Raw genomic sequence first — 144,179 nt, forward strand, 5'->3', positions numbered from 1 at the left:
AAAGTGTATCACAGAACAATCAACGATCACCGAAGGACCACACACACAATAGATTACGAAAGATCATCGCCCATTCAGATCTGCCGGGACAGTCCTTCGTTTCCAGCGCGATTCCTCGTTCATCGGCGTCGTTGACCAGTCTTTTAGGAAAGTATTTGCTTTGAGCTGAATCCTCCAAATTTCAAAATTTAACCCACACCAGGTGCTGCAAGTCCAACTACTGGTATTGTTACTTCTGGTTGCTTAGTGGTTTATGGAATCAGTTTTGTTGACATTTAAATATTGGCAAGCATATTTGTACAATGCAACATATTGCTTCTGTGCCAGATTGCGCCTCCATTGCCCTATCTGGTACCTAAGATGAAGCGTCCAGAGGGCAATGACATGTTTATTAGGTTAAAGATGTAAGTACACTTATAAATATTACACAGCTTTGAATGTCCAGCCTTGGCTGGCGTCCCACACACTACATCAAAGACAAAACTTCAGAGATAACGGCAGATAATAGAGGACAAAGGAGTGCACATTACAAAGCAATAAACTTTTCTTCTTTGGCATTATATACTGCTTTTATTCTAACTTTTACAATCTTTTAGGATAAAAATACAGATTGTTGTACTTTAATTGGAGGAGCGTATCTACAGAAAATTTAGACTGTACCCAGAGCTGCCCAGTGCTTCATTTAACAAAATTACAAAAAAAGAAGGTAATTAGTCATTCCAACTAAACACTAAAATTAATTTGATTGTAAATACAAATTTACATTGACACCTACCTATGTAATAAAAAGAGAAGTCTGATGGTTTTAATTGGCTGCTATAATTAACACTAGAGATGAAAGTATGCAGATGACTATCATTGGTTTCAAACTATATTTATTTTTGTGCTATTTGGTAGGCTTTCTCTTGCTAAGGCTCTACTCACCATTTCCCCAGGCAGATAATGGTTGTTGGGAGGTGCTGTACATGACATGAAAAAAGTAAATAATAAATTGACCTGAGAGGCACACATTGTTCATTATTATGCTACAGCAAAAAAAAAAAAAAATTAGTGTGAGCCACCACAATTATGTAATCCCTCCACCTCACATGCACCTTAAAACAGTTGTCGCCAACCTTCTAAACCTCATGGATCACTGAATTTATGGACCCTGGACCGCGCATGCATGGGGAGCCATGTGTCCCTCAAAGGGGGAGAAACAACTTCCCCCAGAGTGATGTCATGATGCCAGAACCCACCCACCTGTCCAGGGACATAACCAGCCCACTGCCGTAAGCCTGCGATCCATACGGGAACATGGTCCCCGAGTGGAGTCCTTCTCCTGACCCCGCTGGGGGGCGCACCAGCCAGAGCCGCGGACCATTAACATTTTCTCGTGGATTACCGGTTGGCGACCACTGCTTTAAAATACTCATGGATAAAAGAAATGTTTTGCCCTCATCTGGCTAGACCTACTATCCCTGACTAAAACTGTCCTGCCACTGGCCATTTGAATAATGTGTAAACAAATGTGTAAATACACTACATATAAAGGAGCTGTCTTACCAGCCAAACAATAGATTTCTGCTAACTCAGTACATAGATTTACACAGCTCTGCCACAAAACATAATTCTGCCCAGCAGGGAAGGCAGCTACTTTTTCAGGTAAATAACACATACAAGTATTTTCCTTCTCCACCCTGAAACTGGATAAAAAAGAGAAGCAGCAGATGAATTTATCCTTATGTCAATCTATTCTCTTCTCTTATCAGTATGCTCCTTGTACTACAACACAGCTTATTGGCTCTTGGTGCTGATTTTTCCTTTCCCTTTGGTTTCTGCTGCATTGAAAGTGCAAGAGGATGACATCAGGTCAAATCCACGTATTTTTTAATGTCTGCAAAAAAGTGTTGAATAAAAAAAAAGTAGCAAAAAAGTTAATGAATAAAGAGCCTGATGTAGTAATTGATCAGTTTGTATTGGACCCTTATGTAGATTAGTATGGAAGATCTTAAAAACTGTGGCCTACAGTGGCCAGTGATACTTAGATCAAAAATAAAAAAGTTGCAAAAACAGAAAAGGAATAAAGAGCTTGATTTTTTTTGCATATTTTGTATCTGTATAATTAAATTGTTACATTTAAGTCATCACAGATTTTTTGCAGTGTCCCTCTGTTGGTCTCTTTTTTGGCTGATATGTAAAGCAAGCTATATGATGTCTATGCTTGGTTGCCTATGTCATTATGCACATTGTGCAAGGGCAGAGATGACTTTTAGTATTGTAAGAACTGTTCAGACTTTCTTGATCATGCTCAGGATTTCAATTCTAAATAGTTTACACTGTATAGTTCACATAATGTAAACAGGGAACATCTGTTGACTTATCCAAGTGGAAAACAGCAAAATTGTTTTTTGGATGCCTATCAACTCTCATTACTGATAGAGAACACTGGGTCACTTCTTTTTTTAACAAAATACAATCGTACAGCAATGACTGCACCAACAGAATCTTGAATATATGAGAATTTAGCTGTAGAGCATCAGATTGCAATGTGTGAATATTTATCTCCAGCCCAGACAATGTAAATGTAGTTTGGAATTTAACCTAATCTAATAAATGGAGAAGTAGTAATTGGTCAGTATCTATTAGACCTTGATCTAGTTTGCTAAAGAAGATTTTAAAATTGGGACCAACAGTGGCCAATCAGAATCCTTAGATCAAAGGGAAAGAACTAACAGCACACCGTAACATCACTTCAAGGATAAAATTTGGATTGTTCCAGATAAGTGACATTAGGCTCCTCCTGGAGGCTCTTTCTTTTAAATGTTGTACCGAAGCTGAGTTCATTTGATTTAGCTCAGTTTTGTGTGAAATATTTAGAATTTTTTAGGAGAAATTCCTAGATGTCATATGTTTTGTGACCTGACATGAACAATAAAATTGTACCTAAGAAAGCAATTGAGAGGTGCTGAAAGTTCTTTTTCTTTGGATGTTTTTTTTGTGGTACCTATCTGTTTCCCTCTGTTACCTGGCAGCTGAGAGTGGTTAAGTTCAAGGGCAGATAAAAATCATATTTATTGAATGGGAAGAATATGACCCTTACAAGGGCACACCTATTAGTGAAGGAACCCCTAACAACCCCTGGAGAAACCAAAGGGGTTCCATGGAACCTTTGTTGAGAAACAATGCTCTAGAGGTTGCCAGAGGTTTCATGAGCTGTGGCTGAATGACCTCCCATAGAATAGTTTTTGCATTATTCCGGGGCAAACACCACTTGGTAAAACCAGCTGCATGGAACCAATGGCCTTCTTAGTTGCTTTAAGGGTGGTATTTTGACCAGTATTATTCTCATTGGTAACCACTGCAAAGAGCATTTTTCCTATTAATTGATTATAGCAGGGATTCCCCAACATAAAATTAAAAACTGACAAATATTTTAGGAGTTCCTTAGAGGTTAAAAAGCTGAAAAATACTGCTTTAACTGTTTGATTGCTTATGAATCCTGGGCTAGAAAAATGTAGCAATATTTTTGGTGATGTGGTGCAAATGAGTCAGTCAATGAGGGTTATATAAGAAGAGTAACCCCTTGAGGTTAACTTTAGAATATGCTGAATTGTTCTCAATTTTGTTCTCACTAGGTTGTGGTAGTTAGTTAGCTTTTGTTTCAGGCAATGAACACGGCCTTAGCAAGGTGGGAAAAAAAGGTACCTTTTGGACCTATGGTGCCGCTTGACACCTTTTTAGGCTTCAAACAGGTTGTGTTGAGAACTAAAACTGGGGGGAACCCTTGGCATTGGGTTCCCCCCAAGGCCTTGACTTTATACAGGTCAAGGGTGGATCGGCCTTGTTTGTAGTGGTTGGAGACGTCAATGGGGTAAAGCCCGTGCTGAAAGTGCCCTTAGGAAAAGTACTTCAGAACAGGAGCTTGTATGTTCTGAATTATTGAACTGTCATTTCAATGGGGAGACCCACTTTAGAAGAGAAATGTTTCGCTCACTGTCTGTTGTTGATGAGTTCAGTGAGGATGCTGAAGGTTAGCTGTTAAAGTTAACTGTGATAAAATGCTCCTGGATCTGAAAAGTCTAAATCTTACACTCTGCTTTCCTAACGCTCTCTCCTATCTTGAATTTATATAGCACTGACATCAGTGTTCTCTCCCAGAATTTTTTTAGCTGGTTAGACAGAATCTGTACACGGGTAGTCACCCGAGAGAAACACATGAAAAGTTTATTGTTCATATTTATTGTTGCCAAAGGAAGCCTGAATAATAAAAAGTAACACTACCACCCTCTATACTTTTTTCCAAAATTTGCCCATTGTCTTTTTATTATATTATACCCCAACTGTCTATTGCTTCTGTATTGTGACCCAACCTTTCAGTAATCACCCAAAAGCAGCCAGGTGGTTACAGAATAGTACCAAGCAAAGCACCCATCTAAAGGGGTTTGGGGAGAACACTGCTTTACAAAGTTCTTACATGCAGTTACAACAAACTCCCTTAACATAAAAATGTAAAAGCCCCTCTAATTTCTTTATGCCACATTACAAAGAAGAACTCTTGCTGTGTTTTGGCATTGTATGACATTTGGATAAGAAACAATATTTTAACTCAAAAGGGCAAACAGAACCAACATTTTCCTGCTACTAATATACAGTAATATAAGCCATCTTTTTTTTTTAACATTCAACAAAATTATCTATGCCAGTGCCAATCTATTGGCTAAATATGGTCTAGCCATTAACTAGAACTAATTATTTATCCAATAGGCATTATATAATCGGCAGGCTTAAATGTTATGGGTCAATTTTTATTTTAGATATGTCGCACTGGAAATATACTGTTTGCAGTCATGCAAATAAAGTACTACATTAAAGCAGAACTGCAAATTAAACACCATAAGGGCAAATTTCAAAGTAAAGGAATGTCAGGCATTCTAGAAATGACCTTTTCTATTCCAATGTTTCTGTTTATATTTAAAAGTAATGATGTGTAAGTAATATATGAGCAATCTAATCTGCATATCAGTCACTTTTTATAATTGATATGAGATCTGAAGACACCAGGCCAACATTACCTTTAGGCTCAGTAGGATTGTGCCTAAGGAAATAGGACATGAGAAGAGTGCAGCAAAGATAACTAATGCTCATTAACACTTTATTGCTTTTTAGAAAGGCTGCACCAAGGCTGATTTTGTTTACTAACCTAACAAACTGATCTGACCAGGTAACTGGTACTTTTTGACAAGTTTTTTGAATAAGTATGTGTTACTCTTTTTCTTTGAACAGTGACCAGGTCCTGACATAAATAGGCCTCATTTAAGGCTTTGGAGGAGTGTAGTGAGTCCAGTAATTGTGGGTGTGGTTAAAGCGGACCTAAACTCAACATTTTCACCTTACATAAAATTGTGGGAAAAGCACAGAGCCTCCTGGGATACCTACGTCACACATTCTGGAAAGCTCTGGGTGCTCCTCCTGCCCATGCCCCAATCTCGGACATGCGCAGAAGGGGCATCTTTTCTGTTAAGGTAAAGAGATGCCAATCTCATGCAAGCACAGCAAGATTGTCCTTTCTTTTTTTTCCCCTTTACAGCGGGCTACGTCACCCGATCCCGCACCTGCCCAGTGCGAGATCGGGTGACGTGCCAAGAAGAAGATGGAAGAGAAGATCGAAGAAGGCGCATGAAAAGGAATACCAGGACCGCGCAGGATCAGATCGCAGGAAGGACCAGTGCCATCGAGGGACCTGCAGAATTAAAGCTAAGTGTTTTTTTTTGTTTGTTTTCAGTTTAGTTATGCTTTAATGAGAAGCTGAAGCTAAATAGAGGCTGGGGCTTTTTTTCCACTTTACCTTCCTTTAGAATGTCTCCCTGAATTTACCTTCTTCTTTAGCTTCCATCTGAACTTCTTTATGCATGTAGAGTACCTCCAAATTCGCTCTACAACAAAGTGTCTCAGTGTCCAAGACCCACTTACATTTTTTAAGTATAAAAAAGTTGGTTATTTTGAGTTCCAAGTGTAATTTCAGTATAATATAATCTGCTGGACCAAAACTGAACCTGATAACAATAACTGGATAACAGTAAGGTGGAGCCTGCAGAAGTGAATAATTGGTAGTTTCATTTTATCCCTTACCCCTAGACTACATCAGCAGTTAAGTCTTGCTATGCAGGAGGGGGATAAGGGGGACTAGATAGCATTTAATGCTAACTGGAGTTTAGCTTTAGTTTTTAGATTCCTTGCCCCTGATTCATCAATAAAATCCGCGCTTGCTGGAAGCGCGAAAGTACGCGCGGCCAGCGATCGCGGTTTACCGCGGTCCGGACCCGAGTGTGCTCGTACACGCGCTTCCTCACTGCCAGCCGGATTCCTGCCTTCATAATAATGAGCAATAGGGGCCGCGAATCTGCCAATTAAGGCGATTAGATTTCAGCTGCGCGATTAAGGAGGATCTGTTAAGCTCAATGTTCCAGGGCTGGGTTTAGTCTAATAATAGGGATAGGGAGGAAAAAAGAGGCAATGAGTCAGCAATCTGTATATCTGGAAGCGGTGAGTGAATTAATGTAGAGATTGGCAGGTAGTTTTGATGTGTCTTGAATACATTCTAATCTGGTTATGAAAGATCTACAGAGTACATAATAATAGACTATTGTAATAATACATAGTAGTTATGATAGATAAAGACCATGACTAGCCATTGGTTAGTATTGTTGACTAACTTTTCCTAAAGTACAAAGAGGACAAGAATCATTTGTAAAATTAAACCCAACTGTGTGAAGTCCAAAATTGTGTGATAAAATGTGGTCATAAGGTATGGACTTTCCAGTGTTGGGTAACAGCATGCAAAAATATATTGGGGACTGTAGTGTGTACTGCATGGGAGTAAACACGTCTTCATTTGTGCAGTAGACAAGACAATAGGCCTTATTTATTAAATCTTTATTATGGGGGAACCTGGGTGATCCAGCAAACTTTCAATGGATCTGGTCCAGAAATAAAAACACTTTTAGCAAATGATTTTTAGGAAATCCATTCTAGGTTTTCTGGATCACCAAGGTTCTCTCATGATAGTCTATCTTCTCCAGTCATGGAGGAATCCATGTGCAGCTCAGTGTACAATGCATCTCTCCAGGCTCCTGGTAATTAACTCCCGGCACACATGCACAGCAGGTATTCCTTTCTGGTCTGACCAAACAAGATCCTCAACTCATTTGAGAACTGAATGAATATAGAGGTGCCAGTGACGGAGGTCGAAGAGCGTACATTTAAATCAGACAGGTTAAATTATTTTACTGCAGAAGGAACATCACCTTTTGCAATAAAAAAACTGCCTGCTCCCTATTTTTTTTTTTACTTTTAATGTTTAGTTTTGCTTTAAGCCAAATGCATTATTTAAAAAAATAATGTTTATATTATCCATGCCTCAACTGCCAGACACATGTGCATAGTATTGGCCTCATGTGTGACCTCTCCTGCCCCTCAGCAAGTCACAACAAGTTGGTCTGAGCTGCAATCATACACTTGGCATGTTCCTAGCTGTGAGTATACAAAGTCCGCAGACAATCAAGAAGGCATATTTTGGAAAGTAACAAAGACACCATGTTTGTAAGGGTATCAGTGCTCTTAGTATCAGCTGTTCAACCAGATGAAGTATTAATTACATTTATTGAGGGACGTCAACAACTGTAAATTTATTTACACTTGCAATTTATTCATTATACATTTACACCATTTCTATATCAATACAAATGGTGCAAAGTACATGCAATCATAAGTTTCGCCATATAACCACAAGATAAAGGGAGAGAATTTAAAAGCAGTTCATGGCACACTGAACAAATAAACACACTGCATGAAAGCTATCTTTGTATTTTATATACACAAATACAGAGTTTCTGTCAATAATTTATTAAGTGGGTTGTCTTGTAGTTTATATCTGTCCAAATATTCACACAGATTATGCAGAGCAAAAATTTCAGATCCTAATGGGGTGGAGATCAAAGTTAAGGCATGTTTAAATACATTCTGGATTGCTTTGAACTGACTTTTAACTTTACAGTTCTCAAGGGAGCAGCTGCTTTGCACTGAAAGAGTTAAACCAACAACTTTTTTCTTTCTGAGTTTTATCGAATAATTTTGAAAGTAAACACTTTTTAGTTTTGATGCTTTATTTACATACCTTGGTTCACTGGGGCCAAATCTATAACTTTTTGTTTTATATAGCCATATTTTTGGCCATATAAAATATGATACGATCCACATTTTTAGTACAACTCTTTAGGTGACTATTACCTTTGGATGGCAATACTTTTGATGCAAATTTTCTGCTGGATGGTCAGGTAATGTGTTAGCTTGCATTGCTAGGTGTTGTCTTGTAATAGGTTTAAGGGTTTGGGAATGGTTAGGCTTACAGTTAAAGGGATATAGTTAAAGAAATACTGTATAGGGGTAAAGCAGACCTTGAACTCTATGTTTTAACTGTTTGCTTTTTCTGTGTTACTAAAGCATAATGTTTTTCACATATATGCCTGATGATTTGAGGATCACACAAAATAGGGATATCTCAATTTTCCCCATAATGTAAGGTCCAGCTGACCTAAATTTTCAACTTATTTGGCGGAAAACATGGTCTTTGCGATCAACACCATGTTACAGTGCTAAATGCAAAATATTTTTTGCCAAATATTTACTAGAGCTCAGAAAAATGCTAACAAGTTTAACTACAGTATGCTATATAAATTAAGGTAATTCTAAATTAAGCTGCACCTATACCCAAACATTAAAAACACACATACATAATATACATATTTATATACTATGATATATATATATATATATATATATATATATTCCTTATAGCCAGGATATTGTAACAAAATATGAACTTTATAGATCATTGAAGAGCAAAATAATGTTTGGCTATATTTAAAGACACAGCATGCATTGTCCCTTCATTTGACATGTGAAGTATGTATGCCCTAGACATAATATGTCTCCACCTGTGAGGAAAAAATGTGACAGTTTGTACAATGATGTCAATATCTACAAGCTTGGGTGCTATAAATCAGGACTCAAGATTCTCCTGCTGAATCCACTACACTATTTGTGGACTCTGGTGACAGTGAAAATCTGACAAGGGGTTTTAAAGGCTTAGGAGAAGCCATATCAAGCAGGGAGGAGGGTTATCATGGAGCCAGGCTAAAGAGGGTCAAAGCTTGAAATTATGCAGAATTCTCTTACATCCATCCCACTGTCTCCAACATGTTAAAATGGGTTTATCACCAACATTTTTATTCACATTAAAAGATTCTTCCTTCTGCGTATGCCCAACCTCACGCATGCACAGAAGGAGCAGCCAGGAGCCTCCTGGGATGCTTTGTCTACCCTTTAATGTAACACAATTTTTTTTGTGATAAGTCACCTTTAAACAAAGAGGCTTTTTCCACATGGGAAAAAATCTCACGCATGTGCAATGAGGTCGGCACTCTTTATTTGCCATTCACAGCAGGCCACGTCACCCAATCTCGTGATTGCGCAGTGGGAGATTGGGTGACATAGCCAGAAGAAGAAAGAAGACAGACAAAGATGGTGGTGCCCAGTGCTTCCTCTTCACCGGGAAAAAGGCGGATTCCAGAATGCAGTGAAACCCAATTCAAGAAAGCTCAGAAGGGATCAAGGGATCTGCAGAAATAAAGGTAAGTGAGCTTTTTTTTTTTTTTTTTTTTTACACAGCTTTAAAGGAGGTTGAGGCACACAACTCAAGTTAGTGGTGTTGCCAATTGTCTTGTCAGATGGTGTCCCACCACATGACAAACTTAAGCCAAACATATATGTGACAACAGCACTAACCCACGCTTTTTTAGTAACTACCCTGGCTTTCAAATCAAGACGCTTGCAAACCTTCTAAAATGTAACACCTCACCTTGTTCATGCTTCAGAATGACATCAATGATCATCTATGGTTGCAGTACAAGGTCAGTGTCTGGAGAGATGAGTTTTTTTCACCCTGTCAGTAAGTCATAATTCATGATGTGTGCAGCATTTTTGCAACTTTTGGGGACACATGCAAAATTTTGAGTTTGGACAAGGAGTGGAAAAGATTACAAATGGAAGGCCATCATTTTTTACCCCTGTTACAAATGAAAAATGGCTGATCTTCTGCCCCATCAATCTTTGCAGAATTTCAGATATTGACAGAATTCCTTCTAAAGTTCTTCCAAACCTCAAATAAGCAGCAGTAGCAAACAATGCCAATTTTAAGAACAACAAAATCAGTCCCTAGGTAGAATAAACAAGCAGCACTTTAACCACATGATTGCAGATTAGAGTAATCTCAGGGCTGATAAGGACACCCTTAGAAGATATGGTCCACCCATCCAGTGTCCTTTTACTAATTCATTATTTTTTAAAATCTGGTATCCCAAGAAAAAAGCTGTTAAAATGCATTTTGGTGTTTACTGTATTGAATATTCCCAGACGCTTCAGCTTTGTTTTTACAACTACTAAAAATTGATAATTAAAGATTGTAGTCTTGTAGACTGGGTGAAAAAATAAAAGTATTATTGTATATTGTAGTATACAAACAAGCAACATTTTCAACAAAGAGTTAACTTTTACTTAAAGCAGGTCTCTAGGCCACATGGTTAATAAATATATTTTATGACTATTATTCATCTAATGACAATACCTATTGTTTATTTATACCTATGTTTTGTTATCTCTCTACCACCAGGTCCCCCTGGCTGGAAGCTTAAACCTAACCATGGTGTTCTGGTTAGCAACAATGAAAAAATACCATTCAAGCTGATTCTTTTATCTTAACAACCTCAGCCTGCTAATTTGGTAAAACAATAAGCATTATATGGGCTCTTGAAGGAATGACACTCCTTTTGACTGCCTGACACTTTCACAAAGAGATAACTAAACACAACAATAAACCTTCATGTAATGGACATGGTTTATGTCCAGCTTGGGTGACAATCATGGTTCCCTTTCATGAGAAATTAGTATAGCAACAGAGGGACAGGAAGAGTTTTTTTTTTCAGGGCTACTACAAGAAATAAAGAACTGTGAGTTCTCACTCATATGAGAACTGTAAGCTATAGTAAGCTACAATATTTATTATGCTTTGGGTACTTACAGTTCAGTCTACACTGTCACCTAATGTTTGATAGAATTTTTGTTTCCAAATATGATTTTCCATTCATAATGTTTGAGCATTCTTTATTTATTTTTTTTACAGTTCGCAAAGAGGCATTATTCTTAGATATTTGGGTGTTTGTCTATACAGGTAGTCCCCAGATTAAGGACTTCTGACATACAGACAACTCCTAGATACAAACGGGGCTTCCCTGCTCCCTCGTGTGCAGGACAGAGGCATGGAGGGGAGAGGGAGCGGTTTGCATGACTTGCAGCAGAAATCTTTTGCTAAACACAACTGATATTGAGGGTGATCTTAAGAGCTGAGCTCATCTTGTAACTCTTTAATGACCAAGAAAACTGGGCAGTTGTTTATTTTTGCATATCAAAGCACAGCTTGCGCCAGAAGTTAATTAATGGTTAGGCTCCATAAAGTTTTTTTTGCTTTGTTTGTGATTAACTCACAGTGAGGATTTTATACAGTAACTGACACGATGCTGCCTAATAATATATTGAGACAAACAACTGTCCTAACTGTATTTGTTAAAATAATGTACCTGTTCCGACTTACATATGATTTCAAATTAAGAAGAAACCTACAGTACCTATCTCATATGTAACCCGGGGACTACCTGTTTTTTTCCTTTTTTGCCATTTAAAGCAATTGGTTTTTTTTTTTTTTTTTTTATGGATGATCCATAGGAAAGTAAAATATCAAAAAATGTATGCTTTCAAAAAAGCAAAGATGATGCATAAGATTCACTAATTTCACCATCAGCTTCACGATATATCTGTTATGGTATAACTGCAGTATAATTATTCAAAAATTGGTCATGAAATCAAAGTAGCAATGGCTTGTGAAAACATTTACAAAATAAAGTTATTTTGTTAATTTTGAGTTTCTTAAATTCACGCATACCCTTTGGGTCACTTAGTGCTTGTCAGTCTGTAACCTAAAATAACATCCACATCATGCATCTTAACAGCTACATTCAATACAGAATCATGTCGTAACTGGAGCCGGACCTAGACTGCCCTCGGTTTGACGTGGCTCCTCTCCTCTTGGCCTCAGTAACAGCTGCAAATCTATTTCAGACATAACAAATACAAGTGTTCAAGTCCTCTCATGACTCCTGTTGTACATTTTACCTATTGGTTTTGTCTTTTCCAGATCAAATGGCAAAGTGTAGTGTAGTAAATGTGAAAACTTGCTTCTACCAATAGGCAGAAATTGTAATCACAAATTATAATTTCTATTACCAAATATAACACAGTCTTTTAAAAAAGGGCTCATTTTTTAATGTTTTAGGTACCTAAATCTCACCAACATGATACAAACACACATACACAAGGTCAATTTTAAGCAAAAGTTATGTAACTAGTTTTCAGGATTGTGAAAAAAGTATTGGCATGTGGAGGAAACCCACATACATCAATGAGCAGTTCAGAGCCTACTTACTAATGCTAGATTCACCTAAGGTTTTTCATGCATTGGGTCTGATTTGTTAAAGCTCTTCAAAACTGGAGAAGATAGACTAATATGGGAGAACCTGCTTGATCCAGAAACCCTGGAATGGATTTCTCTTGGAGAGCTTTCATAAATCAGGTACATTGGGCCTGATTTGTTAAAGTTCTCCAAGGCTGGAGAGCATACACTTTCAACTGTGAACTTGGGGGATCTAGCAAACCTGAAATGGATTGTATCAAATACATTTGCTTTGACCAGATCCATTCCAGGTTTGCTGGATCACCTAACTTCTTTGATGAAAGTATATCTTCTCCAGCCTTGGAGAACTTTAATAAATTGGGCCCAATGTGTACTGCTCTCCCCCAACTTTAAGAATGTAGGCTCTGTTGGGCAGGGTCCTCTCCTCCTGTGTCATTGTTTGTACTTGTCTATTATGCAGGTTTGTTATTTGTTTGCAACTCCTCCTTAATGTACATCATTTGTAATATGTTGGTGCATTATAATTGAAGGTTAAAAATAATAATAATAATAATAATAATCCTACCTATTTGCAGATAATTGTTCAATTTGGGAATCTAGTAATTCATAATTTATGTACAATGTTCTGCAAACTGAACAAATCTGCTTCCATATACTTATACTGTTTAATTCATATACAAAATAAAACAAGGTGAAAAGTAACCAATGAGATGTAGACTTTTATTTTCTAAAATAAAAACAAACAACAAAAAAGACATCTTTTTCGTGTTTAATAGACACACTATTACTTTTTTACTTCATTTAGAACTTCCAGGTGACCATTTATATTGCCCAATAGACTTTCATAGCTACCAAATGTCCTTTATTGGAGGGGCTGTTCCCTTTGTTTAAAATTAATAAAAATCCATCTAATTTTTTGTATGAACAAATAAACCAATCTGTTTTTGCCTTGATTTATTAAAACTCCCCAAGAGTGGAGAACGTAGACTATCATTAGAGAACATAGGTGATTCAGAAAACCTGGAACTGATTTCTTAAAAATCGTTTACTATTAGTTTCAATCCTGAACCAGATCAATTTCAGGTTTGCTGTATCACTCAGGTTCTCTCATGATAGTTTATTTTTGTGCAGTTCTCCAGTTCTTTAAAAAGAGCACATGAACATTAAGATGCCCAAATTCCAGAGAATGCACAGCATCCTTCAGTTTTAGAATGCCATGTCAAGGTATCAGTTACAGAATAGTCTAGCTGTGTCTCTGGTCATTAAACAACACTTCAGATTGGTTTTAACTTGATTTTGTGCTCTCTGCTATGATCTCAAACTACATCTACTAATAGCTGATGCCATGCAGTCTGACCCAGCTTCTGCTCATCAGCCAACATCTGATCCTATGTCGCCAACTCTGACATTTTGCTATATCCACCAACTTCTGATTTTATTTTATAGCCCCTGACCTGTGGTTATATTTACTGACCTCTGATCCTCCACCACTTGTGCCTGACCGCTGGATACCTCTGCTGATCTCTGATAGCATGCTGTGTGCTCTAACATATTCTACTCTACTAACATCTGATCCTTTGTCACCTGTCCCTGAACCCTGGCTATGTTTACCAACCACTGATTCTATGTCATCCCCCCTGACCTCTGGGGAGCTGCTGCCAGACACATAGTCAGCAGATTATCAAAGGAGATACAATATCAATCATTCAGAAAGTAACAATTGCTATTTCCCCTGAGAGTTTTGTCTCAGGAGGTGCTTGATACTTCCCATAGACATAAGCCTTTTAGGACCGCCATATGTTTTACAGAATGGTTTCCAGACGCTATATTTGATTTAAAAAAAAGTATCTAACAAAAAATCTATTGCAAAAAAAGGCATTGACTGCTCAATGTTTGATACCATTTATTGCCCAATTCAGCCGTTAAACTCTAATCTCATTAAAACAACCCCAAAAGAGTGCACAATAACAACTAGCAGCCAGAGAAAGCACTACCTAACATTTACTACTACAACATAAAGATTTTTTCAGCTGTTTTTTCAGGGCAGGTTTGCAGAGGGGGACAGTACAATGTGCATTAACATATGTGCAATGGGAAATTGTGGGCAAAAAACAGCGTGTATCTTTACCTTTGTGAAGTATAGGGATGCTTGGGACCAATGATTGAAACAACATCCAGGATGTGGGGACCCCTCACCTTCTTTGGTGAATCATGGGTATAGGAATTTCCTCTTATGGCTCCCCCCATATGGAACTGCCATGTTCTCAATATTTCATTTCTTATATAAATACTGGAATTATTTATTATACTGTACAAAATTTGATGTGTGTTCTGCATGATGATGATGTCCTGATGATGTACATGCATCATCTTCACTGCAAAGGATATTCAAAATACTCAGTGCTAAAGTGGAGCTTGTCGGATTTTATTGTATTTTATGGTTTGTATAATTTAATAAAAAGTAATTTTTTTATAGTATTATGTACCTCAAAAGTCCTGTTTTGTGAAATTGTGAAAGTTGTTACTACTGGGATGTGGTGCTAAACAATAGGTCAATGATACTTACCTCATCCTCATTATATCATCATTTAAACAGAAAAGGTGAAATACTTGGATCAGAACAATAGAAAAAATTGTCTTTCAAAAATTGAGCAAAACCTTCAATAGATGTTCTGGTGTACTGTGAAAAAAGGAAAAGAGGCCTCAAAAACGACTGCTTACTATAATAAATATTACTGCTTTTAGTATTTTGTATATAGCACTCTTTGACTTCAAATGCAAAATTCATGAATTGTCCATTTCAAAACAAAACCCAAAACATTTTCAATTGGCCTCAAATTGTGTATTTGACTAGACCATTTCATAAACCAAATTATTCCTTAATATGTTTCTAATGCACTTCGAAGATCTATTTCAGCTTTTCAGACAAATGGCCTCACAATCTCATCAAGCAAACTTTGTTATAATGCATAATTAATACTTTACAGAATGACTGCAAATTGCCTAGACCATGAAACCCCCAAAATCATAATTTTTCCACCACCATGCTTTACAGTTCACAAGATGTTCTTCTTCTGAAATGCTCTCTTTTTTGTCTTGGTGCCAAACATGTCATCTGGTGTTATGGCCAACTCGTTTTATCTTTTTAAATTAGGGTCCTGGGTTAAATTCCCAACAACATCACATTTCTTACAAACCCAAAAAGGGATTTGAACTGGTTTTCAAAAAAATTTGACCTGAAACATGTTTATAATTTTACAATAGACTGACCCAACGGTTAAATTAATGAACATTATTGTGTACTCTGAATAAGACTGTATGATTTCTTGGTGTTATATAAATAATTACACTTCATTCAAAAGGTCTAAAAAATGGTGTAACAATATCAATTACCTCCCGATTTACATATTACATATTGTATAGAGTGTATAGAAAAAATGAGGATTCTATAACCATGAGTTGTGTCTAAGCAGTAATTTGTTGTGATGCTGTCAACTTGGCAGCGCTTGTACAGCGCTGTGCTATATGTCAGAGCTATTTTTGGATGTATGATTGTGTTATACATATAGATGTGTGTATGTGATCACTAGGAAACGCATGAAGACATTTTAACCAAACTTGTTAGACATATGACTGAGACTCACGTGAGTGCACTGCTGATCTTTGTACAGCACTGTGGTATATGTCCAAGGTATATTTGCATCTATGTTGACTAAAGACTTTGGACTATAATATAAGATTGCAATAAATAAATACCCGGGCGACGCCGGGTAATCAACTAGTATATATATAAGAAGAGAGCTGGCAGACTGAGCTGGCCAATGAGAAAAGCCATCCAAACACGAATCTGATACAGTGTACAAATAGCCCAGTACACATTAGGAGAGTTGGCAGCTGTGGCACATCACCCCGAACCTTATTAGTAATCAACCTAATTAATTTTATTTTTATGGAGAACCATTTTAGGAAGCAGCAGAAAGAGTCAGAAGATTGTTGAACATTATGACTGTGACATCTTTAAATACACTCTGTAGGTCAACATTTATTTTGAATGAATATCTCTCCATTGTCAGTTCACGTGTATACAGTTATTACATTTTCTAATGTTCCATTAGACATTTTCAGCCATATTTATCTTCCAAATGTCATAAACAAATGTACATAATCCTGATATATAAAGACTCATTTAGTACTCAACTTGCTTAAACCTTAACAGTTTCTATTGCCAAAAAAGATGCACCTACAGCAGGAAATATATACAAATTGTTTCATTTTAATACTGTATAAATAATGTACATTACATTAAATGTGATATAAAATATTAGACATAAAGGAGAGGGCTCTATGCTGGTTGGTTTATACAATTGGTAAACTCAGGATTAAAAAGATGGTCATTTTTGTAGACTGATGAGCAACCAATTAATTTCTTTACACTTGTTTTGTAATGAAAATCTTTTAGCACCACATCAGTATTCCCTCTATGTCAGTATATATGAAAAAACTGAAAATGAAAACAGAAAGGGGAACTAAAAACTCCATTCCAGAATCTGGGTATTCTTCTGTATAAGTGGAAACGACATCATTTTGGCTGTACAGATCTCTAAAACTGTAGTATGTAGAAAAATGCACAGAAAAAGAATAGTGGACATACATGCTGTAAATTGTAGGGACCCCTTTATATTACTACAAAAAATAGAATTATTTGGTATATTCCTAAAGTTTTAATAGAAATACTAAACTTGTGGGTTGGGGCCTGAAAATATGTTTTTGGATTTTTGTTTGTAAGAGATTTAAGCATTTTGGGGGTTCTAGAACAATGACACATCATTATCAGAGGTCCCACAAAACAAAAAAAGATTCCATCACTTGGGACCACAAAGTACAATCCAGAAACCAAAAATGTGATAGGTACAGCTTGTGCCATATCTTCCAAGCTACAGAAGCCATATTGCTTCATAAAATACTTGAATGTTTGTAATAATGGAGTGGCTATGACAGATAAAAAATGGCAGAATTACTATTAAAAAAAATCAAATGACAAATCAACTTTTAAACATAAAATAATAGCTCATAATAACTCATAAATAACGTTATAATTGCATGAGCAATAATGTTTCCATATGTTTTGGGAAAGTATTACATAGTTTATTTAACAATAATACAACACAAGCTTTTAAATTAAAGAAAACATGTAGACAAATTTACACTATGTTTATCTATCAGAGGTAAGGAAGTATGGGTTTTTTATACTGCAATCAGTTAGGGTTGATTTTATTTTTCACATGCACTAGAGGTGAGATAATTAGCTTTTGATTGGGTGCTTTAGACAACACTTCCAATTACCCATTCCTCAACCATTATTCACAAGATCCACTGTTCCTTATATAACATAGTTTATAGCTTATCTTATGAAATCCAGTGGGAGATTGGGAGTTGATGCCCCAGCTGCATATAGATACATGTGGATAAAACATAAAGAGCTGGTAAAATGCATTCTTTTCACTTGAGAATAAACATGTTTAAAAGAAACTGAGCACTTTGTACAGAGGACAGTGATGCTGGTGTGTAACGCTCCATGAAATCTACTTGCAGGAAAATTGCAACAGAATTCCTAGCAAAGGTCCATGTAATGACTATATTTAGTCTTTACATTTCTCAGCTGAAAAGCACCCAAATAACTGCCAAAAAGAAGCCACAAAATTGTCCATTACATAGGAATATGTCTGCAGATATAATAAAAGCCTAGCTAAGATGATCAAGATGACGTGTTTGGGTTTTAAAAAGATATAATTAATTGGTAATTGGAACCAATGAAGCAGTTTAATCAGAAATAATGCAGCTTGACTCATTCAACTCTAGATAGATTTGGATTTCTGTTTGGCTAGCTTAACTAGTTTCTTCAGTTGTTAGGCTCATTTTATACAATACAATAGTATTTATAGCCAGTGACATAACCACAATCTATAACCTAACTACACTGAGCTACATGCTTGTAGAACTTTGCTGTTCATATCAACTTGGCTTGTGTTTCCATACAGCATGTTGTAAAATCACTCTATCCTACAATATTATCAAGTGCAAACTCCAGAACACAATTGTTAAGCAGTTGTGCCTTCAACACTCTTGTTTAGCCCAGTCGACTTACATTGCCAGTTTGTGGACTCTCTTTTCTCCTTCATACTGATATGTTGCTCTGTTATTCCACCATTATCCTACAAGACTGGATCTAACCTTCAACTTGATTACAACTCTAAGATTTGCTGATCAAGCCATTTAAACCATTCCATTCAACACATATAGAATCCTACTAAGCTCTGTTATAAAAGCTCCTTATCCACTTTGTTCAACACACCCATCACAGTGATGTACAGTGATTAATCAGTGCCAGGCTATGGTCCCTCAAACCTTATCACACCTATACAAAATATATCAGATGCATTATATATAAGTATATGTAATTGGTCCCTTCTTTGCGCAATATGCTAGCTGTTATACCCCCTAAAAATAACATGCTTTTGTCCATTTCCTCCCTGTAGCCACAAATGTTAGCTAATATCAATCTATCTCCTACAGATAGGCACATTTACAAGTTTGTTTTGCTGTTCTGATTTTAGTACGGCTTCTATATATTGCTTTATCCTTCTCAATGAAACCATGTGCTGATTGGACCCCACGGTTATGAGCATCCCTCAACTTCATGGTGGCTCAGCATTTACAGAGGATGACAGTTCTGTTTACATTAATTCCACAATATACCATTCAAAATCATAAAATGCCATTGACAACAGAGATAACAAATAAATTATCTATTTTATGCTTCTAGGAAAGCTTAGAAGATGAATGGGTAAACTCTGGTTGCTGTGCACCATCTATGCACAGTTTATGTATATGTTTTGGTACTGTGCAAATGCTATAAAGTCCTAAATGTTGAAAACACATAGGACATATGTTAACATAGGTTATATTTCTTTAAATCCTTATCATTGCTTTATAGACATTGGACTGTGCTGGGAGGCTACCCTTAAAGTTGTGCTAAAAGAGTAACAAGTTCTTACTCTATCCCAGAACAACAATCTGAAATCCACTGCTCTACAAAGACATCCGAATGATTTTCTGATCCTGTCTAAATTAAGGTTAGGTATGTGTATGAAATCTATATCAAACTATTTCATGTGTGTATGGTGATAACCTGTGTAACAGGGACTACTCTAAAATCTGGCTAATATTTTTATAATGCTGAACATACAATTACTAAAAATTAAATACGCTCCTTCAAAATTCAGTTTGTCTTCCTAATATGGGAATATGCCCTGAAAAACAGTAAGGCTGTAACACAAAATTCTATTACAAATACATTCTCTGAAATAAAATAATTAGAATATTAATTAAAGAGAAAGAGAACAGAACGCTACAAATAATCAAACCACAGATTTGTTTTAATGCAAAAAAATGTACCTGAGTGTATAGATAATATACTATAATATTTATATATATTTATACTATATACTTGCCAACTTTAGGTAAAAAAAATAAAAATAAAAAACACAACTCAGGAGAAAAAAATGGAAATGCATTGAGGTGTTGCCTTTTAAGCTGGAAAACCATAAAGGATATATAAAGAATAACAATACATTTTGTCTAAATTGTATTTCTTAAATAATAGTGCACACAGTATGAGTGCACTGTAAATTTATTTAAGCCAATTACTTTCATTGGCCTAAATTGCCATGTATTACTTTCTAATTGGCTGCCATGGGTGGATTTCAGATATGCAACATCGACTTTTTGGCTGCACTTCTACCATAAAAGATAAAATAGCTGTGGAGGCAGTGAAGTTTTGCTTAGACTGCATTTTTCACCATCCTCCCACATTAACATGTGCACAGACTTAAATTCAGAATCCAATGTAAAAGCAATGTTAACTCATTTTATCTGGAACCCAGACACATTTTAATTTTTTATGTATATTGGACTAAAATACTTTCAGTTGTCATGGCTGTAATTTTAAAAAGTGTAGCGGAAACACCTATTTAAAGCAATATCTTTTCAGGGATGGAAGTGCCAAAGTTTTTTTTGTCAGCTTCCCCAGTAACTGCCACCTTCCTCCTCAATGCTGTCCCACTAAGGGTTTATAACAGCTAAGAAATGGCACTCTAATACAAAATAAATCAGGGCTAGTACTTCAGAGTCCTAATAAATATTAGCTGTTTCAAACATGCTATTAAATATGTTTAAACATATTAAGTGGTTTGTAGCAGTAACTAATTGTAGCTGTTAAGGCTTGCAAAACTCGATGTAAAATATGACACATTGGATTCTGTGCTATTGGAAACCTGTGGTTGTGTAACCATCAGCTACACTAAGTATAGGATATTTTTTATTTTGTGACTATATTTCTAAACTATCGGTTTGTTAACGACTCCTTCCATTGTTATGGTGTGGTAGGTCCATAGTGTAGGTCCAAGCATAGAAAACCCACACCTCATACCAGCTATTGCAGCAGTGTCCAAGTTTAGCTTTCAACAACCAGATCCACACAGATTTTGAATATTTCCCTAAAACACATAAGTACATAAGTTTGGTTTACAAAGGGACAGAAAGTGACTCTGTGTATAAAAAATATCCTCACTTGTATGTGGCCCTCTAGGATCAGGGTTGTAAACACAGGATCTATATAATCTTAACACATATTTGTGTAAATTTTAGCACATATTATAACATTTCTTACTTTAAAAGCACAATAAACTGGGTTACACTGATCTGGTATTACTTATGATTATAGGTAAATCACCCTCTCTTGTACATTGTTTCCAGCAGGCAGATATAAATATCCATGGCTAAAAATCAGTGTGGACAGCAATTTGAAACTGAGCACCTATGACTGGGGTAACAACAATCCCACCAGCTATTGATAATCATATGCAATGCAGTATATCAGCTCTTACCATTTGTAACAAGGGAAGGAGATGCAGAAATGTATTCTCATGAATGGTATGTGTATTGGTAATTGCATTATAATTCAAATTTTGCTCACACCTTTTTTTTTACCTAATTTTATATTATAAGACCACTTTAAAATATCTAAAATAAAAAATATAACAGAAGAATAGGAAGTAAAGTGAATGTTGGCATTTTCTCCTTGTTTTTATAAACATACAAAATAGGTAAACAACTTACATGCATACACACACAAGTACATACATATGCATTTACACATGCACACGAACGTGCACACACACACACACACACGTGAGTCCGCATGTAAGCTAAGTCTACCCGTTTCATAAAGAAGAAATAACACAAAGTACGAAAATTACTAGAGGTAGTCTGCTGTTTGTGGGTTTTTTGTTAGTTAGTGATATTTTCTGATGTAAGAAACTGTTCAGATTGTTTATTTCTGCTAAAGGCTTCTGTGCAACAAGTCTAACTGTTCAATGTATATAAACGCCATTTAATGCAAATTTCCATCCATAGGTCCTATGTAAACGAAGTGCTTGATGATCTTTTCTAACTGTATCCAAAAATGGGTGTCAGAGTCCATTTTGCTGCCACAAAGCCTGTCAATAAATGTACTGTAAGTCAGGCAAATTATTTTCTTACTGACAATGCAATTTTTCTTCATAAGAAAAGATGTCCAAATAGTGGATTGTTCTCCTTGGAATAAATGGTTCTTTATGTTTGGTAGAAATGGTGATAGTGGTGGTGATGCTCATGGTGATGATGGTGCTCGTGTCTTTGTATCAAGTGTCCAGTGTGGCCTTCATAAAGTAACATGCTTGGTAGATCCCTCACATGCTCATTCTCCACAACATTTACAGGAGATTGGAAGGCTTTGCACATCTGGTGGCTTTCCTTAGCTTTCTGCTTGCTCTTTCTGTGTGGCTGCTGAGGTGGTAAAGGGTGGTATGGATAGCCTTGTCCCATAAAAGCAGCTGGAGAAGTCACGGGAATAGACATACCATGGTTAGATTTGCTTCTTGTTGTCCTTCCTGGTTGGCTGATCGATGCAGTGACATTTTTAGCTGAAGCTTTGGGGCTTCTTACAGAATGTTTGTTGGACTCTTGACCTCTTTGCCTTTGTTGAAGTTCTACCATCTTTGGATGAGAAGGGTCTAGCAGATTAAAATGCCCAGGATCCAATGCCTGGGACCTCCTCTGGTGGACGTACAGCGTTTCTGGCTCATGAGACCGAGATCTCATCTGATTGGAAGGTCTTGCATGGGAATCAGTTTTTTCACCCGTGGTTGGGGAACCTGAGAAACACAACATGAATTTATTAAAATTTATTAGAAGCAAACACAGAATCCAAAATTGTTCAAAATAAAAAAAAATAACATTAACTTGATATGAAATGCAAAACACAAATATTATATGCACATTTAGGGCAAAAACAAATCATATTAGGAAATCATGGAGATCTGTGGTGTTTTTCAGGTATCTCGACTGCACCTTATGCAGCAATTCCCACTTTCCAAAAGCAGTGCACAAAGCTGCAAAAAAGTAAATGAGCCATTTAAGCTACTTCTAAATATAGTGCTCAGTTACTTTAGTCAAGTATATAGTATAGTGATCAAAGCACTGAAAGCCACAATATAAAGTCTTCTATTCATTATCTGTCTGTCTGTCTCTCCGAAATAATAAAAAAAAAGCCTAATTTACACCTAATATTTTTTAACTTTACTTGTATAGTTCTGGTATGCATGTATTTTATGAATGCACCAATTTTTGGTCTCTTTTTAATGCAAATTTAGATTTCAAAGGGTTTGTGTCTACCAGCCTTTGTTCAAATGAAAACTGCTTCTCAACCATACAAATTAATTGGAATTATGAAGCAGCTTGAAGGTGATTAATCCAGCAAAAATGGAGAACAAATGAAGGACACTTCAAGTTCAATAGCACCTGTCAATGAACTATTGATTGATCTCATAAGTGTCTCAAACTGTTGTTAAATGAAAGCTGAATACACCGAAACCAAGTTGTATTTGCCGTTAACAAAATCTCAAGGCCAGTCAACACAAGCCCTAACAAATCTGATATGCCTGTTTTATACACCAATTTCATATTTCTTGAGGAACTATTGGCAAAGGACAATATTTATCAGTAAATTTGCTATTTAAATAGTTGTGTGCTTTGTTGTTTGGTACACTTTTCCACGAGATTTTACTATCAATCCTAATTACATAAAAATGCAACATTTTTTTTTCTGAGAAATGAGCCAAAGAATATAAAAGCAACTACAGTATTAGGGACATTTTTGGAGGCTGGTAATTGAAAGCTCTGTAGTTTCTGTAATGCACTCCTCCTCTTCAGAACCAAACCCTGCCCCATCTGCAACTTAACACCTTCTGTGTTCATTTCAGGCTGTGGATGAACATTCTGGTTTCAGCCATGGAGAAGGTCCAGCAAAACAGTTTGCTCAAAAAAGTTGTGTATAATACTTTTAATGGCTAACTGTAGATATATTTCTGTAGAGTTCTGCTACAGTTCTTTACCATGCCTGAAGAAGAACCTTAGTTCAGAAAGCTTATGATAAAACTCTATATACGGTTAGTCACTAAAGTTATTGAAGTGAATAGAACACTTTTCAAAAGATTTTGGAATAAAGACTCCGTGGTGCCGGATACACAACAAAGTTAAAGTAAAACTTTTAATTGCAAACACTCAGAAATTTCAGAAAGTAGAAAATAGTGCTGTGTCTCGAGGCGCTTCCGAAAGGTCTTTCAGCTGATTCAGTTGGTTTGCTTTGCTGACTGAACAGTTCAGAGGTCATAGGCTTTTCACACCTCCCTTTTAGTAAGTCGTTATTCTTCTATGATTACATATGGAACAGAGACTATCACTGCATAGAACAGCATGACTTCTCCTGTCCCAGTCATGTGTTCTCCTTTAGATTTGCTGAATGCTACATTAAAAAAGTGACAACTGGCTAACAAAAAAGAAGAAAGAAAAAATGAACTGCCCAATGCACACACAGTTTGTGGCATGTTTTTTTGTAAAAAAGTGTATATGATCCTACATAACCTTCCTTTATATTGTAGAAACATTTCATTGTCCACCAATGCTAAAGAACAGACAATGCAAGATGGCATACATTTTGCATTAAAAAAATAAGTAATAGGTATGCATATGCTCAAATTTTTCCTACTATTTGACTTTTTACTCTCAGATGTGTGGGGAATGTTCATAACTAACAATTGTTAAAACAGTTTAGACAGCTTCCAGTTTCTTTGATTCCTTTATTAAGCTATAATTTACCAGATATTTAGTGACTAAAAGGCGGAGGTATTGATATGATACAATGATACACTAACCAAACTGCATGCTTTTATTAAATATTCACAATTATGCACAGATAATAAAGCTTAATAAATGCCTAGTACCGAGTACCAATATTATTTTCAATTACATTATATATGTACAAAATCTTTTCTTGCATCTAATATACTAAAGCAGTCAGCATGCTCAGTGCATACTGGTTAAGCAAACAAAACTTTTCAGTATAATTAAACTTTAGCTTTTTATATGTCCCAAATGTCAGCAACAGCACTACACACCTGGTCCAAACCTTGAAGTGTAGTTTTCTATTCCTGCAAGATCCAAATAGTGGTTTCTCCTTTCAATGTTTTCATCCACACATTGCCTCAGACATTCGGTCTGTTCTGTTTCATTTTCAGCTGGGTTATGTCTATGAGAGATAACAAAGAACAGGATATGTCTGGGAACCACTCTCAAAACATCTATGAACAGATAAAAGAATCTGCATCAACAATTTTTTTACAAGCTGGGGGAATTTTCTTCTTTTCCTTGTATAACCCCGTCTTTCTTGCACTTAAAATGTATTTATGTTCTAGGTTACAATTGTATGACCCTAACCTCTTTTGTATAGCCAATTTAACGGGATTGGAAAAGCACACTGCTGTCGTATAAAAATGTATATATATATATATATATATATATATATATATAAATATATATATACTATATATATATATATATATATATATATATATAAATATATATATACCCATTGCTCCAGTTACCTAACTACTATCAATATAACTAAAGATGATCTTCATTCACATGTACAAAACCCCAAATAAAGAAAAAATGTATTCAAGAAAAACATATACTTAATTTGAACACCACTGTTGTAAAAACCCGAATTTGACTTGGTATTGGCCATTTGTTAAGATGCACTCAGACTAAGGAGAGGGAGGGACAGTGCTAGAACTTATCTAGGTGAGCTACATGAACATGACAAGGAACAAGTTGCAAGGAAGAGGGTGCATTGGGTTATGGATATTAATTCGATGCTGATCCTTAACTTTCACAGGTGGTGCTCAATAAACAGTCATATATAACAAAATAAAACTTTGCACAGTTTGCTTGTAATTCAGGCCAAAATATATGCTGCTGCTTCTTCAATATCCATTTAGGGGTTTGAGGTGGGGAACTGACTTAGCTGTGTTCCCTAACAGCACCAGAGAAAAGTCTGGTCACCAACCTGGCTTTGCTGTCTGTCAAGTTTATAAAAATCTCAGGACTAAAAAGAAAGACATAAAAATCTTTTGGTAAGCAGGACAGCCTCTACATTCTTAGATCGACTGTATTTATCTGTTTGCCTATAATTTTGGGCAATGCCAAATATCACATTTTCAAAATACACTATAAGTATATATATATATATATATATATATATATATATATATATATTTATAGAAAGTATATCTAGCATTTTACCTGTTTAATAATGGTTGACACAGTTTACGTCAAATAACATTGTGTGAGTTAAGTGGTCCGTTTTGCTGAAAACATTATAACAAATATTTCATGTTGTATTTCTCAGGGCATGTTTATAAGTCAGATAAAATTTGTCCCCGTTGCTTCTCTTTATCCAGGCATTTTATTTCCATCCTTTAGACATAACACCCCCTTTTATCTTTTTCTTTGTCTCTACCTTCCAAATCCTAAAGTCTGTAAATCCCAGGACAGTAAGCAGTCTAGCTTCTGGGGCCCACTGGATACTTTTTATCACTAAGAAAGGACTAAGTTAGCGCCGAAAGTCTCTATACATGGAGACCCAGTGCAGACACAAGAGCTACAGCCATCCTTGGAATGTGAGACAACAAGACATTACAGGGAGAAATTAGATCAGCTGCTGCCAACATAAATAATCCTGAAGGGACATGGGACCCTTAGACTTTTCCTGTAAAATCACTTTTGCAGATTCAATATTATCTTATTAATATTTTTTTATATAAGAATATAGTTCAATTGGCCTACTGGAAAATATATAAAGGAAACTAAATGTGGAGGGCTTATTTTAGTAGACATGCACAAATGTAAAAAATTCATGTTGTATGTTGTTATATTGTAAATTACCTGCCTATATATATAGCAAAACATTTTAGTCACTTTAGTCTTTGGATAGACTGAGTAGGGATTAAAACCTCTGTCATGGTATGACTCAAAGATGCAGTGGCAATGTTCCTTGAATGAGAAGAATGACCTCCCCAGACAGTTGTGCCCTAAACAAGTGAACCCCATTAGAAGATTTCACCCCACCTACTATTCTAGGTAAAAACTAGAAACCTTCTGCACTTTATTAAGCATGGTGGCTCAGAGGTTAGCACTCCGGCCTTTGCAGCGCTAGCTCCCAGGTTCGAATCTTGGCCAGTACACTATCTGCATGGAGTTTGCAGGTTCTCCCTGTGTTTGTGTGGGTTTCCACCAGGTACTCTGGTTTCCTCCCACATCCCAAGAAAAAACACATGCAGATAGGTTAATCGCTTCCCCCCAAAATTGACCTTAGACTGTAAAAAAGTCATATGACTATGGTAGGGACATTAGATTGTAAGCCCCTTTGAGGGACAGCTAATGACATGACTATGGACTTTGTACAGCATTGCGTAATATGATGACGCTTTATAAATACTGTGTAATAATAATAATATTAGAAGAAGGTTTTGCTTAGAGGTACACTTTAGGAGAATTTACCTTCCTAATCCACGCTTTTTTTCTGAGTTTCGTAAATCTTCATTGACCTTGCTGTCACTTCTGTGTCTCCCATTTTGCACCTCTGTAAATGAACAAAACTGTTAGTCAAATAACTAATAAAATGCCTTAAGGGAGGCATAGAAAGTTGTTTTTAATTGTCTAGAACAGCAAATTTCTCCACCTTTTTCATCCCAGATGCGTATATATACATTTTCAGGTTTTAATGAACCCACATTTGAAAAATTATTTGGAGATTTTTGGAAAGAATGCCTTTTGTGATTGATAGCCTTTGAGAAAAATAATCCCAAAAATGATTGTGGGCATCATGCCACAAGTGGTGGGGGACTCAGAACTAGACCGGCATCAGATGGAAGGTCAATCAGAAACATCTCAAGGAATCCCTAGTAACCATTGGAGAAAACCCATCATACCATGGAACCCTAGTTACAATGGCTGGTGTTGAATATAATACTAAACATAGCACATAGCTAACTATAAAACATTTCAAGGTTATTGAATGTTGCAGTAAAAATAGGATGATTTTACATTGTCTGCATTTTTCCTGTTGTATTTATGAGTGATTTTTAGAAACTGCCTGATAGAATATGGGGTGCTGCTGCTGTTTCCAGTCCCATTGCGCAGCACTTTTACAATATACTTTATGTTTTGTCTGTTTTTTTTTTTTTAAATGCCAACTCTATCTATCCTTGTCTAGGGTAGAGAAAAGTAAATCTCTCTCCATTATCAGAAGAAATTAGCTGATCATTAGGAAACATTCTTGATCACTACAGCTTAAGCATCTCTTCTTTCCTACATCTACTGCTTTTTATACGTGTTAAAAATGATGGTAAACTGCACTCGGCAAGGTTGACCAAAGAGTGTGTAGCATAATAATCTCATATTTGTTATGGTATGATACTAGCTCATTGATTTAATATCTAGTGCTGACTCAAACCAGCCACAACAGTCGTCTCCTTCTAGCTGGCTCTTTTACATTTCTGAAGGACCTTCACTAAGCACAGACTTGAGAATTTAAAGGTGATTCCTAGTCGTAGGGGAACTTGAAGGAATGTGCATGAAGTGCAGAAATTTTTACTAAATACCTTTTTTTTAAATTTGCTCAGACATACACTCCAAAAGACTGGAACAACTGCAACATGAGACTTCATCAACAGATGAAATCTGGATCACATCTCCAAGCCCCAATAAAAGCAAGCTGTTTTGTGGGTTGGGAGGGGTAAACTTCCTTTTTACTGCACTAAAGAGAGTAATAAGGAAATGTGAAAACTAGAAAACAGCATAAAAAGGTGGAAAAGGAATAAAGAGATGAATCACATTATCATAGAATCTACACAGAATTCTGTTCAATTCTATTCAAGGTAAAGATAGCTGATACTATTTTACATGAAGCTTAGATCCTATCTGGCATGCTTATTGTTGACAGTGACAGTTATTTTAGATCTAGGAACTAGCAAACACTCTTTGAGGTTTGAAAATCTTCTGTTACACAAAGATAAACACGTGTCATCTTCAAAAAAACTTTTTTATAAAGGACCACCAAAGAAGATCTTTTCTTTTACCTGCATGGTTGAGCAGCGTGTTTCTTTTCTTTAGGGTGGCATCTGGAGCCACGGACAGCTTGACCCTCAGGGTTTTACTGGAGCTACTAGAGTGATTCACAGATGCGTCAAAGACTTCATATATTGTATGCAGCAAACTTGTGATGTCCTGAAGAAAATCAAAGTTTGGGATATAACAGTATGAACAGAAAAATGTAATCCAAAAATATATACCTGAATTTGAACTTCCACAAACAGTTGACAGCTATTATTAGTGGGAATCACAAAGTAAAAGAAGAAAATCCACTTTTCTTGACTACTTTTTACTCTTGCTCTTTCAAATCCCAATACTTTTAATTTCCACTAATATGTAAGACAAAACAGTAAACCAATTAATAAACTGCGTAAAAATTAGTATGTAGGGGTTGTTTTACTTAAGAAATTTAGGATGTTCACTTTTAAAACAGAACTTTAACCATTTTCACCTTTCAAGGGTTGTTTCCTTAACTTGATAAATGAGATGAGGCTCTACTGACTTCAACCATCCAATCAATCTAAACAAGTCATGGCAGTTCCTAGTGGTGCCATACTACAGATAATAACATCTTACAGTTCATTTTTCTCATTAGAAGATTTAACCATATATGAGCATACTAAATGGGTTTTGTATAAATATTTTTTTCTACAGTTCTTTCATCACAGAAATTGAAATCTTAACATTTTTTTCAGTGAAGGAAATTTATACTTTTAGAGCAAGTAAAATATAAATAAGCCAGATACATAATATTTCATCTACACAAGATTGTGTATCACACACTAGTAAATTCAACAAAAAGATGAACAGGAAAATAGCATGAGTTATGTGTAGAAGTCTATAGAGTCATTATAATGTGTACATTTTTTCTTAGGTGGTAATCAGTAGGGGACAGCATAGATAGTATTTCAAAGAGAAAATGTATTTTTTGGTTCCAGGTGTTAAAAAAGTCTCACATTCTGGGAAATCCATAAACAGGAAGGGACAATAGAAACCCTTTATGGATACATTTTAGGGAAAAATGAAGCGCCTTGAAAAGAGTTGCCTTTGCACCTCAAGGTTCATGGTATTGTTTCAGCCTACCTGAGAAACTTCTCTTACAAAAATGGTGGCTTTCCACTTATCCTAATGTCTTCTTCATATTATAGCAAAAATTGTAAACTCACGGGAAGAGTGAAACATCCTCCTAACTGTAGTAGGTAGTGAACTGAAACTGTCAAAACTGTAGATTGATTTAACGTTAAGTCAAACTATGATAGCATTTAAGTGTAGACTAACCCTTTCGGGTAAAATGCCAAGAAAGACACAGCAATGCCCAAAAGAGTTAACGAAAGATAGGAGCAAAGTGAGTGATCTTGTTCTTTTATACCTCAAACATGGTTATTACATTTTACGGATCACAAAGCATTAGTTCAATTATCAGAGCCCGATTAGCCGTTTTTCCTTACAAAGATAATTACAGGGCAGCCTGTCAATTGTAGAAAAAGACCTCAAGTGCAAAATAAATTGGACTGTCAATTGAGGAAAGTACTCTATTAGCTAATTCTTTTCAACAGGAGTATTAAAGCTATGCCGTTATCTTAACACGCTCACAAAGACGGCACTGAAAGGCTCATCAAAGCCATTAGAAGCGGGGTGTTTTCTACATTCACTTGGCAAGAGAGTCACGGAACGTGTCATCCTAGTAATGAGACAGTTCATATGCAGAAGACTGGGAAAAAGAATATTGTACTGTTCAGAAGTACAAACATTAAAAGCTCCCGATTTAAGGTAATGTTAAGACAAGAGCAGACCCTTTCAAGTAAAAAGTTATTTTTTTAACACCAGGATTTATTTTTTTCATTAAAACTTCTCAATAATGGAACATGGGCATTTGCTATATTAATTACATAACCAGTGACTTTTGCACACATAGGACCAGATTTATTAAAGCTCTCCAAGGCTAGAGAGGATATAATTTCAGGGCTTAACCCAGAATTTTTTTTAAGCAGGGTGGGAAGAAATTGTAGGCGGGTGGAACCCCATGAATTGTGACCCAACTCTTCAGTAACCACCCAAAAACAGCCGGGTGGTTGCTGAAAAGTGCCGGGTGGTGCACCCAGCTAAAATGGGCTTTCACTAAATTTCATCAGTGAAGCAGGTTGATCCAGCAGACCTGGAATGGAACTTTGCAAAGTCATTTGCTATTAGTTAGCAAATGTTTTGAATCCTGGACTAGATCCATTTAGGTTTGCTGGATCACCCAGATTCACTGATGAAGGTGTATCCTCTCCAGCCTTGGGCAGCTTTAATAAATTAGGTCCACAGACACAGAAATGTACATGCATACTTTTAAAATTTAACCTAAACTTTGGAGACTTGTAAATAAGAATGATTCACATCACAGTCTAATCATTCATCTCTCCTTAATACTGAAGATTTATGTGAAATAAATGTTTAAAGCTCTATCTATCCACAGTATTAAACACTAAATAGGTCTGAATACACCTATACAGTGTACGGTCAATGCAGTGTATTTAAAGTGGAGCCCTAAAGAGCTTATACTTTATTGCTGTTATATTTCTAAAACCTCACAGAACAAAACCATACCTCTCGTGTAACTCTTCCACTGTTGTCAAAATCATATAATGTGAAGGTCCATTCTTGTCGGTTGTCCTCTTCCACAGAAACATCACACTGGAGTTCCTAAACATTTAATCAAACTAGTTTTAAATACTGCACCTAACAATTTTTCGTCAATTGGAAATTTATTGGCTCTTTGAAGAAACACATTGATTGTCTGTTTTCACATTTTCTTACTAGTAAAAAAACTATGAAACAAAGTGGTAAAGAAAAGAGGTTTGCGGCTCACAAATTTGTTACAAATATTAATTATGTATTTTTACATATTAGATCAATACATAATTACAAACAACCAAATGTGAAATTTGAACCTCAGGCCTGTTTAACAACTCACAGGAATAGGGGTTACATACACTATACATACGTGCTCCTAATAACAAAGGTTTTACAAGAAAAGAATGAGGACCGTATTTTGCTGTATGAAATCCGACGCGTTTCGCCACGAATAGGCTAATTAGTTGAAGAGGTGGCTCAACCCATATCTATATTATAAGTAAGGAGAGAACTACACATTCCTTCTAGAAAATAACTATGAATATAGCATTTACAATTTCTAGAGCTTGCTACATACACATTGAAGGTAAAAAAGTCTTTAAGGAATAAACTTTCAACCTGCTGGACCTTAACTGTTGACTCAAGGAGATCTCACATTCGGTCTGTCTGTGTTAGTTCAACTGAGAGCCAACCTTCCTGGTCACACTGAAAGATTGGACTTCCAAGTATTCCTAAAAAGAATCTACAGTAGGCCAGGCTGCACCCTAATGTAGCAGGTATGCCATGATATTTCCATGTTCTATCTCTTTTATTTGGGTTTTTAAAACACATTGTATATCAAATGTACTGTTAGGTGAGAGTTAGGTTTGGTATTTTTTTTTTTATAAATATTTGTCAGGAAGGTGTGTTAAGAGGCTCCTAAAATAATAAAGTAATGGAAATATAACATAAACCCCTTTACTATCTTTTCCTGCAAGCACCTTTTCCTTTAATACAACACAGTGTAACCATTGACCTGTTAACTCCTTCCTTATATTGTTCTCAGTCACAGAGTGCAAGTGAAAAGCTGCTTAAAATACATCAAGTTGAACCAGCAAAGTAAACTGCTGAAAAGCCCAGGTTGTGTGCAGCCCAGTTACCTGCTAGATTTGCTGACTGAAATCCATTCCCTCTGGCAGTTCTAAAGAGTCTGTGTCCCCTACTGAGTTCAAAGCCTCCTGACTGTAATAAGCCAGCCTGAGATATTGCAAACGGTACCAGTCTCACATTACATGGTACTCACTACTAGGCTAATTTTCTAGAAGCTAAAACAGGAGAAAACGAAGGAGGTCTGGATCAGAGATAAAAAAAAGTATTCCGGTAACATCCTTATTTATTTATTTATTTATTTATTTAATTCTCTAAAAATACATCAATTTCCGAGTTCAAGGAACTATGCAAGGAAAATGAAAACAGGTCCTATGAACAGGATGTATAGCATTTTTTTTTTTTTAGATAAACATTTAAAAGAGTTCTGCATTTTATAAATAATATTGTCAAGTGATGTAGTTTGTAAAAGTTTGTGATGTATTTCTGTTAATTTTTGATTAAATGTTTTACTGGAGGAAGAAATATTTGCCATTTAAATAATATGCAAATGCTCTCTTTATATATATATATATATATATATATATATATATATATATATATATATATATAAATATATATATATATATAGAGTCCTATTTGTCTACACTGTTATACTTTAACTAGAGATACCTCAGATGGGCTGCACTGTGCACAATAATACATTCATGTTGGGACCTTAGGGCAGGCATTGGCAAACTTTGGCCCGCGGGCCATATACGGCCCAATTGGGATGATTCTCTGGCCCTTTGGGTGGTCCACGGCTCTGGCAGATGCCACCCCGAGCAAGGTCAGGAGAAGGTCCCCCCTTGGAGGGGCGCACCGGCCAGAGCCACGGAACATGCCCCCGGATCTGAGCCTGTGATGGGAGAATGGGCGGGCTGTGTCCCTGCACACAACCCACCCACTCTCCAATCGCAGACTCAGATCTGCGATGGGAGAGTGGGTGGGGTTATGCCATTATGATGTCATTTTCAGTTGCGTCATTATGGCATAACCCCACCCACTCCCCCATCAGCCCAGCCCCTCTTTCAAATTTTATTTCAGATTGTGGCCCCTGACTAAAAAAGTTTGCCCAGCCCTGCCTTAGGGTCTTAACTTTAATCTGCAAATAAAATATGAAAAAAAAACAATAAATGGAAACAAAGAGGAAAAGACATACCTCAAATTTCAGTTGTTTCTTTGCGCATCCATCTGTATCCTTTTCTCCCACTTTTTTCTCTTCGCAGGTGAAAAGTCCCTCACTCTTCTCAGCGGGGAGAGCAACTAGAACAGAGAGAAATCATATGAAATTTATTGACATAATTCATTCACAACTGCCAGGATCCTAATCTTTATTATGTCTTCCAAGAACCACAAAGTTAATGTTTTTACTGTAATTTGTTCTTAATTGTTAGGTGTGGTTGTTATTTTAATATACTTGGCAAGGGATACTTTAAAGGCATTTTGTCAGGAAACAAAACACCTCAGTTCCGAGGAAAGCATCAATACGCTGCCTTTATATTGTGCACACTAGTTCTGGGGCAGTAAACCAAACCAATGCACTTAGTTATTTCCCTTGGAATCTACATGCAAAGTCTATAGCCCTTCAACATATTCATATACTGTAGGTTCTTCTAAAGAATACGTTATAACAGGCTGAATAGAGAGCTCTAACTGTTTTAAAAAATGAAAATATGTGTCAATGTTATGTGAATAAAAAAAAGGAAATCTAGGAGCCCAGTAAATCTGGGTATGGGGCACCTATGACAATTCCTAAATGCAATGCTCAGTGCCTGAGTCTCCCATTGCCAGGCCTAGGTATACAGAAAAACAGAAAGTTCGAATCAAACTAAGAATTTCAGTATGCTTTATTTGTATAGGATATTCAGGGCGTTCTAAAAGCAAAAAAGTAGAGGGGGAACAACCTTATGTTACATACAACATATGTTTCTAACTTTACACTCATACTCCTAATTTGAAATTTACCTCTTTGATACAGATACGGATTAAGCAACATGTTTTCTGATTCTACGATATCTTTGGATGTCTGCATATTAGAACGTTTTGGTGACAAGGTGGAGTTCCCATACATACTGGACTTTTAAACTTTTTATACATGTTGTGGCCAGATAGAATCAGGCAGACCCTAAAAACAGTAGGGTCTATTTATAAGGCCGTAAATCTTTGCATTCACTGAAACATTCCCTGATAGAAGGTGGTGGTCTGAAAAGGGCATTACTTCCTATCCTATAAAATCAGACGGAAGAGAATATCTTTCCAATACTTGGGATTTCCCCTCTTATGCAGTTGTCTTTGGAACAAGCGTTCCAACTGTAAGATTTCCATTCTACTCCTGTTTCACAATTTTGAATTCCCCCTTCCTTTTATTCCCAGTGACAGGTGTTTAGAACAGTTGAAAAGAATGAATCACCCTAACAAGGACAAAGACAGCATCAAAAACTTGACAGTGGTTCTTTAGTTACCATATCACTCCATCCAACTCTAAAAATATGTACTTTTTTAGCCATACTTTAACTTTTTTTAAATTATTTTCTTTGCTTTTTTTACCCTGATTCTGTACATTATGTACACGAATTGCCACCCATTCTGCCATCCATTGCATTTTGAATATGTTAAAAAAATGCTTTGTGCATTATTGTGTGTTTAACAAAACTGGCCCAACACTGACATCTCCTCCTTATGTGTGCACTAAACAGATCTGTAGCTGCTTTGGCACTTCATTTCACATGCCCTGCACTGACCTCATTCTCTCTGTACAACCTCTCGTCCTGAAAATGTCACACGTCCATAGAAAAATAGTGTTTTAAATACAGAAGCTGGTATGAGTCAGAAATAAGGTCTCTAAAATACTTAAAAAATAAATGTAAGCATACCTAAAAGTTTATTTTTTATTCAGCTGGGGTTCACTTTAAAACCTTACACTGTAAAAAAAATCTCTTTGAGATAATGCTCCAAAATAGTGTGTGCATTGTTAAGCTTGTGGGGTGCTATAAACTCTTGCCCAAGGAAGTTATTATCTAATTGTTTGCCTGGCAGAGATGCTGGCACGCATCCAGTGCCGAAGAGGTTAACACCCCTGTACAGACCATTTTAACCAGCACTTTGAAGTTCTTTTTCTCAAGGCTCAAAATACCTTGTTGGACAGAGATCAGACGGGTATTAAAAAGAATCGCTAATTAATTAGGCAAAGTTACATTTTTAAACAGTGTTTGTTGTGTTAGCCAAACACCCATATGGAAAATCTTACCCCCTCTATTCCTCCCTGAAAACATCAAAGCACTTTCTCCTTCACCAACTATAAAAAGATGTGGGATCTTATCAGCTTTAGACTGGATTCTATGTACAAATAGCAGCAAGATTCGCTTTTGATCAGTGGGGATGTGAAAAATTTAGAGGAATACTGGAATCTACCAACATTGCATATTTTATTGCAAATTACTTCCTAGCTTGAAACAAAGACAAATCTGATATTTATGTAGGCAACAGTAAAAGATTAGATATAATTGAATATCTTCACTATATCTATATTTGTATTCCTTTGCATTACTGCAGTAAATTTTTTATGTGTTTAATATTTTTGTATGCAATTAGTAGTGTAGAGGTGCACAGTACACAAAAGTGCTGGGACTTTTCCTGTGGGTTCACCCTCTGGTTTTAAATTATTGGATGATATAAGTGGGTTTTTTATCCTGGAATTTACACAAAAGTCAAATATCCATATAACACTTATTAAGTTCAGCTAGTAGAATAGTGATGATGCTGAGCTGTACTTCCTAACATAAAGCCTGATATGAAATAATAAACTGGCAAAAAAAAATACACTTACCTTCAATCCTGCAGGGCAGTCTGATCCCCCATCGGGGGTGTCCTGCGTCGTCCCAGCAATCGTCCCAGAGCCAGCGCTCTGGCCACCACTATCTTCTCCTCTTCTTCCTGTTCCTCATCCTACAAAACCCGACACAGGCGCGAGATCAGGTGACGTAGGATGAAAAAAATAATTTGCTGATCTCATCGCGCATGTGTGAGATTGGCAAATTTTTCTCCTTATGCAAAAAGGCTCCTTCTGTGCATGCCTGAGATACCTACGTCAGGTATCCCGGGAGGCTTTGCGCTCCTAATTATTCTTGACTGTCTAGGCAATCGAGAATTAGTGGGGGGTGCTGCGAAAAAAAGGGTGTTGCACAAAAAAACACAACAGAATTTTTACCCTATATAACAGGGTTGTTTACCCTTTATATAAAGTGAAAATTCTGAGTTTAGGTGCGCTTTAAGGAAAGCTTATCTGATTGCATTTATATTTTCCATTTAATAAACTAATATGGGAGGTGTCTGCAATGTGCCACCTCTTATGTCTTTAGGTTCTTGCTGGGCTTTTTTTGCACATCGGTTTATTCTCTGGTGCCTCTAGTCACCTTTTATAATTCTTAATTGTCTACTTTTATTGGTCAATATTTAAGATGACTGAGGAACAACAGAGAGCACTATCTCTCTGCCTGTTTATAGCTCAAACACAGTGACTAGTTCACAGGATCAGAGGATTGCTTGCTTATCATTGTGTACAGATTCACAGGATCAACATAATGATTTGTAGGTTAAAACCTACAAAACTTCTGCTACTTTACACTGTGTGTGGCCCAGATGTCTAACTGTGCAGGAATTTCAGGATCTCTCCTTAGTTCAAAATACTAAAATGTTCATGTATACACTGTGTTTGTAAAACACTTTTCTTACAAAAGACAAAGGATTCATCACCTACCATTCAGGCACCAAAATCTAAATTAGTCCAATTACACAATGTACACAAAAATAAATCATTAGAATAGGACACAGGTAAGCAATTTTAAAAATAGTCATAGTAATTGGATTTTCTTACCTTCCAGGTGAAAATGTTCTTCTCCAATTGCTTCCTTGCAAATATTCCCTGATGGGTCCTGTCAGAAGAATAATTTAGAACTGTTATTTACTTTTCCCGGAGAAGACATTTATTTAAACAGATTGTAATTTAATAGGGTGAAATGTCACTTGTGGTCAGGGGTGCTGCTGCTTTATCTTCTATTAGGACTCAGGCACCACTAAATTTAAGTGTTAACATATTTGTGCTATTATGCATTAAGGCAAGTAGCGTTATGGCAGCCTGATAATGATGAATGTGCTGACAGCACATGCAAACAATAGAAAGTCATAGTCAAGGTATAATCTTAGCTTATATTTTGTGGGGTGGAAGGGCATGGACACGTTGCCTGTTACTGTAGTTTGTTGGGGTGCCACGTAAAATGAATGGCACTGCAACACAATTTATGCCGAATGTGCAGTAAACCATGCATTTTTTCTTGTATTACTGCAATGTTAAAATGTCAAAGGCCTCTTTATAGAAATAATTTGAACATGACTCGGGTATGCTTTTACTGTGACAAAAAAGACTATGAAATCTCTTTTGTCAAAGAGCCGTCTACCTAGGTGTGAGCTTTTTAAAAGTTTTTGTACACTGGGCATTGGCAGCAGAGTTAAAACCTACTTTAACAAAGAAGTCAAAAAAGTAAACCAGAAAAAAAAAAGCAAAGGAACAATTTCTGGAAAAGGCGCCAAAAAATCCAGCAAACTCCAAGAATACCAGTAAACACAACTGAGATACTGAGAAGTACACAAAAACATAATTGCCTCTAAAAAAGTTTATATTACAAGGTTTCTTGAGTTTATACCATATGAATTGGACTGTGTCGGTCAATGCACTCTCAAAGCATATACAGGGCAAAGAACTGAGAGATGCACAAAAAACCACTGACCATAGGAAGATGCCAATTGCATTGCTCATTCTAATACGAGACATAAGTGTCTGTTTTTTCTCTATGCTCAGTGGTACAGTCAGAACATTGCTCTGGTCTATAGACTGACTGCATAACTGAATTTAAGAAATATCAACGCCATGTGAACCTTTAACTAAATCAAAAATGCAAAATTCTAATGAGGTCCTTTGGAGGTTCAGTGTAATTGACTATTCTCCTGCAGCCTTCCGATTTACAATTTATAAACACAATGGGAGGTTAAGCTTCATCTAGCCAGCAATACTGAATACATTTGATTATGCAGCATCTCCTCTTCTACAACCTACTTTTACATTACCAGTTAGTGCAGAAAAGCAGCAGTTTCCAGCCTATAGTGCAAGCTAAAGGCATTCTGGGTTGAGTGGTAACCAGTTTCTGTGTGTCTGAAGTTGATAGCTAGCTTTAAAGCACAGTCACCCTCTGTAGAGACGATACCATCATCAACCAGTGATGATCCAGTCTCAATAATCAAATCAATAGAAAATATTTGTAAGTTTGTATCATGCAATATACAGCCACTGAATATGACCTCTCCTTGAAATCTTACAATGAGACAAAACTAACCAAAGAAGTCATTTTCATCCTAATCTCTGTCCTATACTGCTTAACGTTAAAATGATTGAATATTTATGGTCAAGATGGGCTGTAAAAAAACAAGCCCAATAATTATTTGAATACAACAATCAGGTATTAAAAAGGAGAGACATCCAAATGTGAATAAATACCAGTTCCCAAGGATGATTTTGAAAAAAGGAGGTTGATAGATGATAAAAACACAAAACAAACCACTAAATTTGTACATGGCATATATAACCTGCTTTTAGAGCTACACCAGGTTTCACAATTACATGTAAACATATACTGAGCCATGTAGTTACTATGATTTATTCCAATAGGAATATATATTAGTATTATTTTTCTGAGGCCCATATACTGGTTCTGACTATTCACAAACATAAGACTGTGATTACCAGGATTGCTTAAAAATACAAAGCTAACTTGAACAATAGCTTTGTTTAGTTTCAGAAGAACTGAACTAAATTTTTGATGTTCAGGATAATTTTGCAACTGATCCTAATCTGAAAAGCAGAGTTAGTGTTTCTGCATGTCAAAGATGACATGGTCACTGCATTTCTGGCATACAAAAAAAAGTATTTTCTGTGCTGGCTGCAAATGTTTTTACCATGAAAAACCTATCACAAGCAATTGCAACATCTAAGGGTTGGTAATTTGCAATATATTTCATTTTTGTTTTTGGGTTTAGATGTGCTTTAAGAAAGACAACAAAGTCACAGCCAAAAGTAGTTAGAGTATATTCATCCCTCATATTGTTTCCAACCATCTATAATTTATAGTTGATTCTACATATTCCCGGTGGCACAAGTTAAATTGAAATGGTCATGAACTTCCAGTAAAGACTATTTAAAACATTTTGAGTTCAAACAAGCATCTCCTTTTTTTCATTACCTAGTGGAAGTTAATATCTGTAACAGTGGGTCATCTGAGACATCGCCAAGGGTGTACACAAGCATGTCTCCTACAAAGGAACTCCACCTTTCCCCTCAATAGGTAAGGAACTTGTTCATATACGTGGTGCTGCACAAACCTGGTTTTTATTATGCCAAGTTATTGTAAAAATCCTTTCCTTCCCAACTTAACTCCTTCCATTCAGTCAAATATATTCTAAGCACTGATGTACTGACCATTCAGCAGTCCCATGCTCAAGAGCCTCTTCCTACATACATCAGTATACATTTTAGCAGGAATTAACATTCTTTAGATTCTTTCTAAGTATTTTTATCTGCCCTGATACCAAAGCAGCACCGCTGTGTTCTGCTCTCTTTCTTCTGTTCTGGCACTCTAGTCTTGAAGTCTAAACTCATAACACACTTCCTGACTCCAAAAGAATTTCTTAATTGGTTTAGAAGGAGGTGTGGGGGAGGGAGACTAAAATCTAGCAAATGCAATATCTAGTAAACGCCAACTATAACTTGGGCCTGACTAATATAAGCATGTGAGTTTATTGTAGACATTCACACTAAAACATGAGTATTAAATCTAATAAAGCATCAGAAAGTTGTTCTACAAAAAACATTTAGAGCACTTTAACCCAGTAATTTGTTCAACATTAGAGAATAATTTTCCATGCAATAAATATGTGTTAGATTAGTCAGTGTTAGATTAGTCAGTGCCTAAAGTAAAATAATTAGATATTCAAACAATAAAAACATTTTACATATTCAATAAGAATACATCATAGAATGACAACCATTTATATTTGAACAGTTTTGAAAAGTCCAAGTCGACTATGTTCGGGGACCTGAAAAAGTTAGGAAAAAACGTATTTTTCCCTTCCATAGTTTAATAAACCAAAGATGAACCTAGACTGAAAGTCATCAATAGTCATCAATAGATGATCATCAATAGTCATCAATAGATTGATACATTTCCTGTATTCCTGTACATTACACAGGTCTCTGGTGTCCATTGGCCTGTGCTTTTTACCTGCAGGGTAAAGAAACAGGTTGACTTTTACCCTAAACCCATTTCCTAACAGTACACTACAGCACATACTGAAGTATACTTTACTGCCTCTCAGTTCTCCTGTCTGTAAAGAAGAAGCTGCCTTCTCAAGTAGGCTACAAAGGGCTATATAGAGCGATTGGTCTAAAATCGTAAAATGCAAAGAGTAGGGTGTAACAATCGATGTGTAGTCTAAATTTTACGAAGTGTGTGCAAGGAGCTGGTAGACTTGAATTTGTGTTTGTGGCATGCAGACAAGGATGTTAAAAGTCCAATCCGGGTATTGAGAAAGAAAAAAGCAGCTTGGATGCTTGATAGGAGCATAGGAAAATGTTTAACCCTATACCATATTGCTATTATTTCAAGCGCATCTAACTACAACAAGAAAGCATATACATCTGTTATGTCCCTATGAGGCGAAACGCGTCGGGTAACGAGACGTTATTTTGTGACTATCTACACAAATACAATAATACTAATACCTAGCATAGGTGTCTTATGTCTAGTCTAGCAGTATCTATGCCATGAGTATTTAATGGGAAATGAATACACATTAATACAGTTTTTGTATATTTGCCAATATGCAATACCAATACCTAGTTTAGGTGTTTTATGTCTAGTCCAGTAGTATCCATCCCATGACTATTTAATGGGAAATGAATACACACTAATACAGTTCTTCTATGAATTTACTTGCCTGAAAGCCTCACTAAATACACTTTATTCTTTAACAGCCAAAAAAACCCTCTCTTTGCTCTTTTTTTCGTTTTCTATACACTCCAAATATATTCCAATAAAAAAAATATTTGCTCCTGATTTAACAAATCCATAAAACAAACAAAAAAATATCTTCCTCCAACACAGGCCATAGGCTTTGTTAGGGACATCAGACTATGGTAGAGACATTAGAGTGGACGCCTCTCTTAGTGAAAGTTACAGACGTGACTATTTAAAGTGCCACTAATATGTAAGTGCTATATAAAAAAATAATTATAGTATTTATTCAGTACTGCCCCTAACAACCAACAGCCAACAGGCATGCCTTGTACTTTGTAACCATCCAGGAACTAAGAGTTTATTTGTAAAAGCGATCTGTGTTAGCTGGTACTGTCCCTTACTATCACCATTCACAAAAAATTTAAACAGGCATTCAGGCTTTCCCACAGCCAGTGTCGAGTTTAATGTCAGTCTGAACTTTACAATAGAAATCTTGTGAATATGCATTTGTATTACTTATTTTTTATCCAGTCATTAAGCTCCTACATTCACACAAGGGGAATGTAATCACCGCACAGAACAGCATCACTGCAACTGGTTCTGTCCTCTGCCCCTCTTCTCCCTTAATGACAGCTGCGTAAGTTTAAGAAACATGGGTGAAAAAAAACAGACAATGGGGATCAAACCATTTACAAGCCCAATACCTATCAACAAAAAAAACACACACACAGTTTCTACAAACAGCTACCTGTAAATTTGGAATACCTGGAATTTCCACATCACCTCCCCCAAATGGTAGCACCCTTCATCACCTCTCACTAATTCTAATGAACAAATTAGGCAAGATGTCATATTGATAATATAAAATAAAAGAACTGCAAAAGGTAAAACCGATTTACAAGATTTGCATGCACAAAAACTAAATGGAAAACTGAGAATTGTGAGGATGCATCCTCCTATATTACAACATCAACACATTTCTGACTTGATAATCTCCCAAACAATTCACACAGTACCTGGTAAATATATTTTTTATAAAATAAATGTAGGTACACTGGATCTTTAAGGTATTCTTTCCAATGGTTATATAAAACTGATCCTTCACAAACCCTCTCCAACAGATTGTATGTTTAATAAATTGAACATGAATATTGCAATGGAATATGAATTTCATTACTGGAGGAGAATGGATTTAATTACTAACAAGATGTTAAAAGTTAGACAAAGGATGTTTATACGCACAGCATGCCTGCAAAAAAAAAAAGATGATACCCCCTTTGCTAAAATGAAACATTCTCAAAGATTAAAGTATTCTGTGTTTAGTAACCAATTAGTAATCTGTAACTAATTAAATTCTCAAACACTGATCATCTGCCCAGCACTGATGTCATTTCAAACATCTGCAGCAATCACATTAAAAAGTCAGGTGTGAAATCTCTACCTTCATTAATCTGCTCAACCTTACCCATTAAAATAAACATTAAAGGGACCACAGGTCCTTTAAACTCTCCAGTGATTGCAAAAATAATTCAATGGGAACTCATAACACAACACTTCAATGCTTTTCAGCAGAAAACCTGCTTTTGTTTTTCTTCCCTTTCAGCCAAATGAAGTGACTCCTAGGGATTTTATTTGTAACAGGACTGCTTTTATTCTCCATAGGTAGTCTTAGCACAGAAATCTGTTCAATATACTCATTTTAACAGGGCAAAGCACAGGCGTCATATGCAGCATGTTGCCTCTATTCATTCATCAGACAAAGCTGATTTAAAACCGAATGCAACGTGTGCACCAAAACTTTAGCAGGTACAAGCGTATTAAGTATACTACCTTGAAAATAAAACAAAATGCCAATGTTCAGAGTCAGATATGTTACTGCAAATGATAATGTACAAGTGAGCTCTGCCCTAGAACTAGCACTGCTTTCAGTAAATCAGTTAAAAAGATTAGACTACATAACAATAGTTATTTAAGGCTTAGTCTACACGGACGTGTTCCCCAGCGTTTAACTTGAGGCTTAAAAATGCCAGGTTTGAAATTCCCATACATTCCAATAGGCTAATCTACACCAGGACCTTTCCTTGAGGCACGTTTATGAGAGTTATCTATAAGGTTGCTTGTAAAGTTTAAAACATTAAAACGCTGGGTTAACGCCCAAAAATGTGGGAAAACGAGGGTAAACGCTTCCTTGATTTCAATGGGGCATTTTCCTGCGTTTACAAGCACTTGAAACGTAAATGCCTTAAAAACACAGGGAAACATGCTAAAAATCCGTGAAAACGCAGTATAGACGTTTTCAATTGTTTTAAAGGCAAGCTTTAAAACACTAATAAAAGTGCAAAAAAGCAGTAGGAACGTTTACATGCATTTTAAAAAAAAACATTCGTGTAGACCTAGCCTAAATAAATCTACACCCACAAATTTTTTTATCAAAACTTCATTTAGTTAATATAATTTAAAAGTGATTTATAGCATTACAGGGTGACAATCCTTCATCAAGACCTCCATATTCACCTCTTTGCTGACACGCTGTTATATAGCTTTCCAATGAAGAAGTGTCCAATTCAATGCATGATATGCAGCACAGTCCATTGATTTCACTATCATGAACCCCTTTCCTTAAATGCCAACACTGGACTGAATGGTAAGCTGCCCAGATTTTCTTTTTTTATAATGGTAATTATTTAAAATCCACAGTGATAACTGTAGCAAACTAAATGCCATGCAATTATTATTACAAAGTGTTTATATAGCACCATCCTATTATGCAGCGCTGTACAAAGTCGATAGTCGTGTTGTTAACTGTCCGTCAAAGGAGCTCACAATTTAATGTCCTTACCATAGTCATTTGTCATTAATGAAGTCTAAGGTCAATTTTGAGGGAAGCCAATTAACCTTACTGCATGTTTTTGGGATGTGGGAGGAAACCAGAGTACCCGGAGGAAACCCACGCAGACACGGGGAGAACCTGCAAACTCCATGCAGATAGTGTCCTGGCCGAATTTCGTACCTGGGACCTGCATACATTGCAATTCTTCCATTTTGGCATTAGAATAGCAAAATAACTGGACCCATGATTACACTGGGGGAAAAATGCTGCATACTACATAGTCCTATGCAAACACATTACAAATAGAAAATGAACAGTTTTATTACCAATAGTATTAACAATACTATATATATTGTAAATATATTTACAATACGAATGCTGCTCAATTTTAAAGCTTTAAATGCATCAAGAACTTTCCATCCGTTACTAAATAAGACATACAAAGTGAACTGCACCTTTGCAATATACATTATATCCAGTCCCTGAATTCCTCCCCCCTGTTCCACATTCCTTTGTCCTCCCACTCTCTCCCTATCCCATCTTCCTCTATGCTGGCATCTGTGTCTGTAATCAGCAGGGAAGCAGTTAGCCAAGCAGATGAAAGAAAGAATTGTCTCAGGCTTCCAAGCTTCCTGGATGGACCACTCTACTGATCAAAGGAGGAAGCCACTGCTGTTTGCTTTGTATTTGCTTTAATAAGACCCCATTAAATGATCCCTACACATAAACAAAACTTCACTGCAACATCCCCACATAGGGGAAGATGCAACATTTTTAATGTTGTCTCTAAATGCCTACAAACTACACCCCACCTCAAGTCACATCAAAGGAATGACATCATTTATAGACCCTACGTCATAGTCACATGTATTAAAGAACTGATTTGTAGACTGTAATATAAGTTAGGAAAACACAAATATGGATTCAAAATATTTAAAAACTTAGAACAGTTGCTTTGAATTTATTCTTTCAAGACTGAACTTACTTTGATGGTAATAAATAGAATAATCCACAAACAAAGAGCTCCTCAACCCACATAATATGATTACTGTCAAGATCAATAAAACTCAATTTATCAAATTACACACAGCCCACGCAATTTTGATTAAACGAGTTGGATTCTTCCTAATATGAACGTAGGATCTTGGCTCAAATGCCCCCACACACAGCAAGAGTGCTTTAGTCTGATTTGATCAGGTTTTTCAGATTTGAAAACATTTCTGACTGTAAGATAATACCACAAAACGTACACTACAATTATGTAGATGTAAAAAATGTCTGTTACATCTGATCCTTTCCTCAAACAAGCCCAAAGTTACCATCTAGCTTTACTGTACAGAAAATATGCCCACCCACACTATAAAAAGCATAACATTAGAATGGGTTAAGGAAAATTGTATGGCCTCGCTTCAAATACACAAAACAAATACTGGTGTCTAGGATACAAAAGCTGCTCACTTAGATATGGCCAGTTTGATATAAGTATCATATGAATACATCCTTGTTATGGGTAAGATTCTTTCAGATCTAGCTAAAGGTGCGTACACACTTCCAATTTTTATCGTTCAAAATGAACGACCGATTGGGCAAAAATCGTTCGTAAAAAAAGTAACCAACGACGCCGACGAACGAGGAAAGTCATTGGAAACGAACGACCGGACCGGCGGATCGGATTGGACGACCATCGTTTGACCATCGTTCGTGTGTACGATCGTTCGTTGATCGTCCATGGTCTGAGCATGCGTAATGAACGGACGTTCGTTCACTTTCCTATCGTGCACATAGTTCCTCTATCGCTCAAACGATCGTATCTATTGTGTGTACAATATCTACGAACGATCGTGTCGTTATCTCTATGTGCAGGATCGGTGCTATACGATCGTTCGTAGATATCGTGCAGGATCGTTCGTCGTTCGTTTTCCAACGATAATAATTGGAAGTGTGTACGTAGCTTAAATCTATTATCCAATGACTATATACATGGCAAAAATGTTCCCTGACTGGATTTCATCAGTGTTCACCCCAAAAAATTCTTAAGCTCAGTAGGAAGAAGCTGTAGTCGGGTGGCAGCCCCAGTTGTGACGCAACTTTTCAATAACCACCCAAAGCCAGCTGGGGACAAGAAAAGAAGATTTATTTATTTTAAGCCAAATTTGCTATTTACAAATTAATGTTGTGCTTTAAAAATGTGTTATTTTTTTTCCAATGAACCATTGGGGGCTGAGAAAATGGCTAGAACTGCTGTATATTCTTCTCCTGTCCTAATGATCCCATCTACCATCTAAGGAATGATGCAATTGCAATTTTAATCATATATTATTATTATTATTATTATTATTATTAATAAACAGGATTTATATAGCGCCAACATATTACGCAGCGCTGTACATTAAATAGGGATTGAAAATGACAGACTAATACAGACAGTGATACAGGAGGAGAGGACCCTGCCCCGAAGAGCTTACAATCTAGTAGGTGGGGGAGTTTCACACACAATATATGCAGTGATACAATAAAACAGAACCCTTATAGGCTCACTGTAAATACATTTATTTTTTTAACACGAAAGCTACACATTGTTTGACTGTGCTTGTTTTACAAACACCAACAAAAATCACATAAACCAGTTATTAAAAAAACAAGGTGAAAAAAAGAGCTGATGACATATTGATAAAGCACTAATCTCTAAATCTGGGTGTCAGTAACGGGACATGGTATGAAGATCTAGCTCCGCATACCAGCAATCCACAAACACAACGACAGATCTAATTGATCCACAGCCAACAATTACTGGCCCTCGTCCCAGAGGCTATTTCAGTATCAGACTCTGGACAGCTATCAAAACTCTACAACTGTGTGTTCAGTGTCCAACTCGTGTGAGGCCACGCTAGAATGGCAGGTGTGTGTCTGTGGGACAGCTAATATCTTCATAATACTACTGACTGGTAAAATGTCTTCCCTCTATCAGATGAAGCAGTTGTATTGCATGAACAATGAATATTTTTAATTTTTATGATGTTGCTACTAATATTTCAAATTGCCGTTTTCTCCTGCCGCAGGTAGATATTACAAAAATGAAATATTTATTTCACTTTTTAGGTCTAACATTTTTCCAGTATATCTCTGCATGTGTTACTGAATAAAAAGTTAAAGCTGAATGTAAAACTGCAAGCCATTCAGGAGTCTGAAGTGCATGCTGTGAAATGTTTTAAGAGTCATCACATTTCTCAGAAACATAATGCCGCAGTTCATGTGCTGGTCACCTTCTGAAAACTCAATAACTTTGAGCGGGTCTAGATCTTACCTAAGTAAAAAATTGAATAAAAAAGCTACACAGTGCTCATGCATGTGGAATGTGGTAAATTTAAAGCAGGAACTCAAGGCAAGCTTTGAAGCAGACCTTCAGACAAAAATAACAATATAAAATGAATAGCCTATTATTAAAAGATAAAATAAGAAAACTTGTTTTGAGGCAATATTCACATTAAATCCACAGATTTGTCTGGTAGTAATTTTTCTCAGCCAGTAGATTCTGAATGTTGAAAGTTCTTAAAACGAAGGAGGAAGATACATCACCCAATCTCGTGCCTGTGCAGTGCGAAATCAGGTGACATGTGGAAGGACTCCAAAGAAAGAAGATGGTGGTGCTGAATGGAACAACACACACTGGAAAGAAGAGGGAAGCCAAGACAAGGCAGGTCATGAGGGGTTCGGTTTGTGGATGGATCGAGGGCTTTTCACAGGTAAAGGTAAGTGATTTTTTTTTTTGTGGAAGTTCTGCTCTAAGGCATTTTTTTGCTGTTACTTTAAGTAAAGCTCCAAACCAAAAAATCAAGATATACTATGCAAAGCCTGAAGACGTGATCCAGAATGTTTGCATTTTTAATAACTCAAGTTAGCCAACAGGAGGTATAATGTGAACTTCAAACTTTCTCCAAGATAAACTTTTTTTTACAACATTCTGTTTAAATTCAGAAATTTCCCTCAATCCCTTTTTCTATCACTAGCAATGACCTGGATTTCTTGTTAGCCTAGGTCATCCTCAACATGCCCAGGATGTGATTGAACAGTGAGCTGAGAAGCAGATCGAGGATGAACTTATCTTGGAGTCTGGTTCTGCACATTATTTAACTTGCCACTAATAGAGGCTACAGGTAGTGTCTCCCCTTAGGCCAAGGGTGTCAAACCCAAATACACTGTGGGCCAAAATGAAAAATTTTGACAAAGTTGCGGGCCGGCCTTGAGATTTTTTGAAAAAATATCTACAATTGAGGAAGGACGCTAATGAATGTCAACAGAGGAGGGTGCACTTGTGAGTCCTGATTGACACGCCAGCAGAGAGCATTCTGAGATTTGTAGTATTAGCGCTGCATGTATGGTCTACTGGCGGACCAACTCTAGTAGACATTTTGTATTTTCTCGTGGGCCAAATATAATTACAGTGCAGGCCAGATTTGTCCCGCGGGCCTGAGTTTGACAGCTCTGCCTTGGGCAGTAGGTCACTGGCATTGGGAAATGGTAACAGCATTGAAACATAACTAATATCTCCTAGATTGTAAGCTCTTAGGGGCAAGGTTCCCTCCTCCTCCTGTCTCACTGTCTGTCATTTGAAACCCATATTTAATGTACAACGCTGCGTAATATGTTGGCGCTATAAAAATCATGTTTAATAATAGTAATATCCAGGGATTCAAAGTAGAAATTGAATATCCAGTGAGTAATGCTGGCATGGTGTAAAGGACTCACTACACACATGCTAACTTTGGGTTATGAATATAGACAGCCTATATACACAGCCAACCTATCCAGAGTCTGTATGCTGTATCCTCCTCAATAGTGATTTCCTCTACATCGCAACAATGGAACATCCAGTAATCATGTATAAGCAGCCCAAGGCTACCCATAGACATAAAGCAGTGCTTGCAATTCTTGAAGAAGATTCCTCAGGCAAGTTATTTTTTTATGAAATATCCCTCCTGAAATATTTCAGTTTTTTTCTTGCCTACACCTATTCTGCTGCGAGATAGCATGAAAACAACACTTTTGTTAAAGAAATTACAAAACTTTTTTGATGTGGTTCTTGTTAAACTTGTTTTAAAAAGTAAAAAATAAGAATATCCTAGAATACTGAAGAACAAAAGACTTTTGACCAATGAATTAAAGTTTGTTAGGGGAAAAATTAAAGACAAAACATATGCAGTACATATGCGATACCTCAATTCACATACATAGTAATTAACCATAAATGCACTCAGCTCCTAATTATCTTTTGTGGGTTGAAAACAAGATGCCTTTGCTGGACTGAAATTGCAAGGAATAGTGTCAGGTCTGCCCAGTTCTCTTTTGAAAGACTACAGAACACCATTCTCTTGCCACAACCCCACAACATAAGGGCGTTTGTAGATCAAAGGAGGAACTCTAAGGGCTGATTTGGTTCATTGAGATCAAACAAGCACACATGGAACACAGGAAAACGTTGAATATCATACAGGATAAACAGGTATAACACAGAGTGGCAGTATATAAATCTTTTCCACTAAAGCGTACAAACAGATAGGGCTTTAATGATCTCTTTACTGAACACCCCCCCCCCCAAAAAAAAAAAAAAAAAAAACAATGATACATCTGATTGCAATGTGGATTTTTAAAATGAAGAATTGCAAATGACTTTCATAACTGCAGACTTTACAGATGGTTGTAATACCAGGCATTCTACTCAGTCTGACTTCTTAAAAATCTTCCTGGGCAAAAATGGTGGACACAATCCAAAAAAGGAAACATAGTTCGAAGATCCCAATAATATATTGCTATGACCTGAGATGCTCTCTAACTAGACAATGTAAAATCAAAAGTATTCTTCTGAGAGTCAACATTAAAAACTAATTGCCACTTATTCTGCAATACGAATTCATCCCATGCAGGTATCACCTTTTGAAATCCTTCATACAGTAGTACTCTGTTAGCCAATAACCTGCATGGAAATGTACTAGGGCTACATACACACGTCCAATGGTTCCCGTTCAAAATTGGCTAAGGGCTGATATTGGACGTGAATCTGGCGTGTGTACAGCGCCCCACGTCCATCATCCGAACCACCGTCCTGGTGGATCCATGGACGACGGACAACAAATAATCTTAATGAAAACAAAGTGGGAGTGGGGTGCTGCTCCGTCGTTCTCCCCCTCCTCTCTCCATAGAGCATAACGATGCTGTATGTACAACACTTGTTCATGCATCGTGCAGTTCTTTGTCTCTGGAAAGGATCATGAAAGATCCTTTCTAACGACAATTATTGCACGTGTGTACCCAGCCTAACAAGAACATCTTAAAAGAGGATAATATCAGAGCATTTGAATATCAGAATATCAATATCAGAACCTATTTAAAGTACAGCGCTGAGTAATATAAATAGTTTATTATTATTATTGTTAATCAGAGGGATGAATTTATCAGTCTGCCGCTGCTCTTTCATTGTCGATACAGCAGGAAGAAAGGACACCACTAAAATCCTTCTACAATCTAAAACTGAAACTAGAAATTGACAGATAGCAATATGAATCCTTTATTAGGTAAAACAGCTGTCATATTATTTTTCCTGGGTATTTAGCCGTTTGCCTTGTTTTTACTTTCAAACGTAATGTAAAATAATATAGTAGCGGTGTACCAAACACCAGTGGACACTGAACAATATAAAATCTGTATACCAGATATCCTTCAATGCATATGGGTTCCTTTTCAGATAAGAATGTTCACATAATGGCAAACCATAATATAATGAAAATATGTGAATGTTTCTTTTTTTTACTCAAGCCTTAGTGCAGAGATGCTTTGATTTGTGATACTTTGATTTACAACCACTCCTAAATTGATCCAAATATGAACTTTTGAGGTTTTTCCTAGACCAAGCTACAAGTATATTGTTTAAATTCAATAAGAATTTAATTTCAATATGAATAGGGTATTAGACTCAGCTGTTTGGCAGAGGTGCTTGGATCTCAATATTTGTTCAACAGAATTACCAATCCTTTAGAAGTTGAATAATACTCACCTAGAACTGTGCCTTTGCTTTTACTGGCGCTTTTAGGCAAAAAGGGACAAAGGAACATTTAAAAGACTTACAGTAAAGGCATTTCATAAATAGGGCAATTATTGAACTATACTCAGGAAAGGTTTTATCTAGAAAGAGAAAAATGAGTCAACTCCTAACTATTGAATGGCTGGAGGCAAGCTTTATAATTGACGTGCTTTAAGTAATACACATTTTTTTAGATTTTTAGTGTTCTTGGAGACATCCAGTCCTTTTCCAAAGATTCCATTCTTAATAGTCATGTATTATATTATGAATTCTTGAGAAATATTTTTCCTTTATATACACAGGAATCCTAATATTTGGGGACACTGAGTTTTCTCTATCAGTATAATATTTATATTTGAATTTTTCCATTAAGTTTTGCTTCAGTGGGATCTTTTTGGATTGACTTTTGGATTTAACATCCAAAAATAGATTGGATTGGTTTAGTACCATCATTTTTCCTTACTGTCCTAATAAATCTCTATTGCTTGAAATGATAAAATAACACTGTATGTCCAGCAATTGAATTGATGTTTTTGTATTATTTATTGGATATAAAAAATTGCATAGAAATTTGTGGTAGATTTTTTAACTACAAACAAACAAATAAATATACATTCATTTTAAGCTCTTTTTTTTAAAAAGTTTTTTAAAAGCTTTAAAAAGGCATAAACATCAAGCCTGTCTTTCTCTGTGTAGAATTTCGATAAAAGAACAATATCACATATTCAGGTTCATAACAATGTAAATGCATTGGCAAGTCTCTGAAGTTGTGCCATATTTACATATTTATTCCCGTTTACATAAACATATGTAAATATCCAGCATTATGTAGAACAATGCAGTGCTTGAATTACGTATGAGTTAGCATTACTGGTACAGTGAAAGTGACAATATTATGAGAAGAAAGGAAGCAAATGGAAACAGGAAAATGTATACGTTGAGGAAAAATAACTAACCTCACTTCAATGACGAAAGTAAATATTGGCATAACCCAAGAGCTTTCCTTTAAAAAACTTTTTTTTATATATTACTGAACCATAGGTTTACTTATTTGCATAGACTATTACTTTATGGGATTTTATTAAAAGGAATCTGTCTCAAGCAAAATAGGAATTAAAACAGCAGTGCATCAATTAGGGGTCTTTTTAGTTTTTCACTGTCCAAAAAAATCATTGGTCTCATAAATTTTAATGAGTTAGCCTTTGAAGTCTATTGTTTATGCCCCCAGATGGTGAAAAACAGTTTAGCTGTTTTCCAAAACATCTATTTCTCCAAATCTGGGGTACATCACTATTAAAATTTGAACCAGAGCTCCAATGGCCAAGCTTTGATAACCTCCTCCTGACCTTGTTCATTGACCACCTAATGTGATAAGAATTCTAAAGCTACGTATATACGTGCAATGGTTCTCGCCTGAAATCGGACTAGAATCTTGTGTGTGTACAGTGCTCGGTGTCCATCGTCCAAACGACCGTCCTGGTAGATCCATGGATGATGGATGACGAACTATCATAATGCAAGTGAAGGGCAGAGAGGGCAGCGGGGTGCCGCTCCATCTTTCTCCCCTCCACACTTCATAGAGCAGAATGGCACTGTATGTACAGCACTTGTTCAGGCATTATTATCAAGGATCTTTCAGGATTGCACGTGTATACTTAGCCTTACACTCTAGTAGGGCAGCAGTAGAAGTAGGTTTGACCACCACTGCACAGTACTCAGGGTTTGAGACTCTGTTAAAATGAATTAAACAGGCATGCAGGCACCCAGGTTACGCAAACCAGTTTAGTCTTAATTAAGCCATTTAAAAAAAAAAGTTACTAGCTGTGTTCTGGTTCTGCTTGGCATCCAAAGCTTCCTGTGCAGCTCACATACAGTGTGCAACAGGTAATGAAGGTTTAAAATATGACACCAACCCAAATTTGATGAAGGCATTAACATTTTTGTTGGGTGTATTTTGATCACTGTATCCCAGTTGGATAGATTCCTTTTATTTCCTCTTACTTTGGTCATAAAGAAAGAGTAAGGAATTACCCAATCTACCCATTAAACTTTTCATCTCTCTATAAATATGGCTGAAATATTTTTCCTTTTTGGGGTAATGATCCTTAATTTCCTATGTCCTGTATCTGTGACCACTCATGAAGGGAATTACCTTCCTAATGCATTTACATTCAGCGATAAAAATCTGAAAATAGTTCAACACTTTACATAAAACTAAAAGTTTGGCTAAGGTTTTCCTTTGAATTAATGAAACAAAAATGGCTGATCATTCTCTGCTGATTACTTGGCAATGCCTACATAGATTTTAAAGTAAAAACATTTTAGATCTCAATCTGCTTTCTGAATTTGGTCTCTCTCGCTTTACAATATGAATAAAAATGTGTAGTTTTATCAAACATTTCAGAGATGTTTTTTTCTCTCAGTAACCCTGAGTTTCTATGAGCTAGTGTTGAAAGCATAAATACCATCTTAGGCATTTGTGATGGAACACTTGCTCCTCTTTTGTCACTAGGCAGGGCAAAAAAACAATGATAATGTAAACAAAACAGAAAAGACAGAACATTAAAAGATCATCTCCAACAGGTTCCCATGGGTTTCTATATCACATACACTGCTATTTATCTTATTTATTAAGGCTGTCTAATTAAATTAAAGAGAATTTGAAAACGCAAGCACAATCTTTCCTTTAACATATTTGCTGTCAAAAAAGTTACAACAAATTTCAAAATTGATAAAGAAGAGTTAACACTGAATAGAACATCTAACTTGAAAGGGAACAGCTGGAGAAAAGCAATGAAAAAACTTTTGTAATAAAGTTAAGGAGGAAGTGAAAACCTGGGTGTTCCCTCCTTGTGTCACATTCCACACAGACACCAGGGACCCTACAAGAAGGCATATTTCACTCATATTAATTCCAGATTCTAACAATTGACTTAATAGGATTTGCAAACATTACAAAAAATTCTGTGGACAGCTTTTTGAAAAATAAAACACATTCAACATTGGCCAACTTTGTTTTTCTCTCTGGAAATGGCCAAATACATTTTTTGGTTACCAGGATCTTGTTCTGTATTTACATTCAGCACCTAACATATATTTTATAATCATATGAAACTGATTTATATCTTTAAATTAATTCATCAGAAAGAGTGGTCCTTCTCTTTACTTTTGAATCATGTCCATTTGCCTATTGCTTTGTGAATTGCAAAACTGGAACCTCTTTTTAAATAAAGTATATGTTAAACCAATTTTTTTATTGCTGTCTACTTTTTTTGTGATTTCCTGTTATTTTAACTCAGGGAAATACAACAGGAAATTAAATCTTTGCCATGACAAAAACATAAACAGCATAGGAGAAAAGTAACACGGAGTATAAAACTTTATAAAGCTTAGGTTTTTGAGAAATCTTCCTATCTACACAAAGCCTGATCTCTTTTCACTATTTATCTATTAGGGCCAACAATAAATAGAAAATTCAATTCAAAACAGCTAATATATCTGGTGTAGCAGTTTAAATAATCCAGCCAAGTACACAATGTGTTTCCCCCCTTATTATATTATTAAAAATACAAATTCCACTGTGGTCAGTTACTACACAAGGCATAGAAAGCAGAGCTGTCATGCATACAGGAAATATGCCTTTCTTTGAACTTCTCCTGCTGAAGAGGCCTGGGGCAATGAATTGAGAACAGCTGTGCTTGCAGTATTTCTCAGTTGACTGCACAAGTCATGCCCTTTCCAAATGTCCTACGCCTTCTGATCTTCATCACCTCGGATGAAACACAATTCCATGTGAATTCTGAAGAAGGTGAAGAAGGACTGCAGAGTCCCTGTGTTATGTCATAATAGAGTAATCTATATTGGGAACCCTGTAAAGGCTGCATGAAGCTTTATTTATGGGTATATGCTCCAATGACAATGTATGTAATGCTGACATTAGCTTTTAGTATAGTGGTGGGTGATGGGCGAGTTTGCTAAAGCCTACCTTTCACACACTGAAAGAGCTGCTTCCTTTGTTTTTCCTGTTTCAAAAAACAAACATCACTAGAAATGCCTAGGCATGAGTACAAACAAATGAAGCTGATGCCAGGACAAATTTTACTGGCCCTGGACCCTGACCACTGACAGCAGAGCTAACAAAAGTTGGGGCTTTTTTTCTCCCACTGACCCATGATGCCAGCATTTTTGTTCTCATTGTCCAATAACGATAGCCATTTCTTCACTTACTGACCACCAACATTTTTTTTCTTCTGTTGACCAATGACTTCAGAAATATATTTTTTCCTACTATCAATCAATGCCATGACATAATTTTCTCTCTGACAATGGGACTGCTTTAATAAAGCTCTCCAAGGCTGGGTAGGATACACTTTTATCAGTGAAGCTGGGTGATCCAACCAACCTGGAATGGATTTCCTAAAAGTTTAGTACTATGTGTAAGCAAATGTTTTCACTCCTGGACCAGATCCATTACACGTTTGCTGGATCACGCAGCTTCACTGATGAAAATGTATTCTCTCCAGCCTTGGGGAGCTTTATTAAATCAGGGCTAACGTGTTTACTCCTTTATTATATTAATACAAATACAAACTCCACTAAGGTCAGTTACTGCACAAGGCATAGAAAGCAGAGCTATCATGCTTCCAAAGGAAGAAGATGTAGTTAAAAAAGAGAACTATACTAGAGAGCAAAATTCAGAATTTGTCATCTGACTCCAAATCACCACTGACTCCAAATCACCACTAAATCTAAATTGAATGGGCCAAGTCCACAATGACATTGTAACGCACCAATCCAAGTATTAGTACACATGAGCACCACATGTACAGTGCACCTGGCACTCATGTTTTGTTTTATATACCAGCTGTGACCTTATCTTTCTCTAGTTGGAGCATCCTCTTGGGGAAGTGACAAGAACAGGTGCTACACGGTCAGAATCTGTCAGATACTACATGCACAATAAAGCAAAGCAAACATTATGTTATAACGGCTCTAAACTAAATCACTAAAAACTCACCCTTTCAATTATATCAAATCTGACACTTTCAAGATGGTCATGCCTTGAATGTCCTTATTTTATCCTGTGTCGTCTAACTCAGGTTGGGCCTACAAATAAATGTCATCAACTTAATAAAGATTTTCATGTTTATAGTAAATCATTGAAAGATGATAAGACCACATGGTCAGCTTCTCCTAGTTGCCCCTTTATGTGCTTGGGAGCAGTATTTGGAGATTGACAAAAACATTTGTTGTGAGGTTAAGTGCAGTTGCAATGTGATTTACTGCACCACAAGGGATTACTGTCCATCCCAAACCCTATAGCAATAACTGTAATGCAACAGCAACACAACTGTTCACTGATGTTGGAACGTGTTTCCATTCAAGCCATGGAAATGGTTGGTTGCACAATGGCACCAGAGGTATATGTCATATCAAGGGACTGCACCATAAATCAGCACGTAAAAACAACCATGTGCTAAATGGTCCTCATTTTGGTTCATTTCAGGCAGTTTGTGGGGGTCTAATGTACGCTACAATGCTCTCCCAATAAATGAATAGGAGTTGAATAGGAGCAGTTGGGAGAGTGGTTGGGCGTGCAGTAAAAAGCTGCAAAACATCTGAAATTGGCCTAAAAGTACTAGTTTTTATACCTACCCTGTGTTTTTTCCAAATATATAAAACAAATACAACATTAAAAAATGTAAAGGGGGCCACAAATGTTTGTGTAAGAACAATTACATCATCATATTTAAAAGCAAAATATTAGGTAGACAACAACCCGAACCCTCCTAAACCAACAAAACGGCATCTTTCTCATTTGTCAGTTCAGTGTCTGGGGCTCACGCCACAAGCGGAAAACATGAAAGGCAAAAATCCTACATAATTAAATTCTTTGTTGAACTGCCAATGGAAAATAAGACGATTTAGGCATTACAATAGCAGCATTCATTCAGCAAAAAAAGTAGGTGTTCAGAAAAAAAGGCACTCACATCAAGCTAGGATAACAGTCACCATGTTGTTACAAAGTATCTCGGTCACATATCTACCTAATGTGAGCAATAACAATATTTTTTCAAACATCTGTATATTTAGACAACAGTATAGACTGGAAAGACTGTGATTAAAGGATATCTGAAATAAAACAAAATATCAAACTAAAATTATAAAACTAAAACTATATTGTAGATATACAAGTCTATAAAACAAAGAGTTTTACTTATTCTTATTGAGATGGTTTGGAAATACAGTTTTAAATTATAAGGCAATTATAATGAATGAATTACAGGAAAACAGCTGTGTTTAATATATTTCGCTACAACCATAACTTTATACTCTTTATTGTATCTTAAGTTCTAACATGTTCATTACAATATTTGCAACTTTCTGATTGGTATTAAAGGATTGCCATAATTTGAGACAAATGATATGGCAGTTTTATTTAGTAGTGCAATTAAGACAAATATACAGGTAATCAATTATAATGCACAAAATTTTGGGGGCAAATATTTTTCTTATTTTTCTCCTTTTATTCTGCTACAACTTGAAAACCACAACAAAGGTGGCCTGAATCAAATAATTTATCATTTCTAGTTTCTGGGTGATCCAGCAAGCCTGGAATGAATTTGGTCCAGAATAAACATTTTCTAACAAATTACTTTTAAGAAATCCTTTCCAGGTTTGCTGGATTACCTAAATTCACTAATGAAAGTGTATCTTCTCCAGCCTTGGAAAGCTTTCATAAATCAGGCCCTATATGTCTATACGCTGGGTAAACACTGCCAATGCTGGCCTAATGAGGGAGAAAGCAAAGGGTTCTCTTGTAAGTTTATTTTGGTTATAGTAATTGAAGAAATGTTTTATTTAACTTTCTAACCTGGACTATGACATTTTGGATATAAATGTTTACCAAGGGTGACACAGACTTTTGCTAGGTTGGTCTAGGTGGTCAGGTAACAGAATACCAGTATACTATAGGCTATATGATACCTAATTCCTGAGAAGCATTTCTATTTCTAGAGGACAATTGGAAAACCTATAGGATGCCCTCAAAATGTAACTTGCCCATTACATCAGACAATAACTTAGAAAGGAAAATACTAGGGCAGAAAATAAACCAGTGACATTCTTTCATCACATGCCAGTGTCTGGAACAGAGCTTTCAATGTGCCAGTCTCATATTGCTTGCCATGAGCATTGTCGGTTTGTGACAATTGTGTGGCACACCCAGTCTACTGCCTAATGAGCCAAGCTCTTTCAAGTATATAGTAATACCAGTTCTGAAGGAAGAAAAGGACGGAAAAAGGAAAACATTGACAAAAATAAATTATATTTCATGCACATATGCATTGCAATAATAGGAAGAAAGCGAGTCTGAGCTGTGTTGGATTGCGAGGATAATACAAAGACTGCTTTCTTAGATTAAAAGTTTTATATACGTTTCGGTTACTTTTTTCCATGCAAGCCAAAAACATAATTACGATTATTATTTTTTTAAACCTCACGCCTTTAAATCTAAAAAAGTGATTATTAAAAGTTTATAATTATAGCAGTTACAGTTTTCATTTTAGTGCAGTGCACAGCTCTGCTTAGTAGCCTTGGGCCACAATCCCCAAGCCACCTTTATTGTGGCTTGTGCTGTTTGGAAGGCTGCTAAAATGCGTTATGTGCTTTATTTTTTGATATCCATGTATAATGCTGGCAAAAGTGTAAAATATTATATTATATAAGGTAAACATGCAATAATTAAAATGCTGGAACAAAACATAATGCATAACAAGGAACAAACGACTATAGGATTCACTTGGGAAATGTAGACCTTAACAAAGCCCCAACCACCAATGTTTTTCCTATTATTGCTGACCAAACACTGAAATATTTACTTTTCACTTCAGTAAAGCAGCTTGTACATGCTGATACGGTGGTGCTTCTACATTTATAGTGGTGATCTTTTGACTTTTAAAAACTTTTACTTGTGCACAGCTTAGCATTTCCTTCTGATTTTCGGCAGCTTCTTTGGATATGATGATGGGATAGCTGGTACTTAGGTTATTCCTAAATGTTACAGCTGGAAATGATAACTGTAAACTTCACCCAGTGATTCCCTATGCTCAAAGTTCTTTTCTTTAGTTTAGGTAACAGTTAGGACATGTGTTGATTTGCCTGAAATAAACTGCAAAAAGTTACTCCAATGAGGCCTGCTATTAGCATATAAGGCTGCCCATCAAACTAATGAGCCAATAAGAATGTGTAGTAGCAGGGCTCAGCGCCAAACCTCAACACTTGATAAGGTTTTGCTGACATTTGGCCATGGGAAGAAGGTTTTGAAGGCCGCTTAAGATTTTTTAAGGCATCTCTAGATTTCTGTAGCTCATACCTGCAGATGTGTTCCCTCTACCACCCTTCACAAATCTCTACAACACATGTACAAAATACTACAATACATTGTTTGTATTACTTCTAATACAGAGATCAGTGGCTTTCAGACAATAATATTTCCTGGAAATGTACACTACCATTCACATAATCCCACCAATTACGAATAGTCCAAATTAAATGCATTTTTTGCTAGCTTATGTATAGTTCAAATTTTTTTAACCTGTAAAATTTCCTTGGCACCATAAAACACTGTACTCCACTGAAGTCTTGACATATGATCTGACACCAGGTTTCTATTACATATCAAAGGATGACAGACATAAAAAGAGAGTAATGTGAGGTCAGTGTCTCCCTGGTTTTGCTTGTGAAAGATTTACAATTAGGAGATCCATAACTAAAAATCAACATCTTAGCAGTGTCCGTCCACTCTACAGAATACATATCTTGTTTAAACATAAAATATCTATTGCCTTTTATATACAAGATGTGCGCCCACAAATGCTCATTTTACAATTAAGACAAACAGTGTAGTATTGACTTTTACAAGTTTATAAACTTGGCCGGAGAAATTAGTCAAATGGAGCTGGGCAGTCAGATATACAGATCAGGCCTCTAAACACAGGTCACATTGCGCTACCATTTGCATTCAACCCATTGACAGGTATACTCACACTACAGACTCTCTCAATGCTGGTTAATCTGTGGAAAACAAAAACCAGGCAGCACTTGCAAACACTCCAAGAAAGTCTCTTTTGCCATGGAAATGTATCACTTTCTCCAGACATATATTCAACCACATGAACCTTTTGTCCAGTTAGGCCCAAAAATCCTATAATATACTGAGCATGGACACCAATAGTATGATCTCACACCCCAGTCCTGGTTTGTGTGAAAAGACAACGATGATGGTAAAATCTGCACTGACCACAAAAAACACGAAAACATTTGATTTTGAAATTTTGCATCTAACCACAGTTTTATGCACTGCTTTGGCCTCCCACAATGTGAATGCAGCAAGCATAACATTTCTTTGCTCCCATTCTCAGATGTATCTTATTTAAAATCTATTTAAAATCTACTATACACTTTCTTTAAATATGTGTAACTTAAAAAACATGCATAGCTGTAACCAGTATTGTACTGAGGAAATCTATATTTGTTTAGTAGGAATGGAAATATTAGGCCTGTATATTATCAGCCATTGTTCATGTGAAAAGCCAACTATCTCACCCGGAATACAACCCTTTCCCCATTTCTATTCTATTTTCCTATTTACTTTTCATTTCCATTTTGTCTGTTTCAGCTTAGCCTCACTCTACTAAATCTAACTCACAGTTTTCTTGTTTCTTACACCCTTTACCTCTTCCACTCTCATTCCCTATTTCAGTTGCTCACTTATTGACTACCGCAGTGTTAGTTCCTTTATACAGCTTTTTCATCTTCTATACCCACTTATTCAGCCTCTTTTCTCTTCCCCCATCAGCTTCCTTTAAAACAGAAAAAATATGTTAGGCCCATTTATCTCTGTAGTTGGTCAATGGTAGGTAAACACTGCTCACAAGTGCCAAACGCATTGGCCATAACCAAATCTTCGGTGAAATCTTCAGTGCAAGACTTTTAGGCCTGACAAATTTGCACTTAGCCAACTAATTCAATCTTTTTCCATCATCCACAGAAGTCCAAAAACATAAACATGTACAATAATTTGCCTTTGGATTCTAGAGTGAGGATGGGGTGAACAACAAAAACATTAGAAATTGAACTAGATTGGCTCAATTGTTCATACACACTACACAATGTGTGACTTTCAACAACAACAGGTCATATCATAGATTCATTCTATGTATTCATACATTCTAATAATAGAAAATCGTAGACTCTTTGTGAAGGCACATGTCAACCTAGAGCAGCCCTTGACAATATACAACTTGCACAAAGACACCAAGCTGGTGGCAGCTTTTGTTTGCGCAGCTAACCATAGAGTAGCTGTCCCATATTGTCTTGTTACTATGCAAAGTTGGCAAAGAAGAGAGCCAAGCACCAAAAGTGCCTAAACAACAATTCCATTCTTTAAAAGGATTTGGATGACCAAGACCAACCTACACTGGTTACATAACTACCTTCTGGAATTGCAAAGTATCATTTTCTGCAGGAAACACAAAATAGAATTACAGTCAATTTTTAAAACATGAGGTGAAAGCTGCCTAAGTTAGTTAGACCGAGCTTTCTCATTTTTTAGTAGTCTCTGGAATATTGTGCAAATACCCCTTGATTTTCCCAGTAGAAGAACTTAAGAAAGGATGGCATTGCAATTTATTCTTCAGTGACATTACTGCAGCATTGTCACCCATGCTGTGACTTACCTATTTACACACTTGCACTGTTGATAGCCCTATATGTGAATAGCCATCCGTAGTTTTGCCCAAAAAACTTTAGATTGACAGGTCATTGCTCTATCATATTTCTTAGCCAAGTAAGTTTACATTCATGAGGAATCTTATCTTGCAGTTACTCTACAAATACAACAATCAATCAAACGGAATACCACTGCTTTGAACTCCAGTCATTACAGCAGTACTGTTAGTGCTGGAGGGGTTTATGTGGGTTTTTATTAAACAGGGAAGAGGCTGTCTCTTTGTCTGGAAGTTTTTGCTGTGACAGTTCGGTATCACACTGGAAGAAGCGTGAACCCCTACTGTTGTAGAGTTCATGTAGGGAGGGTAATAAGTAGTCTGTGATCCTCTCTGCTGATCAGACCATGGGCTACAGTCTTACCTTTTCCTTCACCTTATAAGAGACAAACCAGACAGTCAATAAAGGTGTGAGACCTTGTTCTTTGAAATAAAACTGTACAGTTAGTGTCTGTTGTAGGCAACATTTTTGGAGCTGCCTCAAGTGGAACATCCTCTGTTGGACTGTCTTTATGATGGAGACAGTTTTGGCTTACCAATTTATATCTTGGAAGATTATGGGTCCACATAATTTGAAAACTCTTCCTAAGTAACAGTTTATTCATGGTAAATTGAGCATGGAATGGTGTTTTCTGAATTGTTTTTCATTTCTAAAGTCTTGAGAACATTAAGCTTCAAATTTGTGCTACTACATCAAGAACAAAAATGGCCTACTCATGCCCATACGGTAACCCAATTCAATTGTGCAAAAGTCCAACTTTTGTTGTGTAATCTGCAAACTTAAGAAGCTGCACAGATGGCAATGTGAAGGTGCAGTCATTGGTGTAAATTGAAAAGATCAGGGGGAAGAACACACAGCCCTAAGGAGATGTATTGTTGATTGTTAAAGAATTACACAGGTGCTTCTCCAGCCTAGCCTGCTGTCATTTATCCGTCAAGAAATCAGTTATCCATATACAGATGCAATCAGGTACAGTCAGCTGCTAGAGTTTGCTGTGTATCTAGCGTAGGTTCCAAGGGACTCTTGCTGGATATAGTGAAGACCCGTGTTGATGACATTGTCTGCAAACATGTTAGACCTGTAGGCAAACTGCAGGAGGTGCAGCAGGCAATTATGTAAAAGACGTGCTCATTCACACAGACCAGCACTGTCTAGCAGCACTGTGTAACATTCAGTTCAAGTTACTAGCAAAAATCTGGCCATTCTAGACATTTAAATAATTACAATCACTGGACCATTTTTGAATTGCAAAAAGGCGATTACAAGCTCTTTGGGTAGTTAGTGCACTTTGGGTCCCAATTCTACTCTTACATGTACAAGATGAAGAATATCACACATTGTAAGCATCATGCAAGGCCTTGTTTGACTCATGAGGAACAGCAATAACTGACATTCTAGGGAAAATGGCTAAGGTGCCACTCTATGGGTAGCCAGGACAGGACAAAAAAGAATTATTAAATCAATATGTTAACAATGTAATAAAATATAGGCTAAAAAATATTGCCTCCTGTCAAAGAAGCAGTGTAAATACAATCACGTTTAAGTGATTACAAAATAACCTTGAGTTTATGATCCTATTCCATTTGCAAGTCTGCCAAAAAGTTCTCAATTTCATCAAAATTAACTTTAAAAGATGTTTAACAGACCAGCCTTTGTTGGTGTGGTTTGTCTATGCAAGAGTGGCTGGGATGTTTTCTCTGTAACACAATGGACGTCAAAGGGAGAACTTTAAAAGAAAAAAAATAGTTTCTCACATATAAACTGGGGGAATAAAAGGATCTCCATCCAGGACTCTGCATTTTTTGACGTCTGTGTAATGAGACGGGCTAAGAAAACAAGTATTTTATATGGCTGGGATTCACGGTGGATCTCAAAAGAATTTGGCACAGATCGATGCCAGGATTTCAAAAGTCTTTCCACATTTCTAACTGAGATCTAAAGAACAAGAAGTTCAAATCCTTTTGGACCCTCTGTGACATTATAAAAAGATTGCAAAAATGTGCTTGTCCCTAGGACACACATATCTCAGCAAAGTTCATCCAGGATCAATGAAAATTGCTTTTTTTTTTTTGGGACGCCATGAGATTAATATTAGAGAGATGCTGAGGGATGCCGTGTTTGCAAACATTTACATGACCTTCTTTTTTGGCAACATTTAATAGGAAAGCTTAAAATACCTTTGATGATACCGAAGCATTTTTTTTTTGTTGTAAAACATAGAGAAAGCTTGTTTATTTCCTAATTTACCAAAACTTGGGATCCTGATAATAAAGTACAAATTGCAAGGTGAAGCTTCAGCCAAGTCGGATAACTCTTTTAAAGGAGGAAGCCAAACTCCAATTTCCAATCTACAAAAATCCCATCCAGTGCTACAGAAAAGATCCTATATTTATATAACACTTTCTTCTCCTGGGCTGTGCAACACCTACCCAACTGGACCACGACAACTCCTTTCTAAATTTTTCATTGTACTGACCTAAGCTTTAATAAAGTAATCAGTAAAACCCATCTCACCAGACGTATGGGGCCAAGGGAGGCACTTCTTGTAATTGATCATAATCAAGCTTAGCATTCCTGCCTCTGCCTAACCAATTTTGACCTCTGCCTAACCAACGCTGAAAAGTTCTGATCAAAGAACAACTTTGTTCTTGGCCAGCTCACTTCAGTTTAGCTGTCTACACACTGCGTACACACTTCCAATTTTTATCGTTCCAATCGAACGACGAACGATCGATTGGGCAAAAAATCGTTCGTAAAAAAGTAACCAACGACGCTGACGAACGAGGAAAATTGTTGGAAACGAACGACCGGACCGGCGGATCGGGCGACGATCGTTGAACATCGTTCGTGTGTACGGTCGTTCGTTGATCGTCCATGTTCAGAGCATGCGTGATGAACGAACGTCCGTTCACTTTCCTGTCGTGCACATAGTTCCTCTATCGCTTAAACGATCGTATCTATTGTGTGTACAATATCTACGAACGATCGTGTCGTTACCTCTATGTGCAGGATCGGTGCTATACGATCGTTCATATATATCGTGCAGGAACGTTCGTCGTTCGTTTTCCGACGATAATAATTGGAAGTGTGTACGTAGCTTTACACTGAGGTGACAGAAAAAGAAACAAACAAAACAAAACCTAATTTAACATATCCACCAGCGTTTTCTTGCAAAGATCTGAATATTAATAAATTATTTTATTAGGGCTTGGAACCAGATCACTGTAGTGTGACTGAGTATATTTTATTAAAAACTATTGGGTAGCCAACATAGCTGTTAATAACCCCTATATAAATGCCCTAGTTGTCAGCAGTAGTTGACCATGAAAAAGAATACAAGTTTTGCAAGGTAACACCAGATTTCAAGTGTAGCGCCTCCACCAGAGAGTAACGAATATGCATAATTAACTTATTCCTAGTTTCCCTAGCAGTCGGCACTCTACTTTTCTGTGTGTTCATGCCCTCAACATGCTCATGTGCACTGCAATACCGTTAGTCCTGCATTCAAACATGATGACGTCACAGAGTCCATAGCCACACAACCAGCAAAGAGAAGATAACTTGGATTATCCAATGGCTGTGAGTAATAAAGTAAGTATCTTTTTTTTTTTCTTACTTGACATACTAAATAACCCGTGTGGATATGGGGCAAGGGCACAACTTTTGGTGCTGTATTATTATTTATTATCTACTTTCTGTGAACTACTTCAATGTCTTCGAGAAATTAAACAGCAATCATGTGCCTAGACTTCATACCAGTTTCCCAGATTTCCTTTCTTCTAACATTCACATCTCCACCTCCCTGAAAAGCAGCACTAGTGGTGTTTCCACTCGGTACGTCATTTTTGTTGATTCAGCCCAGAATGTTTCAGTAGAAGAACATGGAACTTGAGGAGGGGGGTCAGAAAAAAAGACAGGTATTACCTTGAAAAACACACATACAAAATGGTGCTCTTATTTATTTTTACAGTGCAAAGGCTTCACCAGGAGCCACTGATGTTATTTTTCTAACATGAAGGAGACCACAGAGGTGAAGGCCAGGCCCCTTCCAAAACTGCTAACAACCTCACATGAAAGGCTGTGCCTAGAAGAGACGACTGATTGTCCGCCACACTTTAGTCCTCCTCCAAGTCTTTATTGGCTACTACCTCAAAGAACCCAAGGAGTATGTATTTATTCAGCTACTTCCTTCCCAGTATGTTTATGTGTTTCAGCTGCAGAATTAACCCCTTGACACCTAGATTGTACTTTTTGTGTTTGATTGCAAACCTCCATAAAGTATGCCTAAATCATTGTATGCAGTGCTGCTAGAAGACTTTATTAATTTCCCAACAAATGAACTTATCTAAAAGTTGTTGATACCAGCATAGTCATTGTAGATATACCAACCATTAACATAATTTACAACATAAGCAGAAGTCACACATTGCCACCTTTGAAAACATATTTCTAAAGGGTGGGAAACTGGAAACACAGAATTATTTTATATACTGTTCCCTCAATAGGTATCTGACCCATAAATAAAGCCTAGTGTACTCAGTCTAAAGTGTTTGACTTTCACTTGCTTAAATATAAAATGATAGGATATGTAGTACCCTACACCAGCCAATCACACATGAGCATAAAGAGTCAAGGTGTAAAATGAATTATTACTATAAAACAAGGGCAGTAGTACTATATACGAAATAGAAAATAGCTCTGCTTTGAGTAAAGCCCCAGTAGACACATAAAACATTTTTATTCACCCCTTAAGTTACAAAACAATTTGGCAATCTGTCATTACATGATAATTATTATTTTTTTCTGATGTCCATAATTACTGTTAATGAAAATGTCCATAACCAGCAGGTAAAGGAAGCCACACTTTTAAAAGATCCCTATTTTAAAACAAACTTTATTACTCTGCTAGCAAATATACACAGAGGCACACGATAGTACACAAAGTATACCACCACACCTTACCACCAGACCCCCAGCATACATCAATACAAAATAAGCTTATAAATTATCATGAGTAAATGTGATATATTTCATTTGCTAAATTAAATAATTAAAGAAGCAAGATTTTGGGGCTCTTTAGGTCCCTTTTATAGGCTCTATACTGTAAATAACCTGAAGAAGGGGCCTAAGTTTGTCCCAAATGCGTATATCCCTAAAATCTCTTGGATTTTAGCTTTTCGGGCAGGGTCCTTTCCTCCTCCTGTGTTATTGTTTGTATCTGTCCATCATCTTATTTATTGTAAAGCGATGTGTAATATGTTGGCACTTATAAATATTTTTCAAAAATAATAGTAATGTAATATTGCATCATACATAGTTTTTTCTTATTTCTTCCAATTTAATGGAACACTACAGTTATAGGTACAGTGCCCATATCTGGACAATATATGGTGCCATCTGTAATACCCAGTACTAGGGCAGAAAGGAATCCAAGTGCGGACTGTGGAGCACAATATGGTTGCCTATAGCTCAGCATGCAAAAGGACATCATCATCAAATACTAACAGTGTGTTCCACAAATTATTTTTTCTTTGGGAGTTAAAAAATTCTATTTCTCCCTACATTAGAATATAGGTAACAATTTTACTTAATACTCCAAAAACAAAACATTTAAAGCGATACTCTATTTTAATTAAATCTTAGCACAAACAAGCACATGTTATTTGTTCAGCCCTGATGTAAATTCACATTATTACTTAAGTATGCAGAAAACGTTTGTATTTCACTTGTAAAGTTAATGAATACCGTACTGCACATCTAGAATTCAAAGAACACAGATCCTTGCAATTTTCAAAACAAGTGTGACAAAGAAGATCATCTATATACTACAGTGGACAGCACATAGTATGTTCTAATAAAAAAAAAATCCTCTGCCAAGTAGGCAGCCCTCTTTGAGAAGCCGGACATCAGCAGCTGGAAATACAGATGGTTCCTTAACAAACTGTCAACCAAAGCATCTGCTTCACATCACTGGCCAAAATAATGAATTTATGAGGAGGGGGCTCCATATCCCAAACTTTCTGTATGTGAAGCTAAAACGAACTTATAGAAGCAACTAGTATCACTCAGGGATAACTCTTTGGAATTCGGCGTTGTTACTTTGCTGGCAGTGTGGTTAATCCTTTCATTATGTCTCAAGAGCATTTAGTCCCTTTAAAGGGATATTCCCACCAAGTGGCAAGCAAACAACACTGACATGCTTAACCACTTCATTGTCGGCCAAATACATTCAGAGTACACAAAAGCGCCAATATCAACATATAAACTCAAACTGGGAATACATACAAATAACAAGTTTTAAGTAGGGCAAGTCATGGGTAAAATACATTTCAGCCAATCTGATGGCAATTTGGTGTACAAGTTACACTTAAACAGAAAAAAAATCAAGTAAACCTATTTTCTAACGTGATAGCAGGTAGTTATTATTTAGTATAACTATATGTTTTTGTATGACAACCTAAACATGTATCAAATTCATCTGCAATGGGATGCAGAAGCCCCATAAATTATTTTTTAAACTTTCTTTCTAAGCCAAACTCCTTCATTTGGTTCCCATGTGCTCCCCCAACAAGACATTGGGGTTATAGTCAGGTGCTCCACCCTAAAGGCTTGGCAATCAACAGTGGCAATGCTGATATCCAACCCCATGCATTATTTGTTAATCATATGGTAGTGTGCAAAGACATAGCTTAGATGGAAGTAGCAACTGAAGTTTAATTTCAGAAGAAGAACAGCATCATAGTTACCCCATCACCCCACCGCCTAATGCACCCCAAGATGATGTATTAGGTGGACTTTTCTGGGAGATTAACAGGTATTTCTTGATCTCGAAAACTTTATCCTGAAAACTGTAACTGCAAATGCATTGATAATTAAGTATCACATATTTTGTTTAAATAGGGGACCCCAGTTAAAATTTAAACAGAATTTTTAACCAAAACAGTAAGGAAGTCAAACGTCAGGGATTTTATTTCAGACATACTATGTCTAAGAAATAAATATGTATTTGTACTTGCCTTGTGATTGCAGTCTTCTTTACAATGTATTACAATTTTGGCATTTGCCCAGAAGAATCAACTCCAAAGGATGAGTTGGATTGTATTCATCCCTGTGCTGTTAATGTAGATGGCTGAAAATCCTGAACCCAAAGGAAGACTGGGAGTATTTGTCTTCCATGACGAGGGAGCTCACTATGTTGCATCACTTAAGGTTAAGCGAGTATAGTTCCACATTAAAGTGTATGTCAATGACAATTTCATTTTGTTTTGGATAAAACAGGGATTGGATGATGTGAAAACATTTTTGCTTATCTGTTTTTGATGCAACAGAGATATTTAAAAATTCATCAACTACTACTACTACTAGATTGATCTAGCAAAGTGCTAGTTTCTCATATCCACCAAAAACATGCATACTTGCCAAGGAAAGTTTTATGTATCAATCAGGTGTATAAGTGAATGGAGTAAAGTAAAGAATATGTTTTATGAGCCAAATAAGCCTGCACATTGCACTCCCATTTCCTTTTGTCTTTGGAGCCAGTATGAAGGACCAACCAAAGCAAGAAGAACAGTAGATGTCAGACTACATTTCCAAGCATCCCTGTCTTATAGTGCCAACCATGTGCATACACGAGGAAGAGCAGGACTTACCAGTATTGATTTACATGAAGTCAGTGGAGACCAAGGGTCTGACCACAATTTGTTACCAAGAAACTAAACGGTAGGAGAGATCAGACAGCTGTACAGCTACAACCCATCACAGCTACATAATGTGTGTTTAAATTTGTAGAGTTCAGAATACTTTTACCACTAACATGCTTTGAGAATTTACTTTGTTCAATTTTAGGTTTAATTGGGCTTTAAAGAGGCCCCATTGCTACACCATTTATTCCAACGAAAACATTCCTATTTGATCAAATGTGATTTTGCCATATGGTATGCACATTAGTTACCTGTAAAAGCCTCCCTTGTGTAGACATCCAAAAGCCCTGAGACTGCTGCTGGGCGCTACCATTTCAAATGTGATGTCAGCAGCCCCAACAGACTAAAAGCTGTCACTCAAGTGACACTCTATAGTATTCCCCTATGCGCCTTACTTGGCAGCTACATAAAAGGTTATGTAGGGAAATGAGGGGAGGGCTGGAGGATCATGGCCGGCTCAGAGAGTAATTAGACACTCCAAGAAAAGGAAAGGGCCAGAGCATGCGAGAAGGAAGGGGGCTGTGCAAGTAAATTGACTAGTCAAATTTTCAAAAAAAAAATACAAAATCATTTCTGGAAATAAAAACTGTAATTGAGAATGTAAGATATTTCATTTTTCCTTGATTTTACCTTCAATTTGGTGACAGGGCATCTTTAGTTTGACCTATAAATTTGAGAAATTCTGAACCTTCTCACTAGCTGTAAGTTAAAAAACAATTGCAGTAATTTCAAGAACTGGTCTTTGTCCCCCATTTATGTTTTATGAATCTATCACTATGATGGGTGTCTTCACTAAACAATAGTAAAAGGCATTGGAGGCACAAAAAGTGGGTCAGAGCCAGTGATCAAAGTAGTTTGTTGCTGTTTGCTTGTAGGATCCTAGAGTATGTAAGTATAGTTTAATAATCTTAGTTTGTTATCTGGGTTATTATGAAAAATCTAAACTATGAATCTCATATTAAAAAGGGGATAGTGAACATGATTCTTTTCCGAGTATTTTTTGGTATTGGAAGATGCATGGTTGACCTGATGCTAAATATGGCACTTCACATTGTCAGTCACACCAATATTATAAAAGAGACAGCATAAAGCATTTAATGTGCTCGGTGCACTCAAAGCTAACCTTCACAAAATATGTGATCTTTGACCTCTAATATTTGGGATAGGACTAATGTCAAAACTATTCAAAGTGTTTTCACATTCTTAGTACTGATTTAGACTTCATAGCAGTCTACTGGGAGACATTTCTATAAATCCAATACCCTCCCTGGCACTTTTAAAAAAATTCAAGGACTTTTCTTTGTACTAACTTGGAAAAAAATAGTAGCACCTTTTCCTCAGAAACACAAGTCTGAGTCTATTTGTCAGCCTCCAGTAGCATACATTTCTACATTGTTAGGACTCATAATCAGGTTAACAACATTACCACTGGAGTGGTAATGCAAAAATAAGGCAAGCCTAGGCAGGGAAAAACTTTTTCCCTTTTTAGTTTTGGATAAAATGGGCAAGGATTACGTGATAAGTGCTGCCAAATTATGCTCTGTGGAAAAACTTTAAATGCTTTTGGTAAATGTAATACTTTTAGGATTATTTTAACAGTTTTTATAATATATAAAGTATGAAGAAAATATTGATTTTTGGAAGATTGTTAGTAATTAGAAAAAGTGAAGTTCTTTAAGACCAAAATAAATATACCAGCACCTGTAATATCTGTAAAACCAAGGGTCCATTCACACCATGGGTGTTGCATTTATGACGCATTGACTTTTAACACATTGCATTGAATTTGTTGTGTTGTTTTTTTTTTTTCTTTTAAGCAGACCTGTCATATCAATGGAAAGGCCACTAGCCTCCACTCCATTGCTTTTATCATCGGTGTCAGATATGTATTGTTGTAGGTTTGGGTGACCAGTTAATAGGGCTGTCGACTCCCACACATGCTGGAGTGAGATTTTTTGTTTTATATCTTGTAATTGGTGCACTCCCTAATTTTAAGGGCAGTAGGGCTGCTCAAAAATTCAATATGCCCTATTTTTAACACATAATACTAAATGTGTTATTGTAAACTGAAGCCATGAAACATGAGTCAAATTGCCTTGTTGTTAATTTGGGATTGCGTTGGGCAAACCCACCAGCCTGGAGTATGTGTCGTAACAGGGCCCTAACAGTCACTTCTAACAACTTGGAAATCCCTAACAGTCATATTTTACACATCAGAAAGCCCTGACAGTCTTCTGTAAGCAGTCCCTTGAAGCAGTAGCTCTTGGAAGCACTAATAGTAGATTGCAGGTAGCCAAGGTCACTGCCAGCTTCTAAACCTAAATAACCTTGAGATTGTCCATTAAGCCACTCGAGGTTGGCACTTGTACAGGTGTGATACATCATCCACATGAAAGGTTTTCTAGATGGGTGTGGTGAAACAATAAACATGATGGGCCAGCACAGACAGCAATTTGATATTCCCAGAAGATAACAGGACTATGATATACAAGAAGTAAGGGCTCTGTTAAAAGAAAATGTCTAATTGTAATGGTCAAATTAAAAATAATTATTACAAAGACAAACCACAGCTTTCAATATACACAAGTTTCCTGTGATTTTTTTCCATTCTTTAGGTTAGTGCATTGGATCAGAAAAAAATGATCTCCATAAATCAGCAATAGTATAAACTTACAATAAAACAAAACCACTGTACACAACAATGTTAGGCGAAATGACTTTTTTAACTACTAAGAAACAAAGCAACATGAAAAGCTTAAGGATTAAACTCCCTAGCAACTCGGATTTAAAACTTCCAAGGATCTTCTGCAGCCAAAAAGGTGATATAATAAAATAAAAAAGACAACGCTAGTTTGCAAAGCAGGTTTTATCTACAGACCTTTTGCTACAGTCATAGACTATGAATCGGCTAACTACAGCGTGATCAAAACCATATTCTTTTTTTTTAAGTATGCTAGCACTGCAAGTTTTTATTCTACAGAAACTTTTTTTTCTGCACTGATTAAAGTATACAGGAGAACAATTTCACCACTAATCATTTTCCTCACTAAATGAAAAAGAAAAATAAGTCCCTTTATTAGAAAATATAAACATGCTCCAAGCAAGGACTTCAAAGAAAGATGAATTGCTGCAAGACTTGTCCACACGCTTCTTCCATTAGACATAAAAAAGCAGTTGCTCCAAATATAATGTAAGCATTATAATCCTTCTGCAGTCAGAAATTCCAAACACTAAGTGCTCTGTGCTTTCTGAGACAAAAGTGTAAAAAGAACAAAGGACTTGTTGTATTGATGATATACCAGTAGCTGGTGATGAGATAATTGCCAGGAATTCATTCTTTCACGCTGACCAAAATGTGAGGCAAAGATGTTTGAACTGCACCATAAAAGAAGACGTTACGTGACAGAGATATATGTGTAATGTTAGGCCTAGTAATAATACTTTTTAAAATGTTTAGGTGAGCTGTAGTTGTATTGAGGCCAGCAACAGAATTATAATCAAAAGACGATCATACATTGTTGGTGCTTGACCAGGTAAGCGTTGGCTAATAACCTAATATTGGTCATTTACCTGGCAAAACTGCCAGGCGTCCATCAGAATCAAGTGCCACAAACTCCTATAACTGGGACGGGGGTAAGGGGGGGGCTTTTTATGTTAAATAAAATCTCCTAATATAATGGAAATGCTAAGAATTAAAATGAGAATCAACCATCTTGCTTGGAAGGGTACAAATATCCTAACCTTCGAAAGAGGGACATGATACACCAAAGCTACCTCACCAATTATGTGAAAACTTTATATGCAAAAAGTTTGATTTTTTTTATCATGAATGTCTTAAAATGAAGGACATTAAAAAAAAGAAGGGCAGGAGCCCAGGAAAAAGTGATTCCAAAAGAGAGAAGCTTCAAATGAGGTTGGGACTGATTGCAATCTGGGAATAACTGAAGAATAAAAAGTTGGTTGCAATACCAAAATTTTACTTTTGACTTTTTTTTGGTGGTCAATTGAACGCATGGGTAGTACATTTCATTCTGGGGATTATTTGATTCATAATTTCTTATTCTTTATGGGTATAAAATGGGGTTGAAAATTACTGAAAATGTTGTGCTTTCAATTAGCTTTCAACTACAGCAATTTGCCATCCATGGTTTTAATTGTTTGCCAGTTACAAGTAAACAAATAAATAAAAAAATGGCAATGAAATTGAGTAAAAATTTGTTTCACATTGCTTTGGTTTTCCAAATCAATGTCGAACAATTTCAATTATTTGTGTTAAACTAGAAAGATACCTAAATCAAAATAAATCTATGCAGCCAGTGTTGTGATCCAGACACCCGTGCCAACCGGAAAACGGCCAACTATTGACCTCCAATGCAGAATCAGCATCAAAGCCAGGTTCAGAGTTACTGTTGCCAAAGACAATGAAAGGTTGGAAGAAATATCTGTTAGATCTACATGCCTAACATTTTTTAATGTTTTAGGTATATCTACAAAAAATAAGACTTTTTGGATGTGCTATGTCTACCCCTAAGTCTCACAGCTACTGCCTAGTGTTGGTCACTCAGAAATGGATCACTTTTGTGGGAGGCAGTGGGAGATGTACACAATTGTGGACTCCAGAGGAGTAAAGCATAGTTTTGCTTATTGTGTCTGTAATATAGTGTTAAGAGTCATAAAGATGTGCGAAAAGTATCACTCAAAAAAGCCCCAAGTTGCATCCTCCCTATTAGTTAACCACAGTGTTTAGTCCTCTACGTTGTTCACGGATCTGGAAAAATGCATCGATAAACAACAATGGAGTACAATTTTACAGATCATAGATTTGTCTAAAAATTCTGATAATTTAACAGCAGAAAAATCTAGCATCTGTATACAGCTTTAGTTTGCATGTTCTATTTAGCACAGGTTAACTTTATGATCAGTTCATGGCCATGTGTGCTTGAATTTGATAAGTACACATTTGTGCTCGGCAGACTTGCCCAGTGCCGGTGTTATTCTAGAAAACAGCAAGTATCGGCAGGGAATTTTTGCAGACACCCTTTGCCGATTGTTTCCTAAGCAACAATTTATTAGCTTTGGGTGACAGCTATTTTCTAAAATAGTCCAAAGCCCCACAGTGAATCTTTTAAAACTGTCAAATGTAGCCACCAAACAACTAATGACAGCAGGTACCTCTAGTCTACTAATAAGTACCCACAACCGGTAAGTAGATTTTCTAGACACATAAAAAAATAAAAGAATGCGCACTGGAGGTTGGACAAAATGGCTACATTCCGTGCTTATCACAAGCCATGTGAAACTATCATGCTCATCTTTGTAAAAAAAAAAAATGACACCTTTTTTTGTTCTTCTTTAGAAGGCAAAGCAGACAAGTATTTTCAAACAGTTCTTCAGCTCTATGATCTTTCGGTGAAATCTTTTGTTGTGGGGTTGATCTATTTTCCAGCCCTCAGATAAACTTATTTGCTTTCTCCAGTTTCTGAAGTGCTTAAAAAGCTGTCATTAATCAAACAGATAAATGGAAGCAGCTTATGTGTTGAAGTGACGTTCCCACACAAGACTGACACATAGTTGTATTCAGAACAGATACAAAGTAGTAAAACAGGATTTAATCTTTCACAGATAGAAAACCGATGCCAAGTTTTGTGTGATACACATCTGTGCAAGCTGTTAGTTGAAACAGGTATGTGTTGCAGGTCAGTCTGGACTAAAATGGGTTAACACAAGACGGAGCAGGGCCAGAAACTTTGGAATTTATGCCAAAACCCACATCTTGTGAGGCCGCTAGTCTCCAAATATTACTAACACATATAAGAAATATTATCACTTTCCGAAAAAAGGAGCATCAATGGTAAGAAGCAACATAGTAATAAATCCATAGAATTGTAATATATAAGGCACAATTCTGCAGTAAAAATACCAGCAAATAATAGTCACCAATGTCAAAACAACTTCTGATTTATGATTGCCATTTTGAGTAATTGCACACTACAAAATACACTGACTTATAAAACAGTTTCTATCACAAAACCTTTGCAAACATATTCTAGACTATTACTCAACATTGAGAATGCTGATAGAACAGATACATAAAAAAAGCCTAGGCATTTAGTCATTTGATCTCTGCTGAAGATGAAGATCAGCCTCTTAGCTTTTCTTAGGTAGATAGCATGTGACCAGTTGCGTGTTTGAGTCACATGGACAGCAAAGAAAGACGCCTGCAGCAGCATTTTTCTCCAGGAAAGGTTCATATTTTAGTCTTCTATTTATTATTTCACATCAGTAATATTGTTAGGTCTGCTTTAGGACAGAGTAAACATAAAACCAGATGAATCAATTTATCAACCTTCTTCACACCATTCTAGAGAAAGTTTCATGATCACATAAACAAGTATTATCCAAGTCATTTCCAGTTCATGTGCTTTAGATACAAAACTGATGTTGATCACTTACCCTTTTGCACCCAGGCTTGTGATTGGGAGGTGTAGAAGACTTCTGCTTGGCAATCCAATCTTCTATGCCTTTCCGAGTCAAACATGCATTTACTGCAAAACTGTCACCTACAGGTACAGAAAGATATGCAGTGAGGTTTTAAGGAAAAGCAGATTTTTGTAATTACATATTGTATGCAATATGTAGCACCATATCTTCTCCAAACCATTGTTACCTATTGTTGACCACAGACAATCTAATAGAAGAAGATGAAATGAGGTGGGGTGTGCTGAGTGCTTCCAGTGATTGTAATCAAACTAGAAAGCTCTTTAAAACACACAAATCATCTGTTTTAGTCAGGAAATACAGAACAGAGCTGTTATTGTGCATTCACTGGCTCCATTATCAAACTAATCAGAAAGATAAGGGTAATGGTCCCGAAGGTGCATTGGATGTTCAAGCTGTCTTATGGCTTTTGCTAAGACATCTGCCCATCAATGGCCAACTATAGTTGTTGGGATCACCATTCCAAAGCCACAGCAAACACAATGTCAAATCACAGAATCTAGATAAAGCCATTGAGTCTTTTCTTGACATAGATAATGTCCATTTAGAAAACCAAAACTTTTATAGGGAAAAAATAATCATCCTGGAATAGATACAGAGATTTTCCAACATGCTAGGAAATCTCTAAATCATAATGAGAATTTTCAATGCTTGATAAGTAGTACATATCACCTATAACTTCAGTCTGCCTTTCACCAGTTTTGCAAAGAAACGCAAAAGTGAGTGACTATGAGAGAAGCTAATCCCTTAAACAGGTACCGCCATGACTAAAGCTTCTTAGACCTACAACAAGCAGATCTGCTGCCAATTTTGTGCTCATCTGGGCGGTCTGATCGAATTACCGGTCTGTAATTGCTTGGTCTATAGTCCTAACACAGAGCACACGCGTTTGTGATATGCTCTTTAGATTATGAGATGGGGATGGAGAAAAACAGAATACAGACGGGTGTTCCTCACCAAAGTTGGGTAATTGTTCACACAGACCAAATGAATTGTTTGATATTTAACAACAAATCTAATCTCTCCTTATCCAGTCAAAGGCAACAAAACTGTTTGTTTATAATCAGTGTGTTGATAAATTCACTTCAGACTCATTTAAAATCTGATAATTTTAGGGATTGGTGATATGAAAGGAAAATGTGTGCATTAGGCCTTACTATGGATTTATCTTTGGCTCACAGTGAAAGGAAAACAAACTAAAGAGATACCCAAACTGATCCCAAACTTACTATCAGTCTCACCACCAAGGAATATTAGAAATCAATATAAAGTTACAAAAACTTTAACATAATACAAAAACCTAAAAAAAGTATTGCCTGCCATAGACCGTCCACTCACAGGATCACTCCTTAAAGTCATCATGACCCAGTGAACACTTTATTACACCGAAACGTTTATGAAGGAGTATTCTGGACATGTCATCAAGGAAGAATTACTGTACACAATGCAATTAAAATTAAATAACAAATTTCTTTTAGTCAAGGAAACACTTAGACCATATCACTGATCTAAGACATTCCAGGGCATTAGACTAGATCACAGGATGCTTGCATTTCAAAGATCAGCTATAAGCAATGGTAAAAACCAGCTTACAGGTTCATTGACACATGAAGGGATTAGACAGGGAACAGAGTCACAGATCAAACACTCTCACACAAACACAAGTCCATCATTCAGGCGCTGTCTCTAACACAGAAACAAAGTAAATCGGGTACCCATCTATTAAATCAAATGGCAAATAACAAGGCAGATCATTAGTCCAATGGGAGTTTGTTTGCAGGTCAGCAAAACCAAACAGCCAAATCACCATCTCACAGCTACAACCAAAAATAGACAAATCAAAAATATTTAAAGAAGTTAAAAAGTCGTCTTTATTTTTGGTAGCTTAAAAAACATAAAGTATGATTCAGCCATGAACAACAATGATGTCAGTAAAAGCAATTTATTATATAGGCTAATTCTAAGGAACCGCAGGAACGCTTGCTGAAAAAAAAAAGTTTTGTATGTTCTTGTTTTCTGGTGATGTCCTCTTGATTGATTATTTGGTTTCTATATCATAACTATTTAGGTTACTGCTCTTTTAATGAAACTGTGGAAACCAATAAGAATCACCCATAGGCAAAAGATTAAAAGCTCTTTTCTGATTTGTTGTATGGATTGAAGCTTTCTTTGCGCCCTTGTATTAAACAAATCCATATGTTTTGCAGCTGGCTATACCACTAAAACACAATCTGCTTTTAAAGTTGACATTCAGGCAAAACTACAGTATGAGATCAGTTTTAAAAGCCATGGATATACTGTGGCAAAGACATAAAAATGTGTTTTTGTAGGACACAAAGGTGATAATGCGTGATTCAGACTTTGTTGTTCACATAGGATGGCCTGGCCAGGGATTCTCAAAACAAGAAGGTGACAAACTTTGACAAAGACTTAACACATGGAGGCAACATAAAAGTTGTGAGCAGAGCTTACACATACACACGGGTGACAAACTGAGGATATGTGATCAGATCTTAAAAGGCGGGAGCCTCAGGAGGATAATGTGACCTGGGTTTCACTAAACACATGGCACAAGCTTTGGCCAGTTTTCAATAACACACATAAGAGCAGTCAATGTAGCCTTTGGAGAGGAGCAGCTAATGCATACTCTGCATGTGGCCAAGACTCAGTGGGACAATTTAAGAGGGGAATGTTACAAGCTTATAATGTAACACAGAAACCTCTACAACAGGAATGATCTAAATCAGAGCTGGAAACAAAAATAGGCTAAAGCCAAGAATTAATTAACTTCAGGATCAAAAACAAGAGTAATGACTTCTACTTTTCTCTGGACACAGCATATTACTAGACATAAAAACAAGCTCATAAACCACAACCACTAAAATTAATATATACAAAAATGATAAATAAATACTCATGGTGACATCAATATGAACATGAGATGGGCAGTTTATTTACTAACTTTTGTCAAACTTTTTGCTGTTTACAAATAACTTTACAGAGTTGATTAAATACCTTACATATATAAATCTGATTTCAGATAGGCAGAATGAGACATCAGTTCCATTTAAATAAATGAGTGCATTGCCCATAGAAGAATGGTAAATAGCTGGGCAGAGAGACCTTTAAACTTAGCCATGCAATGTGATAGAACCAGGCACATTGCGATCAGGACTTTACAGATCAATCAATACATTTCTGATTCATATCAGACAATCAGGGACAAGCCAAGAGATTCTACAACACAAGAACAGAAAAGGGGATTTGATTTCCTACCTTCAGGGCTTTCTCTGGGTTTGCAAACTGCAGCTGCCAGTCAGGAGAAACAGGATAAAGTACAAAAAAAAAAAGAAGAAAACAAAATAAAAGATTATTAAATGTGTGGTAGCAATTCAATGCACAGATATAAAGTCATGATCAGAGTGCTCACCGTGTTTGGAGTAAAGTTTCCCCATCTCTTGGTTGGAGATCCCCAGAACATCAGACACACATTACAATCCAGAGAATGTAAAATCCATGCGAAGCCCACAAGTGAGATAAATCCTTGCTTGGAGTGTTTATAGGATGAGTCCCCCCTAATCCACAAGCAGCTAAAGCCCTACAAGCAATGACACCCCATGGAAGAGAAGCCTGGAGAGATCCTGGACCTGGGATGAGTGCAGCTCCCTCTGCCAGACACACAGCTCAGCTAGGAGGAGCCAGGGGCTGGAGATGGGGGAGAGCATGAAAGAGCAGACACAAGAGAGGGAAGTGGTGGGAGAGGGTGGGGGGAGAGAAAAACAAGGGAGAACTGCTGGAAGGAGACTCTGTGTCACCAATTCAGAGAGGAATTGGTGGGACACCATGAAATCTAACTCATGCTTGCAAAAAAGACCTTTGATGTTTCAATAACTGATACACAGCTTCCAATGGATTGCAATCTTTCCTAAGGACAAAAACTTGGTATTTAAAACTGGTCTGCAAGGGTGCTCAGAGTAACCTGAGGTCTATCTTGCAATCTTTTTCCTTATATCACTATCCTGATGATTGACCAGACTATTGGTGCCCACTAACAAGGTCAGATCCGGAGCCAAAAAGGGCAGCAAATTGTCTTAATATCCCCCTGGCTAGAATCTTACACAAAACAGTAGAAGAGCATTGTCATGTTAGCAATCTATAAGTGTGAAAGGATTGGAGTTGTGATTCTGGTTGTTGGCTTAAAGAGGAACTAAACGAAAAGTCACCAGGAGGCAGAGCTAAGGCTATGGCACACGTGCAATAATTATCGTTGGAAAGGATCTTTATACGATCCTTTCCAACGACTGCACTGTACCTACAGCACCGTTCTGCTCTATGGAGAGAGGAGGGGGAGAATGACGGAGCGGCACCCCACTGTGCTCTCTCTCCTTCACTTTCATTACGATTGTTCGTCGTCCACTGTCCATGGATCCGCCAGGACAGTCATTCAAACGATGGACTACGAGCGATGTACACACGCCAGATTTGCGTCTGATATCAGCCCTGAGCCTATCGGACAGGAACAATTGCAAGTGTGTACCTAGCCTTATTGACAAAAGAGAAATGCAATGTCAAAAAGAGCCCAAGCTCCTGGTGGCTTTTTGTTTTAGCTCTACACTGTATGGCACCGCCGCATGCACAAGTGTTACAAAAATTACGGCTGTCATCTAGTAAGGTAAAATGCATCTAAACTCAAAATTTGTAATTTACATAAACGGGCAGACAACAAAAAAGTGCAGCACCTCTCCTTTCAGTCTTGATGGGAGCACAGAGAGCGATATCAGGCATGCACAGAAGAGGCATTTTGTTCACTAGGGGTAAAGAGATGCCAATCCCATGCATGCGCAGTGAGTTCGTTTTTTTTTCCCTTTACAGTGGGCTACATCACCTGATCACGCACCTGCGCAGTGCAGAATCTTGTGATGTAGCAAGAAGACCGAAGATGGCAGTGCCCAGTACTTCCTCTGCGCCAGGACGAAGAAGATTTCCAGGTCGGTAGAGGACCTGATCGAGGAAAGGTCTAGAGCCATTCAGGGATATGTGGGATTAAAGGTAACCATGAAGCCAACATGAAGATGTCTTCCTCTGCTGTGGCTGAAGGGTAGCTGCACACAGGTAAGTCTGTGCCAAAATTAGCAAGTACTTCTTGATTATGGCTGAAGCAGCTTACCACCCTCCGAGGATAATTTCTCTTTAAACATTAAAAAAATTGCAAGCTGGCAGGTTCTTTATTGCAGAAAGGACAGGCTAAACCTCTGATCTCTGCAATAAATAAAAAATGACCTGTCTGCTTGCAATTTTTTACCTAAAGTCATCTTTTCTTGCCCCTTTGCCAGGGTCTTCACTTGGTCCTCTTTGGAATCTTCAGACATCTTTTCTGGCCAGGCTAAAGTGACATCACTCTCACGAATGCACATAGAATTAATTCATTCCTAGCAACCAGATATAAAAGATCATAAACTGTGCTGCATATACAAAACTCAATATACACAGTAGAGAAAGCTGCAAACAAGCAGGTAAGTTAGCTCTATTGCAGAGGAGGCATTTATTGTGATTTCTGAAATAAGGAACCTGCCTGCTCACAATTTTGTTTTCATTTTTAGGTGTAGTTCTATTTATGGTAGAAAGATTGGAGTCAAAGTAATTGCCTTTGTTGTCTTACTTATGTTTTTGAAGATACAAGCTTTTGGATTGACTTAGATTCCTTCCTTATACATTAAACTTGTTATTCTTGAGTTCAGCTGCCTAAAATTATTTGCTGGTGTCTCCTAAAGACAAATGCTAATTGTGCCTACTGGTACATCAAGCTCTACCCATAGCCATGCCATACTTGTTAAGCCTACCTACAGACAAAATTGGCTTGTACCCACAGACATCTTGTACTTCAGTTGGCATTCCCAGGTGCAAGGTTGACACCTCTGTAATTACACTTAAAGTTGGCCTATCCCTAAGGCTATGTACACAAGTGCAATAATTGTTGCTGGAAAGGATATTTCATGATACTTTCCAACGAATAATGACTGTACGATGCATGAAGGAGGGCTGTACATACAGCACCATTCTGCTGTATGGAGAGGGGAGGGAAGAACGACGAGCGGCACCCCACTGCACTCTATCCCCCTTCACTTCCAATACGATTGTTCGTCATCCATCCTCTGTGGATCCGCCAGTATACTCACACTCACAATGCCATTTTGAAATGACAGTAATCCTTTTTATAATGTCCTCTCCCCAGCATTGCCAACCAAATTCTTTACTCACCTGTCTCTTTTTAGGTCAAATGTGACCTGCACAGCCGTTCCCACAAAAAACCAACTCTAGGTCATAAAACGTCCCCAATTGGATCACATTTACACAATGGAATTTTAATTCACCTCTATGGAAAGATCATCCATCAGTGGGAGGCACAATAAAGATCTATGTGAAGCAGGGACCAGTATATATATGATTTATGGGGAACAGTCCAAGAAGGCTCTTTTTAGTCCCATAGTGAGCCAAAGGGCAGTAGCCAAATTAGCATTTAAGGCACTTGAAGGTATGTAGAATGATAATTTTTTGACATCTGAAGAGCTGAAAGTGAGCCAAGATGGGAAATATTCATCTTCTTTTGCGGAGGAGATTTATAAAGAAAACAGAAACATTTTCACACTTGCTTTAGGAGAAAAATTAGTTTATCCATTAGTATGGTTTTAGATTTTGTAAGTATGGGGAAGGACACCCATACAATCACAGGAAGTATATTCACACTCCATAAGTAGTCTGAAAGCTTTAAACTAAATAGCCTAGGGCAATATTTCTCTGCCGTTGACACAAAAACTAGCAATCTTGAAGTCCACTTAACGTACACCTGTCAATACCATCTGAGTGTTGACAGACTCCTGCACTACAATGCAGGTACCACATACCTTTACCTTCATTCCTATGTAGCCTGGGTCTTAAATTCCAGGCTGATGTATTTAGCAAGTTTCACCATTTCCTGGAAATGTTTAGTGCAGGCCAATTCTTTTTATAAGGTTCAATTCACTGGCAAAGCCAATCATGGTGCTAAGTCAAAAGGGAGATGTATGAGACACAATAGGGCAGGGAAAATACTCAATATTACCTGGAAGTGATAAAAAATTGACAGTTGCAGAAACTTAAATGTAGCATTCTGTTTCCTAAAATGCATTTATTATTGTTGCTTTATAGTGCCAAAATTTTCCATAACATTTTATAAGCACAGACCATGCATATATACATATCATAACATGGTACAGACGTGGGTAATAGGGATATTTAAGTATGTAGGAAATACATAGCAGAAAAATGTAGAAAAAAGGTAATTATAGGGCAATATACTGACCTGACAGGGTAGCAAAGAGATCATCTTATTTCAACGTTTAAGATTAAAAGTTCTGGTCAGATTATTTGTTTGCCTGAGGAAGTGAGTTTTAAGGTTGCATTTACAAACCATGACGGATGGCGAGTGCCAGATGGATTATTGAAAGGAGTTACAAAGAAGCTTGAATTGGAGGCTTGGATTGTTTGTGTAATAGGCAATCAGTGGAGAATGTGACAGAGAGGACAATACCAGCAGAAAGTGATAGATGATAGAAAGGTTAGGGCAGGTAAGATGATGGAGGATAGCAGGATAATAATGGGGAAGCAAACAGGTAAGCAGATGTGCTATGGAAGTCATAGGGGATAGTCTGTGTTCATTTATAGGGGTCAGAGCAGAGGGACTGTCCAATAGGGTCACATATAAAAAAAAAAATCTAACCCTTTCTATTTTAACTAAAACTAAACATAACCCTAAAACTAGGTACACACGTGCAATATTTGTCGTTGGAAAGGATCTTTCATGATCCTTTCCAAAGACTAATGATTGCACAATGCATGAACAAGTGTTGTACATACAGCACCATTCTGGGTTGTGTGTATGGAGAGGGGAGGGGGAGATTGACGGAGCGGCACCCCGCTGCACGTTCTCCCCCTTCGTTTCCATTACAATCGTTCGTCAACCATGGATCCGCCAGGACAGTCATTCGGGCGATGGGCGAGGGGCGCTGTACATACGCCAGATTCTCGTCCGATATCGGCCCTGACCTGTTTGTCGGACGGGAAGCTTTGGACGTGTGTACATAGCCTAACGCCTAATCCAACAAGAACCTTAAACAAGTCCTTGAAGCAAAGATATAAACCCTCATAAACGAAAGACTACCAATTTTGCATTTGACTGACTGATTCAATCAGTGATCAGTTGGTCACAAATTCCCCTGGACACTGTACACTCATCTGCACTTCAATTCTCTAAGAAAAATGATTAGAATGTCTGTCGAAAGTTATCCATTATTTTGTACACACCATACAATGTATCTACTTATCAATATTTCCAATCTATCCACAACCATTTCAGGATAAAAAAATAGGAGAAGATTTTATTTGTGATTCACTTAAAAATCAATAAATTTATCAGATCGAAAGTCAATTAAAAAAAAAAAAATCTGCTCGTGTGTGTCCAACTCAAAACTTCCTACACACATCAGATAATCATCACCAATGGTCATGCTTGTCTCGGGTGAATATCTCACATGTGTACAGTGGTCTCCCAATGAAGAGCAGATGCCTATATCAGCAAACACTAAAAAAGTCACTATTATTTACCTATAATATATTATATATGTCATGGGATTACTACTCTTAGTGCCAGAAGTTTTAACAGTAGCTACTGACTGACTGTTATGTCAGTTACACAGATCATTGCTTTAGATTACTAATTACATAAGCAAAAAGTGTCAGAATGTTTTCAAACTAGGTTATAACAAATTCTGTCTTCACAATTGCATATAAAGGACTTTAGGGGTGCCCATTCCCTCCCCCCCAACAGATGCACCCACCTCATTCACTCCCCTTCCTGCCCCCTCTGGATGAGTCTTTGAACAGAATATTTTTCTTTTCCAGCAGCTTTTTCCGCACTGAAATACAATGGGGCCTTTGACAGCAAGACTGTGGGACATCGGCTTTGATGTTGGGTTATAATAAGTTGTGTATGTCTGCATCTAAAAACAATGCTTGCAGGCGATCTACCCGAGGAGGGAGATGAGGAATAGAGAGAGAACTGTTAAACTGCATTCAGTTGTGTAAACTGTGGCTAACACACGGCAGGGACAAAAAAGTTCCTTTGATGCAAAAGATTAGACATACAATAGAAAGAATAAAAAAGACAGCCAATAATGCGCCTAAATTATGGAATTAAATTAGAGAAAAGACATCTGCTGTGTTTACTGTATATGTTTACAGTAAAAGTCATCTCTTAAAGAGTTTTATTGGACTAGATTATGTCTTATTATTATTTAATAGTTCGCCATAATGATTCTTTACAATTATAATTATTGGTAGGTACTTCTGTGTGCTAAAAGTTTGGTAAAAGTTCTGAGTTGCTTTTTGTACAGATACTAGATTTTTGTAGCCTTAGACGATCATTTGTGAAAATATAGTATTAGTGTCGCCATCCCCTGCCATCATTTAGAGATGTACCAAGCCAAATCACTTTACGGAAGACATACGAGGACGCCTTCTGCTCATCCTCCACATTCATTCTTCTAGTAATGCTTTAATCCAGTCCTTCTTTACCTTTATAACATAGGGAGGCCCTTGAAATACCCTCATTTTCAGGGAACTCCTACTATATCCACAGCTCACAATGGTCAGTTGGAAGAATGCCTTTTACATTACTAGCCAGTGGAAAGAATGTCACCCTTACAGACGGCAAAAGATCATTGATCTCAACTGACTGAAGAGACACAAATTGCTCATTGTTCAAGGAACCCCTAGCAACCTCTGGAGGACCCTGCTTGGGAAACACTGCTATAAACCATCACTAATGATTGTACATAGCTTAAAAGTACATATATAAAATATATAAACTATTATATATATAAAGAATAAATGTTAGATTTGTTAAATTGGTAATTTCCAAAGACTTGTGGATCTGCCTTTTTATATCTACAGCCTGTATTAAAATAATACCTGGTGATTCTACCGTGAGGATCAATGCTCAGTCCCTTCCTGGTATAGGGTGGCAGTTTATTTGTTGTCTTCCTACATTTTTGCCCTGTTACTTGGGTCTCTGGTTGAAACTACACAACACACAATACTCAGTGTTATTAGAGCTGTGCTCCAGCGTTCCATATTGATAGGAAGTGGCCATCAAATAATGCAGAAGTTCAATGACACTAAGATCCTAAATAGGAATAAAAAAGATAAAAACAGTATTTTATAAAAAAAATAACAAATTCTAAATAACAGTGTTTTAGGTATATTCCATTGTTATATGCACAAGTTTGAATATGAAAACATAGTTCTGCAGAGCACTCTCCAGCACCAAAGACAAGGGCTATGTACACGCATAAGATTTTTGTCACTGGAAATGATCTTTCATGATCCTTTCCAGTGACAGAAGAATGAAAAAGAGAGGAGAGGGGTGGGCAAGTGAACGGATTCCGCTGTGCTCTCTGTTATTTACATGCTGTTGTTTCCGATCGCTTGTTCACGTAACACTTTTGTCACTGGAAATGATCTTTCATGATTGTTTCCAGTGACAGATGAACAATGGAGCGCTGGAGAGGGGGGGGGGGGGGGGATGAACAAGCAGCACCCCTCTGTGCTCACCTCCCTTGACTTGTACAGTGGTGGTTCCTGATTGGTCATTCATGGATTAATCCTGATGGATCCATGCAGGTGTGACTGCTGTACACATGTCATATTCTCATTCGTCATGAGCACACCCGTTATGAGCACGGCTCGATAATCATCTGAAGTGTGTATATAGCAAACCCAAAATACATGGCACAACCCCAAAAAAAATCTACCTAATTAACCATTGAGCAGAGTCATTTTGTACAGTGACAAAAAAGATGTTCTCCAAAGACAGGTCCTAGCAAGGGCTGTGATATTTCCTCCCAAGTCAAATCTAAACTATTTAATACTGTACTTTATTGAGGCGTAGGATATAGTTAGCATATTATTATAATTAATTTTCAGAAGGACCTCTGGGAAGCTAAAATTTTACATGACAAACCTGTTAGTGAATTCCACAAATACCTCATCCCTAATGTTGAATATGGCCTTTGATTGACCACAACATCTACTTAGAGAGAGACCTATGTCAGAGTTTGTGCTTCCTAAGGACAGTTCTGGAAGTCCCAACCTGCATGTGAAGAACTTCATGACCTCCATGTCGAGAACTTTTACTGGAATACAGATTACATGTAAAGAGACTTTATACTCCACAAGTCAAACCCCTATGGGGCTTTATACATTGATCAGAATTACCAATGCTGTGCCGACAAATCCAAAAGCTGCAAGTAGATACTTAGGTTTAACGAATTTAATCACTTAAAGCACCAAGTGGTTGGGGTATGAGTATGGGTATTTGTTTTTAAAATATTGTTTTACATATATGGTTAGTTCAGTCTACCTTTGCAGTCATTGCCATGTATGCATCAGGCCACCTACCCTTGGTCGGATTTTCATAAGCAATGGAAGACATTGAAGCTTCCATAGTGATATGTACACCATATAGAAGTGGCTGAAAATACTTTTATTTTAAAACATATTTTAAAATGTATGCTAATAATAAAAAATTCTGCAAAGTACTTGTACTAGTTCACATGCACTGCAATAAAAGGTTTTTTTTAACTGGGTAGAATATTCATGGAGTTAAATAAAAAATACTCAACATAAATTTGGTGGGTGATTGGGCTACTACATAATTATGAAGGGATATTTCCCCTATTAGATTACACTAAATCAATTAGGTTTTTGTCTTCCTCTAGTAAAGGGTTCCAAAAATAAACAACTTGGGGAATGGAGTAGAGGATAGGAAAGTTGAACATGGTACACACAGATCATTTTTTTTAAATGATGAAGCTATGTAGGAAAAAGAAAGATGGAAGACATACTTGTCTAGTTAATGATGGCCAAACTTCAGAAGCTGCCATGGCTTTTCATTGTGAGTTTGGAAATATTTTCCATGTATGCACAAGGACAATAATAATAAATTCCTAGTTTTCTCCTTTTTGACTTTCATATCATGGACTTATACTGCCAGCATTAATGCTTAAATAAATTGATTTAAAAAAAAAAAAGTATACCATTATCTAATATCATGGTATGCCTGGAATTTATTTGTGCAGACTGCATTCATATACTTTTGGGGCCATGTCAAAATTGAAATTTGTCAAAGGTAAACAGAAGAGAGATCTTTAAAATCCAAAATGCTACTAATTGAAACTGTAGATAGCGTGATAGATTATAAACAATTAATAAAAATAATTGTTTTTTGTGGGCCAATATTGTCTATAAATTACTAATTTTCTGTCCAGTACTTCCTTAGATTCTTCCCGGAATTATAATGAGTAAAACAAGAAGCAACAATCAAATCAGTACATTTAAATTGACTTTATTGTGGATCTTACACCAACTGGCTATAGCATTGTGTTTTATATTGCAGTTATAAAGTAACACAAACTACTCCCAGGATATCCTTTGTCATTTCATGGTTTGATCTATGCTCACCAGAATCCACCCTCTTAGAAACACTACAGAGGAACAAGCAGGCTGCAATTTTGGATTTACTTCTAAAAAAAAAAGCGCACAAAGGTACAAAGCTAAACTTACTCCTAAACTTTATACCTTAAAGTAAGTAATAAGTCAGAATCTTTTTTATTATGAGTTTTAAGTATATAGGGTCCAATCTAATAAAGTTACCCAAGACTGGAGAAAATAGACTATCATGGGAGACACAGCAAATGTGGAATTGATTTCTTAAAAATTATTTGCTATTGGAAAAGGTTTTTAATCTATTCCAGGTTTGTTGGATCACCCAGGTTCTTCTTCATAATCTATTCTCTCCAGTCTTGAAGATCAGAACCTATATATTTGAAAAATATAAAAATTAGACCCATAGTATTAGGGATTGAAAAATAGTAGAATTGCTACATAAGTCTAATTCCTGTAAGATCTTGTGCACAATTTTAGTTTACATCAGCAAAGATGATTGTGTCCAGGTGTCCCCCCAACATCTTTTAGAAGATTCCTAATGGTCCACCCTGTTCAATTGACTATTTCGATTGCTGCCCCTGCAGCAGGTCATTTCTGCTCATCCACCTTTCACAGATTACCACTTATTAGTTTGGATTTTTTCTGATAACCGCTGTTAGAAAGTCATATTTATCACATTTTATGCAGTGAAGAGCATTGCTTCCAGAAATGTACCATAGGTACAATAAAGTGGCTTTTAAATGCAGATCTGTAGACTTTCGTTGATTGCTAATTGTCATTTTAACTGCAAAGTAGTGATCAGGCATTTTCAAACTGGCATGAACCCTATCTGGCAAACTTTAACGTAGAGATCAGACTGTTTAACAGTTAAAACGGACAATTTTTTATAGTGTCAAACATGCTGAAAATTGGCAATCTTATTATCTGATCACCACATTTTTTTTTTGTACAAAAAAAGAAAAATGGCATTCTTTGTGTATAAATAACGCAACTTTTCTAAACCCATCTGATTCATCTCTTTAAAAATAGGCCCATAACATGAAGTATAGACAAGTGATACGTCTGTACGAGGCCCTGATAAAAACAGCCTGGCTTTTGCAATGCTGGAACTTTTAGACATGAGGAGGGGGGGTCAGGAGGTTTGTTTAGAAGGGCCCGGAAATTTCTGATGGCTGCCCTGGGTGTATGAACTAGGTGAGCTGTTTTAATAAAGGAGTCAGGTTCCAAACAATGTGTTTCTGATATAATTTTCCTAGAATTTGATCAATTACTTGAGCCTTACACGCTCTGTGGGCACCAAGTAACCAGCAACAACTGGGAAGGAGAGGATTAATACACGGGAACATTACTGCAAGCTTTCACTATAAGGATAAAAGCTCTATACAGATAGGCAGAACAGCCATTCCACCATTGCAAGGATCAGAGGCATTCATAGGAAAGCTGCTACCACCTATTACTGAGCCTGTTAGCTGTACTATACATGTGTGTATGACAGCAGTCACTTCAGGTATACGTTGCCTATAGTTCGGCTTGACCTTGGTTTCTGTATGTGAATTTTGTAAGTTTGCTCCCTTGGGAAATATTTTAATTAATATAGGTAGTTTACAACAGCAGTCCCCAACTGGTGATCGGTGAGAAAATTTTGGTGGTCCACAAAAAAATTTGGACATTATTTACAAGTTTTATGTTTCTTTATCAATATATTCTAATAAATTCCTATATTCTGAATGATAATTTTCTCCTTTGATTTGCACTAAATTTACAAACTGTACTAGAGACGGAAAAACAATTGAACAATTTGAACCCGTGTGTTGTCAAACAAACAATATTGATAAATAAATGATTATGAATATATACTATAAAAAAATAACTTTGGTTCATCTGTCCCACACTTGTATAGGATAAAAGAAAAACGGGCTCCATTTGTATATAGTGAACGTTTTTACTTTAAACTAGTCATCCACTGAAAATGTGAAAAAACCACAACTAAAGATTTACCCGACTCAAAGAGTACAATATGTTATTTCTAGCCATGGTTACCCTTTTAGTATAAGAGAACACAATGTGCACTTTTTACAATCAGAAATACAAATGGTAAATACTAGGTTATTACAAACATAAAAAAGAGGAATTAAATAAATGAACAGGTTTCACTTCTCTTCTTAATGGATTGTGAAATTAGGTGAATTCCTGAAGCCGTTTATCATTTTCACACATTACTAATGTTATACATAGACCTGTAATATTTAAGTAGTAGAAAAGCTGGGCAATCATGGGTTTAAGAAGACTAAATACATCCCATAGACACTACCATCTTCCTATCAGGAATACTGTTGGTATGAGGTTTAATTTAGACTCCACCGTGGGTTATACTCAAACTTCAGACATTCACCACTTTCTACATCTGTGAACTAATGGATAATTTGGCCAAGTGAATTCCATCTAGTGTATATCCAGCAAACCTGGAATGGATTTCCTAAGAGTCATTTACTATTTGTTAGCAAATGTTTTAAATTCTGCACCAGATCCATTCCATGTTTGCTGGATCACCCAGCTTCACTGCTGAAAGTGTTTCCTCACCAGCCTTGGAGAGCATTAATAAATCAGACCCAATGTGTGGATTTTTCATGTATTGAAATTCAGGTTGTCATCAAGTTACTGCTCCTGCAGAAAAGCCTTCAAAAAGAATCCATGAGTGTATGATGCAAACGTTGAGTGATATGTACCTATAACAATCAAGTCTGAGGAAGTAGGAATTTTGAGACCAACGATTTAGCCTTTAAAAGTGTCAACTCCTGAAATTGTTGATAATGACTTGATTTTGGGCGATCGGCAAATCTTGCCAAAAATAGTTGCTGAGATGCTGAAGATATCTAAGGAATATTTTGTGTTTATAATTTATGACCATTTGGGTATGCATAACCTATCAACCAAGTGGTTGCCAAAATGTAAAATGCAGACAAGAAACAATATCACCAATTTGATTTGGAAACATTTGAGCAGCAGAAAGATGTTTAGGGAAACTTTATAATTGACATACCAAGTATGTTAAAATTTGGCCTCAATATGTGGATAAGCATATACGTTTCGTGGTCTAGGTCCTTTCCCATTTTGGTCAGTCCTCCATATTTTAAGCCTTTCAGTCGACATTTTAATTTTATAATTAATATTTTTTAAATTAATAGGACCTTTATTACTATGAAAAAAGGTAGACTTGTATTACAGGGGTTGTATTTGCAGGTTTTCAATTCTGCAGTTTTGTTATACTTTTTATTGATAGGGCTTTTTAAAAAAAATTGTTGGTGCTCAAACCAAGTTACCAAGTTTTTGGAGCTCCCACATGTTGACACTACATTGTTTAAAAGAAATAAAAAAAACAGTACAAAACCACCTTACATTACATCACTTACTTCCAGTTGGACCTGTTATCTCTGTTTAAAGCTGCTGGTTAATGAGGACCTTTTCATAATAAGGGTTCCACTTTGGGTTGAATAGGGAAGGGAGGGCTTCAGATCAGGCCCCATCCATCCCCAGTGGCCTAAAAGTCGAAACATCTTCTCCACCACTGTAGTTCTGGTAGAACTAACTACAAAGCAGCTACCAGTGGAATTAATTATAAAAAAGTGAATCTGACTTTCATTAAAATGTTCTCTGATGAAGAATTTTCCAGGTTTATGTAATCCCATGGTATTAATGATTCTCCATCAGGGAATGTTTCAGTGAATGTCAGATTCAGTGCTTTATAAATAGACCCACTAAGTGAACTTTGACAGATCCACCCAAACTCCTTAACAGAAGGCCCCAATGTGGTCTGATTGTTTAAAATGTGTGATATGGATTGTACTACGGGCATACACCATAGCTCAGTGGTTAGCACTCTGGCCTTTGTAGCGCTAGGTCCCAGGTTTGAATCTCGACCAGGACACTATCTGCATGGAGTTTGCAGGTTCTCCCTGTGTTTGCGTGGGTATCCGGGTACTCCGGTTTCCTCCCACATTACAAAAACATGCCGATAGGTTATTTGGCTTCCCCATAAAATTGACCCAAGACTGTATTAAAGACATATGATTAAAGAAGAGACATTAGATTGTGAGCTCTTCGAGGGACAGCTAGTGACATGACTATGGACTTTGTAAAAGCTCTGCGTAGTATGTCGGCATTATTTAAATACTGACTAATAATGTATTAGTCTGTCATTTGCAATCCCTATTTAATGTACAGCGCTGCGTAATATGTTGGCGCTATATAAATCCTGTTTATTAATAATAATAATAATAATACTACCTGCTACTAAACTGCTCATAGGTAAATTATATATTCCTCATATTGACTATTAAGAATTTATTCCTACATATATAAAATCATTTATTTTTTAGACTAACTCTCAGGAGTAAAAATAAGTTAAGTCCAAAAAGAAAAGTTCATAGTTATATGACTTTGGAGTAATCTTTAAAACGAGTCATTTCAAATTCTAGTACATTATTAACATTTTTCTGGCAGGGGTGTTAATGTGTTCTGCAAAGCATCCCTGAATATTTCCGCAAAGAAAAAAAAGCAGCTGGCAGGAAAATCAGCTTTGAATTACAAAGGGGGAGAAAAAAAGTCATGAAACGTGTCTACAGCTTTAAAGTGCACACAGCCTATAACCAACCTGCTTCCCGAAAAATTATCCTAAGAATGTAGCGGTATATCATACAGTGTAATGATTTGAACCATGCGCTTTTACTGTTTGACCTTTCACAAAATGAAGTTTGAAACTCTAGACAGACAGACAGTGCGTCCACGTTGCGTCTGATTCAGGAACACAGCCCTTTAACTGCGGGTGAGGCGTCTTCAAACACAAAGCAACATCCGAACTTTTCAACTATTTCTGAACAAAGCTAAGTGAACAAAAAGACTCTTTTGTAGCAAATGTTGAAAGAATTAGATTGCCGAGTTTTTTACAGGTAAAGAAGCACTTGGGATGAAAGGAATTAGAGGAAAAAGACTCTTTTTGTATTTTATACGAACAAGTACAGGAAAAGTTTTGATCTCATATCCTGTGCTCTGTATGTTCTCTTGTTCATGTGAAAACAGCAATACTTTAATACATTGTGAGGTCATTGATGGTCTGACAATGAAGAAGCAAAGTTACATTCTATGTCTATCCAGGCTAAGACTAAGACTGGTCAAAGGTAACTTTAATGCCAACACAAAAGACAGGGAACTAAACCAAAACTACAAAATTCCAATACATGAAAAACAAGCATAAGAGTTTTAAAAGTTCTTACTTTACCCATTATCATAGATGAAAACTTATATTTTCAAATGGGACCTCTGTAAATATTACATAGTTAGTGTGACAACAGCGTTTATGTCGGAGAGATTAAGGTAGAATGGGGCTTTGATCAAACTAGCAGTTTAAGGTTTCCCCTCCTAGATTTTATAAATCGCACTATTCCCCCGCTTTACTGTATGAGCCCAAGTCTCAGCATACAAAGAACAATTTTCTTGTTTCATTGAGCAGCCCAGTCAATTGTTTCAGTTTGATCGACCCAAAAGATTGAAATCAAGTATGGACTTGAAACAACCTTGATTGGTAAGGTTGGAAAAGTCCAGCTGACCATGCAAGTTTCTGGGAAGTTTTCACGAACTTGATCAGTTTCTGGTAAACTGAATTTTGAAGTATGCATACATATGCTCTTGTTAATTAACTGAAGATCCACTGAACTAAGGTCTATTTGTGTATGGCTAAGTGAAATGTTCTAGCTGGGCCCTGCACATTTATTGGGCCTAATTCTTATCCATCCACATTGTATGAACATCTGACAAATCAGTGAAATGATTGGACAGACACGCGATTCCCTAGCTATGTAGGTTTCATTTGGCAAATCATTTGTTTGTTCATGTGTGCCACACCACAAATAATCAACTGTTGTCAAATATTACCATCTCATCTGTTTTTCTTGCACTCAATCCTTTTCATACACTGGGTATGTTTTTCCTGGTAACAGATTCAACACATATAGACAAATGGTATGCAGTGTCAATAATCAGTTGATCAATCCTAAGGCACTCAGATTTGAATCCATTGGGGATGAAGAAAATACAAAACATGCCTATATTACCTTGTGGATAAGCCAACTCCGGCTTATACTTTTTGGGGATGAAAACGGTTTATCATCTTCATGTGAAGAAAAGCCCCAAGAAAGTAAAAAGAAAAAAGTCTGTATTTCCAAACTATTCTTAGAAGGTATGGTAAGCATAGAAACGTGGATTAAAATATTCCACTGCTTGGTAATAAAGGAATGGCTTTAGAGGTTATATGGTGTTTTTAGGACAAAATCATGTCATGATTATAGCCATGATCATTTTAACAAAAACATCTGTTTCAAAAGTTACAATGTCATTCTAAAAGAACAATGCCCAACACTTCATAGGATATTCATTCATTCTATTTTAGAAAACACTGACAAATAATGGCAACTAATGATTATTTCAGTGACATCAAGCAATCAATCCTTGCAGATTGATTTGAGCAATTAGCTAAAATACCGTGGAGAATATAGTTGTTTGTCTACATATGATCATGCAACACTGCACACATCAGAGAGAAAGTGACATAAAATGCACACATCAGAGAGAAAGTGACATAAAATGTAGGAACACTGTTATTAATGACTATAAGTACCTAATTGAGGACATTTCCCTTCTGTAAAAATCTTAACCATTATGCCACATCCCTACTTTGACATTTACAACAAAACAAAGAAAAGATATTGAGGGTGCAATAAAACATTCCTTGGGACTCCTAGAGATCTATAGGTCTAATAACAAAATAATTCTGAAATACCACAAGATTTACAAAAAACAAATATGTTTACATATTTAGACTTTTTGTACATTATTGAATAAGTGTAAATATGTGAGCATGTTTGGTTTTTGTTAATCTTGTGGTCGTTTGTTATTATAGATCTCTGAGTACCTGATGAAGCGGACTATGATCTGCAAAATGTGTAGAACCTACATTGTTGCATCGATACAACAGAGATCTGTCACGGTGCTGCAAGGCAGGATAGAGGACCCTCTGTGTCACCAGCTCAATTGGTAGAGATGTGCACAAGGGGCAGAGTCTAAGCAGCTGCCCGGTCTTCACCAGAGCCTCTAGAAGTGAGAGTGTTGCGCTGCAGGCAACTGCCAGTTTGCAGCCCCCCGTGCACACAGGGGCAGGTGACTGCTGACAGGCAGAAAGCCAAGCCAAGGTCAATACATGAAGAGTCAGGAACGAGAGAAACAAACAACAGGAACCTGGAAGCAGAGCCAAAGGAACTCCTTGTTCAGGCAACTTCCTGTTCCCCTTCACTTCCTTTTAAGGGCAGGTCATGTGATGGATGGAGCCATGTGACCTGCTGCATTCTATCCTACCACCAGAGGGGGTCCTGGAGACTAGAGGCTGGTGGTGTACACATCCCCACCAGCAGGGAAAACGTGTCTGTGAAACACTCTAGTCCCCTAATGTAGTGGAGCAGTTGACTGGGAGTCACATGACCTAGACCAGGAAGTGAGGCGAGGAGGTGATGCCTTAGCAGAGCTGGTGCTGGCAGCAGGGGAGTGTAAGGTAGGTGGCACTGAAGGAGGCACAGATCCCGTGGACCTGCAGGGAACTGTGAAAGTCCCCCCCCCCCTTAGGGCCCCTGCCATCCTGCCGCCCCCACGAACTTGTGGGGAAACTTGAAGTGGAAATCCCTGAGTTTACAGGGAGCATGGAGATCCTTACAAGGGGACCAGGAATGCTCTTCAGGGCCGTTGCCTTTCCAATGCACCAGATATTGCAACGATCCCCGGACGAGTCTGGAGTCCAAAATCTGTTCTACTTCATGTTCTTCTTCTGAAGCAGCAGGGACAAATCTAGGGGGTATAGTCTTCTTAGAGAAATTATTGAAAATAATCAGTTTAAGGCGTGAAACGTGAAAGGAATGTTGGATTTTTAGAGAAGGAGTCAGTTTTAACTTGTACATGACTGGATTAATATGAGACAGGACAGGAAAAGGACCAATTAAAAGCAAAGCCAACTTGGGAGATGGCATCTGTAAGCAAATATTTTTTTGTAGAAAGCCTGACCTTCTCGTCAGGGGAAAATTGAGCTGCAGGGGATAGTTCCTTTCGGGTCTATTTCTTGTAGCGTAGAGTGGAGCGCTTTAATGTCTCTTGAACCTCTCTCCAGACTTGCCGAAAGTGGTCAGCGGGTGCGGCTGCAGCAGAACTATCCAACGGTGCAGGAACAGGAGCAGGGAGCTTGGGGTGAGGACCAGAGACAAAGAAGAAAGGGCTGTGACCTGTAGACTCATTGGAGCGGTTGTTGTGAGCCAGCTCAGCCCAAGGCAGTAGGTCAGACCAATTGTTTTTGCTAGGAGTTGACATACATGCTTGGATACTATTCCAGGGATTGGTTTGTCCGCTCTGTTTGCCCCTTAGACTGGGGGTGGTAGGCAGCAGGAAAGTCCAGCTTGATGTCCCACAGCAGACAGCGGGCTCCTCAAAAGCGAGACGTGAACTGCACTCCACTGTCAGACACTATGTGTGATGGTTATTCATGCAGGTAGCCAAAGTGGAAACAGCAGGAAGACCAGGAAGGGGAATAAAATGGGCCATTTTAGAAAATCTATCTACCACAACCAATATTGTGGTGAACCCATTAGAGAACAGAAGATTAGTTATAAAATCCATGGAGATATGAGTCCATGGTTGTCCAGGGGTCGGAAGTGGCTGTAAAGGACCAGGGTGGGATCTGCAAGGTACCCTGTGCCGAGCACACTCAGTGCAAGCAGCCACAAAATCACAGACATCCTGCTTCAATTTTGGCCACTAGCATTTATGGTTGATTAGGTCAAAGGTTTTGTGTTGCATGTGGTGACCAGCAACCTTAGAAGCAGCACCCCACTGAAGGCCCAAAGGGTACTGACACTTTTTTTAAAAATGATTTTAAAAAATGGGGGGGGGATCTGGTCATGGGCATGATTGGAGCAGGGCCGATAACAAAAGTGGGTTCTGTTTCGGGGTCCTCCTTTTCAAAGAGTGGGAAAGATCATCAGCCTTAATATTTTTTGAACCTGGACGATATGTGAATATGAAATCAAACCTGGAAAAGAACAAGGGTTCAAGCGTTGTGCTGATTGTAAGTACTGCAGGTTCTTGTGGTCAGTGAATATAGTTACAGGATGTCGAACTCCCTCTAGTAAGTAGTAAGTGGCGCCATTCCTCTAAGGTGAGTTTGACTGCAAGAAGCTTGTGGTCTCCGATGGAGTAGTTCTTCTCAGCGGGAGAGAACTTCTTAGAGAAGAAACCACAGGACCTCAGCTTGCCTGCCGCATTCTTCTGGGAAAGAACTGCGCCCACTCCAACAGAGGAAGCGTCCACTTTTAAAAAGAAGGGCTAAGAGGTGTCAGGGTGAACCAGGGCAGGAGCCGATGCAAAGCCTTTCTTCAATAAATAAAAGGCCTGGAGGGCCTTCGGTGACCAGACTTTATTACTCTTCTTGGTAATAGCTGTAATAGGGGCAATCAGTGTGAAGTAGTCTTTATTAAATTGCCGGTAGTAATTAGCAAAGGCCAGGAACCTCTGGACAGGTTTTAGCCAAAGTGGTTGTGGCCAGTTTAGCACAGACGAAAGTTTGTCGGGGTCCATGTGCAAACACAATGTATCCCAAAAACGAAACCTCAGAGAGTTCGAACTGGCACTTCTCGAGCTTGGGGCATACAGTCTGTTCTCCCTAAGCCGTTGCAGAACCAACTTGACATGGTCAAGGTAGGTAGGTAGATCTTTAGAGTAGACCAGGATGTCGTATAGGTAGACAACCACACAGACATAAAGGAGGTCCCAGGAGAGGTCGTTAACAAAATTCTGGAACACCGCTGGCACATTACAGAGCCCAAATGGCATTACCAAGTATTCATAATAGCCATCCCAGGTGTTAAAGGCAGTCTTCCATTCGTCCCCTTCACGAATTCGGATCAGGTTGTAGGCACTGCATAGGTCTAACTTGGTAAAGACTGACACATCTTGAAGTCAGTCAAACAGCTCAGAGATTAAGGTCAGCAGATACTTCTTCTTAATTGTGATCCTATTCAGACCTCTATAATCAATGCAAGGATGCAGAGAACCAATTTTTTTTTTTTTTGCACGAAGAAGAACCCAGACATGACCTTAGTTTCAGGGATGGAGGAAGGATACACTCTACCTGGGAAGATACTCCTGGAAACAGGTGGCACTTCACGAAAGTATGTCTCCAGAGCTCCATTCAATAACAGGGACATGTCTGCACAACCATGGCAATCCCAACAAAACTGGTTGGATGATTTTGGGAACCACCAAAAAGGAAATAGCCCTAGTGTGCAGAGCCCCAAGTTTTATGAAGAGTGGCATGGTGGTATGCTGGATGTAGTATGGTAGAGCAGTGCTATTAACTACAGAGACCACCAAAGGATTGGATAGGGGCACCACAGGGATGTGTGTTCAGAGACCAGTTGTTGGCTGATGAAGTGTCCAGCAGCGCCAGAGTCCAAAAGAGCTTGGGTCCAGAAATGGTGTCTGTCAAATGAGATGCAGATAGGAAAAATTATTTTAGATGGTGGAGAGGTTATAGTTTTGCATAGGGAACCCTCTCCCCATTTCCCTAGGCACTGGCATTTGGAGCCTTCAAAGGACAATTGAGCTTGTAGTGGCCCTCCCCAGCACAGTACAAACAGAGGTTCTGATGCCTGCAACAGGCCCACTCTTCAGGTCGAACACAGTCCACCAGCATAGGCTCATCTGTAGGACGACGGGGGCTTTGGAAGGTAGGAGCCAATTTATTGGGACGCTGGACTATCTGGGTTTCCCAAGCCTGGTCCTGGAAGTGAATATCAATCGGTACGCAGAGCGACACTAGGTCATTAAGGGTAGGGAGAAGGTCCCGGCCAGCAAGCTCATCTTTCATATAGCCCACCAGGGCCTCATTGATCCAATTTAATTCAGACGCCAAGGTTCGGAATTTCACCGCATATTGGCCTACTGAGAGGAAGGCTTGACATAAGCCCAAGATTTCTGAGGCCGCAGAGGAGGCCCGGCCAGGTTTATCAAAGACCTTGTGGTAGGTCTGTAGGAAGGCATTAAAATCTCCCAGGATAGGATCGCCCTTTTCCCAGAGGGGCGATGCCCAAGCAAGGGCCTCTCCCAACAAGAAAATTAAGAAAGCCACCTTAGTTCATTCTGTGGGAAAGTTCCAGGGCTGCAATTCAAGCTGAACTGAAATTGATTAATAAACCCACGACAGAGCTTGGGGTCACCAGAGTAGCGGGAAGGAGTAAGAATCCGAAGCGCGGAGTATGGCCGCATGCTGGCTTTAGCTGTAGCGGGTACTGGAATCCCAGTTACAGGGGCTGGAATTGCAGTCGCAGAGGTAAGAGACTGGTTAATGGCAGTTTGGAGCTCATTCAGTCCTTCATCACACCTCCGGAGGAAGTCCACAACATTCATCTTAAGTAACTCTTGTTTTTGAATCAGCTCTCGCAGGTCCTGCATGGAATCAAGCTATGGAATGTCAGCAGGGTCCATGGTCTGAACAAACAGTCACGGTGCTGCAAGGCAGGACGGTGGACCCTCTGTGTCACCAGCTCAGTTGGTAGAGACGTGCACAGGGCACAGAGTCTAAGCAGCTGCCCAGTCTTCACTAGAGCCTCTGGAGGTGAGGGTGTTGTGCTGCAGGCAACTGCCAGGTTTCGGCCCCCGTGCATGCAAAGGCAGGTGATTGCTGAGGGCAGAAACAAGACATGGTACCAAAACGAGGTGCAGAGAGTAGTCAGAGAAGCCAGAGGTCAGAGCAGGCAGCCATCAGGAGTAGTCAAGATCAAGCCGAGGTCAATACACGAAGAGTCAGACACCAGAGAAACAAACAACAGAAACCTGGAAGCAGAGCCAAAGGAACTCCTTGTTCAGGCAACTTCCTGTTGCCCTTCACTTCCTTCACTTCCTTTTAAGGGCAGGTCATGTGATGAATGAAGCCATGTGACCTGCTGCATCCTATCCTACCACCAGAGGGGGTCCTGGAGACTAGAGGTTGGTGGTGTTCACATTTCCACCAGCAGGGGGAGTGCGTCTGCCAAACACTCTAGTCCTCTGAGGTAGTAGAGCAGCTGACTGGGAGTCACCTAGACCAGGAAGTGAGCCGAGGAGGTGATGCCTTAGCAGAGTTGGTGCTGGCAGCAGGAGAGTGGGTGGCACCGAAGCAGGCACAGATCCCCTGGACCTGCAGGGATCTGATCTATTCTGTGACACAGTGGTTAATATGTTTTTAAGTATTCTTTTAAATGTGACCTGAATAAATTATGTTTTATAGTTTTATAAGTTGTAATAATTTGTAAACTATTTGAAATGCCTTGAAAGTCCAGATGAATGCTTTATTGCACCCTTAATATATTTTCTTTGTTTTGTTGTAAAAAACCATATATAAACCAAACAATTGTTCGCCAATGCACAAATTAAAAGTTTGTAGGTGACCTTTCAAATCTGTCCATACCCATGTATAGAATTCATGGGACACCATATGGACCAGAAAAGAATGAAGGCAGTGGTTACACATGCACAATGTCTTAATGATTCCATCTGCTCTGCAATGATCACATTGCTTCAATATGTATAACAGTTTTAATTTCACAGAACATTCATTCATATGCAATTACTTTTATCTGATGTCTATATGAATCCTAAAACAGCACAGCCAGGAATCTGATAAATCTGACCTCATTATTTTCTAATGCAACACAGCTGGGTCAAGGGCTGCTGCCCACACTTGTGATTGTCTAATAAATGAGGAGAATGAAGTAGGGATATATATATATATATATATATATATATATATATATATATATATATATATATATATATATATATATATATGTGTGTATTTAACATATTTTTTTTAGAGGATAACAGTATGATAAACAAAAGATGCATGAACAATTAAAGTAATACAATATATAAAAAGACAGTACAACCAAAAGTGATTTACAGCCATGAAACAGAGAAAAGTAGTAACAAAAGAAAAGGGTAAATAAACAGTTTGAGGGAGGCCAAATACTTAATGTCCGTTCATCATATCAAGAATTACTGGTAGATCACTGTCAGTCACATTATGTACATAAGATGTTCATTAAAAAGTATCCATTGCTTTGTGAGAGGTGCTTGAATGTCTATAAAGGATTACCACGTTTCAAAAAGTGTGGTACCATAGTGTCTTTATTTATAGAAGTTTCAATCCAAGCCATCTGAATAAAATATGTTAATTTTCCTTGAAAATCTTAAAGTAGGGCGATGTGCATCTATTTACATTATGTGCTGGCCTCCTGTGCTGTAAAGATATTTTTAATGTAAAACAAATGAAGCAATGTACAGGATCAGTGAGTGTTATCAACAGCATGTAGAAGCTTAGCTGCCTTATGGCTTAAATAACACGCTTTATTAGAGATCAGTTAAGGCAGAATGCTGCCCCAGGCAAGGTAGTAGTTTTGCCCCCATTACTTTAATTGACACTGATAAGGACTGAGATGGTGCCTTATTGAGTTGTCCATACTGACGTGACCCCACCCTACCAGGCACCAACTGTCTACAGGTGTATCTTCCCTTGGTATGCAGGTGCATTTCATTGACCAATTGCACTATACCTCTGGTTACCTGCAGGAGCATGAAGATTGCAGCTGGGACTCCTGGACAATCACAAGACCCTAGGCTCCTGCACAAGCCAGTCTGTCTTTAAGAAAAATGCCACTCCCAACATCCTACCCTCCTCTAACCAATTTCACAAATCATTCCATGATCATTTTAACAAAAAACAGTGTTGCAAAAGTTGTATTGTAAAGAGGTAATGTCTCTTCTTCAGTAAAATAAACTTACCCGCCTGTTTATATTTTTTAACTAAACTCACCTCCTTTCAGTCCTTTGCCAGCATCTTCACTCATTCCTCTTTTGGGATCAGTGTCTTTGCTAGCTTAATTGGCCAGGCCAAAATTACATAACCCTGCACACAGGACTTTATTCATTAGCAGAGATTAGTGCTGCTAAGATTAAATTTTGTTCTTGGGTTTGGATATGCTTTAGGCCAGCGGTCCCCAAGCGGAGAAAATTTTGGTGGTCTGCAGAAAAATGACCTAGCCATGCGTCCCCCAGCGATGTCCCTCTCCTGACCCCACTGATCATGTCCCTCGTATGAACAAAGCTTTTGTTGTGTCTACAGCCACTGTCCCCCAGGATGTTTAGCATGGGAGGATGGGCGGGCTCTGGCATCATGACGCCACTCTGGGGAAAATTTTCTTCCCCCCTAAGTGACACATGGCTCTTCGCACATACCCCAGATTTAAAATTATGAATGTAGTGGTCCATGAGGTCTGAAAGGTTGACAACCACTGCTTTAGGCCACAACCCCTAATTTTATGCAATCTTTTCCCTGTTATGCTGATCCTAATTGGGACTTCGACCCTGTTTTATTAAAGTTTTCCAAGGCTGGAGAGAATACACTTTCATCAGTGAAGCTGGGTGATCCAGCAAACCTGAAATGGATCTGGTCCAGGATTGAAAACATTTGCTAACAAAAAGCTAACAGATAGCTTGACTTTTAGGAAATCTATTACAGGTTTGCTGGATTACCCAGCTTCACTGACGAAAGTGTATTCTCTCCAGCCTTGGAGAACTTTAATAAATCAGGGCCTTTGTTTTCTGTCTTGTTGCTGTGCCTGCTCTGTACCAACCTTTCTGCACATGTTGATGTCAGAATACATTCCAGGATTCCATTCTTTTTAATACACAGCTGGAACATTAATCCTTGGTTCTGGATGAAACCTGTTCTACATTTATTTTGTCTATGGAGGGTCCTTGGCGTTAGGTTTACCACTCACAGCATGACTGAGCTTGATTATTATACATTTGCTTACTAAACTATAGGAAAAGTGTTAGGCTTCTGACAAAGGTAAATGCTTACTTTGATATTACAAGGTAAGCTATTGTATACCATCTTTCTTTTAATACTTAATGATCATATTTAATTTCTTTTTGCTAATTTAAATTTTTTTTTTTATTCTTTATTACCTAAATATGTTTGAGACAAGTAGTGCTGCAGCAGCATAACCATTTTTTGCTATTTAAAAGCAGTAAAGCTAGGTATAGACATCAAATGTATGTCACAGGAAATGATCTTTCATGATGTCTTTTATTTAGAAATGATCTCCATGTCTAAATAGAATTTTTTATTCTCCCCTTGTTTGTCCGGTTACTCCCAGAAAAATAAAATAAAAACGAAATAAGCCTTAGACAATGTTAGGGACTTTAGATTGTAAACTCATCTAAAGGTCATTTACTGACATGAATATAGCCTGTAAAGCATTGCCAGCACTATATAAATACATTATAATATTATTAATGGTACATAAATGTATACTTGCTCTACTAGTTTTACTATAGTTTCCCTTTAGAGGGAAATCATTTTCTTTTTTTTATGAATTCTTCCTATAGTATATCTTAGTAGTAAATGTGATTAAGAATGAATGTTTTCTTTTTCTTTTTATACATCATCTGTAGAACTACTGAACATTCATCTATCATTTTTGGGAAAGCGAAAGGTTAATATAATTTGCTTACCCACTGGTTAATTAGCTTATTCACTTCTGAGAAAGATCAAGAGTTTGGGACTAAAGATGGTTTTAACATTACTGCTAAATGCAAACGCAATTAGGCCAGTGAGGATGTTAGATAGAGATCCCCTTTCATGTATGAATATAAAAGGATATGCATGGTTTTGTCTGAAATGACAACCAGAGCAGGTTTATTAATGGGTATCTAATAGAAAAAGAGAATTTTATGATTCTCATTAATTACAAAAGTGTCATGTGCTCCTGGCAGAGCATTAATCCCTCCCTGTAGATTAGGAGACTTCCACAAAGGACTTCAAAGGGTTTTTTTAGTCTATCCCCGGGGAGTTGCTGGCTGCAAAAACCACAAAGTGTAACCATGCTAAACTACAAGAAGGGGGGCCCCTGTGACCATGCCCTACAGAGAATGCTAGGAGAAGCAGCTATAAGGCAAGTTCCTAGCCTGACTAAACAATTTATAGTGTCAAACCAAGCAAGAGCTAAAGGATCCTGTAGGTTAAAAGGTTAGTTGGCAAGTGACCCATCCTGTATCCCACCCCTCCCATTTCTGGTATGTAAACTAAACAGCATTGTGAAACACACAATTGTCATTTTTGACATATTACATTAGTAAGATGAGAGAGTTAAAGGTCAGACTTGAGGTCACTTACACCTAGGCTAAAACTAATACAGCAATTTGTCAGTTCATCCTCTAATTTTCTGATATATACAGACTATGGAGCTTTTTTTTCCCAGCTTGTAATTTTTCTGCATAAACACACCTGAAAAACAAGACTGAATCATTCCTGGACTCTATGTGCTACTTAATTACATCTGACACACACACCGTTCTTAGCAAGCACTGCTAGAGTTTAAATTAACTTACAGCATAGGTTGGGAAGATTCTAAAAAAGTTTGATGCTTTTTGTCTTTTTTTACCAATAGCTTTGAAAAGAAACTAAAATAATATGTTTGCAAATACAAATGTCTACTGGACTATATTACATTTCCTTTACATTTGTCTTCTGAAAAAGAAGGGGTATATTTATAAACCAGTAAAGGTGACAATCATCAAATATTCACTGTAAGTATATTTGTACATGTGTGTTAAATTTTAGTGATCAGTTTACCTACAGTGATTGTTTGGTTTATGATCCATAAATATTACCCTAAAATGTATTATTTGCTTGTAGTTTTTCAAATTGTTCTCATAGACCAGAGATAGGAGTCAAATGAGCTGCATTGTGTCCTATTGTAAGTCTGTGGGCAGCCCCATAAACCTACCAATCTCTGTCCATCAATGAAAGTAGGCCACATACAGGCCTCCACTGGTTCCCCACTAATTATTCGGTACCAGCTCCCTGCTCACCCACCTCCCTCCTCTTACTTTGCAAGTGAGCTTACAAAAGATTTAACTTGGAGGTTCTTTATTAGGATAAAAGGGCAATATACATTAGCAGACTTACTAGTTACTGAATATGACATGCTATATTATTATTATTATTATTATTATTAATAAACAGGATTTATATAGCGCCAACATATTATGCAGCGCTGTACATTAAATAGGGCTATATGAAGAAACATACCAAAGTGTTATGAATTCTCACCAAGGTTCTTTAGTATCTACTAGTACCAGTAAAAGCCATGTATAAAATTTGAATGTGTGATAATATGGTATAGTAGGGAAGATAATATTTCAATATAAGTATGAAGAAAATTGTATGCAATCCCTCAAATATTTACTTAAAAATCTGAGACATTGTTTCATGCAGCAACATTAGCACACTCTGTGAATATATATGGATCAATGTTTTCTTATGTCCATTGTTGGCTAGCCAACAATGAGCCCTTGTGCAGAATTGACTTTGGGCCCCTGTGGGGTTCTATTTGGCTGTGAAGGTTTCGGGGGCCATGTGCAGTGGTGCTCTTTGTACCTTCCTATGTCCGCCCCTGCTTGTGTTAATAATTCATGCTCGTGATAGTGATGTAAAGGTATCAAAAAAGGTTTTCTTGACTCACAATGGGACTACATTTTTTTGGGATGTTGGGGAATTTACTGCCATAGGAGTAAGTAAGAATTTGATTTACATGGCAGCTCACAGAAACACTGTTACTAGATCTAGGCTCCTGCTACTCTGCAATTAGCACTTACACTAGCAATGAGAAATGAAAACCTTTACAGACGTGAAAGAACTAGTAGTACTGCAAAATATGGATATGAATGGTCAGGTTGGGCTCTGAGGTCAGATGTTTTTCTCTTTTTTCATTTCCAAATTTTACACATGATAGGTGACAGTGCCCTGAATTTGCCCTCTTACATACTCCATGCTTTGCTCAGTTTTAGAATAAAGTACTGCACACACACAAACATCTTCAAGGCCTACAGGAAGATCTAGGAATGCCGGGAGAGATAGTTTCCACCTATGGTGATCCTACACTGCAGGAAACTGCTTGCAGGCTTGCAAAGGCTGATCTGTAATCTTGCAACCTGTTTTACTGTATATATCACTATATATTACTGCCTAAAGCACCACATAAACTAAGCAGAATAAGTGTGTAGTTCTTTTATTGCAGACACATTCTAAACCCCCTAGATTAGACCATAGTCCATCAACGTCAACAAGCTCTAATTGCGATACTCAGTTTAATGCCAGGATATCAACTCTTCATCCAGAACCACCCAGCCAAATATTCCAAAATCCTAATAAAGGGAGACTATCTAAAACCCCTTAAACATGTAGACTTGTTTAATGTAACTGACACAAATTGCACTTCAAATGTCATTTTCAGTTTAATTTTCTTTTTATTAATTCAGCCAAGACTGTTACCAAAAGAGCCAAGTTTAGGGCCATTCAGATATCGGCACAAAATTTCTTCACCAGCCAAATTGCAGTGCTCAACTACTACGATTTTGTTCCAGGGTGTTATAGTCTTCACCCTAGAACATGAGCATGTAGAGATCCGCTCCTCCAATGACCTACTAATGACTTCCTCACTCATAACCTAATCACACGCATGGATACAAGACTTCTCTAGGGCTGCCCCAACTCTCTGGAATGGTCTTCCTCATCCTATTCTGCTTGCTCCTACTTTCTACTCATTTAAAATAGCACTTAAAACCCATTTTTGTTCAAACTTGCCTACCCATCTTCTTTTGTCTTTTGAAACCCTCACTACTTCCCACCTACATATCTCTCCTATTGTGTGGTAATTCCCCCACCTCTTAAATTGTAAGCTCTACGGAGCAGAGTCCTCTCCTCCTGTATCACTGTCTGTATTTGTCTGTCATTTTCAACCCCTATTTAATGTACAGCGCTGCATAATATGTTGGCGCTATATAAATTCTGTTTTTTAATATTAATATTATTAATAATATTAATAATATGTTTGGCTTATAAATTGTAAGCAACTTTGATGACAATTACATTTTACATTAGCAAATGGGGAGAACTAGAATTCTAACAACCTAGTCATCATGGTAGGGTGGACATTATGCCTTCTGCCATGCAGATTGATATGTATACAATGAACATTATGACAGATTACCTGGGGGATTTTTACTGGGCCATGGTTTTGGACCTCCCTGAAGAATTCTAGTTGGGCTCTGGATCCAGCTTGATGTAGCTTTAAATGGGCTTCACCCAAGAGTGCAGCTGCTTCCACCAGCACTGTCATTAAAATGAGAATAGTATAAAGCGAGGGGTTGAGATTATTGGGTCCTGGTTTTGCCAGCAGTAAGAGCTGATGGTGAATGGATGGAATGAATATGTGCCTTGTAGTCTTTGCTTGCATATGTTTTAGAGTCTGGAAGTACTACAGTACACCCCTAACCACAATCTGCAAATCATCATTCACATCCTGAGAGTGAGAGAGAATGTAGCAACCTGACTGGTGTTAAACTTGCCCATGTAAGAGTTGTTTTTTAAGGTGTGCCTCTAGAGATCCCCCTCCTTCTTACTACTTGTTACTACTCCTATTTCTCACTTCTTTGTTGGCTCCCTCTTTGCATCACCCTTTGGGTTCTATGTCTTGTCTGCCATTTCTCCTCTCTACTGCCAAATCACATATGTAAAACACCCTGCAATTGTGGTATCGAGTGCACCTTAGCACCATCACCTTCTTCACCTCAATATCCTCTATGGCCATCACTACTTTGATTGCTACCTTCATGGTGAATGACAACTATTCAACACTTAAGACTCTCTTCCTCCCTAACTACAATCTAAACATTGTTTGTCATTGCATCATCTATTTGTTCACTGCTATACCTGTTGAGACTGGGAAGAATGGGCTGTCAACCCATTGTCAATCTGAACTGCTTGGTTTACATGAATAGGCCTTTTGTTTCTTTTATTGGAAATAACACCTGTGTTCCGGTGCCGTAATAGTAAACTTACTATTGTTAGTATTTCCTGCTTTTTTCCATTTATCATTTTTTTTTTATTACAATACATATTTTGATTTGTTATAGTTTTGGATAGAGGTAAGAAGAATCTGTCAATATGTCAATTTTTTTCACTCCTGTCTTTAGCTAACTCTTTAGCTTAACCTAGGTACACATTTGCAATAATTATTGTTAAAAAACAAACGACTAACGATAATGCATTATTATGCACAATTATTTTGAACAATTGTATTGTGCACAATTCTGTACATGTTGTAACAATACGATCGTTCATATATAATCCACCAATAGTGTACACACACTGGATACGATCGTTTTAACGATGCAGGGAGGGACAGAAAGTGTACTGCAGAACCATCCACGATCACTGAACGACCGTACACACGATAGATAGTGAACGATCGTCACTCAATCAGATTCCCTGGGAGGTCGTTCATTTCCAGCAACAACCCTCGTTGGTTGGCGTCGTTGTGCACTTTTTTTGTTAACGATTATCGGACGATCAGTTCTTAGTCTTTGGTTTCCAACGATAATTATTGCAAGTTTGTACGCACCTTTACTCTTATTTCCTTATTTTCTGTATTGTTTCCTTTATTACACAGCAACCAGGCAAATAACACACATCAGGCCTGATTTATTAAAGCTTTCCAAGACTGGTGAATATAGACTATCATGAGAGAACCTGGGTGATCCAGCAAACCTTGAATGGATCTGGTCCAGAACCAGGATCTGCCAACTAATACTAAATGATTTGTATGAAATCAATTCCAGGTTTGCTGGATCACAAAGGTTCTCCCGTGATAGTCTATCTTTTCCAGTCTTGGAGAGCTATATTCAATCAGACCTATTCTGTCCCTTGATGGCTATGCTGTTCACTTTTCTGTTTCTTTGGGGCAACCATAGATGTCACAAATGCTGGACATGTATTCCTTTGTTCATTTCCATTCCATGATAGAAAGGACTAAGAGTTTTACACAGTAAAGACAGTAAGACAAGACTCTTTGTGGTTTTTTTTAGACTCACAGGAAGTGACAAGGACACTGCATATTTTGCATGATCAACATTTTTTTTTTTTATTCTTGCCTAAAATGTTCTCAAAGTGAAAACTAATGCAGCATTTAATGAATGGTAACGTGAATGGAATTTCATTTGTGGTTTAGCTATTCGTTAAATGTGATATTTTATAAATTAAACAATTTTTCAGTTCCTCATTTGTTTTTTGACTATTTTGTACTCATGCAGCTTATATACAATTACCGGTCTGTGAATATAGCATATGCACAAGATTACACTTCATACTAGTCACTACTTCGTTAAACCTTCGTAAGTAGCCTTAAAAGCTTCCAAACATTTCCTGTAGACTGCGGGAGTCTTTCTAGTTTTGCTTTTGGAATTCTTCCCAGTGTTCCTTGTAGAACACCTCTAGCTCACAAACATTTTTCTTTTCTCTCTGTAAATACTTCATGGTCGATTTTGAAATACTCTATGGATGTTTCTGATTATGCCTTGAAAACATTCCCCATTTCAGATTTATTAAGACACTGGTGAAAATAAAGAGAGGAAAGTACCAGAAAGTAGTTCCACTGCCCACTACCTACCTGTAAGATCTTTTCTCTATCTTTGTTAAATCTTGGTTTTGTCCAGTATTGGTTTTGTCAATAATATGGTATCTGACTGATTTAAATTAAATTATATAAATATTTATGGTTTTATGTTTAAAGTCAAATAACATTTTCTCCACCTCCAAATTAACTTGTCACAAACCAATGCCAATGTCACAAACAGGAAAGTGTTTTCTTGTCTACAGAGGTAACTGGCAACAAAGATGACGACTTTATGACAAACAACAAAAATGAACAGTGCCTGTTTTTATGCTACTGATCAGATTCATCTGCCTGTGGTGCTAGCTTTTTTTCTATGATTGTCCCATTTCCAAATTTATACATTACAATACATTGTAACACAAATAATTGTACACCTAGAGCCTGATGGTTTTCGCCCTTTACAAAATACTAATACCAAACAAGTTTTCGTAACTGGTTGTAAGAACTCCTACATAAGAAATCACAAAAATTATGATGTATCCTACATATTGCACTTTATATGTGTAAAATGTTTCAGTTGTAGTGTAAAATTATTGTCAACCATACTGGGCTGTAAATGCACCTCAATACATCAAAAAATAATTCAAAGTAAAGCAGGTGGATTACAGTGTGCTCACAGTGTGTGCTTGATCAATTAAAGGTGAATTGCATTTATTATCCAGTATTTATATAGCGCCAAAATATTATGCAGCGCTTTACAAAGTCCATAGTCATGTCACTAACTGTCCCTCAAAGGAGCTCACAATTTAATGCACTGCAATTCATTTCTACAGTTCATACCTAAGTGCAGTTTATAATACATATAACAATGCACATTATTACTGTAAAAACAGAATGAAACTTTTATGTATGTTTATTTTGGTTTATTGTTTTTTTTATTTTACACAAAAGGATGTGTTCATGGTGTAGAAGAAATGCTTAGTGCACAACATTTTGTTAGGCGTGTGTAAAGATCAATTCTTTAAACGTTTCTAAACCTATTGATATTATTATTATATTATTAATTTTCCAAGGAGGAACCTTAATTCCTCATTCATCTGTGCATAGCAAGGAACTCTTACCTTACTTGAAGTCTTACCTTAAATGAAGTCTTCATTCAGCACATCCCCGGTACGGCTTGTCTGTTGTCCAAAAGTTTTTGGAGTTAGAATCTCTTCACCACTGCAGCAGAACCCGATTGACCATACAAACAAAAGTAGGTAGGTAGTCCATTCATCTCACTTTTTGGTACCTATAGCTGCACAGTAGGTGCAGCCTGTAAAGACCGCTGGACAAAAACTACAGCAAGGAATGGGAAAAGATTGCTTTTCAGGTAAGTATTTGTTGAATAATGATATTAAAGTGGGAGAGAGGAGACATGTGGTTTATTATTATAGTTATCTTTTTTCTACATACATGTGGAATCGATTGAATACAGGTTCCCTCTCTTGTAAATAATAGAGTAAGCCAGCCCCTAAGGAACATACCAAGATAAGGAAAGAGAAAGTATTATCCCCCAAAATCCCCCTATAGTTCAAGTCCCAGCTGCTGGAAACCTTACCTATAAAAAATATGTTAGCTGGCTTTCTGTTGTCACAGTAGCAATGCTTTAGAAAGGAGTGGAAGGTAGGCAAATTCACTAAAATCACAAAACACTTAGGATTTTAGAGCATCAAAGACATTGGGTTAATCTAATAAAAGAATTTCCGCTGTTCCTTTGATTTAATATTTCACTATGTTTAGCGAATGTGATAAAATTAGTTTAAAAAAAATACCGATCACATACACAGAAAAAAACATGAATTTTGATTGCACATAATTTGATGACTGAAGTCAGCAAGGCTTCATCTCGTTACATTGGATAATTTAGATAGGTTACTTTCAGCCTATATTTCTTTAGTAAATGAACAAAATTGTTTTGTCAGCTTAAAACGGTAGGTAAGTAGCATGCTGGATTTCTGGCAAAGCAATTTTTCTTTTTATTAGCAGCCTTTTAAAGCTATAGCTATAAAACATTGGGAAATGTGCATGTATTGCAGTGATGTAGTAAATATATGTGTGTGTTTGTAGTTTTGTCCTAACATACATACATAACCAAGTGTTTCTCAACCAAGGTTCCTCCAGAGATTGCTAGGGGTAGCTTGAGCAGAAAGCAATTTGTGATTCTCAAGACAGTTTAAGTGACACCAATGATATTTTTGGTTTTGTGTAAGGATGACAATTTTCTCATTGGCCAGGGAGGTAAGAGGCATTCTTCCTACTGACCAACACACAGATATACTGAGAGCTGTAGATATAGGAATTATAGCAGGGGTTCCCTGAGGACCTAAAAGTTTTTTTAGGGTCCCCCCTTGTTAAAAACATTGATAAAGATATTTCTGTTGAAATGCAGTACTATCAAGCTATTCTGAATTGAAACAGCCCTGGCCACCAGGGAAAGCAACAAAATCAGACAAAGTTTTCTTACCCTATAAATGCTGGATCATCATATGATATAGCCAAAAAAATTGAATCTAAAGTCTGTCATGTAATATCTGTGGGTGCTTTTAAAATGTCATCTAAGTTTAGATTTGTAAATGGAACTTTATTCAGACAAACAATGGTTAGGTTTCAAAATTCCAAAAATATGTTGCTAAGCTTTTAATTATTCAACGTCCTTTATTATGATACTTTTAATCTAAGTAATAATTAAAGAAAAAAATTGAGAGCCATTTCAGGCTTTTCTTTAGATGTTGATAGTTCTCCGGCAGAAAAAAAAAAGTTTACCTAGTTAAAGCAGTTACAACAAACAGTAACTAATTGAAATTAGTTATCAGATGCTGTTGGTGTGCTTCTGTTGGAATCACAACCGCCTTCAAATTGGAGTCCATTTGTTGTGTAACCACCCAAAAGCTGATGTGTTCATTAGTTCCCATAGGGGCTCATTTACTAAATTGATTTAGGCTGTTTACATATCAAGGTGAATTATCATCTTGTAAAAATTATTTCACTTAGTAATTGTGTTGATAGATCACTTTTCAAAGATTACCCAATCACAGATTTTGCTTGTATATGATTGAATGGTTGGCATCAGTAGACCTTCATCTAATTAATTAAGCTAAGTCAAATATTTTTTAGAAGTTAATTGTTCACTTTGCTATATATTTCTTGCTTTTCTTTAATAAATCAAACCTGTAATACCTTCCCTTGTCTCATATATTAAGATGGCTGTACTCCCTTCACTTGTTGCTTTGTCCCTGGTTGCAATTACATTATAGGATAATGTTGGAAAGTGAAAGCACATGACGGTATAATCATTTACGCAGGATTAACACTATGTATGTAGTGCACTACCCAGCAATTTGCTCATGTCTACTTAATACCATTTAAGTGCATCAAAATATATATACCCATCCCAGTTTAGATAGAACAAATAAACAAGTGCTATGTTGAATAAATTGACAAATTTGAATACATTTTGTCAATAGCACTGAAGGAACTGAACTGTAAAGAAATACAAAAAATATAAAATCTATTGTGGACAATTTAGGCAGAATAACAATAGCTTCTGTGTGAAGCTCTGGTTATTATTCCTTACATATGTAATTAGGTCTGATGGTGTCTGCCAAACAAAACAACTTCAGGCAAATTTAACAACATTTCCATGTATTTAGCAATGGTATTTTTCAGAGAAATGCAGCTCAAGATTTTATTTCTTTTAGAAAAACATGAACTAACAGGCTGCCATGTGCAGTGTTATACATTAAAAACTATTATTATAAAAAACAAAATTCACACTTATTACTTAGATCTTTATAGGAAGAGTAAGACTTACAGAGAGTAAGGCTACGTACACACATGAAATGGTTCTCGTCTATTAATCGGCTAAGGACTGATATCGGACAAGAATATTTAGTGTGTACAGTGCTCGCCCTTCATAGACCAAACAACTGCCGTGGCGGATCAACGGACGATGGACGACGAACCATCGTAGTGCAAGTGAAAGGGAGCGAGCACAGAGGGGTGTCACTCCCCTCCGCTCGTTCATACATCATGCAGCATCTTTTATGATCCTTTCCAACGACAATTACTGTATATGTGTACTTAGCCTAAGAGCTATATTATAATGTACCATTTAAGTAGTAGTATTTTTTTACAGTACATGAAGTAGTTCATAATTTCAACTAGTTTAATAGTTTTTGGTTTTATATTATTAATTAAAAATGTCCTTGAACAAAATATTTCCTATCATCTAGCATTTTATATAAAACCCAGCAACACTGGACTTATTCATAAATACTTTTTGCCAGCAAAATATTGAACACAGCACCCATTGTTTTTAGACTATTAACTCTCATCAAAGTGAAAGACAAGTTTTACACTGCCTGGGGGGTTCATGCAGATATTTTCTTGAAAGCTTTGACAACTTTTTGCAGAAAAACTGTCCATGGGAAAACAACCTGCCAGTTACAAAGTGCAGTAGTAAGAAAGTGCCCAGACAGGTTTGGCAGCCTCAGCAGCTCAGTCCTGGAGAGTAAAGAGGATTAATGGCATTGCATTTTACTTGTCTCTGCTTTTGTTCATCTTGTTTATTTTACAGAGATAATTATGCTTTGATACTTTGATCCTAAATGCTTTTTGAACATCAGGAAAAAAAGTAACTAGAAATCATTGTTAGATAAAATGACTCTGTGCTTCATGTAGAACAATTACATTCAATGGTGCAGGAAGTGTTTTCAATAAATGGGTGACACATTATACTAATACACTGCCAGATTTGTTGCAGCAAGGGACACACTTTTTAGAACAAGGATTCTTCCAACTGAGTATCCTACAGTTAACAGGCTTGGACAGTTTATTGATATTTTAATAATTAGTCCAAGAACATTCTTCTCAACTGATACCTCCATGTGCATGGTATCCAGAGGATCAGACTAGGACTGGTGCGGTCGCCTTGTATACACTGATGAATGTTGGGATGGTGGTTTGAGCAAACCAGCTTGATAAGGAGAATGTGTGCTTTCCTCTGAATTCAGTGGTTGGATACAATGATTTTAAAACTAAATTTCTGGAATCATTGATTGTTAAGTGTTGCACTGAATTTGATAATTGTTTGGAAGCCCTGGGATCCCTCCTTATTTCTGTGCTGGAGCTATTGCTTGGGGGAACAACCTCGGCCTGTCTCAGCATGCAGGAGATAGAGAATTAAAAAGGCAAATGTAAATGAGAATGTTTTTCTAACAATAAGAAGAGGGCTGTGGCCTGGACTTTCTAATTAAGCGGATTGTATAGCCGTGAAACGCGTAGAAATCTATATAATCCAGAGTCGATATAATAATCTGTAACTAACTAGTACATAGGATAAGCGGTGATTTGATTCCTGTGTTTTTATTTTTATGTATTCTAATGTGAAAATAAAAAACATGATGTTGTCTACTGCCTCAAAAGTCCCCCATAAGTTTTGATTGTCTTTGTTTTCATAAATAGGTTATTAGTTGAAAAAGTATCTTAATAAAAAAAATACATTATTATGCAAATAAATTATATATAGGGAGGGCACAGAAGTATTGCACCACACGTAAGGTCTCCCTGATAGGTTCATCTGTTCTACAAAAGGCATTTCTTTTATCATGCTCCTAAAATGACTTAGATTATTTGGATAACGTGTAAGTGAAGCTAAAGGAGACGACTATTCCTACTAATAATGGAAATAGTCTGGCAACAATTATAATGGGATTTTCTAATAGCCGTGTGCCTAAAGGTATATCTGATTAGATCTGATCTGTGAGGACTCAATTGAAAGGAGTGTACACTCAGTGGTTACTTTATTAGGTATACCTTTCCAGTTCCATGTAGGACCGCTTTTTCAATATATCTTGAATTTTTTATGGCATGGATATAGCATAGTTCTACAAATTTTCCTTTGGGATTCTACTCATTCATTCATGTTGCAGTCTTTCGAATCTGCTTCTTTTAAGCAATTTTAATGTAAGAAATATTCTCAACCTAGTATGTGCATGTCTTAGCGGAAACCTTTGAAGCAAGCAATACTTTTCCAGTTCCATGTCATATAGTTTTGGTGGTTCTGTGCGCAGTAAAACTTATTTTTCCTGTTCTTAGCTGACAGGTATAGCCTGATCATATAGTGAAATTCAGTGCTTGTACTGGTACAAAGAATTTAATATGGCTGCACAAAAATAAATTATATTTAAAAAAAATTACATATGAACAAAAAGCAAAACATAGTTAGAATAAGATAATTAGGTTACAAAACTTTTACTAATGGCCAATAAGTGGCTTAATTTAGGCTGTGATACTGACAATACCTGTTGATCTTTAGATATGCAGTGTTGCCTAGAACCCCATTTCTACCCCAGTTGATCGGATCAGACACCATAACCAGAAAAGTCATATGGATTTGGGGACTGAATGAGATGAAGGAAGGCACTGTTTACCCACACTAGTATATCTATAACTGATAATTACAAGAGCAGGTCACCATATTATGCTAGTACCTGGTTCTAGGTGTGGGATCCAGCTGGAATTCTGGCGTGTGCAGGATTATACTGAAAGGCAAAGCATATGGTAGAATTTATTTTTAGATAAGAATTTTGTTTATAACAGATGTGTGAATGGCAGTGTGCAACAAATAGAAGTCCTAATACCACAGGCTATTGACTATATTGGCTATTTAGAAGTCATGCCTTGGGTACCTATATTTACCAGCCTTCTTCACCCACTGAGAAAAGTTTTTCTCAGCAAATAAAAGTTCCAACAAAAGGTTCTTAAAAAATACTGAAAGTGGGTATAAAATATTTTATACATCTTGTTCAGATAATAATCTAATTGGGTTTTACAACAAGATATCAAAGTTGCAAAGCCTACACACAGTTTATATATTTTTCTAAATATATTCATCATTCAAAGGAGAAAAATACCTTATTATTTAAGAACTAATATACATATTTAATGCCCATTCCGGTCCACCAAAAGCCATTATAGGGTAAGAACACCGCTTTGCGTTTAGGATGAGACTACAAAGAGGTATATGAAAATAAGCATTTAAGACATTTTTAATGCCATATGCCAAGGTGGAACATCTGGAACAATGAATGGCAAAGTTTACTAATACTGTGTTGGGATGTGGTAAACTAAATTGGGCAGACACCTACAGAAAGCCTTCAAGGCTGAGACCAAATGATTATCCATGTTGTTACCAGTAAGATTCATCATAGAGATGCTTAAATTATAAGTCCCCTTTTCAATGTAGACTTTTTTTTCAGAAATAGAGACAGTTTAGGTCATCTACAATAACAGAAATGGATTTTGAAGTGGTGAAACTGTGCAGCATCTGATGGACTTTTTAGTAGTCAGAGATTAAAAGCCACTAACTACTGTTTTCTTTTGGTGCAGGCTGTCTGTTAGGAGGCTGAATGACTCAGGGTGCATGGGTGCATGTGGTGACCAGTTCATACTGTGAAAATTAAAGGACAAAATCTCAGTAAAAATGATATACTAACCCATCCAGATAAACAAATATAAAAACAGTAATGACTAAATGCAAGAAAAGCTAACTTGACTACAGACTAAAACTAAAAAAAAGTATATATTTTTAAATAATAAAAACAAAACAATTTAAAGCACTCAAAGCCATGAACTAAAACAACAAAAATTAAAATAAACAATATATAAATCAACAAATTGATAATGCTGCAAATGAAAACAAATTAGGGGCAAACATGCTGCAAGATGAAAATAACTTCAAATGCACAAGAAAATATGTGAAACACCAGCATAGCAAAACGCATACAAATTCAAAAAGAATTAGCAGAAACAAAAATACCATATTCTTATGTAGTTAAGAAGAAATAAAAGCTACATAATTAAAATGTTTTGGTGTTATGGACAGCATGTTGGGGAACAAACCACATTCAAATGTTTAGAGATGGAGGAGATATAGGGGGAAGGTGTGGGGAAAAAAAGGGGAGAATAATACAATGTCAGGGACCCAAAATCTAAAAATTGATTCAATTAAAAATTCCCCTGCCTCTGCATTGACCAGTTGTATCCTGCACTGTCTATCCTGCAAGCACTAAGCTGTCAAATTGGCAGCTTTGGTTTTCAGAATTCACAAAGAGATCACAGATTACTCTGCTCTTCTATTGGTGTGACAGCCTGTTGTGCTGTATCAGGCACTTTGTGTGCTTTTAATAAACATAAAACAGAGTATGGGTGTCACAGTCTTCCAATAACCACAGGGGGAGAGGTGTGTATCCCCTGGGTAATCTTTATGACTCTCAGCTCAGGTCCTTCTCTGCATTCAAATTTACTCACTTATAAAAATGTTATCCCTACAATACCGTGCAATGTAAAAAGAAAAAATACTTTTCAAACAAAATTTTAGCAATTTTTAGGTAAGTTCAAAAATAACATTATCTAAAATTTTCTTATCCCTTCCCTTAGTGTGTGTGTGGGGGGGTCACACTTTGGCAACTTCCTCTGTTCCAATACTGTCAATATGTATTGTCTATATGTGAAGAAATGTAACACTGAAATACTGCAATTACTCTACACTGCTTTCATTATTTTACTTTTACTTACCTAAGTGTGTTTGGTGGTATAGGTACCTGACTCACCCTAGTTTGCTGGACTGTCAACAATGTAAATTTTTTTTTTCAACTAAACGACATTTAAACTATTTTTTAATTATCAATGTAGCTATGTGCTTTGTGGATAAATAACTGTATATACTTGATTATAAAGTGAACCGATTATAAATCAAGCTACATACTTTTTCACCTGAAAAAGAAGGAAACCTTCATGAACAGTACTTTGGCCAGGGCGGATCCCTCCACCTGTAGAGACAGACAAGCTGCGAGCAGGACAGCAGCCTCGGCCATGTTGCCTGCTACTGTGGCTGGGAACCCCAGGGACACCGCGGGCTCGCAGGGCGGGTAAGTTCCTTACAGTTCCAATACTGTCAATATGTATTGTCTATATGTGAAGAAATGTAACACTGAAATACTGCAATTACTCTACACTACTTTCAATTATTTTACTTTTACTTACCTAAGTGTGTTTGGTGGTGTAGGTACCTGACTCACCCTAGTTTGCTGGACTGTCAACAATGTAAATTTTTTTTTTAACTAAACGACATTTAAACTATTTTTTAATTATCAATGTAGCTATGTGCATTGTGGATAAATAACTGTATATACTTGATTATAAAGTGAACCGATTATAAATCAAGCTACATACTTTTTCACCTGAAAAAGAAGGAAACCTTCATTGACTCGAGTTTAAACCTAGGGCACAAAATGTGTTTTCTCACTGCTAACATTTAAAAATGCAATCAAGTAGTCAATGGAAATGGGAAAAAAAATAATGTGAATAAAAATAGCTATTGAGAGTTTTTCAAAACCTTTACCGAAAAAATAAATAAATAAATAAAATTACATGGGCTCTGCTTCTCCTTCATTCCCCCTCTATATAGGTGAATTCTTTTTTTGAGTTGGTGATGGGTCCTTTGCTTTTAAATAATCTTTTGTGCATTATTATTGTTGTCCACCAGTAGACGATGCTCATGTAAATAGTAGAACAAATTGTAATGATGTCTGTCAATTCAGGAAGTATGTGTGAGATTGCCATTTTTCTTTTTTCCATTGATGAAATAGCTCCTTCTGCTCATGCCTGCCAATGCCCGAGATCAGGGCATGCACAGAAGGAGGAGCCTCCCAGGATGCGTGACGTAGGTATCCCGTGGGGCTTTGCGCTCCCATTCGCCAATAGCGATAACGACAGAAAGGGGAGGTGCTGCACTTAAAAGAAAAATAAAAAATGCCCATTTATGTAAAGTAAAGATTCTGAGTTTAGGTCCGCTTTAGGACTTTGTAAATACTGTAGTGCCTTTCAACTCTAACCTATAATGCACAACAGACATTAAATCCTATAACATATATAAAACAATCTAGTCTGCATCCATGAGAATGGTTGGACCAATATCCGTATTCAATGTAAGAAGAATTACTGACAGCTTAAAGTAACTTTAAACATAATCTCCAGCAGTTGTCGCTGTGAAAGAATAAATTGTATACTTGTACTTCTCTTGCATTGCCCACATCTACTCTGCAGAGCCACCAGAACCATAGTACCCAGTGAGGATAACATTTTCCCCACTGGGTGATTTGGTTTTATTTGTTTTTTCTACTCTGATTCACGACACAGAGACGTGTTGTACTCGAAAAAAAGCTGTTTAGTCTCAACTCATGCAAAGGGGTATTTATTGAAAATGCTGTGAAAATATGAACTAGTAATCCACTGCAGCTGATTGTGGCCATCTTATTGGTTTGTTTAAAAAAAGGGCTGGGGACATTTTTTAAAGGCCAAAATATAACCAGCTAATAACATTTGTAAGACATAAAAGGATAAGATGTTAACCTGATTGTCTTCGGGGATCAGGATGATTTTTTTGTATTGGTTAGAGCAATTGTGATCTTCTTTTTTGATCTTCACTTTTCCTTTTGACTGCTTACTTGTTTATGAGTCACTTATATTATATATCTAGCAGTATGTTCTAGAACTGTTTTTTCTGATTTGCATTGATCTATCAATCTGGAATCCTGTATAATGTAGCATACTGATGGGTTTCTTTGGACTTTGTGAAGGGCTTCATAATATATGTTGGTGCTATACAACAAATACAAGTAAATACATAAATAATACTTTGCATACAAATTAGTTATCCATATAAAATCAATGTGCTGTATTTTCCTCTGCAGAAATAACTATACCAATAAAAATATAAATACATACATTTTTAATGCACGTAGTCAAATTATAATTGGAATAATAAAACACCAAATTTAGTGACAATATAGCTAACCAGTTTCTTTTCTATGGACAAAGCTATTGTGTTAGAGCTGATATTGTCTTCACGGGTGGTCAAAAAAACAAAATTGTAGAGTCTAATTTTGCACATAGGAAAGTATAGTATTCTATATCCCAGTAATCTGCAGCCACAGTTTGTAATATGCAGCACCATAATTACAGTGTGTATCTTGGGAATCAATATCTACAATGGAAGATTGCAGTTCTGAGCAACTATTCTTAGATGGATAACTTGTAATACTGCAAAGTTCATTCATCAAACTCCACACAATCGTAAAGAGTATTTTAGGATAGGAAAAAACAAAATCGGTAGTATGTGGCTTTTAATCTTTAGGCACCCAACCTAACAAGGACATCAGACATTACATAAAGTGAAATGTCTGATAATCCCACTTCTAGTGTCTGGAGCCTCATAGGAGTATATATGTAGCGCCAAGATCAAGTCATTAGGACACTTCTGGTTTTAATTGCTAGCCTTGCAAGATATGGGAGAGGGTAAATATTATATTATAATTATAGGCAACAGCTGTGGCAGATGATGATGATAATAAGTTTGGAAGGTTGACTATCTATATTGGTTTCCTAAAACTGTGTGCATTAAATGATTCATAGCACTCTGGCAATCTTTTGTGATGTATTTCAAGGCATTCTGTAAAGCACATTTTGTTATCTATATATTTACAAAACACTAACACAGTGTAAACATTTTTACCGTTATAGTAAAACTATTAGAATTTACATTTTCAGAATAATTATCACTAATACGGAAACTGATGCTACTATCTATGGATACAAAAAAGAATATAGCCCTGAATATTTACAGCCAAGTGATTTACACCTGTGCCCAGACTATGGACATTATCCTACTTACATATGCTTAACTCCTAAAGCGGGCCTATCACTAAAATTTTTACATTATATAAAAGGGTAGATAACCTTTTTATATATAGTAAAAATATCTTTTTTTAAAAAAAAGGGAGGAAAGTCCCTCTCCTTCTGTCTGCACTGCTTCAACAGTAAAGACCTCATGTATCCCAGGAGGCTTCAGGCTGCTCCTCCTGAGCATGCCCAATCTCAGCACTGGATTCATTTGGGCATCAAAATAACAACCACCTCTGAGGGGCTTGCCATGCTTCTGGGAATCGAGATCAAGGATCTTTAATTGCCTTTCAGTGTTTCCATATTGTTTTATAGAACATTGTTGATGTATTATTTATGGCGCCATTTTACTCCGCTAATGTATGGCCCCTGTTTGATCCATCTACCCCAATATACTGTAAATGCCAAATTCACCCTAATCTAATTTTTAATAAACTTCCATTTGGCCAAAATAATGGCCAAAACACACCTTGTCTCCATTTCCTAGTTATAATGTTACTAGCTGTTTTTAACTCCACTGATTTTCAAATCAGTCCAGCATGTCCAAATTTGTCCCACATGCATTTGTACTGACTATACTTCATGCCAGCACAGCATGTTATTATATTTTCTCCTGACCACTTTCTTTATGTGGTAGGTAGCCTTGCCAGTTCCTAGAGAGCAAGCCTTGGTATGTAACCTTGGTTTTTGTTGGTTTGGAGCTGCCCACTTAGGCCATCCTTAGGCCTTTTGTTCCAGCATGTACTGCAGAATGGGAACTGTTTAACAAAATACATTGTTTCTAATTATTAGATTGAGTACTGCAGGTAAAATAAAAAATATTTTTGCAAGAACTCATTGTATGATTGGGTAAGAAAAGTCAAACATTTAAAGCAAAACTTTAAATAAAAACAACATGTTTAGCTTTACACAAACAAAAAGTGATAGTACCAACTGACTTGCTAATGACCTATGTTTTGCAAATGACTTTAACTTAAAATTATTGAAAAACCAATTTCTTTTTTTTTATTGTTTATTTACTTGGGACATGTTTCCACGGGCCCGCTTGAAGCAGACCTATCATCACATTTGGTACTTTTTATAAAAAAGTATGAACGATTTTTAGTTTTTTTTTTACTTATACAGGTTATACGCAGAATATTTTTCTGTTTGGTCAGACAGTTTTCCTTTTGACTTGAAGGTGGGGTTGAAGTACCAGGCTGAATGACAATGAGCTTTTTGGCCAGGTGGAGGAGCAAAAGAGGCCTGGGTATGATCAGGTGTAACTGTCTCAGCTACGGGCAATCTCACACTATTTTTTTTTTACAGTTTAAGGTGAAGCTGCAGTGGTAAAGACTAAATAGGAAACCTAGACTCCTGTGATACGTACATCACATATTCCAGCAAGCTGTGGGCTGCTCCTTCTATACACGCCCAATATAAGGAATGTGCTTAAAGCGTACCTAACCTCAGAATTTTCACTTTATCTAAAAGGCTAGACAACCCTTTTATTTAAAGTAAAAATTCTGTTTGTTAGTGTTAATTTTACATGCAACATCCTTTTTTTTTAAAAATAAAGGGTGCAGCACCACCCCCTTAATTCTTGATCGCCTAAGCGATTAAGAATAATTGGGAGCACAGAGCCTCCCGGTATACCTATGTCACGCATCCCAGGAGGCGCTTGGCTGCTCCTTCTGCGCATGCCTGAGCATCTCATCTTTTCATCAACAGGGAATAAAACTGCATGTGCAGTAAGATCGGCAAGTTTTTCCCAATCTACATCACCCGATCTCGCGCCTGCACAGTGAGAGATTGGGTGATGTAGGAAAAATAATGCGGAAGAAGAGAGGAGAAGATGGATACCGGGATGAAGACGGAAGAAACCTCCCGACGGATAGACTGATCTGCAGGATTGAAGATAAGTGCAAGTTGATTGTTTTGCATGAGTTTGGGGTTTTCTTCAGTATCAAGAGGCTTTCCTATAATGTAAAAAAAGAAAAATGCAGATCTCACACATACGCAATGAGCTCAGCACTTTTTTTTACACCATCCAAGAAGTTATGTCACTCGATCTTGCGCCTGCACAATGCCAGATCAGGTTACGTAGGAAGAAGAAGCCGGAAAAAACGGGCGAAGATGCAGCACGTAGCGTTCAGCCCACGCCACAAGAGGGAAGATGGGCCAATGCAGGACCACCTGGACTAGTGTCAGGAAGGATTGATGGCTTTCCACTTGCAAAGGTAATTATCATTTTTACATTTTTCTTTTACTGATACCTTACCCAAAACGTGGGCAGGCAGCTTAAAAAAAAGTGTGTTCCTTACTATACATTAGCTTTCATTTATTGACACACCAAATAACAAAATGCTATCACTTGGGAAAGGCTCCCTCATGTTCCACTGAGTATCCCTCCTACTGTAATTTTAGGTTTGGTGATAATAGCACATTCTGTAACTTTGCAATTAACCTTAAAAATCATGTTATTACAATATAATCAAATTTTTCTGCTGTTTACCATGTTAAAGGCACTTACCAAACATACAAATGCAACTGCAAGAGAATTATAAAGTATGGCAGATACAGGGTGGCACATTTACAGGTATATCATTACAACATGCAATTGCAAGCACTGTTTTTTACAGTAACCTATAGCGATATCAGCAACACGACATATTGTTTCTACGTGAAAGTAAATACAGCTGAATGATTTAGGATAGCCATAAAACATCAGAAAAAAACACAATTGTATTTTGAATACACTATTATTATTATTTTTTTTTTTATTTATATTATTATTTTATGTATTTATATAGCGCTAACATATGATGCAGCGCTTTACAATAAATGACGGTTGCAAATGACAGACGAATACAGACAGTGGATACACAGAAAGACATGACCCTGCCCCGAAGAATTTACAATAGAGGTTACACTATTGCCTAGCTGGTGTTCATTTTTAGTAGATGGGTTTTCTATACAGAAAATGTTGGCGGTCCGCAGCTCTGGCTGATGCACCCCCCAGCAGGGTCCTTCTCCTGACCCTGCTGATCATGTTCCCCATATGGACAGAACAAAAGTTCTGCCCCCCCCCCTAGGTTGTTTAGCAAGCAGGTCTGAACCTGCATTGGGAGAGTGGGTGGGTTCTGGCATCATGATGCCACTCTGGGGGAAGTTTTTTCCCCTTTGAATGACACACGGCTCCCCGCGCATGCGCGGTTCGGATTCCTGGCCTGGCACATGTGTACTCACTTCTACTACACACCGCCAGATTTAAAATGATGAATTTAGTGGTTCGTGGGGTCTGAAAGTTTGGCGACCACTGTTCTATAGAAAACTAAATTTGTAAGTGAAAAAGTCACACATGCATATTCTTTAGTAAGTCAGACCCATCATTTTACAGTCAATGAAGCAAATCTTAATATCAAGACAACTCTTAAGATATTCTAGTAGTGATTTGCTTAACATTCATTGTTGAATAAATGAACAGATTCACTTTATTCAGTAATTGATCCCTTTATATTTTATCTAGAGCTAAACAGTTGATAGATTCTTTCCATTGTAGGGGCCAAGATCTCTGGTTTGTATCCCCTAGATGCCTATGTAACACACTTCTAACAGTACAATATATTATTGGGTTTACAAACCCTTTATCTACTATAGTGTTGAATCGAATAGAATTACCGGTATGCCAGGGTTTCCAAGATGATGATTTGTACAGCAATGGAAATTAGTTTTCCATGGTTAGAAAGTGAACATATATGGTAAGCTCTAGAGATGTACATAGTTCATACAGGGTTTTATACTTCACAATTATTGATAGTAAGTATTAGTAATTTATTACTTACTTTTTATTTTTTTTATTATACTTATATATACTTATATACTTATTATACTTATATATACTTTTTAATCATAGCCTTGTTATACCCATAATTCTGAACCACTTTTGATTATGTATGCATAGCTGGTGGATTTTTGCATATATATATATATATATATATTAACATGGATTCATTTCTGTTTTTAGTGTAAAATTAAGTCTTATAATATATTTATCGTTTTTGTTTGGCCTTTGTTACGTTTGTAATAATTATTTCTGTTCAATTAAATTTTTTAATAAACTTTTTATACAGTTTTTTTTATAAAATGTTGTTCCTTTTTTTTTTCATATTCATTATTAATTAGTCTTATTATTAATATTATTATATTTACTCAGTCTTATAAATAATGATATTTTTTGTATGACATATCATTTTAACAATGGTTGGAACATAATAATTAGTGTTTTTTTTTTGTTTCTCTATTAATTGAAAAATAATGTTAAAAATAATAATACATCACTAGATGAAAAAAAAAAACTTATGTATAGTTGGAATATCTTAATCATAACCATAGAACACTACTAAATCTACGTGGCTTCCTCATCTTGTTTCCCACTGACTAAAATAATTCCACTAGGAATTAACATTTTGATATCTGGCATATGATATTATATATTTTCCTATATGATTATTTTCCGGACCTCTTTAACCATTGATGTTTTGCAAAGTTCTCTAAGGATTCTATATATGAAGCAGTAAATTTGTCATTCACTGAGACATTTTTGGTGGAGAATTGGTTAATTATTGCTATTGAAATACATGTAGAGTCGCCACCAGGAAATGTTTCAGTGAATGTCAAATTCACTGCTTTATAAATTGAAAGTGTATTTAAATTGATCAAAACAATCCTGAATTAGTGACTCTTGAAAAACATGATTATGTTTAATTACAATATTATATGTCTCCTTACTGCTCTACTAATCCACCTTGTTGCTCTGTTCCAAAGCCTCTTCACATAGCTTTGGAAATAAATGCCCTGTTAATAAGTTTTAAGGAGGTCTTTCCTAGGTCATTACCAAATATTACTTTGCACTCTTTCTATATTTTGCCTTCATCAACTCGCCCAGATTCCTCTCCATAGGAGAGATGGATCTTCACTTGGTATATATATTTAAAAGTTCAAAAGTTAGTTTTAATAGTACTATTTATCATCATCATACATTTGGCAAATGACTATATCATTCTCTGACAGTCTGATTTTATATTGAATACTATTACTACTTAGGAGTGTGTGGTGCTGGTTAGCTATACACAAGGAGCTTGATATATTAATAAGTTTTCCAAGATTAATATGGGAGATTCCAGCAAACCTGGAATGGATTACCTAAAAATAATTTTCTATTAGTTAGCGAATGTTTGGACAAAAAGTGCTGGACGAAATCCCTTCCAGGTTTGCTGACTATCCACCCCCCGGTTCTCTTATGATAGTATCTCTTGTAATAAACAAATTGTAATATATCAAGTCCAAAGTATGTTTGAAGTAAGTCTGAAGTTAGGGAAATCATCACTATGCATGACTGTTTGGTTTAGTGCATTTATTTTGTCTCACAAAGAAATCAAAATAGCTTCACCTCAGCAGAAAAACAAAACCAAATGGCTTACTTTAGCAATAAGTCTTGCTGATCAGTGGTTATCCACTGTCCTTCCACCTATACCCTTTAGAAGGTGAAAAGTCTGTCAGTATATAACCATATTCCTTTAAACACACACTGATTTTACCTAAAAATAATTTCATCATCGTCTCCTCCTATTGTGTGTTACTTCCTCACCTCCTAGATTGTAAGCTCTTTGGGTTAGGGCCTCCCCCTGTGTCACTGTCTGTATTTGGCTATCAGTTGAAACCCCCATGTAATGTACAGTGCTGCATAATATGTTGGTGCTATATAAATCCTGTTTATTATTATCATTATTAATAATTAAAATAATAAAAATAGTCATGCTTTGAATATTCTGATTTATACCCAAAAAAATGTGTCCAAAGCAAATTAGTTTTCTACTGATGAAGTTATCTCACCTCTGCTTGTACTTATGCCCTGGTGTGTGTTTCAGAATGATGGCTGTGACCCCTTATTTATTCTGGTTGTAACCTTCTTCATACAACCTGGCTGTGACCTCTGCATCCTGTCTGTGACTTTTCCATCCTAACTATGACCTCCTCCGTCCATCCTAGCTCTGACCCCTCTATCCAGGAAAGCAAGACAAGACATCACAGAGAGCAAGGAATACCTTCTGCTGCACTGGAAAATAACTCTCCGGACTGACCCATTCACCTTGGTTGTTGTCAGTATTTAGCTATCAATCAAATTATGCACATGTGATTAATAATATCCTCTTGTTGTTTATATCTCAGAAGGTATGCTGACTACGTCTACTCCCATTATAAAAATTTGGGGGTCCAGAATTTTGTAACTTCTAGTCCAAATAAAAACCAGACAGCAGGAAAGGATAAATTACTTCTTAAGTCATGGAGGAGAATATGTGTATTAGATGACATTACATGGGGGAGCACAGTGGGCGGTAGTTATAAGGGCTAATTCATAAATTATATTTCCTGTTTTAACAAAAAAAAATTGTTTGTGATTGATAAATCATTCAGAAACTTTAAAGTGAACAATTGAAATTTTTTAAAAATTTGGAATCTGTTCTAAATTAGATCACTGCTGTGAATAAACTACAAGTAGTCCCTGGGTTACATAGGAGATAGGGACTGTATCTTTGTTCTTAAGTTGAATTCGTATATAAGTCGGAACAGGTACATGTAATTAGGACAGATGCGTGTCTCAACTTATTATAAGGCAGACTGTAAGGAATTTACCCGCCCTGCGAGCCCGCGGTGTCCCTGGGGTTCCCAGCCACAGAGGGGGACGCCGCAGTAGCAGGCAGCATGGCCGAGGCTGCTGCCCTGCTCGCAGCTTGTCTGTCTCTACAGGCGGAGGGATCCGCCCTGGACTAATTACTGATCAGCCAGGCAGCAGCCCTTGCATCCCTTTGGATGTGGTTCCTGCTCCCAGCACTCCTTTGCAAGTGCAAAGTAGTGCACGTCCTAGGGGTACTGTGGGAAGAGGTGCGCGTGTCACCATGCATCCCTCTTGTACCCCCCGAGGGCGTGGCACTCGGCTGCCTCGCCCCAGGGCGGGACATAGTTAGTTTGAATTCCCTACGGCCAATCAGCCGCAGGAGATTTACTCAGTCTCCCATCAGACAGTGCCAGGTGGCGCAAGGTGATTGGTCATCCTGGCCATTTAAGGAGAGCCTGTCCATTACACCATTGCCCGCTATAGCCTCTGTTACCACAGTGTGCTTGGGTGTGTCTTTGTGTACTTTAAACTTATCTGCTTGTCATCTCCTCAGTGCCCTGGTCTGAAACTAACTCTGATTGATCTCTGCCAGCCCTGACCTCGGATTGTTATTGACTATTCTGCCAGCTGCCTGCCCTGACCTCGGATTGTTACTGACCTGCATTTGCTTTATCCTTCTGTACCTCGCTTGATTGAATTTAACCCTTGCTGTGCTGTGCTGTTTTGAATAAACCTGATTCAAGGATATCTGGAGTTGGTTGTGGTTTGTGTGCCCAGGCGCATTACACAGACATTCATTAACTTCTGGAGCAAGCTGTGCTTTGATATTCAAAAAGAAACAACTGCAGAGTTTGTCTTGGTCAATAAAGAGTTACAAGATGTTGCAGAAGAGCTCAGTCTCAACCTTGTTTAGCAATAGATTTCTTCTGCACGTCATGCCAACTGATCCCCACCCCCCTATCAAGCCTCCGTCCAGCACACGAGCGAGCAGGGAAGCTTGTTCGTATCTAGGAGTCGTCCGTCTGTCGGACGTCCTTAACTCAGGGACTACATATATGAGTAACAAACTAACAAAAGCTGCTCGTCATATTCCTATGCTACTTTCTTAGTACCCTGGGTACATTTCAACCCCTGCTATGTCCCTGTTTATTTGCATTATTACCCTAATGAATCTTATACCCTAGTGACTTCATAGTGGAAATTCATCTGCTAATTAATGTGTTTGTGCTATTGAAGCTCAGCTAAACTGACATAATATCATTGTTAAACCTCTGAAATGTGTTTGAAAACAAACAGGTCATCATACTTGTTGGGACCATAATTCACATATGTGTGTGTTTATATATGTATATACTCAGGGCTGTGTTTACCATTGTATATTTCAAGCTGTCTGTGTTTAGGCTGTGCACAGTGTATTCTGAAGGGGTTAATCACCCCCGCTGATGTTGTTTGTATCAGCATAGGGGTTATGTATCAACAAGACGATTAAAGAAAGTGTAAGTAGATGTTGGTTTTCACGCATAACTTCAATTCCTGCTGGCATGCCTTTCTAGAGTCAGTTAACATGAAGAATTAACATTTTGCCTGCCAAATATGTGAAAACATTCCAGGCTTTTTGGACATTGTGCATTGAGTTCTGCAGTGTTTTCTTTCACATATCCAGGGTGGTATATATATACATGAATGTGTGTCCATGTGAGATCTCTGTTTTCCTAGAATAAGAGATAAGAGTTATGAGTAGGCTTCTTTTGCAGTCCAACAGGGCAAAGCCTTGAGGAATTTGTGTGTTGGGTATATATATATATATATATATATATATATATATATATATGTACTGGATATTCCTATAGTACTCTAAACTGATAAATATTTTATCCCAATAAAGCAGAAGTAAACTGGGAAAAAAACCTCACTCACCTTTAACTTTGAAGATCCGTTGATCCCTCCAGGGGTTTCCTGGATCGGGTCCCATGTCATCTCGGTATCCTCCTTTGTCCTAGGGTGGTGTAAGCGCCAGTTGCCGCCATCTTATTTGCCCTTCCTCCTAAGTCACCCAATCTCGCACTGAGCAGACATAAGATCGGGTGTTGTACTGTAGATGGGAAAATAGAGTGCCTACCTCACTGTGCATGCATGAGATCAGCATTTCTTATCCCATTGTAGAAAAAGCTCTCTCTGCGCATACCCAACATTGGGCATGTGCAGAAGGTGCAGACAGAAGCCTCCTGCGATCTATGACATATGTATCCTAGAAGGCTCTGCGTGGCGATGAAGACAGAAGGGTAGGGGCTTTAACCTTTCTTTTTTAAAAAAAAAAGTTTTTAAACACACTCCCCAAAACAAGAAGGTAATATACACCTTTTATAAAAAGGGTTTTCTACTCTTTTATGTAATAATAATCCGTATGGATATAGTATGTACAATGTTACAATTCACAATAGTACACGTATCAATTATACATAAAATGTTGCCACTTGATAATCAGTGGAGTAAAGTGTAGATACTAGACATAGAATCCTAGGTGCACATAAGCTGAATGGGGAAGAGAAGTAGATATCATACCCAACGCGTTTCACCCTATATGGCTTTCATGGACCACCATCTGGGGCCCGCGCCTCCAGGAATTCACTTTCCAGCCACCTCAGTATCTGGATTGATGAGTCGCACCGTTGACTCCTTTGCGATCTCTTCTAAATTATTAAAATGCTGAATTTACCACTTTCAGCATTTAAAAGAAAAATGTTTTTTTCTACTTATGCCCTAACTTTGATTTATGCAAACACATTTATTTTCATTTATTTTTTTAGAAACATGTTTCCACAAATTCCTCTGACCCTTTAGTAATTAGAGACAACATTATTTTCTGGGGATTTGCAATTAACTCAAAGATTGGAAGCCATACAATCTAATGAAAATCGCATGATAGTTGTAAAAATATTCTCCTTTACCAAATTTGATGTTCATGGTGAAAACTTCTTTGTGAAAATTGACTACTCACTACTAATAACACTAATAAGTACCAAAATACAACAATTCTTGTGTTTCCTAACCACAACTTTCTGGCAAGTCCTGTATATTTTTGCAAGGCCTTTCCTGGAATTTTCATGGTCAGGGTTTCACATCACATGCCAGTATCTTCTTTGAGGGTGTTCCAAGATCCTGTTCTTGGGGTGTGGGGCTGGAAGCCAGTCAGATGTCTAACCCCTGGTGAGTTTATCATAAATGGATTGGACCATGCTTTGATAAAACAGCTGAGGCCTGTACCTTGAATAGCCCTTCTTCTGGAAAAAAAAGTCTTATGTCTGGTTTGAGTCCACGGGGCTGGAGTATGACCCCTCTGTAAGATGGTGGTATGTCTAAAGGCCACGTGGGCCTCATTGTGTCCAGAGTCACAACTGGAACAGGAGAAACGTTAAAACCTCCTTTCTAGTGTTTTATGTGCTTCTGAATGCTGAAAATTTTACTTAGTTTAAGTACTGTATTGTATTTTTTTTTCTTTTACCTCTTTCAACCAATCTGTACAAATTATTACCCAAGGCTACATGACCATGATTTACACTGACTAGGCTTATCTTTTGCAATTCATGGCAAATTACTCTAATTTGCTTTTAGTTTATAGAACATATGTATTGTTTAATAGTTACAAATCTCTCATTTTCTAGAAACTAGGAACTATGGTGATAGTATGTTTGTAGTTGAAAATAATGTCAGCACCTTCAAAATTTTCCTAGTTTCATGCCTAACATGTTAATTGCAACCTTGTGTGTAGAAAAGGCTGGGTGATGACAAAAATGATTTTTTTCCAGGAGCTGCAGAGTGAGCTAAGCTTACAAGTCTTTCTTTTAAGTTTTGACTCATCTATATACTTATTGCTGAATTTAAGGTAGAAAGAGATTTTTTAAAAATGCAGTTTGAATTTCTTTCAAAATAAGCAAGCAAAAGATTCTTAGACAAAAGACTTTGTTGAATTACTCCATATCAGAATAAGAGAGCAGAATTACTGTAGAGATGTTGTGAAAAGTTTATTTATTTACACTTCTTTAAATAATCCAGGATTTTAAGAAAATCATTTCAAATGACTCCATTATCTAAAATCTGACTTTTTATTAAATACAGTCTCATGTGACTGAGATCCCCTTTTTTGGTGAATTGACTGTAACTGTCATTCTACATTACTTGGGGTATTAATTTTATAAAAGTTTAATGCAATTTTTTAAGTTTACTGATGTTTCCTATTATTATATTTTAATATTTGTACCACCAGAAATGTATCCCATCCATTGGGTTCTCTAGCAAGAATTTCAATAAAAAGGATCCTGAACTAAGGCATGAATAGGGAGAAAACCAGTGGGAAGTAGTGTGAACTCCAATTTGATCCACAAAATTAAGGTAGCACTCACTCTGAATATCTGAAGATAGAATTGAAACCTTGGCTAACAATAATGGAAAAACACTAACACATTCATAGAGTAACAATACATTTTTGAGAAACCTAAAAACATCTTTATGTGAACTCCATACAGTAATATTTCAGTATTAGGTAGACTGAACCTATTAAAGCATTTACAGTCATGGCCACAGATAGCCCAGGATCCCATGGCCAAGATATCCCAAAGCACAGCTCACAGGGGAAAGACAAATCAGGAACCAAATTGACTGAATAGGTTCATGTGAAAATGTCCACATTTGAACTTACAGTTGAGTGATATGTGTGTGTTTAGCTGAGTGCATAATGGGGAGTGCCTGAGTCATGATACCAACATCTGTACACGCACTAATTAGGAAATTCATTCATGCAGTCCCTCCTGGAAACATTCCTGATTTATGTTGCAGAATTTTGAATCTATCCTGACATTTGGTTTTCAACAGTGCCCATCCTAACCTTAGAATTGTCTTCTGTTTGAACCTATTTTTGTGCATGTAACACTTCAGGGTTACTTTAAACATAGTTGTTCACATGCTGCCTTTCTTAACAATAACGTAGCTATCTTTTTTCATTTTACGGTCCTTATGTTTCATTTTAAGGTCCTTATGTGTCATATTTATTATTACAACTGGTTTGTACTACAAGCTTGACCACAGTGTTCAAAGTAAGATTTACAAAAAATGGGTAATACAGATAACACAGAGGGGAAATTTTTCCCAAAACAATAAGATACAAATATAGCAATGAAAAAGCAAAACAGATATACTTCACAGATAAACTTACAGTCTCAAAGTGCCATTTTACCAAAGGCTATGGAACTTCAAATACTTATATGAAAAAATAAGCTCGAAAATGTTCCATTTATACTTGCTATTTCCTTAATATTAAAACGGATAACCACTAGTAACTGTAAAGAATTCACTTTAGCACTTAAAATTAGCACTTACCTATACAATAGGGGTAAAACCACTTTGGTTGGAGGATGTAAACAGAATCGGGAAATAGAATAGGGCAACAGAGGTAGCATCATTAGTTAATAGATATGTCTGGGTGTCCTGGTCTCTTCCTGTGTTACAAAGGTCCAACCCTACCCTTAAGATACCCTACCAAAAGCTAAGTATATAAAATAGTAGGTTAGTGTGGGAGCTTCAGAATGCATTTATACCATGGTGTCCATGCTTTCAAATATTTATGCAGTCATTTTACTGTGCCATTAACTGAATATCTTTCACCTGTGCAGATAAGTATAAATCAATTGTGGGTGGAGTCAACTTCCGTTTTAACATTATTAGGCATCTAACTGCTGGTAAAATGTGGGATAGAAGTGCATCCTGTGTCTTAGAAAGGCTCTGCAGAGGCATGGGTTATGGGGTCTGATCTTTTTGGGGAGTCTAACAACTGCGATAAGACATCTGAAACATCACCCTAGAAGAAAGCAATCCCTGGACATGTCTACTATATATGATAAAAAGAACCTGCAAAGGTTCCACATCACTAGCACAGAATACAAGTATTCGGATGGAGTCTATCCAGTATTGTTGGGAGAAGTATCAGTGCATCAACATTGTTTAAGTATTTAAACAATATGTGCACAGGAATATGATGTGCACAGGAAGCAAATCCTAAACTGAGTAGGAGCAAAAAAAAATGAGGTCTTTAATTAGAGATTGCACAAAGTATCAGTGTTAGGAAACGCTTATTGGGCTGGTGATTCTGTGCAATTGGATTTGAAGATAGGTATAGAAGGAAGTTTCAGGTATTTTAAATCTGGTTTGCCATTTGATGAAAGAAAGAACAATCCTTGTGCGTAGGTTAATAATATTGCCAATGCCAAAATTATTTTTGGACCACCAGGGCTTGTTAAACTATCTTGTATTTGGGGGTTATAGAGAAATTATGTCAATAGATATTTTAAAGATGTCAATTGAAATTTAGATTCTCTTGATAACATAAGCTCTACAGTATAGAGCTTTGGGTATAGGCGCAATCCATAATATTTCCATTCCATGTATTATATTAATTCAAAGTGGACCATAAAATCTGGCGCCTTAGGCGTGCTGCATTGAATATTTCGAAATTTCAGGCAACTCTGAACTCAAAGCTGCATACACACGTGCAATCATCGTTGTTGGAAAGGATCTTTCACTATCCTTTCCAACGACAAGGGACTACACGATGCATGAACAAATGCTGTACATACACTACCGTTCTGCTCTATTGAGAGGGGAGGGGGAGAACGATGGAGCGGCACCCTGCTGCGTGCTCTCCCCCTTCCCTTGCATTAGGATCATTCGTCGTCCATCGTCTGTGGATCTGCCAGGATGGTCGTTTGGGCGATGAACGACGGGCGCTGTACACACAACAGATTCTCGATGAGAACCATTGGACGTGTGTATGTAGCTTAAGCCTCCCATTTCTTTTGGAGGGCATCAGCCTGTGTTGTTTAGACAATGGTATTTGTAGGCCTAGATAAAGCTTTGAACATCTGCTTGAAGGTGTTTATGCATTGTAGGTGGAATGTGAAAAGTTATTGTATCACATATAATGATCAGAGCAATATGTCCTAAAAAAGGAGGGAGTAGTATATTTTCTATACATTATACCATAAATATTGTTGAATTTAGGCGCATTTGGATAAATTTACATCAATAAAGTATATTATATATTGTGTGATACAGAAGTATAAATATTACAAAAAACATCATGCTGACTTTGGTTTTTCCTTATAGCATCTATTACCAGTCTTCATTCTTGTTTGTCCTATTTATTGCTATTGTATTTTTGGGAGGTCTGATTGAGAAACTTCAAGGGCATTAACTTGGGCAAGATAGCGTGCATATTCTTTGATTAACCAAAAGAACAACATACATTCATAATAAAATATTAAATTACTCAGAGCTAAACATCTGTAGGTTTCTGCTTTCCCAGAAATAAAATACAGAATGTATTTATAATTAGGATAATTTTCCTTTAAAGGAGTTTTATAGTTGCAACAGCATTCCTAACCATTGAGCAATGCTGTACATATTGCAGCCATATGATGTGGAAGCATCAAGATCTTCTCTCATCTTTCAAAATAACAGTTCCACATCTGATGTAACTTGAATGCTTTCCTTCTTTGTGAGGTGGAAGCGAGAATTCTAAAAATCTATATGATATCGTCAAGAGAACTGTTTAACATTACAGGGGCTTTTTATATAGATAACAAGGAGTCAAAAAAAAGTTTATTTTAAAACACAGATGTGAAGGAAACCATTGCTGTGCTGTCACAAATGTTTTCTAGTAACAGTAAGTGTCCATAAGTATTGTTTTCTTGCATTTGCCCTTTATCTGGAATGCGCCTCAAATTCAGATCAGCAATATCCTATTAACATTCAATGGACAGTGCACATGGCAGTTCAGGGGCTGCATTTGACCCCGTTTACATTGTGCTGCATTTCTTTGGATGGCCAACTGAGGTGTGTTTGAACTGCACACAAAGCAGGTCAAACAGTGTTTTTTGTCAAATGTTGCCTTTGCTATTAAAACATATGTATTTAAAAAGCTATTTAAAAGTGCTTGCTACAAGCGCAAATGCATTGGAACAGCAAATGCAGCCTTTGAAAAGAATATGGGCACTTATCCTAATTATATTGCTCTTCTATTGTACTCAGGATAAAAGTGGTTCCCCTGCTGTAATAATGTCTAAATAGGTTTTGACAGGTTTGGGTTGTCCATGGGGTACCTTTGGCAGATTGCAAAGGCCAGGAAAATGTTCAAGAGGCCCAGCTACAACCTTTGTGCTCTTGTAGTGAACCAGTGGATAGCCCATAAGGTCAAAGCTGTCAGACACCTGCCAGTGTCTTTACAAAGCAGTATACATTTGATAACAGTTGACGTCTAATGGGCCATGCCTATGAACAGTATTTGTCAGTCTCAATTGAAAGTTTGGCTGGGTCGGGGCTTTTGCCCTGCTTAGTGCCCATTCCAACTTGATCTATTGGTGGGTTTTAAAGATTCTGAAGTAACAAGAAAGGTCTTGTTCCTTTGGGGTCTATGGGGCATCTTTACCAACAGGAAGACAGTATAATCTGCATTATTCCTGTGTGGTCATGGCTTGCAGTATACCTTGATGAAGGCTTTGTCTTGTGTAGAAGAAGATCTAAATAATGGGTATTAAATTATGAAATCATAAAAGCAATAATGGTATGCAAATCCTTGCTCCTTTGCGTCCTACAACACTTCATTCATGTCAGCATCATTGTACAGCACATGGGATCTGGAGCACTAAACAGAAAAGAAATGTCAGCAACATTTTATCAACATGTGCTATAGCTTGTGTATTTGTGGAAGGTGTAATAACTGTTTTTCCTTGCCATGGGGAGGAGGTTAAACAGATTTTACAGATGCAAGAGGGATAAGCAAACTGATTTGTCAATTTGAACTCAACTTTATTTTAGCTGGCCCAGTCCAGGAATTAATATACCATTTGATTCATGCAATTAATTAATAATGGACTACTTACTACTTTGCTTTTGGGTTTGCCTACTAGCAGATTTACTAATAACAAAGGACTCCAACAGTGAATTAAAATAGTCTGGCCTCAGACAGGCTGACAATGCTTCAGAGACACATGCCTACAATTTACATAAAGGGTGGATGTGTACTGGGTAGCAACACAATAAACTTCACAATAAACTTCTTTCCATAAAAACATATTTTGGATGATTTGCAACATTTTGTGAAAAAAAAGTTTAGCTAGCAAACAACATGCCTCTGTACCTAAATTGTATCCACTTTCAAGCAAAGAGCACTTTTCTTCTTTGCTGCATTTCTGCTCCAAGCCATAATACAATAGATAAGATATTTATCCACATATCGGCATCCAACTTATTCTTTAGGAAGTGTCTTGTCATCATCATACATGCGACACCCATGTTGGTCAATCAAGGACTGAAAAATGAAAGAGTGGCCCAGTTTATCTAGAAAGTACACTTTCACCCTCTTTGAAGTTTCTTATCTAGAAAAGCTTTTAGTGTAGCCTTGAAGCACACATAATATTCTACTTCAAGTTTTGAAATCTTAACCTTTAACAAACCAAATCATTCTTGTATACACAATGATTTTTCCAAATCCATTGACATTATCACTTGGTCTTTGTAATGCAGGCAGATAAAAGTAATTGAGAGAGGCCTAGCAGGGTGCTGTACATAGCTTTTAGAAGCCATGGTAATGCTCTCTTCATGTGCGTTCTGGTTTCTTTCTACCACTTTTTCCTAACATGGCCAACATAAATAATAGCTAGGTGCTGCTAATTTACTGTGCTGGATTAACTGACCATCAGCAAGTGTGACTACCCTTAAGAAAGCAAAAGTTTTGGCAGATTGCTGGTTTCGGGCATTCAGGTGTGGGTTAACGCAATGGCAAGGAGAAAAAACATCAATGGTCTTAGAGAAGCAGTTGACAATCTGAGGCCCATCATTCTACAGTTACAAGTGAGAAGCCAATCTTCCCAGGAGTGGACATCACAGCAAGTTCACGTCAGAAAATGCAGAGATACATCTAATTTTTATTATTAATATTAAAGAGGATTTATATAGCGCCAACATATTTTGCAGCGCTGTACATTAACCTCCCAACTGTTAAGCCCGTACTTTTCCGTGCAAAAAAAAGTTGCAATTATCGATAACCCCGTACTTTTCTCACCATAATAAAATCTCACTTACCTGGTCCCGCTGTGCTCATCCAGCATCGGGTCCGTGTTCCAGCGTCGTCCTCCAGCGTCGATCTCCCTCTCCAGCGTCGGGTGCCGTCTCCAATACCAGCGGGACCCGTAAGATGCCGGAACACAAGATGCCGGCGGACCACAAGATGCCGGCCGGCTTCTTACCTGGTCCCGCTGATCTCCTGTGTCGTTCTCCTTCCAGCGCCGGGTGCTCTCTGAAACAAGAAGCCGGCCGGCGGAGGAAAAAAAAAGCCGGCCGGCTTCTTGTGCGTGCGTGATGACGTCGGCGCGTGTGCGGGAAATTCAAATTGAAACTCATTCATTCATTTTGAATTGGATTGGATACAGGAGTTTGTATTCAATCCAATACAAAATGAATGAATGAGTTTCAATTAAAAATAAATACAAAGTATGTATTTTGTATTGGATTGGATACAGGAATTTGTATTCAATCCAATACATAATGAGAGTTTGAATTTTGTTCTCACTTTGTATTGGATTGAATACAAAGTCCTGTATCCAATCCAATCCAAAATAATAGAAAATATATTTATGTGGTTTTGTCTATAGGTATGTGACGGACACTAGGGAGGTGTTTTAGAAAAATATATTACTATACAGTATACCGAATTATCGCATTTTCAGTATTTTTCATTTATTTATGTATTCTTGTTAAGGCTGAATTTTGTGTTTTTCCTTTAATTTTATTAAAAGTAATTTTTTTTTTTACATGATTGTGTGTTTCAAACATTTTTTTATATTCATTATATCTACTAGACCCCTATTCGGACATATTTCTGTAAGTTACAGGTCTACAATTTAAAAAAAAAAAATTCATGAAAACCTGTAACGCTTTTGGTACAGAAATCTAGACATCAGTGTAACGCCCAGGTGGTTAAATAGGGGTTGCAAATGACAGATGAATACAGACAGGGACACAGGAGGAGACGACCTTACCCCGAAGAGCTTACTGTACAATCTAGGAGGTGGGGGAAGTAACACACAATAGGAGGAAATGTTTAAGTTCATGATACTACAATTAGAAAAAGTCTGAATAAAGTATGGCTTGTTTGGAAGGTGTGCAAGAAGAAAGCCTATTCTTACTAAATAAAACATGGTAGCATGGCTTAGTCTGAAAGCTGTATCGGAACAAACAACAAGAAATTTGTAACAATGTCCTCAGAACAGATGAGACCAAAATGAAGATGTTTGACCATAATGCACAGCAATACGTTTGGTGACCAAATCAAACACATCGGTTCTGATTTATCAAAGCACTTCAAGACTGTAGAAAAAAAACTATTTTGAGTGAACCTGGATGGGCCCACAAACCTGGAACTTGGAAAAAGAAAAGATCCAAGGTGACACAATGGGCCTGATTTAATAAAGCTCTCCAAGACTGGAGAGGATACACTTTTATCAGTGAGGCTGGATGATCCAGCAAACCTGGAATAGATCTGGGCCAGGATTGAAAACATTTGGTAACAAATAGCAAATAACTTTGAAAGAATCCATTCTTGGAGAGCTTTAATAAATCAGGCCCAATGACTCAGTCAAAGTCCAGAACTTAATCAGATGGAAATGCTGTGGCAGAATCTTGGGAGAGCTATCCATAAACAAATGCCTGCAAACCTCAATAAACTGAAACGGAAAAACGTTGTAGAGAAAATTGACCCAAATGGTAGGAGACTGATAAAGCCATACAGAGAACAATTACATGTCACAGCTGCTAAAGGTGGGGTGGTTTGACACGTTTCACTCACAGTTATATACAGTACATATGTTACAATAGAAATATTATATAACATTGATAATGTAACTTATTTATAACAAGATATAGATGTCATAAAAGGTAATAAACACTTACTTGCTCACCAAGGATGTGTAGGAATGATCATAACACGTTGAGTAAAAATGAAAGAAGAAGAAACACAAAGTGTGCTAAGACATAGTTGTCCAGTACATGACAAGAGAATCTAGATATGAAGAGAATAAAGAGACTGATTTAAAAGTGTTCAATCATTGTAAATGCATTCAATTTGGATTTGGACTATTGTGTGTGGTATTATGCTTATTGTTTGGATTGATAATAGGTTTCGTTTATTATTAGGTTACTGAATGTGTTAATGGTAGGTAATCATTCTCCTGATTTCTGAGATTACCTGTATATATTGGGATCTGTATTTTTAAAGAAAAGACAGGGTAAAGTATAAAAATTCTAGGTTTGGATTGTCAAATCAAATAAAGGAATTCTTTATTATATAATAAGCACTTACTTTCCAGTATTTTTATTTTTTACTTTTGCAGTACATTAAGGGTTATATATAGGGTCCCCTATAGATTCAACAGAATATCTGAAAATAATTCATACCAGAAATGAAAATCAATATCTAGGTTAATAACAATTGAGTTTAATGACTTATAAAACAGTTTATGCGGAAACATACCGTATGAAGCCTTGTGGGGCAAAATATAGATGGTATTAGTGATAAAGAGATTATTATCCAATTAGGATTATGTCCTAGTACTGTTTTAAGATCTGTATCAAATGATAATAAGATAGAAGTAAAGCCAAGGGAAAGTGTCTTTGTTAGAAAAATTACTTTTAACAAAATATTACCTCTACGTAACAGGGGGTTTATTGTTAGAGTAATACTACTTAATTTTAAATCGTTGGTGTGTAGTGTAGAAGAGCAGGGGATCAGCTTCCAGCCAAAAGGACAAGATCCTCTTGGATCTAGAATTCATTGGGCACCTGCACAGTAGATAATGCGCATGTGCCGTTACTATGTAAGAGGCTAGAGCGAATGTTTACTTTTACCTTATCTCTTGTGTATGTAGTTGTGGGCAGTGACGTGCGCATGCTAACGTTGTGCTTGTTTATGCCTAAACTGGCCTAAATATGGCGGATTTAGTTAGAAAGAGATCGCACACACACTGGGAGTATTTTAAATGAATAATGTATGGACCCTGGTACTGTTTAATTGTCCTAGGAATGGGGAGTGTCTAATAGACGCTCCCGCAACCTGCCTTCACTTGCCAATTGTATCGGAGTAAAGGTGCTCTGAATTGGCAAGTCCTGGGCACAAATTGCATTTATTGTGCACAAACTAGGATTAGGGGTGGGGAAGCACGCGGAGAGATTATCATCCCAGTGTTTCCCATTCTTAGCAACCGTGGGATGAGCGTCCATCGTAACGGGGGCTAGGAGGTTGGTTCTGAAAGATTGTAGTATAAATTCTCATTATGGTATACAAGGAAAATATTGTTGAATATTATACATTGCTTGTAAAATAGCAATAGAACAAAAGGTGATGATACCATAATGTGAAAAGATTGTGTCTGGTTTAGGTAAGCAATCCAATGATAGTGAATAGATGGAGTAATTATTGACAGAGGAGATACATACCATTTCCACTGAAGGCATAACAAAATGTAATGGCTATACTGACAGTAATTCATACAATAATACATAAAAACTATACTGACTATACATAATAATTGTGAATCCTTGTCTATGATTATAATTATACAGCATATCCCCATATCTGATTGTAATGATCGATAATACAGTAGATAAAAACTCATCTCTGATTATAATAAGATATACAATGTATCAACATTGGTAACAATATGATGTTTTTCAGTATTTAGTATATAAAGAATTTTCATCACTGATGCGATGAAATAAATAGTCTATTCTTAAAAGTAAACAATGTATTGTTTATACTTTTTTTTGCAATAAACGTTGTACTCATGTTTGTAGTTTTTATGTGGAGTACCAATGGGTATTCTGACTTACATAAATGTTCAAAAAGAAGTTACTTACATGGTAATACCATTTTAAATGATTGAACGTTTCCCCAACCATTCGATAAGTATAGGAATTACACGTCCACGATATGTGGGTATAATGTGTTATATTGTGAATATGGTTATAATTTGTCAAAGGGACACTACTAAAAACGGTTTAAATTATAGAACCGTCTACATATTTATGTAATTTATGTCACTGGGTATTAGGGAGCCCAATGGTTTCCTGTTCATTGATCCATCTACATTGTGGGTATCGCCCACATATAAAGGTGCCTTGCCTAATGTTCCGTGTGTTTTTAGATGGATTGCCCTGAAAATGGCTAGATACTAGGGAGTTTTTGAGAGATGGAGACTTTCTAAAGGTTATACTTGGTCTTGAATGTAAAAAAATTGGAAGAACTTGGATCTCACAGGAGGATATGCCAGTGTCTAGAGAGTAGAGTAGCAATTTCATTGTGTTGCCTATTGATTGTTGGTATAATTCTTATAGATCCGGGCTCTTGTTGTTTGTTATTGAAAAGTAGCTCTTGACGGTTTTGTATCTTGGCTTTTTCATAGGCTTTTTAAAATAATTTTCTGCTGTATCCTCTTTGGAGCAACCTTTCTTTAAGGGCTCCAGCTTGTGCAATAAAGTCGGCTTTGTCTGAGCAGTTCCTTCTCAGGCTTGGATATTGGCTATAGGAAATACTTTTCAAAGAGATGGGATGTGTGCTATCTGCATGTAATATGGTATTACCTGCAGTTTGGTTTCTAAAAAGCTTGGTACTGATTGTGCCTGATTCTGTAGTTGTAATATATGTGTCCAAAAAAAGTTCATA

The 144,179-nt window shown here is 37.1% G+C and overlaps 1 protein-coding gene across 1 annotated transcript; it reads right to left on the reverse strand.

The window, feature by feature from the left end:
- Positions 1-16,584: 16,584 nt before the first annotated feature.
- NKD1 (NKD inhibitor of WNT signaling pathway 1) lies at positions 16,585-80,501 on the reverse strand. Its single transcript, XM_072422926.1, has 10 exons — positions 80,280-80,501; positions 80,126-80,158; positions 76,805-76,911; positions 37,770-37,827; positions 34,056-34,159; positions 31,742-31,837; positions 29,140-29,287; positions 27,560-27,641; positions 25,117-25,247; positions 16,585-22,815 (listed from the first exon to the last, which is right to left on the reverse strand). The coding sequence occupies exons 1-10, from the start codon at positions 80,302-80,304 to the stop codon at positions 22,235-22,237; spliced, it is 1,365 nt and encodes a 454-aa protein (XP_072279027.1). The 5' UTR covers positions 80,305-80,501; the 3' UTR covers positions 16,585-22,234.
- Positions 80,502-144,179: the final 63,678 nt, after the last annotated feature.

This window comes from Pyxicephalus adspersus, chromosome 9, assembly GCF_032062135.1.
Source record: "Pyxicephalus adspersus chromosome 9, UCB_Pads_2.0, whole genome shotgun sequence".
NCBI classification, from domain to species: Eukaryota; Metazoa; Chordata; class Amphibia; order Anura; family Pyxicephalidae; genus Pyxicephalus; species Pyxicephalus adspersus.

Bases quoted from the DNA above. Each gene is read 5' to 3' on its own strand.
- NKD1 (XM_072422926.1), bottom strand. From the start codon at position 80,304: ATGGGGAAACTTTACTCCAAACACG. The intron at 80,159-80,279 runs GTGAGCACTCTG...CCTGACTGGCAG, and splicing joins GAAACTTTACTCCAAACACG to CTGCAGTTTGCAAACCCAGA. The intron at 76,912-80,125 runs GTAGGAAATCAA...CTGTACCTGTAG, and splicing joins ACCCAGAGAAAGCCCTGAAG to GTGACAGTTTTGCAGTAAAT.